Genomic DNA, 121896 nt, shown 5'->3' on the forward strand with positions numbered 1-121896 from the left:
GGCAGAGACCTGTGCAAAAATGTGGGAGACCAGCAGTTCAGTTTGACAGGTGAGAACCCGGTTGCCATGTCCTGATAAGATTCTAATAGGCTCTTTCCCAGCTGGTGTGTGTGGCTGAGCATTGACCTATGAACCAGGAGGTCATGGCTCAATTCCCAGTCAGGGCACATGCCTGAGTTGCTGGCTTCAATCCCCAGTAGGGGGTATGCAGGAAGCAGCGGATCAATGATTCATCAATGATGTTTCCCTCTCTCTTCCTTTCCCTTCCTCTCTGAAATCAATATATATATATTTTAAAGATTCAATTAGGGTCTTAACCAGGTTAAATTATCTGACCTCTTGGCAAGGATTTTGGTGGGTCCTCCTTCTTTGTGGGTTTCTTTATCTTCCTTCTCTTTTTAGGATGAGCAAGAAAATACTAGCGCAACCCCCTTGAACATGAGTATATTACTATTGTGTCATGTTGGAAGAAACGTAACTTTTTTTTATTTCTACAAAACACTAAACTTACTTATAAATCTCCACTTCTTTTCTGCTGAAAAGGGCCCCCAGAAAATCTCTCTGCCTTCTCCCGCACTTTCTGTGCCTCGGAGAACTAACCTGTGTGGACTTGATCACCAGGGCTCCAGGTCCTCTTTGTCTGGCTGGGTTTGACTAGTTGAAGCTCTGGGGGAAACTAGAGGGATGTGAAGAGAGTGGCTTTGAGGTAGTTAGCCCCTTGGCTCTCTCTTTGTCTGCAGCTGAAAGGTCTCCAGCCTCCTGTGCCCCTCAATTGAAAGTGACCACCCTCAACATGGCTGGCTCTCTCTCGTTGTGTTCTCTGGTGGGACTCTGTCCCCTCATCTTTGGGGCCTGCAGTTGGCAGTTACTTTCCTGACATCTAGAAGGGATCCAAAGTCTTAGAGAAATGGGTAAGCTGAAATGGATCTACTGTGTGCCACCTGCTCAGCCATCTCTCGTCAGACCTTCCTTGGGGGACCAGAGGATTCTCCTCCCACCAATTAAGAAATGTCATCATGAAGGAGCATGTGCATCCTTGAAGAGCTCTGTGTGACTGTCCTTCGAAGCTGGAAATGACTCGCGGTGTGATGTCGTGGAACTGGGCTTCTGACTTCAATAGAAAAGATGGGATATTGCAGTGGTAGAGGCCCGGTTACAGTGTTTAAGAATCAGTGAAACGCAGGCACAAATACCACAGGAAGTTAATCAGAATGTTTAAAAGTAGCTTTCAATGAGCAAAAGAGGAAAGAAGAAAGCTAGGAAAGTTAAGAAGAAAAGAATGAAGATTCAAGCATGACAACCTGTATCTTGTTCATTGAATTTGGGGCTTGGGAGTGAGGGGTGGGGGCAGGTGAAGCTATCTATATTTCATGAAGTCACCTACTTGGTTTGGGTGGGAGCTGTCACCTTCTGGGAGGCCAGGAGTTTCTAGAAGATTCCTAAGAATCCCCAGCTCGAGGTCTGGCAGGAGCACCACACCTGCAGCTCTTGAGTCTCTAATGATGGAAGGCAGCTCTACAATGGTCCCAAGAGTGCTGCAGCTCCGAGGCTTTCCACTTGACCTTTCCCACCCTAATAGCTCTCACTCCTTGGGTCAGAGAACACATGTGGTGATTTGACAGTTACAAAGAAAATATATTCCCACTATACAATCAGGGGCTGGGAAATGAAACACAGATAAGTCTGAGTCTCAGGCCAACCGCCCAATCTGCCACTGATCTACATAAATGCTAACCTGTGGAACACAGTGATAATTCTGACCTCTGAGAATCCGTGTAAATTCAGAACCAGTACCTAATAACCCCCAGAAGATCTGGGATTCTCCTGTCCTCAGTGCACCATTAATTGGGTAAATGACTGCAGTTGCTACCAGTTGAGGGTCTTTGGTTCCATAAACTGACTTAGCTCTCAGAACTTGCTAAGAAGCTGTGAATCTCTATTATGTATCCTCATGTCTTCTCAGTGGACTCCAATTTTTCTTCCTATATATGTCAAGCAACAAATACCCTATCCATTTCATTTCTGGAGACAATCTGGGAATCTGGTTAAAACACTCTGGGAATTCTGTTACCTATCAAGTTAGAAGGTATAACATCACAGAAGAGGGGGAAAAATGTTCCTTAATTAAAGGTCTGAGGGTGGAACATGAGAAATATCAGAGGCTTATTAGAGATATCCCCACCATTTGAGTTTGTTGATTGCGAGGGGGAAGTTGAGAATTTGTGGTAGGGTTTTAGGTTTCTGTTGTAATCCTACATCAATCAAAAATGTGCAAGGTTAACTATCCTTTATGTATGGAGAAACTTCTCCTTGTGACTTAGACAATATTTTTATTGTTGTTTATTACAGTCAATTTACCCACATGCTTATTAATTTGTTTGCTTTTATCTCATTCTGCCATTTAGCTTCCATTTCTTTCTTATCTATATCATTTGGTGGTTCTTTCAGCAAAGGTCTATTGGTGGTGCACTCTAGTACACCGTTATTTTATCTCATACAGATACTGCATTCTGGTTTCCACCCTTGCTTTTGAGAAGTCTACTTAGAGTTTAATTGTTCTTTCTCTGTAGATTGTCTTTTTTTTCTGGTTCCATTAATTATCTTTTCTTTCTCTTCATAGTTTGGAAGTTTAATCCTATGTCTGAGTATGAATTTAGTTTTATTCACAATTTGGATTTGTGATTTATGGATCTCAGGATTCACGTTTTTCATTAATTTAGACTAACATGTCTGTAAGGAATTCTTATTTTAGAAATCTAATTTCCTCAAATGTGATGCTTTAGGATTCTATATTTATTTACTGGCTTTGGGAATGTACATTCTTAGTGAAGTTAAGGATGCTAAGGCTGGCCTGCATAACTTACATCTCTAGGTATTACTTGGTATGAATCTCTGCCTTCCTTCCAGGCCAGATTTTTCTCTCTAAACAATGTTTTCTCTCTTCTACTGTGCCATACTCCCTAGAGCCAAAACATCTCTAATCATTCCCTTATTCTCCAGTACTCTTGGCCTCCACATCTGCTGAGCTATGAATCTCAGCTGGGAGCAGTTTCTCTGCCCACTCATGACCTGGGCATACAGGACAGAAAACTTAGTATCAACCAATGCTGGGCACGTATTACTAGGCACATATTGAAAGAGAAATGTAGGGAATTCAAGTCAATTTGCAACAGGTAATCTAATGAGCCAGTTGCCCTGGAGAAAATAATGAAGTGCCCTTTACTGCAGGTCCAACACCTCCCAGCTCAGAAAAAAAAAAAAAAAATAGCCCCCTCCTGATTACATCCGGTGTCCAAGATTACATCCTGTGTCCCTTACATCCACTTCACCACGTTTTTATTTCCTTTCAGCATTTTCCTATTTAAAAAGCCTCACTTGTTAGATACGAATCTACCTTTCCTCTGATGTTTTGACAACATTATGAAGTGTGAGTGATGTGGTAATGCTCTATGCAGACAGTGTAGGGGGACCTTCTCCCTGAAGTCCCCTCCCACTGTCACTCTGGGGAAGAGGTAATAAGTGATTCTTTTCACAGTGATAGCCAATGATTATATCAATGGTGAGCGCATGACTAAGGTGACATGCAGCTAACCACAAATGCATCATAGGAGTACTGGAAATTATTGAAACCAACCAAACTGTCTTTCTCTGTTATCTAGACTGTGGAATGCAGGGAATAACGTGAGTTTAGACTTATTCAGCAATGGAGATTCTGTGAGAAGCAGCCTGTGGGGAGCAGGGAGCTGTCTCATTCTCAGAGAGATTCCCAGTTCCAATTCCTATCTAGAGTGGAAGTAGCAGGCCAGATAGGTGGGTGCTCACAGATCTTCACTGGGCAATAAAGAGGGACAGGCTTGGAGCCCAGACCCTCAGACCTAAGATGACTAGGAATGTAATTTTTAAAAATAAACCTAAAGCATACCCATTTATTTTGTAAAATACATAACACAAATTCTGCAAAGATTAATGATTTTACACTCAGTTGGAACCAACGAAAGTAGTAATTAATTTTAGCATATAAAATGTTCTTGAGTTTGGGAGATTTACATTAGTTCTGAAATAGTAAGGTTGATAAAGTGACTTTTCTGCAGCCCCATGACCCACACAATGTTGGGAAATACAATATATCCCAGAAGATCTACTTAACTAAGGTTATTTCCTTAACATAAAAACTTATTTCCTTCAGCTGACATGAATATTCTTTGAAAACAAAAGAGATTATCTCACTCAGAAATATGCAGCAACCAAAGGTAATAGACTGAAGTCCAAGTCTGAATAAAGTGTTATGTATATAGGAGGTATCTATATACATAAAGCAGAAGACAGGGATCCTGCTTTAGAGAGAAGGGTAGACTAGATATCACATCGAAAAACACCTAATGCTGGAGACAAAAAGTTAAAGTAATCCTTAAGATCAAAAAACTTGAGCAGATATTTCAAAGAAAATAAAAGTTCAGATATTATAGCAAATTAAAATACAGAACACCCAGTTAAATTTAAATTTTAGGTGAAAAATATTTATATTGCATTGGATACACTCCTACTAAAAAATCATCCATTGTTGCTCTGGCCAGTGTGGCTCAGTTGGTTGAGCATAGTCCCGAGCATCGAGTGGTCTCTGGTTGAATTTCTGGTCAGGACACATGCCCAGGTTATAGTTCCATCCCTAGTCAGAGTGCATATGAGAGGCAGCCAGTCGATATTTCTCTCACATCAATGTTTCTCCCACTCTCTCTCCTTCTTCCTTCCTCTGTCTCTCAAAAAAAATAAAAACATGTTTTAAAATTATCTGTTATTCACCTGAATTCAAATATAAACAGGTGATCTATATTTTATCTAACAAATCTGAAATATGGTAGCAACCATACTTGGGTAAAAACTGCTGTTTGAATTTTAACCCTGCTATTCTGGCTTCGGCACCTGCTTAAACATAGGGTAGTTACCTCAGCTTTCAGGGGGAGACCTGGAGGCTAAGGCAATTTTCCTGTGCCTGGGACCATAAATACAGGAGATTGATTCCCACTGACTCAGTAGCTTCAGGGGTAGAAACTGTAGATAACCTTTAGAGATTAACAGCTGAGCTCTGCTTCTGTATTATCAGCTATCCCAAGCTAGGGCCACATTCCAATGTCCAGCAGAACGTGGCTGGGAATGACCCTGCGGGCTGTTCCCAGCCTTTAGAATTTAGAATTTAGAACCAAGGAAAATTCCTGTGGATTGGACCTTTAAAAAGACTGCCTGCACCTGGAACAGTGTGGTCATAAGAGTGGCCACCTGCGTGTGGTGCTCTTGTGGCCGTTCTGGCCAGTTTTTCAATAAATCCTTTTCTGCTTTTTTAAATTAATCATCAGCCTCGGTGGTTTTATTTTGAACCCAGGGTTCGACCCCACAACAAAATCTTATCCCAGATCCAAATGGTTAATCCTCATGTAATCCGGGGGAACTAGGCTTTGCATTTGAGAATAGTGGGAGCTTAACCTCAGAGCTTCACACAAAACCAGGACCCTGTTTCTATCAAAGGGAGTCAATATGGAAATTTGTCTGTCTCTCCTACACCCCTGAGTAGAGAAAATGCAGCCTTAATAAGTCTCACCAGGAGAACATAGGACAAGAATTCAAATTTGTATTTACAGTGTGGTGAAACTATAAACTGAGAAATTAAATTTCTAAATGATTGTTAGAACCCCTAGTGGCAAGCAGGAAAAAAATGCAAATTCACTTTGAAGGAAAGCATCCTTAATTCAGTCTCTTAGAGTTTCCAAAAATGAAGTTCAGTAGAATATAATTCCACAATTTAAAAAATATACAAGATAAACAAGTCACCAAGAATTAGCAGGAAAAAAAAAAAACAATTTAAATGACCTAGGACTGCAAATAATTGGCATTATCAACTACATAATATAAACTGCATTTAAAATATATGTTTAGATTTAAAAAAAAAAACACACACATATAAGTATGGAACAAGATGTAATAAAATAACTAGAAGATTTGAAAGAAACTTCCTCAAATTAAAAAAACAATGTCATTGAAATTTAAAATTCAATAAATAATTCATATGGTAAAGGCAAGGCTGCACTAACCAAATGACTCAACAATAAGTCAATGCTTTAAAGGAGACCAGAATTTATTTCCTCTCTCATAATAGCCAGAGGAAATGTTCAAAGTAACACATTGGCCTCCTTCATTAGGCCTTTCAAGAATACAATACGTTTCAGCTTTTAGGAAATGGGTTGTCATGGGTTCCAATGAACCAGAAGGGAAAAAAGAGGGAAGGAGGAGGTATGGCTAGGTTCTACATTTCCATCTAAGAATTGCTTGAATCTTTTCTGTTCACTTCTGTTGGCAAGAACTTAGCCTAAGTGTCCACTTGGCAATACTTCCTCTCACCCCTCTCCAACCCACTGATCCCAGGCAAATACTGACTTACTCAATCTTGCTGTAGATTACATTGCATTTCCCAGAATTTTAAATAAATAAAATAATAAGGTTATACTCTTTTTCTTTTTCTGGCTTTTTTTCATAAAAAAACTATGTTGTTTTACATAATACAGACAAAGAGTATATGAGTCCAAATCTTTTCATGGACATGTGTTTTCATTTCTCTAGGTGAAAAGGTTGGGTCATGTGTGAGAACATTAAAGCAACCTTGTATGTGTGGAATAAACCTCACGAGTAGTTCTTTTATATATTATTGGAACAAGTTTCTAAAATTTTATTAGGAATTTTGGAATTTACATTCAGGAGGGATATTGTTCTGTAGTTTTCTTTAGTTAGTAATAATTTTTCCTCATTTTGGCATCAGGGGAAGACTGGTCTCATTAAATGAGTTAAAAAATGGTTTCTACACTTTAGTTTTTCTTGAAGAATTTCTGTAGAATCGGTATTATTTCTTCCTTAAATGTTTAGTAGAATTCATTAGTGAAACTAAGTGTGCCTGCAATTTTCTTTCTGGGAAGATTTTTTAACTGCAAATTTTATTTAATAGAATTGCAGTGTTTAGGTGATATTTTTGCTTGAGTAAGCTTTATTGGGTCTTTCAAGGAATTTGTCCATGTTATCTAAGTGTTAAATTTACTGACATGAACTTGTATGTAATATCACTTTATTTTCTTTTTGATGTTTGTCTTCACTGTGTCTTCACTCTTCCCCTTTCCCAACTCCCCCCCCTCCTCCCAGCATAGTCTGGCTAGATTTTATCAATTTTATTGGTCTTTTTAAAGAACTAGTTTTGGGTTTCATTGAATTTCTCTTTTGTTTTTATTTTTTCTATGTCATTGTTTTCTATCTATATCTTCATTAGTTCTTATAGCATATATCAAAATGTATATGCTAATATTTTACTAGTTTCTAAAGATTAAAGAGGAAGTCATTTATTTTAGTGCCATAAATCATCTACTAAGTACTTTAACTGTGTTTCACAAATTTTGATAAGCTATGTTTTCATTTTAATTCAGTTAGAAATGTTTTATATTTTCTAATGATTTCTTCTTTTTCTCTAGGTTACTTATAAGTACACTATGGAGTTACTCTATATTAGGAAAATTTTCTAAATGTTTTGGTGATTAGATTTTAATTTTATTCCATGTAGAAAAAACAACATATTTTAATGAGTTGAATAATTTTAAATTTATTGAGACTTTTATGGCAAATAATGTAGTCCATATTGGTGAATGTTTTATGCACTTATAATGAATTAATATTCTACTGTTTGGAGTGAGTGTACTATAAAAATTAATTTGGGGAGAAATCAAGATGGCAGCATAAGTAAACACCTGAACTTGCTGCCTCACACAACCACTTTAAAACTACTACTAAAAGACAAAACTGACATCATTCAGAACCTCAGGAAGGCTGGCTGAATGGAAATTCTACAACTAGAAGGAAAGAGAAAAGCACACTGAGACTCAGAGTTGCTGCAGAAGTAAAGTGCAGAGGTATGGAGGTGCTTGTGCAGGAAAGGGCTGGTAACTGAGTACTCGGCTATCTTTTTCAAGCTGGAGGGAGACACAAGCTCCAGACTGCTTTGAACTCCAATTCTGGGCAAGACTCTAGGGAACCAGACTCACACGGGGAGAAACTGGACTGTCTGTCTGCAGGCAAAACTCAAGGGCAGCTTTCTCTCAGAGGTGCTTAGAGCGATTACCAAGGAACACTGAGACCCAGGGGCCTCTTAGGACAGGGATTATGGGAAGCCATTGCTGTTTGCTCCACCCTGAGACTCTGCCTCATCCAATCTGTGCACAGAGGCTTTTGCATATGGATGGCCTAATCCTTTTAAATCTAAACTTACCTAACAAACTGCAGCTGAATCAGAGAGACCCAGAACATCCAAAAGAAGGCCCAAGGCCCCACAGCAGCTTGCATTGTTTCACAGCTGGGCCTCATCTAGGCACCTCCAAAATCCAAACAAAGAGGAGGAATTTGCAGATCTCTCCTTAGCTTCTGCTGGTTGGCCTTAGGCAGAGGCTAAAATTGGCATCTCCTTGGAGAGCCAAGAGCCAGTGTATCCAGGGGTCAGAGTGGTACCATCCAGATTACAACTTTTCAGATCCATAAGGGACACACTCAGAGGGCAGACTCAGAGAGCACCAAAGCCCACTGATGCAAGTCTTACTTCATAAGGGTGTCTCCAGCACAGAAGTTCTCCCAGTTTAGACACAGTTGATCCTCACAGCAAATTGGCCTGGAGGTCAATCCCCCACCCCCCATACCAACAATAATCAAGGCTTAACTACAACAAGACTGTGCACACAGCCCACAAAGGGGTGCACCAAGAGTGTCCACCTCAGGTAACTGGGGAGGCCAAGCCACTGAGCTCTATAAGATACCTAGCACACAAAGCTACTCTATCAACACAGGGAAGCAACCAAAATGCGGAGATAAAGAAATAGGTCACAAATGAAAGAAATGGAGGAAAGCAAATGACTGGATATAGAGTTCAAAACCATGATTATAAGGTTTTTCAAGAATTTTCTAGAAAACGCCAATATATTTAGCAAGACCCTTGAGGATATAAAAATTAAAAAGGACCAACTAGAAATTAAGCATACACTGACTGAAATTAAAAATAATATACAGAGATCCAACAGCAGACTAGAGGAATGCAAGAATCAAGTCAAAGATTTGAAATACAAAGAAGTAAAAAACACCCAACTGGAAAAGTAAAAAGCAAAAAGAATCCAAAAAAAAAAAAAAAAAAAAAATGAAGATAGTGTAAGGAACCTCTGGGACAACTTAAAGTGTACCAACATCAGAATTATGAGTGTGCCAGAAGAAAGAGAGCAAGATACTGAAAATCTATTTGAAGAAATAATGACCAAAAACTTCCCCCACCTGGTGAAAGAAATAGACTTACAAGTCCTGGAAGCGCAGAGAACCCTAAACAAAAGGAATCCAAAGAGGACCACACCAAGACACATCATAATTAAATGCCAAGAGCAAAAGACAAAGAGAGAATGTTGAAAGCAGCAAGAGAAAAACAATTAGTTACCTACAAGGGAGCACCCATACAATTGTTAGCTGATTTCTCAACAGAAACTATGCAGGCCAGATGGGAATGGCAAGAAATATTCAAAGTGATGAATAGCAAGAACCTACAACCAATATTACTCTACCCAGCAAAGCTATCATTCAGAATTGAAGGTCAGATAAAGAGCTTCACAGATAAGAAAAAGCTAAAGGAGTTCATCACTGCCAAATTAGTATTATATGAAATGCTGAAAGGTGTTCTGTAAAAAGAAGAATAAGAATAAAAAAGTAAAGATAAAAATTATGAACAACAATACATATCTATCAACAAGTGAATCTAAAGATCAAGTGAATAAAAAAATCTGATGAATAGAATAATATGGTGAATATAATAGAATCAGGGGCATAGAAAGGAAGTGGACTGACGCACATGTGTCAAACACAAGGCCCGCGGGCCAAATCCGTCCCGCCAGGCCTTGCAATGTGGCCCGCACCGCGCTGTCATCACTGCACTCCGCTGCGTTTCCATCACAATGACAGTTTATGACTGTTCAGTAAACCATTCGGCCCGCGATTTAGGCTGGATTTTAGATTTTGGCCCCTTCTCTGATTGATTTCGACACCCCTAATCTAGGGGAAAGGGGTTGTGAAGGGTGCAGGAAGAGACTTGACAAAAATCATACACCTGTGGTTGAGGACAGTGGGGGGGGGGGGGGGTAAGGAACTGAGGGTGGGGTAGGAACTGAGTGGAGGGGAGCTATGGGGGGGAAAAGGAACAACTGTAACAATCTGAACAATAAATATATTTTTTTTTAAAGTTGATTAGGACAAATTGCTTGATAGTATTGTTCAAGTCTCCTATATGCTTACTGATTTTCTGTTTATTTGTTCTATTAATTATTGAGATGAGTTTTTTTAAAATTTGAGAACCTGTTTTCTCAATAATGGATACTGTAAAAGACTTTGTAAATATCAAAATGACACTTGAAAGATGAAAAGTACAACAAATTTCTTTTAAAACTACAGAGAATAATTTGGAGAGAAGTCTTGTGTTCATCCATGTGTAGTTGACGTATGGTTGCAGTATGTCTTGACCTATGTGGTACACTGTCCAATCCCACGTGAGTCCCTTAGACACAACTCTTACAGCCTAATCTGTGTGCTGTGCCAACCAAAGAAGCTTTGAAATCTGGTATCAATTTGTGAAGGAAATTTATGTTTCCTCAGCTTTTGAGTAGTTAAAATGGATATTTCTAAGGGAATATGACCACATAATTGATATTTGGAAAGAGGTAACTGGTTTTATTGGAAAGACATGAGAAGAGGTAGGAGAATGTCATGCTTAGGGTCATAACTTTATTCCAGGTCTGGGACCACACACTAGTTTGGGAATTTCATCCATGTCCCTTCACTACTTGAAGTTAGGTTTAAAAATAATATCTGTTCCTATTTCTCTTAACAAGATGTAGCTCACTTCTAAATGGGAACAAAGAGTTCCAACAAGAGGTCCTACTCTTACAAAATATTCTTTGATTTTTTTTTCATCTTTCTTCTTGGGGGTTTTAAACTTGGAAATCTATAATCTCATAAATTTTGAAAAACAATTTATCTTTAAACAACTTGTTTAAACTGGAAGTCATAGTTCAAATTATTAATTTTGGAGGTTTTTACAAGTAAATTTCACATTTATAGAAACTGAATAGTAGCTTGTGTTGCGATTTAAAACCTTTATGTTCAAAATTTCTGAGTTACCCTAAGTTTAAAATGCAAACTAATATTTCAACTCTTAAACATTTTTTTTACAGAATCACTGGGAAGAAATGCAGAATATCTGACCATCCTGAGGTATAAAAGATTCTAGACTTTACCTAAATTTTTATGAAAATTAACTATTTATTGGCACATAATTTTCATCAAGACCCAATAATATACAGTAATATATTGTGAAATGAACTTCAAAAGTGAAAATTAGAGTCTTAGCACATTGACAATAAATATCCAAATTTAATATATTAGATATAGGCCAAACTGTACCACTTCAGCCCTATCCATGAAAGAAAGCCCCTTGGAATTGCAATATTTTTGAAATTTTTGTGTTTGTTTTGGGACAGAAGTTGCAACAGGATGGTGCCAACAATCTCAGGTTGATGTGATGTCACTAAAATGTGCTGTCACTAAATTCCTTTTTAACTCAAGCCTGCAGCACTCCAGTGGTTCTGCGACTTCACTATTGAGTCCTCATAGCATGATGAAACTGTGGGCTGATTGAAACATCTATCAGTTTCTCTTCTATATTGTCTGGGTCCCACACCACAGGCCAATGTTGTGTCTCAATAGACATGCTCAGAGTTTAGTCTCTAGTTACTGTATATTGCAGACTGGGACAAAAGGTAATTTCCTAACTTTTCTATACTCTAACCTCAATTAAATGTCTATATTCTGTGAGCAATATTTTTTTAAATGGTCAGTTTTACCAAAACTTCTATTTGTGTAATAATTTCTGCTTTTGAATCTGTACACCATTTAAAAATCAGTGAAAAAAAAATGTTTTCTCAACTCATGTTTATACAGAACCAAGGCTTTCATGCCACACTATTTGTTTAGTGAGCTTATATAGGCCCTCCACCTTTTTCTTGTAAGAGGGTCACCAATTGAGTACACGAGATCCTGAGACATCTCAACAATACTTGTGACATGAAACAGCTTTATTGATTTCTAAGTAGCAAATGATCATGAAGTGTGAAAATATTATCTAGCAATTAAGCTCTGAGATCTTTTAACTATTGGATGTATTTTAATTCTTAAATCTATATATGTATGTATGTATGTATGTATGTATGTATCTATCAATATGTATGTATTACTGTTGACAGTATTACAGATGTCTCCCATTCCCCCCTCCCATCTTTTTCCTTCTCCACCCAGTCCCAGCCCCATCCCAGGCCTTCACCACACTATTATCTGTGTCCAGGGGCTTTGTGTATATGCATATCAATTTTTGGTTACTCTCTTCCCGCCCCTCCCACCCCCATTTCCTCTGAGATCTATCAATCTGTTCCAAGCATCTATACTTCTGGACCTATTTTGTTCTTCAGTTTATTATGTTCACTAGAATCCAAATATAAGTGGAATCATATGGTACTTGTCTTTATCTGACTGGCTTATTTTGCTTAGTATTATAATATTCAGGTCCATCCATGCTGTTGCAAAAGGTAATAGATTCTTCTTCTTTTTTAATAGCCACACTAGGAGCCCAGCCCACTATTCGAAATAGTGCAATGTGGCCCACCCTCAAATCGCTGGTCTGGCCCTGCCTGGCTCTCTGGCCCTTGAAGCAGCCATGGCCACTGCTGATCAGACCCTCCCCCTACACAGGCTTGAAAAGGCCCCTGCCACCTCATCCCCTTCCCCCCTGCACGTAAAACCTCCTCCTGTCTAGTCAACCCATTAGAGCGTCCTGGATAATTACATATTTCTCTATTTTATATATAGATAATAGCCCATTGTGTAAATGTACCATAGCTTTTTTAAAAATATATATTTTATTGATTTTTTTTTTTAAAGAGAGGAAGGGAGAGGATAGAGAGTTAGAAACATGAATGAGAGAGAGAAACATGGATCAGCTGCCTCATGCACACTCCCCACTGGGTATGTGCCCCCAACCAAGGTACATGTCCTTGACCAGAATTTAACCTAAGACCCTTGAGTCTTCAGGCTGACACTCTATCCTCTGAGCCAAACCAGTTAGGGCTACCGTAGCCTTTTATCAACTCATCTACTGATGGACACTTGGGCTATTTCCAAATTTTAGCTATCCTATATAATAAAGAGAAAACATGCTAATTTATCTGTTATGTTGTCCAAATCATAATCAGTCAACAGGTTGCTCACTCAGAGGACAAGGGCTGGGACTTCTGCCCTCAAGCAGAGGCACGCCCAGGCCTGCCCAGCGGTAACATCATGCACAGCGCTGAGGTGAAGCTGCCTGCATGCATCTCTGGCCAAGGACATGACACTGCCTGCCTGTGTCCCTGACCTGGGGCGTGGCACTGCCTGCATGCATCTCCCCCCAGCGCCCCTTCAGACCCCCAGAACAGAGCTGCTTCAGTGTCTCAGTGAACTTTTCAACCAACTCAAGGAGGAAACCGAGAGGGGAGAGGCCAGGAGCTGTAGATTCCCTGCACTTTAGACACTTGAAAACAGCCCTGCTTGGAATGGGAGGCAGTTGTACTTTCAGAAGTGAGGGGGTTGGACACCACTATCACTCGGCTCCAGTCGGTTGGAGGCCTGAGCATCCACCATGAGAAGGAAAAAAAATGGAGGGAAGGGCCCGGAGGAAGGGAGGACAATCAAAGAACATGTGTCTAGACTTTACCCAGCTCTCTCCCTCTTTCTGCTGCCTACCAAAGCCCCAGGCCTACACACAGTTCTGTCTCCACCTTTTAGTCCCCTGTTCCCCAATCACAGAGGAAAGAAATAGGGAAGGAGCCTGTGCTGCCTCTAGAAAGTATCTATCTACCTGATCAGCTGGTTACCTCCTGCAGGGGGAGGCCAGGCTGCAGCTTAGGCCCGCTCCTCATGGGGAGCAGGTCTCAGCCTTCATTAAGACATCCCATGAGGGCTCCTGGACTGTGATGGGGAGCAGTCCGGGCTGAAAGAATTCCCTCCCCTGTGCACAAATTTTCTTGCACCGGGCCTCTAGTCTATACTATAATATAAAAGGCCAGTTGCTGTAACACCATAATGCTGTAACAACCAAACGACTGACCACCAGGAAGTGCATGGAGCACTTCTCGGTCCCTCCCCCTGGCCCACGAGCTGCTCACAGCAATGGGGTGGGGTTTGAAGCTCACATGGCATAGCAGGGCTCCTGGCTTGCGCAGCCTGATGTGAAGTGGAGGGGCTCACAGCTCTCCCAGTGTGGAGTGGCTCGGGGCGGTTAGCTACTTGCCCACAGAGCATCTGGGGTCCCGCCAGTGTTGCGGGTCTACGTCTCCCAAGATTTTGTGCACCGGGCCTTTAGTTGCAAATAACGCTGCTATAAACATAGGAGTGCACACATTCTTTCTGATGGGTGTTTTGGGGTTTTTAGGATGTATTCCCTGAAGTAGGATCACTGAATCAGACAGCATCTGAGATCTATGTCATTGTTTAGAACTGCTCACTTCATATGGCTACACCTGGAATAGAGATGGCATGTAAGACTTTATTTGGGGGAAGAGTTCAATCAGCAAATCCTCTCTCAGTCTAAGTATGAAATTCGTGATAACCCATCATCATATTTTTGAGGACTAAAGTTCTTTCTTATGCTGATCATCTTTAAATTCTCACTTATTGCATTTGAACATCTATCTATGAAGCTTTTAACTTAGTTTTTTGCCCAATATGCTGTCTTTCAATTTTCTTTCCATACCAAAAGCTGACATAAACAACAAACTTTAAAGTGTTTAGAGGCAAAGACAAGATCTATGCAATTCTCAGTTAATTTTCACCTGCCATTATATTTCTACCTAATAGATTTTATTTGATGACACATCAATTTTTATGGGGGGGGGGGGTGTTTAATGGAAGGCAGTACAAGGTATAGGTTAAAAACATGATCACTAGCTGTAAAAAGATCTGGGCTTAAATCTGAATTCTGGTTGCATCTTCCACTTACCCTGCCACTTTGGGCAAATCACTTAATCTCCTAATGTTTTAAGGAGTGTAGTAGTAGTCTATGCTTTATACAATTATTTTAATAATTAGTTGAGTTAAAGTGTGGAAAGTATTAGCACAGTAATTGGCTTACATAGAGAGAATATTTTGTAAGTGAGAAAAATAGTGTACATGCAAATGAGAATGGGGGGAAGACAATGATTCTAGAGTGACATACAGTAACATTTGGCAATCTAGCCACCAGAAAGTGATGTTTACTCCTCTCTTGGCTATCCCATAACTTGAATACTGTGATGTAAAATTAACAATTTAAATACTGTGATATGAAGTCAGTAATATATTTTATATTACATGATAAGGGGACAAGAGATGAAAATAAAACAAAGATATTTGATACACACACAAATATATTTATAACAAAATAAAAACAAGGAAGAAATACTCATTATAAAAAAAGAAAGTGAACATTTCAACGTATTTATAGAGAAGAGTTAAGACAGGCATGTTTTCAAAAGTGCTTGAGTTGACCTCTAAATACTGGCTGTGGGAATTGCCATTATAATAAGTGGTTTCATTCTATAGCACATATCTTAGATTTGATACATAAATATTGGCTTGCTTGTCAGCCTTCACAAGTATAACCCCTAGACCAGGGCTAAATCTCCTATTTATATACAACATTTAGTGGAGTGCCTAACACAGTAAATGTTCAAGGCAAGTTAAATTTAAAAAAAACAAAACAAACAAACAAACAAAAAAACCTTTAGCACAGTCTAGTAGCACAAAATACAAATACATCACATACTTTAAAAATGCACAAACGATACCTAATAGGTGTGAGTTTGTGTGCGCGTGCATGTGCACATACGTCAATTAGTGTAAAACAAAGACAAACTCAAGGTAAAACCAACACATCCTTGAAACAAGAGTTATATGTCACAGGTGTTAGTTTGAAGTCTTCTTTCAGATGTGGGTCTGATTCAGGTGAGATATTTCTACATAGGTCTGCTTTCATAAAAAATATTTGTTGAGCTTATTTTTAGCAAGAAACAAGAGACGTTTTTAGCAAGCCATCAGAGACGTTCCCATTGTAGCTTGTTAAAAGAATCATTAGAAGAGACTGTCTACATGGCTAGGCTCCTGAAGGCTTTCTCATCTTATTTGTCTATAATACTGAAGGACAGATACCACTAATTCTGAAACAGTCACTTTCAAATGTAACTGACAATTCTCTCTCCCTTAGTAACTATAGGGACATATATCACAGTTCATATGATTCACTGTAACATAATCTGAGGTGTTTCTTGAGTGAAATTAGACAGTTAGGTCACACATCTTGTTTTCCACGATCTTCTGAGTCTCAATGGAACAAGTCTGAAACTGAGGCATGTAAGACACAAAAGTTTTCTGACCAGAAGTTCCTAAGTTGAAATTGTTTTCTACCAGATGTGAGCAGCTGTCCTGGAGGATTCTGATGTCAGTGAATAAACAGTGGGCTGGGAACGGACACAACACCCCTGACTCATCTGTCAGAAACACACTACTCTCTTTTTTCATTGAGGTGACCCCTAAATAATAGACAGACTTTTCATCATTATGTTCTTCAGAGAAATTTCCTTCAGAGAAATTTCCTTCAGGGTTCAAAAGTTTGTCCAATTCTTCGGAGAATGTAAGGTGTGGTGAAATTATATTGGGGTGCTGATCTGATAACATAAAAAATGCCTGTGTTTCTATCTCCCAAGGGCTAGTAGATAAAGAATCCTTTGTTGGAGAATTTTTGCTAGAGAAGCATTTGCTGACTGAGCTATTGATAAGCCCTTGCTCATCATCAGTTGCACTTGACTTAGAGTTGCAGAGCAGAGTGGCATATTTAACAGAGGATTGTCTCTTGCCTTCACCCTCACAGGTCATTTTGGTGCTCCCCGCCTCAGAGAAGCTAGCACTATTGCATTGGTCATTAATACAAATGGAACCCTTTTCAAGATCTGCAGTTGTCAAAAGTAGAGGAACCAAAGCAGTTTGCACCTTCTCATCTTTATTTTCCCATGGTGTATCAACACTGATATCTTCTGAAATGGTTTCAGGCTCCAAAAGAAGAGGACCAAATGTCACAGATTCTGTATGCTTGATAAAAAGATGCTCAAACGTTTCTGGCTAAAAGAAAAGACACATTTTAATGTTTAATTGTATCATTATTATTTTTCTGCTTCAATATGACATTCTTGCAGAAATGGAAGTGTAAAGGATTAATGCTAAAGGACATAAGTCAACCAAAATTTCACTAGTTTGGGACTGACACAAATATAACAAAAACTCAGAAAGGAAAAGTAGCTTAAAAATAGGATGAGACTGATTTAGGTTTGAATCCTATTTCTGTGCCCATGGGCAAGTGCATTCATCTTTCTGCCTAACATTTCATTTTCTTCATCTATAAAAAGATGTTCAATACTTACTTCATGGCATTGTTGTGAGGAATAAATTAAATAGCATCTGAAAGTGCTTAGCTCTCAATGAAGACTGATTTTTGTAATTAGAAAGTGCTATAATCTGAAGAGTTCCTTACATTTAATAACAAATTAGATTTCCACAAACTTAAAATGTAAGATTCAACTTAAAAAAGTAAATGTAAATAAAATCAAATGACCAAAACACATGACGTAAAATATGATGTGAAGGTAAAATATTTGGTATTGCTAAGAATTTATCTGCCTTATATCCTACTGAGAATCTGTTTAAGATATCAGAAAATAAGAACTAAGAAGATGAAGAAAAAAAGATCACAGACTTTTAAATTACTATTTCTTATTAATAAACTCATATAAAAATACATGCTATGGAACATGTGAAATGAAGACAAAGACACAAAGCAAATGCATATCATATATTTTATAAGAATGGTGGTTACAGCAAAAGAAAAATCCTCTCAAGCATAAACATCAAGAATATGTGTGCAAAAAATACAACTCATACAATGTGAAACATACTGAAAAAATAAATGTAAAATAAAGAATACTGTGGACACATCACATTGAAAAATTAACACAACTAAATGAAGTGCTATAGAAAATGTGTGCAATTTGCATATCACACATATAAGTGAACTTTTGAATATTAAAAATTTTAAACTAATAAAATGAATTCAGATTTGTTGCCTGAATTCAAAATGGCAAATCTATTCCATATAAAAACCTAATTCATTTAGCAAATTTTTGAACTGAAATGAAATATATTGGTAATTATAACCATAAAAGAATAAATATACCAAACGTAAATATAATAATAATGGGATAGGCTTATAAAGATATTAAAATACTGCATAATGACAAATACATGTTAACATAACTTTTCCATTATTCTATAAACATAATATAGTAAGAGAAACTGTTTCTGTGGCTAGTTTCTTTCTGACAGAAATCTATGCTTAGATTTATTATTTTCTTCAAACATTTGCTTGTTTATTTTGTTTTTTCTTAAGGCTACTATGGTATATGTTTTGAATTTCTTAAAAATAACCTAGAAATTAAGGTCACCAAATAAAGGAATTACATACTATCAGTGTGAAAACAAAAAATATATACAACATGGCCCATGGAATGCAGTCACACTCACATATGTTTTTCAAATGACATGTTTGGCATACTAAATGCCTTCTAGAACTTCTTAATGGGTAACGAAAAACTGACCCCAGGTCTACGATTGCACTCGTTTTAGATGGAAGACTTCACTAATAAGTACTTTTAAATCATACACTCATATATTATTGAAGGGTATAAAGGGGTCACAAACCTTTATTAAAAGTATACTTATTCAAAAGCATCTAAATTACTGTATGCATCTAAATTTTTGAGGTTTTTAGATGAGTCTGGGAACATATTAAATATTTGTTTAGCTGTGGGAAATAAAGAATGTCTTTCCTTAATTTCACTCAGATTTTACATTCCAATGACATCTATTTAAAGTCAATGAAGGGGAAAAAGGATACCATTCTCCTCATTTTTTAGTTTTATTTTTTTACATTCAAATAAAAATATGAATGAAATCTAAATTTAAGTGATCTATGTATAGCCTAAATTTGATTTTTTTTTTTTTCGGTTCATCAAACGAAGACTTTGGTTTATTTTGAATGTGAGCAACAGAACAGTTAGTATGCTAAGTTCATAGAAACAGCAGGTGGACTTTTTCGGGGAGAAACGTCCAGTCCTCGCCATGAAATATTTGTAAAAGCTCCAAAGAGTCTTCCTTCTTGTACCACTGTGTACTCCCTTGCCTGCCAGAAGCTTTGGGAGGTTCAGTATAAATATATTAAATTCAAGCAAAAATTTTACAAGGAGGCTGAATTGGAAGCTAATGTATTTTCTGGTCAATCTGATCTAGCTATGCCAGGTCATGCTGATATTAACTGGAACTTGCAGAGGCCTGTGACCAGCACAAACTGTAACTTCTGGCTTTTTTGAAATGAAATGGAAGTTAGCACTTGACCATTTTCCAAAGTATGGGAAATGAAAACTCCCAGGTTGACTACAGGGAAGTGTCTATAAAGGGATATGAGATGGAATATTTCGGACATAAAAGTATAAGTGAACTACTTTTATTTCATCTGAAATTAGAGCCAGTATATCTGAAAAACTGTCAGAAACTGCTGTTTTCATCTAGTGACAACATTGTTTTTATTTGATGATACCTAATAGATATGTAATAAGAACAACAGTTAGAGTTTTTCAATGTTTCATGACCAAATGATCAAACAAAAGCCAGATATCATAAATACTGCTTTTTAAACTTCAGATGACCTGAAAAGTAATCATACATCCAAACTGAATTGGACTCAGACTTTCATCTCCATCCCAAATTTACCCATCTGTTTTTAGTTCTAAATCAACAGATCCATCATAGTTTAGTTCTTAGTAGTTCAACCAAATTTTATTTTTAGATTTTCTCCCCTTCTTCAAAATGTAAAAATCTTCTAATACTCTATAGAATGTTGGAAAGTTGGTACATTGGGTTCATCTGTAGTGATCATGATTAGACTTCAAAGACTGTCCGTACTCTGTTTAGATAAAATAAAACAAAATAAGAAAGAAAAATAAAAAAAATTACTCAGAAAACAAAGTATAAATGATTTCAAAACATTTTCTGTGAGGCATAGGTTCTGGACTGTACATTTCTGTCTTATATAACAGTACTGCATCTTTTTGGAAAAGGGTAAAATTTTGAACTTAGGTGTCTTCTCCCTCTTTCTTAATGCATGCCTTAATATTACACACGTGGACAGTCTTAGTTACCTCAGCAAAGGAAAAACTATAGAGGAATAACAAAATAAGTAAAAGGAGAGAAACAAAGAACAGAAAAAAAATAAAAAGGGTATGAGAAAGAAAAGTAATATTAGATAATTTGAAACAAGAAAAAATAGAGCAGTGAAAACAAAAATTTAAATGTTAGGAGAAAGAAGGACTAAAAGAGTGAAAAACAGAATCAGAGAATCATTATCATAATTTTTTAATCTAGTAAAAAGATCTAAGAGATCATCTGTACAACTATTCAACCACATATATAGCTATATACAACTGTTCAACTATAAATGCATGCTGCTATATACAATTACTCAAGTATATATATAGCTAGCTCTATACAACTATTTAAATGAATATGCAGTAGCAAAATACAACTATCCAATTAAATATACAACTATATACAGCTATTCAAATATATCCTACCTAATAAGAGTAATATGCAAATTAACCATCACCCCACTATGCCCACCAGCCATGTCTACCAGCCAATCAGAGCAAGTATGCAAATTAACCCAAACCAAGATGGCTGCCACAACAGAGAGCAGGAAGGAGGCTTGGGTTGCCCCTGGTGATGGAGGAAGTCAAGCTTTTCACCTGCTCTGGCCAGCCTAGGCCTCCACTCCAGGCTACAAAGTTTCAATTATAGAAGGTGAATAAACCCCAAAAGAAATAGCTGCTGCCATGCCAGGGAGCGAGCAGGAGGCTTGACTGTGCTCCAGGCTACAAAGTTTCAATTGTAGAAGATAAATATATCCCAGATGCCAGGGCCTCTGCTTGGGTCACCAGAGGGTGTGGCTGGCCTGCAAACCACCACAGGCCCCTCATCCAGGCCACCTCACGCCCCAAGGGAACCCTCACTGTGATCCAGGACATCCTTCAGGGCAAACCAGCTGGCCCCCACCCATGCACCAGGCCTCTATCCTATCTAATAAAAGAGTAATATGCAGATTGACAATCATTCCAACACACAAGATTAAGATAGCTGCCCTCATGTCGTCAAATATTCTGCCCCCATGTGTACATAAGATGGACACCACAAGATGGCTAGTAGGGGAGGGCAATTGGGAGGCATCAGGCCTACAGGGGGGGGGGGGGCAGTTGTGGGCAATCAAGTCTGCAGGGGAGGGCAGTTAGAGATGAGCAGGCTGGCAGAGGAGGGAAGTTGGGGACAAACAGGCTGGCAGGCAGAAGTGGTTAGGGGCAATCAGGAAGGCAGGCAGGTGAGCAGTTGGGAGCCAGAAGTCCTGGATTGTGAGAGGGATGTCTGACTGCCCTAAATGGGAAGCAGGGCATCCCTCAAGGGGTCCCAGATTGGAGAGGGTGCAGGCTGGGCTGAGGGACACCACCCCCATCCCCTCTGCTTGAATTTTGTACACCAGGCCTCTAATATACATGTATAGCTATATACAACTATCATATATAATTAAAGGCTAATATGCAAATATTAGAACAGGAACAACCAACCAGTCTCTATGATGTGCACTGACCACCAGGACAGAACAGGAACAACCAACCAGTCTCTATGATGTGCACTGACCACCAGGGGGCATATGCAGAACATGGAGGGTGTGGGATGGTGGAGCAGGTGAGCAGGGATGCCAGACCAAGGCAGGGCTCCAGTCACTGTCATTGGGGCACGCCTCTAGGGGTTACTAAAAATTCTTTGCTCCTGAACATGCCACGCTCCATCCCAGTGCTCTCATCTGCTGCCAGCACCAGAGCTGTTGCTCTCACCCACTGCCAGCACCTACAACAGGCATCAGAGCCACAGCTCTGACCTGCTTCCAGTGCCTGACACCAATCACAATCACTTGGCACCATCAGTGGGTGTGAGCAGCGGCTGCCTGCCCTGATCACCCCTGAGGGCTTCTTCATCTCCCCCTGCTCCTGAGGGGTGATCAGGGCAGCAACTGCCACTCACATCTGCTGACAGCACCAGCCCCATCAGCAGACTGGGATCTGGGGGCCATGGTGGGAGGGTCCGGGTAGGGGTGCAGAGGATGGGCCAAGACCCAACCCTGTGCCCACTGCAGCCTCGCGGCCCACAGTTCCCTTCAAGGTGCACGAATTTGTACTCTGGGCCCCTAGTTCAACTATATACAGTTATTCAACCATATATAGATGTGCAGCTATATACATCTATTCAACTAAATATACAGCAACTACGTACAACTATTCAACCATATATATATTGATATATCACTACATGAACTATTCAATCACATACACAGCTATATACAACTATTCCACTAATAATATAGCAGTTACATACAACTGTTTGACTCTATGTACAACTAATAGAGGCCTGGTGCACAAAATTCATGCACTAGTAGGGTCCCTAGGCCAGACAAGCGATCAGGACTGATCAGTGCCTTCCAGCTACTGGCCAGGGCCTTCCTTCCCCTGCTGCCCGGTGCTGGCAGAAGCCTTCCTTCATTTCGCACAACCCCCTGGTGGTTAGTACACATCACAGAGAGCAATCCATCTCCCAGTCTCCAGTCGAACTCCCAAGAGGACACTTTGCATATTAGCCTTTACTATATAAGAGATATACAACTATATGCAACTATTCAACTATATATACAGCCCTTCAACCTAATATACAGCAGTTATCCTGTTTCCCCGAAAATAAGATAGTGTCTTATATTAATTTTTCTCCCAAAGTTGCACTAGGTCTTATTTTCAGAGGATGTCTTATTTTCGGGGAAACACAGTATATACAACTATTCAACAACATGTAAAACTATATATCGATATAACTATTCCCCTCCCCAAAGCAAGAGAAATAAATCATCTGTTCCACATATCTCCCCTTTTTTAGACAAAACAATTGAGACTTAAATTTACACAGCTACTTAGAGCAGCAAGGACCCTATGTCCATTTTTTTCCAGTCCAACAATCATTCTGTAGCACAATGGAAGATGACAAGATATCCCAAACACAAACTGTCAGGAGGATATGTTCTTTGTTTTGCTTTTTTACTTGCTGTGATAGATTTGAGCTCATCAATTCTTACTTTCTTCTGGATACTAATAAACCAAGGGCATATGCACAAATATGAAGAAGAAGAAGAAGAAAATAAACAAAACTGAAGTCATATGTTAGGGAACTGGAATACATACTTCTAAGCCCAGTAACATGCACTTCTAAATAGAACTTCTAACTCAAAACTGCACTAGCTCTCCCACACTTGTGCAAGGCCTGCTAGCAATGTCAGGATGCTCTGCCTCAGATCTGGGAGGGTGGTGCTCTTCCATGGGTGACTGGGTTTCTTCTTTGAAGGTCTAGAGTAGGCTAAGGAGCCTAAAATAGTCCTCAAATCACAAGGAAAAATCCACTTTGTTTTAGCTTTAGGACTTCTAAAGGTTGTTAAGTGGAGCATACTCTTATGAAAATGGACATAAATGTAGACAACCAATGAGTGGAGTTAGACATTAAAACCATAGATGATTTGGAATTAGAGAAAGAAAACCACAGATTAGGCAAAAATGCTAAGCAAAGGCATAAAAATGGTTAAAGTCTTTTAAACACTGTGAAATTTGAATTAGAAGACTAATTCAACTTTTATCTAATAAATATTCTGACTTTTACTTTACTTGTAAAAATTATTTGAATTTATTGGGGTGACATTAGCTAATAAAATTATATAGGTTTCAGGTATGCAAGTTATAATACCTGATCTACATATTGTATTGTATGTTTTAATATTCTGATTTTTAAAGCACTAAGAAAAATTATGTAGAAAAGTAATCTCATTCAAGATGTAAGATTGAATATATGTGTTTCTCTCTCATCTATGTAGAGACTCTTTTAGAATGAAAATACATGAGTAAATCAAATGCATACCCACAGCAAAGAGAATCTGAGAAGGCTAAGAAAGAATCAGCTTTGTAATCCATCTTTTAAAAATGGAAAATGACTGAATGAGTGTAGACAAAGATGATCAGCAAAGAAAACTGCAGACCAGAACATCTCCAGAGTTGGCTGTAGCTGCAGAGAAAGCCAGTTTGCCCAGATGGAAATGGTGTGTGAAGAAGTAGGTGGGAGATAAAAACACAGGAAGAAATGAGAGCTGAGGCAGGAAACTGAAAACTCTGCCCAGGGAATGGGCCTCATCTACTCCTCTGCTGCACATCAAGAGCTTTTGTATTAGAATCACCCTCCACACCCAACTTGGGTTTTTGTTTTAAAAGTAACTCTTGAGCCAACTCAGCATCATGGGCAGGTATATCTTTTCTCATCAATCTACTCACTTAGGGCAACAATCCCTGTCTATCTGCCCCGGGCTCCCAGTCAGCCTGTCTACTGTTTCATTCTTAAAAGATTATTATCAGATATTTGGGGAAAGTGAGATTAAAAAAAAAAAAAAAAAAAAGTAAGGCCAAGAAAAACACTTAAAAACATGATCCTAATAAAAACAGAGAATTCAGGGAGTACAAGAAAAGAGAATTTTAAAAGTAAACCACAATCCTCTAATTAATTTTTCTAATAAGATTTAACAAAACATTGCATGCATAAAAATGGGACAGAATACTCTTTAAAAAAAGAATATTTGGAAACTTACAAATAAAATAGTAAATCAACAAGTGAATCTAAAAATCAAGTGAATAAAAAATCTGATGAACAGAATAAACTGGTGAATATAATAGAATCAGGGGCATAGAAAGAGAGTGGACTGACAATTCAGGGGAAAGGGGTATGCGGTGTGGGAAGAGATTGGACAAAAATCGTATACCTATGGATGAGGACAGTGCAGAGGCTGGGGGTAAGGACAGAGGGTGGGGTGGGAACCAGGTGGAGGGGAGCTACGGGGGTGGGGGGGAAGAATAATTATAATAATCTGAACAATAAAGGCTTATTTAAAAAAAAAAAGTAAATTAAAATCAACTGAAACCCTGGAAAAATAGGTTATGGCAAGGTCTCAAATGTAAGATAAAAACAAAGAACATAGAAAATATAATGAAATATAGAATGAAATATAATGAGAGAGAATCTAAAATCCAATGAATACAGACTCTATAAAGAAAATCAAAGAAACAAAAGGAAATTGTCAAAGAAATAAGATAATTTCTTAAAATTGAGTGGAGACAGAATTGAAAATATTTTCAAATGATGACCAAGTTAAATGCAAAAAGACCCTCCCTATAAAGTACAGAATAGGGAATATAGTCTATAATATAATAATAAAGTGTAATATGCTAATTAGACCAGATGTCCTTCTGGATGTCCTTCCAGATGACCTTCCAGACGAATCCAGGGCTGTGAGGGAAGCCCGGGGCCCTGGGTGCCAGAGGGAAAGCTGGTGCCAGCATCTGGGGAAAGGAAGGCCTGTTCTTGCATGAATTTCATGAATCGGGCCTCTAGTGTTATAACTATGTATGGTTCCAGTTGGGTACGGAAATATAGGGGTAATCATTTTGTGAAGTATATGATTGTTTGATCACTATGCTGAACACCTGAAAGTAATATAGAATGATACTGAATGTAAACTGTAAATTAAAAAATAAAATTGAAGAAAAGATCTTCCCTAGACCCATCACTAACATATTTTTCTTTTCTGTCCATTCATCATTTGAGGGGCATTTGAATTGTTTCCACATTTTGGCTATTATAAATAATAAATAATGCTGCTATGAATATTCATGTACAAGTTTTTGTGTGAATATATGATTTGATTTTCAATGGGTATATATGTAGGAGTGGAATTGTTGGGTCATATGGTAATACAATGCTTAACTATTGAACTGTCAGATCATTTTCCAAAAGGGTAGCACCATTTTACATTCCCAGAGGCAGTGTATAAAATTTCCAATTTCTTTATATTCTCACCAATTTTATTATCTGTGTATTATATTCTAGCCACCTTAGCTAATGTAAAGTGGTATCTTGTGTTTTGGATTTATTTTATCTAATGCCCAAAGATATTGAGCATCTTTCCATTTGCTTATTGGCCACTTGGAGAAATGTCTACTCAGATCTGTTGCACATATTTTATTGCATTAAATTATGCATAACATAAAATTTACCCTTTCAACTATATTTAAGTATACAATTTAGTGGCACTAAGCATATTAAGCAATTAATTGTTAATATGGAGTTGATGGCAAGATAATCAGTTTGAGTCACATGAACCTCTGTTTGCACCGAGGCTTTTACATGTATGGCTGGGTAGATCAAGGCAAATGGAACCACTCTCAGCTTTAGTTTTTTAATCAGAAAATATGATGCAATTAGGCCATTGAGAGAATTAAATAATGTGAATATAAAAGCAAAGAGCAGTTAGCACATTTACCTAGTTATCTTAGGTAATATAACATGATTTCCACTGTATTATTTTTCTTTAAAAAATAAATTTTAGCCGGGACCGGTTTGGCTCAGTGGATAGAGCGTCGGCCTGCGGACTGAAGGGTCCCGGGTTCGATTCCGGTCGGGGGCATGTACCTTGGTTGCGGGCACGTCCCCAATTGGGGGTGTGCAAGAGGCAGCTGGTCGGTGTTTCTCTCTCATCGACGTTTCTAACTCTCTGTCCCTCTCAATTCCTCTCTGTGTAAAAATCAATAAAATATATTTTTAAAAAAATAAAATAAATTTTAGTTATTTAGGAAATTAAAGCAATGAGACTGAAAAGTTACTAAATTTTAGAAGATTTTTATCATTAGTAAGATATCTGAAATTATATTCTTTTCCACTCCAAAGATTCTTGCTGTATTTCAAAATCTGAGTTCTCCCTAATTGTGTTATCTGTATACCTGTTAAGCCTTAGTAATAAACTAAGCATCTTGAGGCCTAGTTTTGCTTTAAAAAATAGCTTATAAAATTATGAAATTAAATATTTGCAGAGGTTTAAAAAATCCATCTTACATAAGTATAAGTTTAATTTTAATAACTGAATTTTTAAAATTGCATGGGATTATTTATATAGTTTTTTTTATTTGATTTAAATAATTATGGAGATAATTATAGGTATTAAAAATACTTATTCCAGCCCTTTGCCTAAGGACAATCACTTTATACCAAAACCCATTCTCTATCAGAATTGATCCCTACTATTCTAATATTTATTTTATTACATAGTGCTGTGACACATAAAAGATATGTATATTATTAACTTTCATATGATAAACTACCTATTGAATTTTGTATCCCCTAGTACTAAATCCTTATATCCTGCTACCCTTGGAAATATATAGTAGATTAAATAGACTCATATTAAAATGAATTGAGTAAAAAGAATTTTTAAACCTTAAAAATGTTTAAAGCTCTAGAAGACATATAACATCTAAAATATAATCTTATATTTTGGGTTAAGAAAATTTAAAAAGGGACCTTTTGAAAATTAAGTCCTTGTGCCCAGGAACAATTCTTGGGGTTTGGAACATCATCCCAAAAGAGCTTCTTCATTCTACAAAGGAAAAGTAAGGCATTAGAATCACAGAAAAACATTTATATTAAAACTGTTAACAGTTAATGAATGTATAAGGTAGTAATTAATCCTCCAGAGCTATGCCTCAGGAGGGGCAGATTCATTTTCACATGTTATCACACAAAGCTTTCCACCAATGATCTACCTAGGCCAAAATTAATAATCATATATATATATATATATATATATATATATATATATATATACCCCCAAGCAACCTTTACTCCCAAATGACTGGAATGACCAGAACCATTGGTAGACCAGACGCTATGACTGCACTGACCAGCAGGGAGCAGATGCTCAATGCAGGAGCTGCCCCCTGATGGTCAGTGTGATCCCACAGCCAACCAATCTCCCACAGGCACCTCCCCACCCCCTGGCCGGCCAACCTTCTCCCTCCACCAGCCAGCCAGCCTCCCATAGCCCCTCCCCTCAGCCAGCTAGGCCCCCTATAGGACTCAATCACCAACCAGGCCAAGGGACCCCCACCTGTGCACGAATTCCTGCACCAGGCCTCTAGTTATAATAATAAAAATAGCAAAACACTTATTGAAAACTGTGTGCCAGGCACTTTGCATAGGTTTTTTCAGAGAAAATAAAATATTAAAAATGGCCATCAAGTGAGTTTCAGAAACAATTCTACTGGATATGGCACCATCAGCTCACTTGACCGAAAGATAAATTCTGATTCTAAAATGGACTCTCTTTTGTGCTAGAAGACAAAAGTTTCTACAAAGATTCATTCTGTAACTCATTGATCCAAACCTCTCAGCACAAACCCACAAGAAATTCAAGGCCATTTGCCAAACCAGACTGACCAGAGCCAGTAGTGCTGATTTTTAAAAAGCAGAGTGCTTACTGGTTATAAGTGGACTGCTCCAGGTAAATTTTCACCACTCAAAGTCCTCAACCCAAATTGCACAACTCTGAAAGCCACTTTGCCACCTCCAAGAACATACAGCCTAGGCTTTCCTATAATAGGCTTGTTATTTCCTGCATGCATTTCAGAAAAGAAATCATTTTTTTCCATGAAGTTTATATTGTGCTAGCAAAACAGAATTTAGCTATCTGAAAACAGGCCTTTTCTTTTTATGCCATCTTAAGAATATTTAGGATATATTACTTATGTCTTGTATTTTAAAATCAAGGTTTAAATATGATGAAGGTCCATACCTTTGATGTAATATTAGCAATGCTCCAAGCAACAAGGTTAATGAAGAAATAATTATTGGCACAATTACATATAAACCTGGGTCAGTCTGGTGTTTTTCAATATCATCTGGAAAAGAAACGCAATTCACACAATTCAGAAGCTTGAGGAAAAAATACCGCTTTGTGCCAAAAATTATAGTAGACTTCTTCCTAATTTCATCCTAGATCTGTCTGACCTCTTAGATATAAAAATATAAAGGGGAAGATAAATGATAGTTAGGATCCCATTAATAATTATTATTGTGTTCAAAATTATGCTTATTGTAATTTAGTGAAATATTGTTTTAAAAATTATTTGTGAATTCTCTCCCTCTGCTCCCTTTTAAAAAGCAGAGCGTTTACTGGTTATAAGTGGACTGCTCCAGGTAAATTTTCAGGTTGTATGAGTTAAAGGGCCAGTTTAAGTTGTTATAATGGTCTGATCATCTGCTTCTGAAGAAGCCAACCTATGACACCTGCCAATCTCTAGCTTGTTCAGTCCAGACACATTGACCTCCTTGCTGTTTCTTGAATCACCAAGCATGCTCACTCATCAGTAAAAAGCACTCCGCTGTACTTACTAGCACTTGCTGAAATGCTCTTCCCCTTTGTATTTGCAAAGCTCTACTCAAAAATCATTAACAGAACAAAAAGACAAATGTTGGCCATTCTAACTACAACACCACATTTTAAGTCTATCCCTTCATCTTACTTCATGGCACTTTAATCTGACATTATATTATACATGATTTTCTTATTGTCTCTCACTCTCATTGGAGTCCTGGAGGTTAGAGAATGATGTTCACTCTTCAACCCCCAGTGCTTAGAAGAATGCTCATTTGTTCAATAATTCATTAATGAATTTTTTCAATTATTTTCATTCTAAAACCAGGCAAAATGTTTCTCTCTTGAAACTTCATTATTGGTGTGCTTGGATGTGAAGATAATTTAAAAAGTAATAGTAAAATGTAAATATGCCAAGTATGGTAAGATGAATCAGAAATATGAGAGGCCTAGTCTATGACAACCTCTCCCGTTTTATTTTCAGAGGAAAAAATATTTCCTTTAGAAGACTGATTAAAATTTAAAGACTCACAAATATATGCTACCAAACATATTCTTTGGGGAAGGTGCATTTATATACATTATATAGAAATGTTCAGAAAAATAATATATTTCTAACTTTATGAAGATATATTTTATTGTATAGCTGTGTATTTACCTTTATTTTGTCTGCATCAACTTTTTGTTCAATTTGAGACTAAAATTTTTACTTATCAATACAAGAATTCAATAATGTGCCTGATTATTCTCTTTCTTACTATCACCTTGGAACCATACACCCTGAGTGCACGCACCCTGGGACACATAAATAGTGCTGGACCCTTGCACTATTTTATCAGAAGAATAACCATATGACAACATTACTGCTATGCAGGAAACCATTTATCTGTATAAAAAGAAACTGAAAGTGAAAGTTTTACCTTGGGTAAAATCATTAATTATCTTCGGTTTCCCCACTCCTTCCATAAATATTGGGTAAAGACTGAATTGATACTTCTCAATTGGGATAAAATGATCTGAGGAGAAAAACATATTAAAGGGTCATTCTTCCTGAATTCATATAAATGAGTGAACTCTATATAAAAAGTTTTTAAGTGGCCCTCCTATATTTCCAAACATAAAAATTAGTTGTTATTATGGATTGAGACTGATAATTAAAGGACTTTCAAAACAACCTAGGCACTCCAAATTCCCTTAATAATAATTTTATAAATAACATTTTTTTAAAAATCTTACCCAGAGACAGGAGATAGCAATTTTTCAAAGACATATCCCAGTAATAGCCACTTAGTTCAAGTTCGGAGTATATAAGTGTTATTTCCCTGTGCAAGACAGTATGCTCTATCTCTTCTCCTGTATCTCCAAGGTGAGCAATATTCCCTTTACATAGGAGCTTAGCTACTTAGTCTTCCTACCCAAGGCAGCTAAAAGACTCAAGTCTTGTGAAAAGATGGAGGTAGGAACCAGGAATTTCCTTGTAATATCCAAGAGTCTAGATTCCTGAAGGATGGCCATCTCTATAGCAAAGCTCTAAATGAATCATTAAGTACTATTAAGATACAAAAATGATTTCACAAGAGATAAATCTGTTTGAAACCTGAAGTCCACATGGTATAATGAAAAGCACAGAGAGTAACCACCTGGAAAACAGTGGCAATGAAATTAATTTAGTTCTCTATCAAGAATCTTTTTCCATTTAGCCTAAGGCTAAATTCAAGATCTCTGACATAAACGTATGAGTCTTTGGGATGATATTACATACATAACTTGAGGCCCAGTACACGAATTTGTGCACTTGGTGGGGAGGGGTGGGTCCCTCAGCCTGGATTGGAAGAGGAAGCAGGTCAGGCTGAGGGACACCACTAGTGCATGATTGGGGCCAGGGAGGTTACACAGGAGGTTGCCCAGTTTGGGAGGGACCGCAGGAGGTCTCCAGGGCATGTGCAGCCCATCTCGCTCAGTCCCAATTGGCTGGACCCCAGCAAGGTAACCTACTGGTCAGAGCGTCTTCCCTGGTGGTCAGAACACCTCATGGCAAGCGTGTGAATAGCCTTAGCATATCATTAGCATATTACGCTTTGATTGATTGAATGGACAACCAGACACTTAACATATTAAGCTTTTATTATATAGGATCAGATCATGGCAATCCTTAGTTTCTCTATACTTAAACCTAACTCTGAGTTGGAGATGCTGTATTGTGCACTTAAACTTTGTAATCACCTCTTTGGGGCAACTGGTCTACTTTTGGGAGTTTGTGCTGGTTATATCCCCAGGTCCTAGATCCTCAGACCTTCAACATGGCACTTCCACTCATTGTGAGTGGAGTTATAAGTTGGTACACAATTCGAGAGAACAACCTGGCAGCAGATATCAAAAGCCATTACAAATTGGTTTAAAGATAAAGCTGAAAGCAGTAAAAATAGTTCTCAAATAAACAGTTTAAGTAGATTTTGGCATAAAATGCAATATGGTCATTAAAAATAATAGATACAGGGATAGGGGAGAAAATAGAAACATGCTTGTGATATGTCAAAGGAACAAATCAGAAGGAAAGTGTTAGATGACAAGGTATGATGACCACTATGTAAAATATTTAAATGAAAAAGGATCAAATGTGCCGAAACCGGTTTAGCTCAGTGGATAGAGCGTCGGCCTGTGGACTGAAGGGTCCCTGGTTCGATTCTGATCAAGGGCATGAACGTTGGCTGCGGGCACATCCCTGGTAGGGGGTGTGCAAGAGGCAGCTGGTGGATGTTTCTCTCTCATAGACGTTTCTAGCTCTCTATCCCTCTTCCTTCCTCTCTGTAAAAAAATCAATAAAATATATTTTTTTTTAAAAAGAAAGAAAGAAAGAAAGAAAAAGGATCAAATGAAAGAGTTAAATGTTTATGGTAAGGTGATAAAATTACAAGTATTCAGATGGTACTGTCATCTATATTTTTGAAGTTTGATTTAATTAACTGCCTTTATTAATTGAATTAATCTGTAGTATCATACTAATCCATAAGAGAAACTTATTAAAGTACAGTAAACTTACCATGGATATAATACTTCGTAACAGATGAAGGGATTCTATGCCATTTAATTTCATTGTTTTCATTAAGAATTTTCCACTCAAGAATAAAATACATTAGATTGTAATCACTAAGCGATAGCATCCAGGAAAGAATCACACAACTACTATTTAAAGGATAAGCATTGAGTGACTGCACGATGTTTACTGAGGAGAAAAGAAAAAATATTTGTTTTTAAAATCAAAATTAATGAAAATCTCCTAATACATTTGAAGATCATATAAGCTCTTGGAAAGGGAGAGAAGGAATGGAAGGCAGACACTTTCAAGTGTAAGCAATTACTTGTATCCATATAATATGTCATAATATTACATATATTTATAATCCATAATAACACATGTATATCTATATAATACATGTATACATGTAATTGTGCATATCAAGAGAGAGAGAGAGAGAGAGAGAGAGAGAGAGAGAGAGAGAGAGAGAGAGAGATTTACCTATGACCACCATTGGTCCAAAAGCATTATTAGAATATTCTCACATTATAATATCATTTCAACCATGTTCTACCACATGAAAACCCCAGGACCATATACATAATCAGAGTATCATCTAGTTTGCTATTTTTCAGACAAAGACGAGATCAAGGTAAAACAGAGACTTCCAGATTTAGGGAATCACAGGCTTCTTGGAAGAATAGAAGGAGTTTACAAAGATTAAATATTTAAAAGGGAACAGGTTTACTACCCTGTACTTTTTCAATTACCTTTGCTCATGGGCCATGAGAGCGTTAAATTAAAATTTGCAAAAGAGGCGCCAATCGAATTGACGGCCAGAACTGTCACAGAATGTGTTTGCTCTGTCCATTGAAAAGTGAATTTGGTGTGATTGCCCACATCTTCTGACCATATTCCATTGCCGGCAGTATGATGCTTTACTACATATCTTCTCACATGGCACAATGAATCATTTTTCATCAGGGGCTGGAGTAAACATAAAACTGGATTAGTTTAAGGGCTACAGTGCTCTTATACCAACTGTGCTCATGCGACTCTTATTATACATTCCCATAGGGAGGCAGGGGTCAGACCAGAGGCAGCACTGCCTATGTCCAGGCTGAGGCATGGGGAGGTGAGGGTGAGGAGGGTCTGCCTTTGACCACAAGCTAGATGAAGGTGTCAAGTGGTACGGAGCACAGCAAAGTTATTTTCCCCCTTCTGTTTTTTTGTTTGTTTGTTTGTTTGTTTGTTTTTTAAGATTCAGAAAATATATCATTGGAAGATAATGAATATGAATACAAAGTTTTTCTACCAAAAAGTTTCACTCTCATTTTAAAGAAAAGAAAGACTGGCAGAAAAAGCTGAAAAATGTTAATCATCATATATTAATCGCAGTAAAATTGTCGCTCATTTTCCCTTCCTTTGACATTCTTCCACTTCAAGTAACAGAACAGTGTGCATGGCACCACAGAATTTCAGTCCAAGGCTGAAAAGAAATCATTCCAGGTCACTGGCAATTCCAGTGTAAAATACAGATTTAGTCCAATTCTAGTCCTCCTCTCCACAGAATACACCACTCCTCCACCACCTTCACCTGTTTCAGGTAAGAATAGTGCTGGCAATCCTTTGTAAACCCACAGAAAGCTTGACTCTACAACAGACTAGACCACTTTTTTTTTCTTTTTTTTTTGTCACTGAGGTTCCTATACGTCAGATATCAGAAAAAAATAAACACAAGCACATATACATCTACATCTACCCCTATAGGGCCTGAAATAATCTGGGTAACTGAGGAGTGAGATTTTTGCAGCAACCATTGCAAGATTGAAATGTCTGAAAAGTCATGCAAATTTCACATTTCATTTTTTAAAATCCATGTCAGTTTTCATATACAAATATTTTCTTTTGTAAACATCAATTAAAAATGACTGTAAACTTCCTTACTTTTTGGTACTACGAAGCTGCTCTAGACTCATCTTGTGGACTTCCTGCCCCAGTCCCAAACCATTTTTCAAGGAACTTTATTTCTTTCATTGGAGAATGGTATTAGAAACAAATCTGAGTATGCTCCTTGTCACTGGAGTGCTGTTACCTCGAGGCCCTCGCAGATCATGATAATATATGTGTGCATACTAATATTCATATCTATAAATACTTCTCAATCAATCCATCTGTAGCCATATTGAGCTAAATAGAAACTCATACTGATGTCTCCAATTCTAACCCCTCACCACATGGATCATTCCGGTCTTCTGCCCCTAGATTTTCTATAACCTGCGTCCCACCATCCACATCCATTTCCTTGATCATTCAATTCCAGTTTACATGTATAGTAGTACAAGAATTGTTAACCCATAATAATTAACACTATAAAATAGAATCCAGTGCATAGTGCCACTTCTTTTGCCTTAGTTTTAAGAATCCATCTATTTACAAAGTTTTTTTAGGCCTGCACTTTTTTCTCCCACCTCCTTCAGTGAGGTTTTGCATACACTTGTAATACAGTTAGATTCTTTTGTCCCAGTCTGGATTCCATCCTGGCATCCTCCAACCTTCTAAACGATTTATTTTTAATTTGCATACATTAAGGTATGCTCTCTCTGGGTTTTGACTAATGCATATGTATTTGTTATACTACGTACCCACCATGACAATCTACAGAATAGTTTAACCACCATAAACAATCCCTTGTGCTTTACCTATTCAAACTTTTCTTCATCAGCCAAATCCCTAGAAACCACCAATCTTTCTATTTTCTCTACAGTTATGCCTTTTCCATGTATGTGGAATCATTATGTAGCCCTTTCAGATGGACTTCTACCACTTAGCTACATGCATTTAAGATTCATCCACATCTTTTGGTGGCTGTATAGCAATTTCTTTTTATCATTAGATGGAAGTACCATAGTTTATCTATCCATCTATGGAAGAATATCTGGGTTGCTTCCAGTTTGAGGTGATAATGAATAAAACTACTATGAACATGTATGTGCAAATATTTGTGTGAAGACAAGTTTTCAAATAAGCTGGGTAAATAGCTAATGGTATAATGCTGGATCGTATGGTAACACTATGTTTAACTTTGTAAGAAACTACCAAACTATCTTCCAATTTGCAATCCCACCAGCAAAGAATAAAACTGCCTGTTGCCTTGCACCCTTGTCAGCAATTTATTGTTCTTTTTTTTTTTATTTTAACCATTCTAGGAAGTAGAGGTATCTCTACACACTTGTTGGAATTTGTAATTCTCTAATGACAGGTAATGTTTGCTGTGGACTGAATGTTTGTGTTTCCCCAAAATTGTGACAAAAAAATAATTCATTCACTTCAGATACAAAATTCATATGGTGGAGAGAATGTTTTGAAAATTGTTAGGCTGAATATTCACTGCTTATGGAAATATCCACTGTTTGTATGTCATCATGCAAATAGAGTATCTCTTGTTTTAGATGTCCTTGAGGCATATGGAGAAGGCATCTACTTTGTTTAGGATTAAATATAAAGAGAATTCTCAGACTTGAAGGGACATTAGATGTCATCTGGTGCAATCCTACTTTTATGAAGATGAGGCTAAAGCGTTCAGGTGACTTTGCCAAAGTAGTACTGACATAACTATAATACCTTAAGCTGAGAATGGAACTAAAGTCTCCTAACTCTGTGCTGATACACTCTCCACTAGGGATCTTAGCTATCTGTGATCATCTCTCAAAATGGAAATGAAATATGGGATTGAAGGGCCAAAAATTATGAACAATGAAGAATAACATAAAAAAGCAGAAATACTTTCCAAAGTAAAGTGACATTTCTCTCCTTTTTTGAGCTGTCTTCATGAATTATTCTCCAAAATTCAGGTCCTCTGGTAGGAACTGCAAAACAACAAGTTGCACGTGTGTTCTCAGAAGAAATACTTTTCAATCGTAGTATTTGAAACACACACTTGTGCATTTTTAAGACATGTTTACAAAATCTCTACAGACCTTTTACATCCATGACCACTGTGTAGGCTGGAGCACTCCAGTTACTCCAATATCCCACTCCATCCAGCCTCTTACAGCGCACCTGAGCAGCGTAGACCGCACACAGGTCTGGCACCGGGAGACTGACAGATTTTGATTTTGCATCATATACCTCATACATCTGAAACAGAAGTCAACGCATTAGATTGACCATGACTGACACATAGGTGGCTAGAGGGCCCTGAGGTACATTTTACTCCAAATCGAAGAGTGAACTGACTTCATGACTTCTGGCTTTGAAAATGCTCATATCAGGCTTGGATCATGAACTCCTTCAGGTTAAGGACTATCTTAGTTCCCTTCTTGTAACCCGATTGGGACTGGTTCACTTGCAGCCTCGCTTCTCAATCGTTCTCTGTCCACTAAGCATCTAACCATAAAAACTATTAAGAATTTTAATTGAGTAGTTAATAGGGCCTGCTGTAGAGGATCTCTGATATTCAGTCTCCTCAATAAGCAGGTAAAGGATCACACTCATTTCAGTTACAATCATCATGACCTAATGATGTTTGTAAGTCTTTGCAGGCTGCCATCCGAAAACTGACACCACAAGTCATCATATGCACACTTGCAACTCGGGGTATGATTCTGGTTTATTTGGTAAAAGCAGCTTCTAAAATATATTCATTCAATATGTGTACTAAAGAATATTATTAGATGTTGGAGGAAAAGGGGTTTGTTGGTAAAATAAGTTTGAGAAACATAGGGTGAAGTAAATTCACAAATAAATGTTTCTTTAATGCAGGACCTTTCCTAACCTTTAATATGTAATAAACTATAACTTTACACTAGAAACATACAGTGATGCAGGGTTTCCTAAACTTATTTAACCATGCAAGCTTTTTTTAAGAAACATTTTATGGGACCAATGATAAAAGCTAGCTTTTGGAAATGATAGATTGTGGGAAATTTTATTTCTTTAAAGGATTAAACTTAGATCACTGTAAAAAAAAAATAGCTTCAGAATACAGAGAATATACTAAATCAATTTTATGACAACAAAATAAGTTTTATGAAATAAAGTTATTATAACAGTCAGAAATAACATTTAGTGAAGCAAGCTAAAGAAATTTCTAGATAAAAGTTACCTTCCACTGTATTTCTTTTCCATTTAAGCCATAACGAATCTGGAACTGAAGATTATTCTCTGGAAAAATTGGCTTTTTCCAAGATATTTTCAGTAATCCAACTTTTGCAGTAATTTCTGCTTTCACACTTGTTGGAGGTAATGGTTTTACTAGAAATTAAAAAAACAAAAACAAAAAAACACAGTATATATAACAGTAATGATGCTTAAAAAACCATTCTTATGATGTTGTAATCTCCATACCTTATATTTATAAAGCAGTATCTCTTTTTCAAAAATGTCACATCCCTTATCTCATTTGCTCCCCCACAATTTTATGTAATAAATACAAAAGGGATAATTTTGCCAATAGATTGGTTCTTTAAAAATCAATACATTGTCCATGTCTCTCTGTTTATAGTAAGACCTGATTAGAAATTAAACCCTTAGCTTTGCGTCCAGAAGATACCATACTGAACACAGGATAAACATCAAGAGCAAATTCTGTTTCTTTAATTAAAGGCAAAAAATATGTACTGCATCCATTTCCACATCTGTGAATTTCAAACTCTTCTCCTACTACCTATTAGAAAGCATTTCTGGGTCAAGGTCAGAGGTAGTCTTACAGAGTGAAGAGTTGGCTCTCTGAAATCTATGAAAAACAGGCTTTTTTTTTTAGCTGTATTTTTTTAAATTAACTTTTTTACAATATACAAAATAAATCAGTGTCTGCGGTCTCCACTTTCAGTTCTCGGGTGTCAGGGTTCTTTCCTGCAAGCTTTCTGTTGATTATTCAGGAAGTTTTTCTGTATTTTAGTTGTAATTCCAGTTTGTTCCTGGGAGCATGACCAAACAGCATCCACTTACTCTGCTGCCATTTTAGTTGTTTTTATTTTTAATTTTATTGTTTAAGGTATTACAAATAGTAGTATATATGTCTCCTTCCTCTCCCCCCGCTCTCCCATTGACCTTCTAGGGGTCAGAAATGGAGGCAAAGGTGACTAGAATGGCAAGAACATGTTTTTAACTAGAAAAAGACAATGCACCAACTCAACATATTTGGAAACCAAAATTCCCAATGCCCAAGCACAACAATGTGACTTTATGTTGAAAAAAAAAATCTAAACATTATGAATTTATCTTCTATTTAACAAAATGTAGGTTTTAATTCTGATGTGTACTAATTATTTGAAAGTATAATTATCTGAGTGAATCAAATGGTGAATTTTGGCATCTTTCCCACAATCATAAATGGATCATTTCTCAAAGATTCCACAGTAATAATACTAGAGGGATATAGCAAATTTTCCCAGCATTCTCTTAATCATTTGAAATCAAAATATCTTTTGAAAAGAGTATTTAAAATTTCATCTTGAATGTTATTATTCCTTGTCTATTTTCTCTTCTTCACTTGACTTTAGCTATTTTGAATGCTGCTCCCTACACAGCATCATAAATTAAAGCCTTGAGTTATTATTATTCAGATTACAAAACCATCAGAATACCTAAATTAAACATTGAGATTTAAAAACTCCCAATGTTTCCATAAGTATATTGGGAGAAAAGTACAAAGTAGTGAATTATTTATAACTGGAGGCCTGATGCACAAAAAATTCGTGCAAGAACGGGCCTTCCTTCCCCTGGCTGCCAGCACAGCCTTCACTGGGACTGGAGCTGCCTTTTTGCTCTGGCCCAGAGCCACCTTTCTGTCTTCCCATTCTTCACAGAGGCCTGGAGTGGCTAGGGTGGTATGGAATGCCTGTGTTGTTGCCATGGCAACGACACAAGCATCCCTCTCCTCTCCTGGCCACTTGGCACATGGAATACAAATCAACCCACCATCTTTATTGGGTTAATTTGCATAATCACTCCTGATTGGCTGGTAGGCATCGTGAAGGTACAGCCAATTTGCATCTTACTCTTTTATTAATATAGACACTATAATGCACTTGGAGGGGAGGGGTCCCTCAGCCTAAGCCATCAGTCAGACATCCTTAGCGTTGCTGCGGAGGTGTAAGAGGCTCCTGCCACTGCCACTGTGCTCGCCATCCATGAGCCCAGCTTCTGGCTGAGTGGCAATCCCCTGTGGGAGCACACTGATCACCAGAGGGCAGCTTCTGCACTGAGTGTCTGCCTCCTGGTGGTCAGTGTGCATCACAGCAACCCATTGTTCTGCTGTTCAGTTGATTTTCACATTAGCCTTTTATTATATAGGATTATTAAATTTCACTCATCAAATAGTATGCTGAAAGTATTCTTATTGCTAAATAAATTGTGCGACAAAAAATTTAAAATATAATAAAACTTTCAAATGCTGATTGTCATCAATTTTACTGTAAGCAAAAAAAATATTTAAATCTAATATGATCAGAAAATAGTAAAATACAACAACTGCCCTGAATCAACCTAAATCCAAATCTGCTAGTAAAAATGAAGACACACAACAATTTAACTTACTCATGGAATTAGGAACAACACACGTTGGAGGAGAATCCAGTGAACCCAGAGAGTGATTGATTCTTATCCACATTGTGTAGCCGGATAATAGAAAGATTGGCTGAAATATGCATTCATAAAAACCATCTCTCTGCAAATGGCAATCTTTGGGTTCAGACGTGGAATGAATAGATGGAACATCAGAACAATAAAGGGTGCTCCTTGAAAGATATGAAAACAGTCCATTAATATACAACATAGATGAAAGCATTAAGATTTGAGAATTCTGCTTTGCTGTTTCAAAGGTACCGTTTTTGCTCCACCTGAAAATAGTTATCCTTATTAAAATAGTTATTTTAGAATTCCCAGCTACATCACAATCTTGTCTTTCCATAAAAGCATACAGAAACCCTTATTAAATATTTCATTAAACACTAAGTGGGAATGCAAATAAATTAAATGGCATTGCTCTAACAAGGAGATAATGATCCAGTTAGAGAGAGAACATATTAACACTTTGAAAGCTACGCAAATATTATACCTATGTGATACTATTTTAAAACTACAGGCCAAAAGCAGCAGTAGGCATCCCTAAGATGGGAAGGAAAATAATTTCCTTACACTTTCAATACAGATTAAATTCTACAACAAACCGAAAACAGTCGATAGTAATTACGGCATAATTACAGTGTCTGATTATTTTCTAGTTCAAAGCAGTATAATTTTGAAGATATCAGTTCTTGATTTGTATATGAATCATACAGTCAAGAATATCATTCATCTTTACAGATAAGAAAATCATTTTTTATATAACTGAGCCCCTATCAACACCCTGCCTCAAAACATACAAAGCATTTCTCCTCTTCTTTGAAAAAGCCCTTCTGCCATTATTTGCTCTTAATACGGCATTAAAATGGCTAAAGTAGCAGTTACTGCTTTCTAATGAAGTATATTCTACTATCCTATTTTAAGAAGAATATCTATAAGAATACCGTGATGGCGGTAAAAATTTCTACAGGAAATTTTTATCTCAATATATCCACACAAAAATAAAAACAGCAAAAAGAACACATACCTATAATACCTCAATTGCAAAGTACTCCCCGCGAGTGATTGGATTGCATTAGTTGACCATCTGCAAGTCATTTTAGTTAAGTACCCATCAGTTTCACATATTATATTGATATTGACATCTATTTAAAACACATAAAAATATTAATATATAGCAAAAACACCAAAAAATGCTTAATGAAAATAAACGAGACTCTAATACAGGGTCCATAAGATAAATTTATCTTGTGGAACAAAAGGAAGAAGACCTCAGTGTGCTTACCAACCACATAGAGTTCAGCATAGCGATGGTGGCACTCATTCTCGTTGCAGCAGTACACGGCATCGTAGGTGAACTTTCCTCGCAGCCTGGTTGCATTCAAACTGGGAAGAGTAACTTTGCTAACATGGTCCCCCATGATGTTATACTGGCTTTCAGGAATTTTCTCAGCTAAATTCATCCACCAAACAATCTTTTTTGAGGAAACAATCTTGTTTTCATTTTTGTAAATGCAGTTAAAAGAAACATTAGACCCAACACTTGTCAGAATTTTAGGTGGAAAGTATATGACATCTGTAATGAGGGAAGAAAGGTAGAAAAATCAGATGAAGAAAGAAAATATTGTGTAAATAAAGCATTCAAGGATGACACTGCCAAAAACAAAACAAGTGTGCTAAGAGACTGAATAGCTATAACTGCCTATTTGTGTACAGCTATTTAGTGTCCCAAGCACTCTCATTCTCAAATACTTGACCTTGCATAAATATCTTCAGTTTATTATAATACTAGAGGCCTAGTGCACAAAATTTGTGCACAGGTAGGATCCCTAGACCTGGCCAGTGATCAGGGTCAATCAGGTTCCCCGCCTTCTTGCCTCCTCCTTCCCTCACCCCCTCAGCACCTCACTGCCACCACCACAGCTAGTCAGTGCACAACATATCGGGTCTAGTAATAATTAATGTCGTTTTTAAACATTCATTTAAAATCTTGCTTGGCGTTGACTTGTATTGACATAACCTTCAAACACGTGGTATCTACAGAATGTGTGAAGTGCAATTAACAAGTTTTGCTTGAAAAAGTTTGTGTTTGGTTTGGTTTTTGTTTCAAAACTAGGGCTAAGAAGATGGCGGATGAAGAGCATATTCGGCACTGCATGCTTTATGAGTTCCAATTAGGAAGAAAAGCAAGTGAGGCTGCAAAAAAACATCCGTAGTGCTCTTGGTCAAGATGCAGTTAGCGCCAGAAAATGCCAGCGTTGGTTTGAGAAATTTCGCGAGGGAAATTTTTCCTTAGATGACAAGAGTGGTCGAGGCCGTGTGTCCAATTTTGATCAAGAAGCTCTTCAAGCTCTTTTGGTGCAAAATCCTCAAATTACCCAACAAGAGCTTGCGACAACTTTAAATTGTTCACAAAAAACAATTTCCAATCAATTGCGTGCACTTGGCAAAGTCCAAAAGTTTGGAAAATGGGTTCCTCATGAGTTGACCAACAACAACCTTAATCAAAGAGTCACAATTTGCAGTTCGCTCCTCTCTCATCAAAACCGTTTGCCGTTTTTAGAGCAAATTGTTACCGGAGATGAACAATGGGTGCTGTATGTTAATTTGAAAAGGCGGCCTCAATGGTTGGACAAAAATGAGGCTCCGCAGCCCACGCCAAAACCTGACTTGCATGCGAAAAAAGTGATGTTGTGTGTTTGGTGGAATTTTAAAGGAATTCTTCATTATGAACTTTTACCATCTAACCAAACCATTACAAGTGCAGTGTATAGTGCCCAATTGGAAAGGTTAGCCCAAGCTTTAAGAGAAAAAGAACCCGCGCTGATTAATCGCAAGGGCGTAATTCTTCACCACGATAACGCACGACCGCATACTGCAAGAATCACTGCTGAAAAACTGCGCCAGTTGGAATGGGAAGTTCTCCCTCAACCTGCATATTCTCCTGATATTGCCCCTTCCGATTACCATTTGTTTCGTTCTTTGCAAAACTTTCTTCTTGGAAAAAATTTAATAATGAAGAATGCCTCAAAAATGCATTGACCAAATTTTTTGCATCAAAATCACAAGAATTTTACAACAGAGGGATTAAAATGCTTCCTGAGCATTGGGCACAAGTAGTAGAAAACAACAGCAACTATATTGTTGATTAAATTTTGTTGTATTGTTTAAATAAATTCGATTTAAAAAAGTATTAGAAAACGACATTAATTATTACTAGACCTAGCAAGCAATCAAACTCCCAGTCTCCTGGTTGAATTCCCGAGGGGACAATTTGCATATTAACCTTTTATCATGTAAAATATGATTTCATGAGTAATGATCACTTGCTAAGCAATAGGTAGAAATTTAACAAAAGTGAAATGTGGTCTAATTCCACAATGACTTGTCTTCCATGAGACTTTGCTTTAAGAATCAGTGAAGCTTGCCAAAACCGGTTTGGTTCAGTGGAGAGAGCATCGACCTGTGGACTGAAAGGTCCCAGGTTCAATTCTGGTCAAGGACATGTACCTGGGTTGCGGGCACATCCCCAGTAGGGGGTGTGCAGGAGGCAGCTGGTCTATGTTTCTCTCTCATTGATGTTTCTAGCTCTCTATCCTTCTCCCTTCCTCTCTGTAAAAACTCAACTAACTAACTAAATAAATAAATAAAAGAATCAGTGAAGTTTAAGGTGAGTTCTTAAATTTCTATAACATCCCTCCCCCACCAAAAAAAAAAAATGGTGGACTATTGTCTCATTTAGATATATGAAAATTTCAAAGTAACAGGAAAGGTACAGAAATAAGATTTAAATAAGAAAACTAGTTAGGAAATGTAAAATTAATGCACCAATATACAAAACAAGTTTGTATATAACTGCTCTGTAGCATCATTTTGAGTTATTTTATGCCAGTCTCCTGTGTTTGAAGACAAAGGGAACCAAAATTTTTCTAAAATATTATTTTTAATGCCTATACACTATCCCATACTACTTTTTCAGTCCCCTGTGGTTGGAAACATAGTTTGTCCATATCTTTAATTAGAAATAGAATAAAAATGTACAACTGTTAACAAATGAAGAAATTATTTCTGCCAGAATGCATTATAAAATCAGTATATTTAAGGTAACTCATTTTCTGCTGATAAAATATGAATATCTGTTTTCTTATATGACATTTTTTGGATTATCCCAACAAACAAAATTGAAAACACTTAATTGGTTTTTAAGTTTTCTGCAATAGCATGCTAAACTCCAATATCTTTACTAGTATATTTACAATCTACACCAGACATTGGCAGTTAGACATAAACAGGAAAAAACTTACTAGCATGAAAGTACTGAACAGAAGCCAGTGCATTAGGCTTATAAACTAGTGTGGAGTGGCATTCAAGCCTCATAGTACATTACTTGCTGCATACAAGTACCTAGCGGGACCTGAGAGACCATTAACCTACCTTCCACGTGCTTCACATCTTGTTACTGAGCTGCTTCAAAAGACTCTGAATAATCCATTTTTCAAAAGATTACAAATGAACTTTAAAAAATTAAGTTGAAGCTTTTTGTTGTAAAGGTAATAAAAACACAAAAAATTTCACTTCAAAATTGAATGCGTATAATTATGGCTTAACTGGGAAGTCAGATTAAAGTCAAAGTATTTTGGCATTTACTAAGTGCTAAAATACTAGCTTAAAATAAGAAAGACAATTTATTAAAAACCTAACAGCTTGTAAAATTTCCACTAAACAAATGTATTGAAATTGATGAGATAAATGTTGAATATTAACTTTTTAAATAATATAAATATGGCCCAAGCAGATATGGCTCAGTGGATAGAGTCAGCCTGCAGACTGAAGGTCCCAGGTCTGATTCTGGCCAAGGGCACATGTCCAGGTTGTGGGTTTGATCTCCAGTTGGTGTTATGTAGGAGGCAGCCAATCAATGATTCTCTCTCATCATTGATGTTTCTATCTTTCCCTGTCCCTTCCTCTCTGAAATCAATAAAAATACATATTTTAAAATAATAGTAATATAAATATATGTTTTATTCTCATATGAGATAGTATGCAATATTTAATTTTTAAAATAAGAAAACAAAAATGATTTTCTTCTCATGGCCAAGTAGCAATACCTTTTCAGAGTTTACATTAATGAATTTTATTAAAAGAGGAAATAGTATTGATAAATATTAATGAATTACTATCAAAACACTTTATATAAAGTTATTTGAAAATGTGCTTTTTAATAATGGAAAATATTTTTTTTTAATTCTTGGAGCAAATATAATGGGAAAAATATTTTCTCTAACCGGTTATAAGAACCGCCACATATGAAATATAGAAACCAACTAATAGCTACTTATCCTCTTCTTTGGTAGCAACAAGAATGCAGTCAAGCCGAAACCGGTTTGGCTCAGTGGATAGAGCATCAGTCTGCAGTCTGAAAGGTCCCAGATTCGATTCCAGTCAAGGGCATGTACATTGGTTGTGGGCACATCCCCAGTAGGGAGGCAGCTGGTTAATGTTTCTCATCGACGTTTCTAGCTCTCTATCCCTTTCCCTTCCTGAAAATCAATAATATATACATATATATATATATATATATATTTTTTTTTTTAAAGAATGCAGTTAATAAAGGTATTTAAGAATTCAGCACTTCTAATGTTTGTTTCCAGTATGTAGCATAACCTCAATGCAATATTATTAGACCAAAAGTCCTAGATTTTTTTTCTAAAAGTCCAAGACCTCCCAGCAGCTATAATGAAAAAACTTAGCTAGCCAATTCATTTTACAAGAATCAATAATTCCTTGATTAGGAATAGTCAATGCTTCATTAACTGTGGTGCTTGGTAGGTATAGCTTTAATATCAATGATATCAATGAATAAAAAGTGGTAACTATAAAGGTACTGATAATTAGCCTTCTGTTTGCTATAACAGCAATATATCAAGTAGCCTCTGTTCAAAAAATAAATAAATGAAATCCTAAGATTTTGGAAATGATAAAGCATTCTAAATAAATAAAACTATTCTAAGGCTCATGTGCCTCTATGTAAAATAAAGTTGTAATAAGCTATAGTTTATCTGATGTTAAAGATAACTTTAAAAATATAAAAACTCTCAAAATTAAGCATCTGAAGTGAAAAAAAATTTTTATCACATAATCTGTAATAGTCAAATATAATTTTTAATATTTGAAATGTACATCAAATAAATATAGCTGAGCCCAGCCATCCTGGCTCAGTGAGTGAGCATTAACCTTTGAACCAGGAGGGCACAGTTCAATTCCCAGACCGGGCATATCCCCAGGTTGTGGGCTCAGTCCCCATGTGCAGGAGGCAGCCAATAAATAATTTTCTCTCATCATTGATGTTTCTATCTCTCTCAATCCCTCTTCCTTCTTCTCTAAAATCAATAAATCAATATATATAGAAAAATATTTTTAATAAACATATCTGATTTTTCAAAATGTGAGTTAAGGAAGCCTGACCAATGTGGCTCAGTTGGTTGGAGCATCGTTCTGTACACCAAAAGATGGCAGGTTCAATTCCTAGTCAGGGCACATATCCAGATTTCAGGTTTGATTCCCAGTCAAGTCCCATGCAGGAGGGCAACTGATCAATGTTTCTCTCTACATCAATAATTCTCTTTCTCTTTCTGAGTTTGTGAGTTTGAAACTTTTATATTAACTGTACATTTTGAAAAAGAATGTAATTCAATAAGATACTGCTATCTTGTAATTCAACAAAATACCTTGGAGCTCTTACACAACATTTCATTAACAAATTAGCTTTTTTCAAAATGTAAGTAGAAAACGTCTTTCTGGTTTAGTGCCACAAAAATTTAAGAGTCTTATAATATACCAAACACAACTTCCAAAAACATATTCCCTTTTCAATAGAAGGTACTGTTACAAAAACCTACCTTGTGTGGTAAAAATAACAGGGGTGCTCCAGTCACTCCAGGTGCCTGGGCCATCCAGCCTCTTGCTCCTCACCTGAACCTCATACGAAGACCCTGGAAGCACACCGTCTACTAGCAGCGATGTGGCTGAGACGATCTCATCAGCCTGTTAAATATTATTTGAAAACACAAAAGTATCAAGTCACTGCGAGCCCTTTACCGAAACTGATCACAAACAAGTCTCAACAAATTTCAAAGAACTGAAATCTTATAGAGGAGTTAGCTGGCCAAAATGAAATTAAACAGAAATCAATAACCAAATAACAAAGGTTGGTACACTAGTCAATAAAATTTTACATAACCCATGAGTCTGAGAATCACAATGACAATAAATAAATATTTTTAACTGGGTGATAATGGATATGACTTTTCAAATCTTGAGATATATAGCTAGTGTCAGTGAGAAATGTCATGCCCCTGCTGACAACTGGAAAGCACACGGTGGAAATGATGCACAGGGTAAACAGAACAGTTTTGTTCCTAGAGGAAAACGTCACCGAAGGAGGGCATGAATAATTTTTAAGAACCTTAGACTGATGATAAACTACAGTGAATCAAAATGCAGTTTGTAAAGTAGAAGGAAAATATTTAAGAGGCCTAATTGCATAAAACAACCACCAGCAAAGAATTGCTTAGCGAATAAATTTGGTTTTCTAGTGATATACTCTAAAACTATTGGACTTTCCTGTGTCTTAGACTTCAAGACACCATAGAATAAAAGTGGTGAAAAGCATTAGGAACCCATTAAACAATATCAGATCACCTCTAGTATTTAAAATCATGTTTTCTCAATTTTACAGTTCAGAAAGCTGAAGTCCAGAGAAGTCTAAACTCTGATTTTCCATACACATCATAAATGGATTCCTATCCTGCTCTTTATGAAAATGAAGACTCAAAAAAGTTAGCCCAGATCTAAGAAAACAGATATTTATCTCTAAATTACAGAACAATTAGTCTTACAAAGTGCCGAAGTCCATGCATGGCCCATGAAGTTCTTTACAATCTTCTGTTCTCCTCCCCTAACCCTCTGGGTTTTTATTGCATACTAGAGGCCCCATGCACAAAATTCAGGCAAGGGGCTCACCCCTCACAGCCTTGGCTTCATCCAGAAGGTCATCCGGACGGTTGTCCAGAAGGTCATCCAGACAGCCATTCTGCTGTTTGGTCTAATTAGCATATTAGCTTTTTATTATATAGAATTAGTTGATTGATTGGTTTTGATTGAGGTAATTGGTTAGTAACATTACATTGGTTTGGGAAAACTGAATAGTCCCATGCAACAGAACGAAACCAGACCACTATTCCCTTTGATTTTATTCACTTTGATTTGCACTCTTACTCTTACTCTCATTCACTCCTCTGGCCTCCAGCCTCTCACCAAGGTTAGAACCTCTAAATGGCTGATTTCACTATTTGGAACCAAATTCCCCAAGATACCTACATTGCCATCTCCTTCAAATCCTAGCTCAAATGTCAGCCTCTCAATGAGATCTTCCCCCACCTCCATTTAGTACTATAACCCACCATCTCTCGCCAGCACTCCCAAGCTCCTCTCATTTTGGTCTACTACCCCAGTATATCCTGATACAAGCATGCCCATTCTTGCTTTCTAGCAGGAGTTCCACAAAAATGTACAGAAAGACTGGGAGGGGAAAGGATGTGGTGTACTTTACAGTTCAAATGCATATACTGCACTGCATGTAAACAAATATACAAAGCCATTTTTTAAAGGATTAAATGTAACATCAGAAATCAAAGAAGACCGGTAGGTGAAAAAATTATAAATAAATTCAAAGATGAGGGGAGAGGAGAGAGGTCAATCTAATATATGTAAACTTTTTTTAAGAAGAGGAGCTTTCTCTATCACTAAATTCTGGAAGGAATTTGTCATGTTCCCCAATATATAACATAGATCCATATATAAGCAACATTGAGTAACATCAAGTAATTTGTCTAAAAGCATTTTACAGAAGATGCAGAAATGCCATTCATATGGTAAGTTCCTATGCTGATATTAAATGAAAGCCAGTGGTGCAATGGTAAATTATAAAGGATTCTGCTCTACAGGAGCAGGCACATTTGGTATGCGGAGAGCACTTTCTATGGAACTTGGATGGGTCTCACCTTTTACTTTAGTTGCATCTCAACTTTTCCTTTACTAAAATATACTTACTTCTCTCTTACTTGTAGAATTCTCTGAATATTTCACTTGATATTGAAGTTGAAATGGTACCAATGTTGAACTGGACCAAGAAATATTTAAACCACCACTGTCTGTGATTTCCATATGCAAACCTAATGGTGGATCGGGCTTCACTTAAGAAAAAACAAACAAAAACATGTTTTAGTCAAGCATTTCTTGTGATAATCATCAAATGAAGTCAAATTGAAATTTTAGCATATCTTGTTCTTTCAACTATTTAAAAGGTGATCTGGAGGACACATTATTTGAAAGTCTTAATGTTAAAATATAATGTCATATGTAGATTCAAAAAGTGATATATCCTCCCAATAACTTAGAAAGAAGTACAGGAAAAATTGTGAGGAAAATTGTTTCAGATATCTAGAAAAGTGACTAGTTATGTCAAAAACAATGATGCAAAGATATGAGTAAAAAGTTTATATATAAACTACCTAAGGAAATATGAGCTGAGAAAATAGTAACACTATTAAATTATATGTTATATAATTATATATTAATAATTACATGATAATTATCTATACTAATAAAAGAGTATATGTTAATTAGACCGGATACACCAGACATCCTTCCGGACAAAGCCATGGTGATGGGAGCCTAGGCAGAGGCATTTAGGGGTAATCAGGCTGGCAGGGGAGAGCAGTGAGGAGTGATCAGGCTGGCAGAGGAGAGCAGTTAGGGGCATCAGGCCATCAGGCGAGGCAGATAAGGTCAATCAAGCAAGCAGGCAGAGGAGCAATCATGCAGGCAGGCATAGGTGGTTAGGGGTGATCAGGCAGTCAGGCAGAAAGGTTAGGAGTGATCAGGCAGGCAGTCAGGTGAGCAGTTAGGAGCCATGGATCCCAGATTATGAGAGAGATGTCCAAGAGGTCCCAGATTGGAGAGGGTGCAGGGTGGGCTAAGGGACCCCCCATCCCCATGCTCGATTTTCATGCACCAGGCTTCTAGTAATATATAATTTAACATACATACACAAAACTAATGAAAAAGTTAAATATTTTAAGTTTACATTTACTTATATTAGTCACATTTGTAGTGACATATTCAAATTGGTCAAAAAATGTCAGGGGATCTTTGAACTGAAAATATGGAGCATTACCTGTTAATTGAATTTTTCTTTTGCTCATATTTGTATAGAAAATTACTCCTTGTTTCTCAATTAATATTTGACAAAAGAGGCATGAACATACAATGGAGTCAAGACAGTCTTCAATAAATGGTGTTGGAAAAATTGGATAAACTTTTTGTTTATCTCTGCCCACTATTATTTGTCCCTACTCTGTGAGGCAAGAATTTTGTCTCATTCACCACTATTTTTCCTGGCTCCCAAATCATGAGACTCTAAGAAATACTTATTGAAGGAATAAATCCAAGAGAAAAAAAATCCTAATTATTATCATAAATAGTTATCTGAGATGTAAAAAGGTGATAACCAAATACTTTATATCTCATTAGACAGATCTAGGATTTAAAGAAATAAAACTGTTTTCAAGCAATAAGTTAGGTTATAATTGCAAAGATAGAAATACTACTGTTACTACTGAATGACTGAAAGCTAAAACCATTCCAGAAGCTGCTCACAATACTCCCTAGCACTACATTTACCATGATTACAGAGTTGGTCAAAGTGAGATAAGCCGTTGACAAATTTTGTAATCCGTGTTTAATCTGTTTGTATGACTGATGTTTAGATCTGTGATTTTCTTATGTACAACTTACCGATAGTGATGGGTTGAACTGACATTAAAGGAGACTGAAAAATCACTCTCCCAGATGTGATATTTAAATACATAGAGAGAGTGCAGTTGAGTTTGGCTGCTGGCACAGACACATGGCATTCACATTTGTGAGCACTGCAGTTGCACTGAACAAGCTGGAAATTGCCTTTCTGGGGGACCAGTGGTGGTTCTTCTAACACTTCAGGCCTACATGAAAAAGAAGAGGCAAACATTGATATAGATGTAAAGATACTGACTATATTTAAAATGTAGGACATAAAATCCAAATTGAAATAAGCTATTCTGGATACCCATCATAAAGGGCATTGGCAAAGCAATACATTATGTCAGGGAAACAAAGATAAGGGTTAAAACAGGTTAGCTGTCAGAAAAATAAAAACAGGAAGAAAAGAACAAAAAGGAAAGAAAAATTGCTATCTAAAATCCTATACCCAACGTAAATATCTTTCAAAATAAATGTGAAATGACGACTTTTTTGCACGCATACCAAAACTGAAAATATTCACCAACATGAGACCTGCATTATAAAACATGTTAAAGGAAGTCCTTCATGCAAAAAGAAAATGAAGATAGCAAATGAAAGTCTAGTTAATCTACACAAAGAAATAAAATTTAATGGAGGGTAAATATTTACAGATGATCTAAAGCAAAAGTAATTACCATGTAGTGTGAGGTTTATACCGTAAGTAGAAGTAAAATGTATGACATTAACTCCAAGCTTAGGAAGGGGGAAATAAGTTATTATGCAGTGGAGTAGTGACTGATTAATTCATAAGCATATATGTATAACCCAAAGACAGAGACAGTAGTGGGTAAAGGCTTGGGAGAAGTGGGATAGGAGAGTGCAATGAGGAGAATAAAAGACATAATAATACTTTCAAAAATAAAGATTTAATTTTTTTAAAAAGAACAAATTGATAAACTGGACTTCTTTTTTCATTTTTTATTAAGGTATTATATGTGTACATGATAAACTAGACTTCTATAAAGATTGAGAACTTACGTTCTTCAAATGACATTATCAAAAGTAACAAAAAGACAAGCCATCGATTGAGAAAACACATTTGTCAATCACCTACCTGATAAAGCACTTGTACCCAGAAGATTTAAAGAATGCTCAAAAGTATAAATAAATAGACTAGAATAGAGAATCCGGATATCAACCCAAACCACTATGCTCAATTAGTATTTGACAAAAGAGGCATGAACATACAATGGAGTCAAGACAGTCTTCAATAAATGGTGTTGGAAAAATTGGACAGATACATGCAAAAATGAAACTAGATCACCAACTTACACCATACACAAAAATAAACTCAAAATGGATACAGGACTTGAATATAAGATGGGAAACCATAAAAATACTAGAGGAATCCGCAGGCAGCAAAATCTCGGACATATGCCGAAAGAACTTCTTCACTGATACTGCCCCTAAGGCAATGAAAACTAAAGAGAAAATAAACAAATGGGACTACATCAAAATAAAAAGCTTTTTTACAGCAAAAAAAACCCATCAACAAAGCAACAAGAAAGCCCACTGTATGGAAGAACATATTTGCAAATGTTATCACTGATAAAAGTTTAATCTCCAATATCTATAGACAGCTTATACAACTAAATAAAAGGAAGATAAATGATTGAATCAAAAAATGGGCTACGAACCTAAATAAAATCTTTTCAAAAGAAGACGAAGGAAGGCCAAGAGGCACATGAAAACATGCTCAAAGTCACTAATTATCCGAGAGATGCAAATCAAAAAAACAATATGGTACCATCTCACACCTGTCAGAATGGCTATCATTAACAAATCAACAAATGACAAGTGTTGGTGAGGTTGCAGAGAAAAAGGAACCCTCGTGCACTGCTGGTGGGAATGCAGACTGGTGCAACCACTGTGGAGAACAGTGTGGAGTTTCCTCAAAAAACTAAAAATGGAACTTCCATTTGACCCAGTAATACCACTCCTAGGAATATATCCTAAGAAACTAGAAACACCAATCAGAAAGGATATATGCATCCCTTTGTTCATAGCAGCACAATTCACAATAGCTAAGATTTGGAAACAGCCTAGGTGCCTGTCAGCAAATGATTGGATCAGAAAACTATAGTACATCTACACAATGGAATACTATGCTGCCATAAAAAAGGAATTAGAGAACATTATGCTGAGTGAAATAAGCCAGTTAATGAAAGAAAAACACCACATGATCTCACTCATTTATGGATAATAAAGAAAATTATAAACTGATGAACCAAAAGATAGATACAGAGACAGTAAAGCAACAAACAGACTGTCAAATTACAGTGGGAAGGTTAGGGAGATATGGGGGAGATAAGAGGTCAACTGAAGAACTTGTATGCATATAAGCATAACCAAGGGACGCAAAACTCTGGGGGGATAAGGGCATGTACGGGAGTGGGAGGGTGGCAATGGTAAGATATGTACACATATAATACCTTAATTTAAAAAATGGGAAAAAAGAATGCTCAAAAAATTATGTTTCCTTAATCCGTAATTTCTAAAATTAACAACCCAATTAAAAAATAGGCAAAGATGTCAACTGTCCTTTCACCATAGAAGATATAAGAATGAAAATAAGGCCCTGAAAAGAAGCCCAACATCATTAGTCAAATTAAAAGCACAATAAGACACCACTAACCACATATTAAAATGGCTAAAATTTAAAAAAATTAATCATACTAAGTGTTGAACAAGGACATGGAGGAATTAGAATTCAAATAGAATGTTTTGACTATCACTGTAAATCTAAAAATGAATGGGTTAACCTTAAAATTTTAATTACAGCTCAGCTGGCGTGGCTCAGAGGTTGAGTATCTACCTATGAACCAGAAGGTCATGGTTCAGTTCTAAGTCAGAGCGCATGCCTGGGTTGTGGGTTCAAACCCCAATGTGGGGCATGCAGGAGATAGCCAATCAATGATTCTCTCTCATCATTGATGTTTGTATTTCTCTTCTTCTCTCAATCAATAAAAATATATTTTTATAAAATTAATTATAATTATTTGGGTAAGGTTACCTAACTCGAGGCATATAGACCAAGACACAGAGAGTTGTTATCTCTGGTTTATTAGTGGTTTTTATTTAATCTGAATGGTCCCCTAGTCTAAGCAATGTTGAAGCGAGAAGATTTAGAGTGAGTGTTGGCGGGGACGGGAGGGGTTACAATGCCCCCCATCCTCCTATCTTGCTTGAGCTACTCCCATTCTGTCCATAAAGACCAGCTTCCTTCTACGAAAACCACTCTATGCTTTAAAAAGAAAAGAAAAGAAAAAGAAAAAACTTGGGGCTAGAGAGAGAGTAGTATAATTTGGGCATGATCATTGCCTTCAGAAATGTTTTGGTCCTTTTGGATTAAAAAAAAACCTGTAAGTGATAAATATACCAATTACAAATTTAGTGTGGAGGAAGTGTTGCTTTAGAAATTGTGCTAACTAGCATATACATGTGCATTTAGATATAAACACATCATGAAAGAAATGTACCCTAGTCTTTCCATACACATCCCACTCGCATTAAATGTTTTGGATTATGATAAATTTTCACAATTTATCAGACTTTAGTATTAATTTAGTTATAAAATACCAATCAGGAAACAACATATATAGACGTTTTAATGTGTAAAGCAGTCTACTGGGCACTGAGTAAGAAGTAATATTGCTGCAAAAAGCACACTAAATTCATACTGAGACTTAAACTCAAATTATTTTTTTTAAATACATTTTATTGATTTTGTACAGAGAGGAAGGGAGAGAGATAGAGAGCTAGAAACATTGATGAAAGAGAGTCATCAATCAGCTGCCTCTTGCACACCCCCTACTGAGGATATGCCCACAACCAAGGTACATGCCCTTGATCGGAATTGAACCCGGGACCTTTTGGTCCCCAAGCCGACGCTCTATCCATTGAGCCAAACCAGTCTTGGCTAAACTCAAATTATTATGTTTGCTTATGAGCCACAGGCATGTAATGGCATTTTAGGAGCCTCAGTTTTCTTAATCCATAAAACAGAGAAAATGCCTGCAATATCTATCTCTACAAGGATGTAGTAAATATCAAAGACAATTACATAAAAGTATCTTTGAAAACTTGAAGTGCTGTATACCCATAAAATACTGTTTTTAATCGGAAGCGGATTGACTTAGCACTTTCCATTTTATATAAATCTTTAAACAAAGCCAATAAAATGTAATTTTAAATAATATTATGCCTTGCCTTTTATGTGTTTTTCACATATTAAGATAAAAGCTTTTCTCAAAGGAATATGGAACAAATTGAATAAATTGTGGTTTTATGTCAGAAGCGTTGACTGAAGAACTCCCAAATTTTAAGGCAAAAATAGAACTGAACTGATAATAAGACATATTAAATGAAATTCAAATGTTAGTGTCTATAATTTTTTTCCATTAATATTTTTTATGCTTTTAAGGATAAAAAATTCTAGTGATATTTTTCTTTTTAAAATAAAAAAATGTTAGAATTATAATCTCTTAGTCTTAGATGGTCTTGCCAATGTCATGCTTTTCTAAATACAGTGGATAATTGTAGAATAGGGCTGATAACCAATTAGATTAACTCTTTGGTTTCTTTGACACATCACTGTTGTGTTCTATTTAATCAATCTTTGTTTTCTTTAAAATTTCAATATATACAAAGAAGATAAAAATATATAGCAAAAATTCAGAGTAACTATATATAATGACTATATATAACTATAGAATACATATCACAGTAATTCATAATTAGTTTTTTCTTAAAACCATCTCTATTCAGAAATTTCCCAAGCCACTCCAACAGAAAACCCTATCTCAAAATGCTAAGAATCAATCTAAAGCTAATTTTCAAATGTTCTAAGCAGGAGTCAGGAAACTACAGCCCACAAGCCAAATATACCTCTTTTGTACAGCCTGTGAGCTAAGAACGGTTTCTTACATTTTCAAATGTCTTCTTAAAAGGAAGAAGGAAAGAGAGAGATGAGAGAGAGAGAGAGAGAGAGAGAGAGAGAGAGAGAGAGAGAGAGAGAGAGAGAGAGAGAGAAAGAGAGAGAGAGAGAGAAATGTTCCATGATATGTGGAAATTAAATGAAATTCAAATGTTAGTGTCTATAAAAAGAGGCATGTTCATTTGTTTTTGTATTAACTATGGCAACAAGGTTATGACAGAGACACTATGGCCTGTAAAATCTAAAATATTGGCTACCAATCCTGGCTGGCATGACTTAGTGGTTGAGCATCCACCTATGAACCAGGAAGTCACAGTTCAATTCCCGGCCAGAGCACATGTTCAGGTTGCAGGCTCGATCCCCAGTGTGAGGCATGAAGGAGGCAGTTGATCAATGATTGTTTCTCATCATTGATGTTTCTATCTCTCTCTCCCCCTTTCTGAAATAAATAAAAATATTTTTAAAATAATAAAATATTGGCTATCTAGTCCTATAAGAAAAAAAATTTTCAATCCTAGCTATAGGCCAAAAACACTTCTTATTCCTTAGGGGTGGATACTTGATAGGTAAAGGACACAGAAACAGAGAAACAACATTAAATACATCAGCAAATTACATAACATAATATATTTATAATTTACATGAAGCTCCTTGAAAATCAATATCTACTACAATGTTTTAATCCACCTTATGTGGGAACTAGTATCACCTACTTTATAGATAAGAAACTGAGGCTCAGAGTGAAGGTAGGCATTATATGAAGTCTTGCCCTTCCATCTTCAGCATTACACCCAAGATGCTTTATTATTAGAAGATAAATTTCTCTGTTGTCATTGTCATTTTATGTAAAGGAAAATAAATACTTTAGGGGTCACAACTAAAGAATTCTTAATATGAGCTGTGTTAGTATTTCTATAAATTAGAACATTAGAGAATTATATAATTATTTCAAATTATTTTTTTCATTGAGGAAAACATTCGATCTTTGTCATATTTAAGAGAACAGAAATTTTTCCAAGTTTGTGTGAAACCTGGACCAGCTTTGCTACTTGCCAAAGTCAGCACAAGAACTCCTTTTATCTTCAAAAAGACTTTTAAAAGTTTTAAGTATTTATGAACATCAAATGATTCTCTAAAAATTTGATACTTTTAAACTATAAGGATTAAAATGATGATCAATATTTCAAAATAAAAAAGAGATACATTGGCTTAAAATAACCAAAACAAGAATTACTGGCCCTGGCCCAGTAGCTCAGTTAGTTGGAACATTATCCCGTACACCAAAAGGTTTTCAGGTTCGATTCCTGGTCAGGGCACATACTCAGTTTTCTAGTTCACTCCTGGGTCAGGGTGCATACAGGAGGCAACTAATTGGGGGGGGAGGGGCAGGGGGGGAGGCACGAGGCAAGGGAGGGAGGAAAGAATTACTGAAATTCTTAAAATATTTTTATGCAGCAAACTATTTTATGCCTTGCCTGTACACACACACACACACACACACACACACACACACACAGTGCTTCGTATTTAATCTCACTTTACTTGAAAGGGAAACAGTAAAAACAAACAAACAAACAAAAACATCTGTCAAATAAATTTTAAATTTGACTTATTTGCAAATTTTACATTTGGTCCATTTTCCACTCAGAATTTACATATATATAAGTACAAAGCACATTCTGTACTCTGATCTTTGGTCAAGTTATTTGTTCCCAGAAAATTTTTCTGTGACTGTATTAAAACTTCTATAAGCCGAGATTTATACTAAATTACTATAGGAATAATACCAACTTGGTGCCACCCAAATTTCTGATTGTGACATAAACTTAGAGCAAAACATAATAGACTAACCAATTAACTAACGGGAATTGGAAATTTTAGTATCAGCTTTGTATGTGATTTAATCAAGTCACTTATTTTAAATCTCAGACTGGTAATCTATATACATGTTACCCCAAAATTCTACTTTGCCAATCCCAAATAATTTCAAAGATAGGTTAGTGTCCCAGACTAGTCCTATCCTAAGAGTCACATGGAGTCTTAAAAAACAGATTCCAAAACCCTCCATGGAGAATTCAGTAGGTCTGGGGCTGAGGCATTTGTTTTTAATAAGTGTTATGGATCAGTGGTTCTCAAATTCTAGTCCATAACCTGTCACATCAGCATCACCTGGAATTTGACAGACATGCAAATTACCAACTCCAATCCAGATCTTGTGAATCAGGTCCAAGTGGGAAGTATGGAACTAGGTAAATCTTATCAAGGAAACAAGTTTAAGAAGCATTTTATAAAAACACAAAGTACTACTCTTCTGATGTAAAATATTACCAAACAATGAGAAACCAACGAGGATGAGAAAGAGAAAGAAAATAAAAGAGGAAAACAAGAGGAATGAAACAACAACAAATGGACCTTAAAGTGTATCAATCAATATATTAATAATATAACCACAAGGGACAGAGAAGGAGAAGGAATCCTAATAACTTTGGAACTAGTATTTTGCCAATGTAAACTTTAGCCTTAGTAAAGACAAAGCAAGTCTAAATATTATTCTCTAATTAGTATGTTTTTTCACAGTGGTATGGGTTAGCAACTTCAAAATAACTTGATATGTATTCTAGGACTGCGTGAATAGGTAATAGATTATGGGAAAGGGAAGCCAGGTGTTTACTGCTGGAAAAAGGAGCTACAGGGGGGAAAAAGAAAAGAAAAAAGTCTAGAACGGATCCTGTGGTTTTAGAGTAAAATGGGAAATATTAGTATGAACACACACTTTTAATATATGTATATACTAAAGATGTAGATATGTAGATTTGTATATACACATGTAACATGTTTGTATTGTATATGTACACATGTAACTAGCTCTATAGTGGAGAGGGCGTAGCAACAATGCAACCCAAGTAACAGCAAACGTCTAGCCCCCAGATACTGCTTTGTAAATACCATTCTCCACTAAAAAGGAATCAGGGCTCCTTAGAGAAATAGCAGTTTCCAGTGTTATAGCAGGAAATGTATAAAATCAACCTGAAACATTGCAATGCCAGAAAATAAGAAGTCCTCAAAAATAATTGTAAAAGATGGGACACATCAAAGGGACACAAGGACCAGCTTGAATAAGTTCCAATTAGACAAATAAGACAATTTGAAAAATAAATAATGAAAGTGATTATAGCCCACAAATTAAAATAATCCATGAATCCATCTTTATAAGGAGGAAGGAAGAGAGAAGGAGGAGAGGAGAAAAGAAAGGGAGAAGGGGAAAAGGGAAGAATGAAAGTATATTTCTCACAGAACCTAGCACTGTGGCCTGTACACACTAAATGTTTCTTGATCGAATAACACTAGGTATTTCTAAAATGACCCAATTAATGTTGAGCACTTTTATTTACTTTAAAAATAATGTATTTTTCTTCTCTAAAAATTTCATTTGGTTCTTTTTTATCATCAATTTCACATTTTATATCCTCACTAAAGGCCCTGGGGCACAAAATCTGTGCACTGGAGGAGGGTGTCCCTCAGCCCAGCCTATGACCTCTCAGAATCTGAGATCCCTTGGGGAATGTTCAGGATCCCTCTCACAGTTCGAGACCTCCAGCTCCTTACCGCCCACCTGCTTCCTGCTCCATACCGCTTGGCTCACTATTCCTTAATGCTGCCATGGAGGTGGGAGAGGCTCCCACCATAGCCACTACATTCACCAGCTTTGAGCCCAACTTCTGACTGAGCAGCACTCCCCCTATGGGAGTGCACTAACCACCAGGAGGCAGCTCCTGCATTGAGCATCTGTGCCGCGGTGGTCAATGCACATCATAGTGACCAGTTGTTCAGCAGGTTGGTCATCTGTTCAGTTGATTTGCATATTAAGGTTTTATTATATAGGACCAGAGGCCTGGTGCACAAAATTTGTGCACAGGTAGAGTCCCTAGGCCTGGCTGGCTATCATGGCTGATCTGGTTCCCCACCTCCCACCTCCTTTTTCCCTTGTCATCCAGACATGCCACTACTGCACTGTTCCCAGTCCCCGCCTCCCCACCTCTCTGCCTCCTCCTTCCTTAGCTCTCTCAGCACCCCGCCACCACCATTGGTCATCCACCATGTTCCACACCATGCCCAGTGGTCAGCAAATGTCATAGCGAGTGATAGAACTCCAGTTCTCCCAGTCAAACTCCCAAGGAGACACTTTGTATATTAGCCTTTTATTTATATAGACTAGAGAACCAGTGCATGAAATTCATGCATGGAGGAGGGTCCCCTCAGCCCAGCGTGCACCTTCCCCAATCTGGGACCCCTTGGGGGATGTCTGAAATGCCAGTTTAAGCCCTATCATATGGATCAGGCCTAAATCAGCAGTCAGACATCCCTCTCACAATCCGGGACATAACTGCTCACCTGCTGGCCTGTTCAGCCCCAACTACCCCCACTGCCAATATAGTTGCCCCCAACTGCCCCCCTACCAGCCTGGTTACCCCTAACTGCCCTTCCCCTGGCCAGCCTAGTTGCCCCACACAGCATGCTGTTCAATTGTTTGGTTGCCCCTCACTAACTCCCCTGCCAACCTGGTTGTCCCACTCAGCCTGCTGCTCAATCATTTGGTCACCCCTCACTGACTCCCACCTGCCAGCCTGGTCACCCTCATTTGCCCTCCATGCAGGCCTGGTTTCCACACACAGCCTGCTGCTCAGTCGTTTGGTTGTCCCTGGTCACCACACACAATCTGTTTGGTTATTCATTTGGTTGTTTTGGATGCAATGGTCACTTATGTTCTGAGCATGTGGAGAATATTCATACTAACTATCCTTGTCTGTTAATTCTATCATCTCTGTCATTTCTGGGTCTCATTCTAGTAACTGTTTTTTATCTTTCTCCTGGTTATGGGTTATATGTTTCTGTTACTTCATATACAGAAACGTGTATTTCCTGTTCCTTCAGTATTTTTTAGTGGATTCCTGACATTGTGGATATTATGCTTTTGAGTGTTGGGTTGTATTGTCTTACTCTAAAAGAATGGACGATTTTGTTCTGGCAGTTAAGTTACTTCAGCACTAGTCTATGCCTTTCAACTTCTTTTTAGTTTGGGGGAAGATAGTATAGAAAAACCTTGACTCTAGAAGTAATCTGGCCCCACTTGAAAGTAGGTTATTATGGGGTTTCTACTGAAAGTCACTGACATCCAACAAGGTCTCTCCAATCTGCTTGTTGGAAAATTAAGTTATTCTTGGTCCCATGTGACTTCTGGGGATTGTTTAGCTTATAGCTCCTGGTAATTGTTCTTTTCCAAGAAGATTTCCTATCTACCAACATGGCAGACTGATATCCAGTCAAAGAGTCAAGGGGACCCCATAATAGTTTCTGTGTACATCCCTGCTTCAGTACTCTGCTCCATGAATTCAAGCCCCTTTATACCATCTGAACTTCTATCTCTATCTTCTTGAATCAGCAATATTTCTGATTGAGTTCCCCAACCCTGTGTCATATTCAGGTACCCCAAAGGCAGAGCCACTCTAAACATGGAGAATTACTCCTGAGGTTGAGGAAGTAAACTTAACATAAGAGGTAGGAGAAGAAAGGATCCAAGTGTGGGATCCTTGAAATGGGGATTATAGAAATAGCATGCTTATCATTAATGACAAGGTCCGAGGTATGTCATGAGAAAGGGTTAATTAAATGGAGTAAAAAATTAAGAATAGTGAAAGTAAAGCATTCAAGAAATTGAAGATCACCCATGTGGATGTCTAAATCACCAAGAGAGCTAACAGAAGTAATAGTGAAGAGACCAAGTAAACTAGGTATAGTGAAATGGAGTGGCTACTTGATGAAAATGTGTGACCAAGGAAATCCATATTTTAAACGGGAGTTACCAAAGTACAAACTCTCTGGATATCCCTTGCTTAGTCATCCACATTTATCTGTCATCATCCCCCAATTTCCAGACTCAACCACATGCAATGTTTCAAGTCTTCAAATGTCTACAGACCTTTACAAATACTCTTCATTCTATCCGGTTCATTCTTCTCTGCCCCCTAAACATCTTGGCAGATACTTGTAGTATGTTTCCATGTGCCCCTGTGTTTATTACATGACAGCATTTCAAACTTTATTATGTCCTTTGTCTTTACTATTAGCTCCAGGAGGGCAAGGGCTGAGTAGAGTTAACATTGTTCCCCACACTCAGCTCAGTTCCTGGTGTACACAGTAGACAACTCATGAAGGAAGAAGAGGATTTCCAACCTAGGTCTAAGATAAAAGGTCTAAAGCAGTTCCAAAATAGCTCATTCTTTTGGTATCTCTCCTTCAGATTCTCTGACAAACATTAATATCTGAGCTCAAACATTGCTTTCCCTTAAGGGACACATTTATAGGACTTTCAAACTCTTATAAATATTAGGTATTATTTTTAAATATATAACTATTTACACATGGGAGCATTTGAAAGATTTCTCTTGTGAATTTTCTCATGTCCACAGAAGGTGATTTTGATTTAAAACTTAACCAAATCATACAAAGGATAGAACAGTTAATGTGGCATAAAGAACAGACCGCTTCTCAAGTTGAATGCACTTAGGACAGGTTTGCATGTACTAATATTTTTAGAAATCCAAGTTAAGAATAAAAGCAGGTAAAAAGAATCTTCTATATTCGTCATATGAGCAAGCTCTTAAAAAAATCTAGTTAGCCGAAACCAGTTTGGCTCAATGGATAGAGTGTCGGCTTGGGGACTGAAAGGTCCCGGGTTCGATTCCGGTCCAGGGCATGTACCTTGGTTGCGGGCATATCCTCAGTAGGGGGTGTGCAAGAGGCAGCTGATCGATGACTCTCTCTCATCGATGTTTCTAACTCTCTATCTCTCTTCCTTCCTCTCTGTACAAAATCAATAAAATATATTTTAATTAAAAAAATCTAGTTAATTTACCATAATTTTCTTTTTTATTGTTGTTTTGTTTTTGTTAATCCTCACCCAAAGACATTTTTTCCATTGATTTTTTTTTTTTTTTTGAGAAAACGGGAGAGAGGGAGAGAGTGGAAGAGAGAGAAGCATCAATGTGAGAGAAACTACGTCAAATAGTTGCCTCACACACACACCCTGACCAGGACCTCGGATCAAACCTGCAACCCAGGTTTAAAAACTATCTTTTAAACTTATGTGATGATGATGATGATGATGATGCTTTTGTCTTTTTCCCCCCTGTTATTAGAGTTTTTATTTTCACAAAGAATGCTTTGTAGCAGGTATTAATCTGTTTTGCACATAAATGTGTCAACAACTTGGTGGCATTTTTGAAAGGTAGAACAAAGTGCTTGTAAATTGTAATTTTGCAATTACACTTGTGTACTTTGTGTACTTAAAATAAAAAGTGAGTTGTTGATAATGATCCAAAGCGTTGCAAGTGAATTCTTTTCTCTGTGCTAAAATCTGTTTTACCCAATAAAACAGGAAATGTTCTTCCCCAAACTTCAGCTATATCTTCATTCCCGTAAGGCTTCCTTTAGTGTCTCAGTACTCAGAAGACAAAGTGAATGTTCTTCATTCTATCTGTGCTCTTTTTCTGGAACTTGCCTATTCAACTATTCACTGTCTATCATATTCCTCCAATAGATCCTTTTCTATCATATCTTCAACTACTCTCTCCCTGCTGGGTCCCTTTCTATAGACTAGAAATAAGCTCATTCTTTCCATACTTTAAATGTCCACCCTTAACCTGGCATTACCTGTATTCCTCCACCTTTCAACCTTCCCATTCTCAGCTAGGCTTCTTGGGCCTCTTGGATTTATAGTCCAGACATTTCTGTTGTGGACATTTATCTCAGTGCCTGGGCTGTCCAGCATCAGAGTGGAAAATCCACCATTCTGTAAGGCCAAAACACTGGCAGTGAGGGCACGTTCTCATCCATCAGATACCCCCATTCAGGACACTGGCCCTGATGAGGACTGCACAGAGGAGCAGGGATGGCAGGGGTTTTTAGACTCATCAGTGGTAGCATCTAGGGGCCAGCACTGAGATGTGGAAATTATTAGCACAGAGACATTCAATGTCAGGTCTGACAGCAAGGACACCCTACTAGGCTACTCTTGGGACAACCTTAAGAAATAGTTCATCGTAAGTTATAAGTATTAACCACAGCCTGATAATCAGCACAAAAATGGATGATGTCCGTTAAGCATATATTTTTCCTTTTTGGTTTACATTAACTGTATTTTGTATATGTATTATTAACTACTTTTTTATTTTTATATATTAACTATTTTTTTATTTTTTTATTTTAAGTAATTTTTTTATTTTTATATATTAAGTCATTTGCTCTGAATCACCTCCTTCTCCTATCATTTTACATAAGGATGGTTGGTGGTGGTAACTTTACGAATTAGTATGTAGTTTACAGAATATTCAGTTAGGTGAGACTGTGTCTGAATGCAAGGAGAAATTAATATTGCCTAGATATCAGAACTGTAAACATTGCACAGAAATGGATATAACGACCACTGGCACATAGCAACTCCCTAGTTTGGTGTCTCCTTTTGTTTAAAATGTAGTTGCAACTTAGTAAGTGAAAGCATGAAGCGACAGGGAAGTCGTAGGTCCAGTGTATGTACAAAGGTGTGTGTGGCTGCCATGTAGCCAATGGGGTGAGCTGTGCTGCCAAAGCTTTTGTCTCTCATCTTCAATACCACCCTCTATACTCTTCTTTCCCATGCTGCAGCTGAACTTTGCACAGCTCCTGAATGCTGTTTAACCTCTACCTATACTGGGTGCTAGGACACTGTTTCCTAGTCATCACCCCAGCAAAGTCTCCTCACCTGGATAGCTGCAATTGATTTCAGTAACCAGGTCTTCCCCCCCCCCCCCCCCCCCCCGCCACACACACACACACATTCTCAGAACCAGCCATAACATGCCTCCTCAGAGACCCATCAGTATGGGCGGTCTAGCATCCCCTCCTCAGATATATGAGTTTCCTTTCTGCAGGGTCCTCCGTCAAGTGCCTGAGGAACCAGTACAGACTCCTCAGAAGTCAGTTCTTCAGGATCCTTCCCCCAAGTTTCGTTTGGTTCTGGCTACCTTCCTTTCCACTTCTTGAAACAGCTCTGGCCAAAGTTTCCATTACTTCCACATTGTCAAATCAATAGATATTATTCAGATCTTATTATACTGTTCTGTTATATCTGGCAAAATTGACCTCTCACTAGTCCAACCTTAAGACAATATTATTTCTTCGTCAATAACTTTTGCTTCGCCCAGCCTTCGCAACTCAGTGGTTGAGCCAGGAGGTCACGGTTCGATTCCCGTTCAGGGCACATGCTCGGGTTGCAGGCTCCATCCCCAGTAGGGGGCATGTAGGAGGCAGCCAAACAATGATTCTCTCTCATCATTGATGTTTCTATCTCGGTCTCTCTCTCCCTTCCTCTCTGAAAGCAATCAAAATAAGTTTTAAAAAATAATAATTTTGCCTCATCAATACATTTTGGATGGGTAAATTAACAAAAATTTTTTAGAAAGCATGTTAGCAATATTGATTCAACAAATAATTGATTCAACAAGCATTTGCATGACTATGTCAGTCAGTTAATTTCTAGAGTGAGGAATGCTGTCAAGCATAGCCAGTGCTTTGAATGTACATTTAGTAAGTGGTAGAGCCAGGTGATCCAACTCCAAAATATGTCTTAGTAACCTCTACACTAGGGATTTTCAAGCTTCAGTTTCATCAGAATAACTTAAGGGCTTGTTGAAACTTATACCAACAGGCCCCACTCTCAGAATTTCTGGCTCACTAGTTCTGGAGTGGCACTGGAATTTCAGTTTCTAAGAAGCTTCCAGGTAATGCTGATCTGCTTTTCAATACTACCTACTGACATTTTTTTCTTCTTCTTAGCTCTTCTTCAGCCCTGAAAACTCAACTCAGCTGGTCTCCTTCATTAGGCAGCCTTCCCATCTCTCTTCTCTCACCAGCTGTCTTAGATATCCTCACCAAGGCTCGCACCCTACTCTTGTGCTCCCACAGCTTCATGGGCAGGCCTGGGACACATCAGCAAGCACTAAAATTAAAACTCTCTGCACTTTTGTCCCAACCACTAGCCTGTGAAAAATAAATAGAAAAAAAATTCCCACCCTCCATTCAAATATCTAACACCTCTAAATTGAGCTCATATTTTTTTCAGAATATATGCCCATTCATATCTGCAATGTCTTGCCACCTGTATAAAGAGGAGAAAAGAGAAAAACTAATGGGGAAAAAAAAGTTGTATAAAAAATTCTATATAATAAAAAGATAATATGCAAATGGACCCTAACAGCAGAACGATTGGGAACAACCAGTCGCTATGATGCACACTGACCACCAGGGGGTAGATGCTCAATGCAGGAGCTGCCTACTGGTGGTCAGTGTGCTCCCACAGGAGGATCTCTGCTCAATCACAAGCCAGGCATGGTAGCCGGAGCCTCTTCTGCTTCCTTGACAGAACTAAGGATGTCTGTGGCTTAGGGCTGCTCCCTAAAGGGAGCGAGCCTAAGCTGCAGTCAGACATTCCTTGAGGGCTCTAGGACTGTGAGAGGGCACAGGCCAGGCTAAGGGACCCTCCTACCCTGAGTGCACAAATGTTCATGCACCAGACTTGTAGTCCTATCTAATAAAAGAGTGATATGCAAATTGACCATCACTTCAACACACAAGATAGCCACCCCCATGTGGTCAAAGATGGCTGCCCCCATTAGACACAAGATGGCCTGCAGGGGAGGGCAATTGTTGGTGATCAGGCCTGCAGGAGAGGGCAGTTAAAAGCAATCAGGCTGGCAGGGGAGCAGTTAGGGAGCTATTAGGCTGGCAGGCAGAATGGTTAGGGGCAATCAGGCAGCCAGGCAGGCAAATGGTTAGGAGCCAGCAGTCCCAGAAAATGAGAGGGATGTCCAAATGCCAGTTTAGGCCTGATTGCACCGGCAGTTGACATCCCCCAAGGGCTCCCAGATAGAAGAGGGTGCAGGTTGGGCTGAGGGACACTGTCCCCCTGCAGTACACGAATTTTGTGCACCAGGCCTCTAGTGTATATATATATATATATATATATATATATATATATATATATATATATATATATATAAACTGCCACCTAAAAACTTACATAGATATCAGAGGAAATGTATGGAATAAATAAGAGAGGTTTCACAATCCACTTCTATACATTTTTTAAAAAATGTGTCATAGAACTGTGCAAATTAATTTAGTTGGTACTTACAGAACATATAAAAGATGGACCTTAAGGTCATAATTCTTGAAAGAATTCTTAAATAATGGCTCTATATAACAGATGAGTAATTCCAAGTCCTCTTTCATCCAGCACTGTATGTTCCAGTTTGCACCTGAATTAAAAATAAACTACTTTAAATCTGAAAAACATTCTGAACAATTCACTACAAGAGAAGAGCTAAATTAAATTTACCAGTGTTCTGACACAACTCACACTGCCTGTTCTGAGAGAAAACAAAACAAAACAAAACGGGCTCTACCTAGTGGTATGTGTTTGCCAAAGTCATTCAGTGTCTTTGGCCTTTGATTTCCTTTTTTGTGTAAAAGAGAATTAAATTCAATTATTGCTTCTTAGACCTTTTTATCCTGAATCACTTACATAGAACAATCCTCAAAACAAAATCTTAATGGAGCTCAGTTTATGCTCACTTTCCAAGAGAAAAGAGAACATTAAATATCAAAGTACAAGCAAAGGTGGAGCAATATTTCTGTGTCTATTTTAACAATAAAAGCAAGGTGATTCACATTTGAACTATGATGCATGTCTTAAATTCTTGTTATCATAATATTACAGGCTCCAACTATAACTGATGAAAGTTTATTTCACAGCACACTGAAAAACTCAGCTGGTAATGTAAGATAAACTATAGGTGGCTTGTAATTTAGAAGCCAGAGTAGCAAAAAATAAATCCAATGATTATTTAGTAAGACAAAACTGAAACTATCTTAGGGCAACAGTAACATATTTCCCCAAACCTAAAAGATTTCTTGAGCCCCTCTTGGCAGAAAAATCAATGGAAATCCTCAGTAACCACCCCTTAAATTAATAATTTTAGTTTTAAAGACTTTAACTCACTCAGAAATAACTAGCTATTAGCCTTTACACAGTATATGAAATTAAAATCTACAGCATCGTAATCATTACTTTTATGTGAAGAAAATATTAACTCTTTTTTTAATAATTTCAAAGCTCATCCTAAGGACCCTGATTTCTTCCATTCATTCTTAATACATTTAATAATCACTAGAATGGCTAAGTTTCTTTACAGATTTTTTTAAGTGCTTCGTTTTAATAACAGTGCAGTGGAATAAAAAAAAATTTATAACAAAATTAAAAGACTATAGATTCAATTGGAGGCACTGCTAACTTGTTCTAAAACTGATTTTATTGCATGTGCATCCTTTATCCTTACTCCTAAACTGGTTTCCACGAACTGGAGTGTTTTTTCCATTGAATAAGTGGTGCTCCGCCAAGGCCATTTGGTCCTCCATGGGGCATCTGGCAAAACCTGGAGCTATGTTGTGATTGTCACAACTGGAGAGGGAGTGGTACAGGCATCTAGTGGGTAGAAGCCAGGGATACTGCTAAGCATCCTACAATGCACAAAACAGCCCCGCATAACCATTAGTTATCTGGCCCAAAATGTCAATAGTGTAGAAGCTGAGAAATCCTGATGAGTCCTAGATAGGAATGCTATACATATGTGTGCCTTTATTTTCATGCTGTAGGTCTCTCTATATTGCCACATCAAGTGACTCTGCTCTATTAGCTCTTCCAGCAGGCTTGGAAATAATTATGTTGTTTAGATCTCCAGATGCAGCATTATTAACTACACTAGCTACATTAGTAGGCATTAACCTCACACAACAAAAACTCCTTGATTTAAAAGATCTATCGGTTACAAAGCAATTCTTTGTTTGAACAAACATTATTACTCATAAATGCTTTAAAATGGAACTAATTTAACAATTGAATATTTTAAATATTTTATCTATTTAATAAATTAGGTGTGCCTTTTTCATTTTAAAGCACATATAGAAGACCACAAGAAATGTATTTATAGTTTTAAAAAAGTTCCTTCATTACATTTTTATCTTATTTTATGGGACATAAAAAAATTGGGGGCTTATTAGTTTAGTCACATGATGAATCCTAATTCTGTTGCTAATATAAAATTATAATATGTGTTAAGAATCCCATCCATAAGACATCAATTCCATGCAGTTTTCAGAAAATAAAAACATTTTGTTCAATACAGCTGAATAACAGCTAAATCTTGGAACATTAAAATACTTACCTATTTGTTGAAAAGCCAAAGAATTTACTGTTGAAACGAATGCCTTCCCTTCAATGTTGTCTGCCTGTACAGAGCAGTTTTCATTTTCCTCACTCCAAACGCAACAGTGGAAAGTTGTTTTGGATGTTAATTTAGAATAGTAGGTACCACTTGAATTAAATTTAGCTTCTAAAAGTGGCTCATAATATCCATCCAAATTTGAAGTGTTCTTTGAGATTCCAGCAGGCAAGAGAAAGTCGTAAGTTGTGTTTGGTGGCATGCAAAACAGCTTAAATCTCCAAGGAGTACTGGGATATGCCAAGTTAAATGCTGTTATCACGTAAATCAATTCTGTTTGGACATTAAAAACAAACATAAAAAATCATTTTAACTAAGACATAAATAGGAAGTATCTAAGATTAAACCATGCAGCGCTCAACAATAATTATTTAACTTTCCAAGTGCTCAATCAGTACCTAACACATGGCTCTGTACCTCTATTGTATAATGTGTTATACTTGAGACGTGCATTTATATGTAGAGGCAACTTCACTCTCTAGCACCCCTTTTTGGAAATTCATGCATCTACTTTCTCATTAGTATAAATTATATTTTAATGAATAGAAAGTTCAAATATTTCAATTTCCATTTTTAAAGAATATTCTAATGAACTACATCATAGATAACAAATATCTGAATGGACAATTACATAGATAAATATTGAAGTGCTGTTTTAATATTTCCTTTTTTAAATATATTTTTATTGATTTCAGAGAAAGGAAGAGAGAGAGAAAAAAGAGACAGATACATCAATGATGAGAATCACTGATTGGCTACCTCCTGCATGCCCTCTATTGGGGATCAAAGCCCGCAACTCAGGCATGTGCCCTGAGTTCATGGATCTATGCTCAACCACTGAACCTCGCCAGCCAAGCTGTTTTAATATTTCTTAAGGAGAATGACACCAAATGTTAATAGTATTTTCACTGAATCCTTTCATAAAGGGTTTGTCTTCAACATCAGGATACTTAGATGAACTGATCCTGCCCATTATCCTTCAGATATATGACATCATATGAGACATACCCTTAATGCACTCTCTAAGAATCGGTACACAATGACAAGACTTCTTAGAGGAATCTTCCATTGCTGATTAAAGACAATTATCACTTTTAAGATACATCAAAGTTAAGCACAATTATAAAAAAAAAATCCTGTACCAAAAATAATCCTCAAAAGTGATACTTGTTTTTAAATAATGAATTGTTTGAAAATAAAATATCAACTTTCTATAATTATTTCTTTTACAAGTTACCTAAATCCAACAGCTGTGTTACTTCATATACAGATTAATGCAGAATGAGAATTCTGAGAATCCTGCATGAATTTGTATGGAATAAATATTTTGAAAAATTAGGGTAAAATTTAAGAAAATATAAATTTTTAAAAATCAATTCACAATTATTTTAAATTATAAAAATAAGATATAAAAATATCCAAACAATATATAAATACTGACTGTTAACAGCTTAGTCTCTAAACCTTTCTATAAATATAAATTAATGCAAACATGTATCAGATGCAAAAATGAAGGCAAAACGGCATGACTAATATTATTTTGCACCGTGTTAATAATTAGCTACCATAACATCACTGAAAGTGGATCCTCATTGCAATAGTGTTCCTTTGTACTTCAATATTTCTAACACATATCTAAAATTATAATATCTCAATGAAAAGAGAATAACATTTCTTTGGTATTACAAAACCCATGAATATATAATAGTATTCATTAAAAGCATTATATTTTCTAGCTGCACATGAAGGATTCAGTTGGCTGAACTGAAGTTAGCCTAAATTCCTCAAAGAAGTATTTGAAATTTAAAATGTAATAATGAATGTCATAGACATAGCAGCTATTGAATCAGTTCAATTAAAAGATAATTCTATTTTTTTTTTTTGGCATGCTTCCTTTGAAAATGGTATTTCTTTCCATCCTAATGAACCCTAAACCTGCGAGGAGTCCAGAGAATGCATCTCAAAGCATGTTATCATGGTAACAATATCCCAGGGACTTTTCTGATTCACAGAACCTTATCACACTGCAAACCTTTGGGAAATTTAATGTGAAACATTCAAGTGGGACCTAACAAAATTAGGTAGAGATTATGAGGGAATTATCTAAGAAAGAATGAGTGTGCTGTTGCTTTTTGATAGTCTTTTGTGACATGGTTTGTCCTGAAATCTGTAACAGTTGAGTTATCCTGAGTATTTTCTGTAAATATATAGATGGCTACAATGAGAAAGAATAGTATGTACAACAAAGAAGTAGAGAAGCTAATAAGAGCACCTTTATATTGGAATGGCCAAATAGATGCTCACAACTAGTTGACACACAGGTAATGATTGCCAGATAAGATGGGCTTTATAAACGATAGCTTGACTTTAATTTTAAAAACTAAGAAATTAACCTAAATTAGATGAGTTTTTTTTTTAACATCAGAATAAAACTAGAATGCAGTGAGAAGCAAGTGAAAATATAATAGTATGTTCAAAAGTCATTGGCATTGTGTGACAAATCTCAAACAGAAGCCTGCTGTGCTTCAGGGCAGTTAAAAATCACAAGATAGTAAAAGAACATCTGTAAGCTTTCTCTTGAGGGTATTCCTGCAATGGATAGGAGAAAAACTAATATACATTTAATTTCTGAAGGCATTCTTCTGGTGGTATTCAGGATGGAAATTTCTAAGGTATATACCATCCCTTGATAATATCCCATTATAATATGATATTTGTTATTGTTTATCAGTTATTATGCAAAATAGAATTTCAAATTGCATCTCTATTCCATTGGAGAATAAACCCATCATTTTGTGTCATAGTCTTTTACTTTAAAGATTATTACCACATAAAGTGCTCCTTTATTTAGAGAATTAAAGTTTTACTGTCATCTGATATATATACATACACACTTGAGGCCTGGTACATGAAATTCGTGCATGGGTAGGGTCCCTAGGCTGGCTGGCAATCAGGGCCAATCTGTGGGGTGAACGGGGAGCCATCGCTGGCACCTGCCTTGGCTGGCCTGGGGTCTGTGGGCTGGGGGCAGCTCCTGCATTGAGTGTCTGTCCCCTGGTGGTCAGTGCACATCATAGTGATAGGTCATTCTGCTGTTTGGTTGATTTGCATTTTATATTTTTGTTATATAGGATATATATACATGTGTGTATATATGTGTGTATGTATGTATATGTATGTATGTATATGTTCCTATGTGTTCCTATGTATATATAAATTTTTGTGCTATAAAAGGAAATAAAGTTAAAAAGCAAATGATGGGCAAGGAGAAAATTGCAAAGCATAATAAAGTGTTTGGGCTATAATAATTAATGTTATGAGTCAATTTGTTGAGGCCTACAAGAGACTCAGACATTTGGCCAAACATTACTCTAGGTGTGTCCATGAGAATATTTCTGGATTAATTTAACACTTGAATCAGTAGACTGAGTAAAGCAGATTGGCCTACCTAATGCGGTGGGCCTCATCCAATAAGTTAGAGACTTGACAAGGACAAAATGGCTGAGTTAAAACTAACTCTTGCCCTAGCCAGTATGGTTCATTTGGTTGGGCATCATCCCATGCACCAAGGGATTGCTGGTTCAACTCCTGGTCAGGGCACATGCCCAGGTTGCAGGCTTGATCCCCAGTAGGGGTGTGCAGGAGACAGTGAATGAATGTTTCACTCTCACATCGATGTTTCTCTCTCTCTCTTTCTACCTTTCCCTTCCTCTCTGAAATAAAAACAAATGTGCACACTATTCAAAATAAACATCCTTCTTTAGGAATTAATCTACAAAAATATTCTCCCAAATACACAGATATATGTATATATATTTTAATGCAGCGTTGTTTACAGAAAATAAATTTCTATTAATGGGGAATTGGTCAAATAAGTTAATAATTTAAGGTAGATTTATACAGTTCATTGTCATGTTATCATTAAACAAATAATTACATCAGTAAATACCAAAAAAAATAAAAATAAAAAGGCATGGTAAATTGAAAAGCTGTTAAGTAGGGAAAAACAAACAAACAAAAAAACAGAACAGTCCCGCCAAGCCAATGTGACTCAGTGGTTGAGCATCAACTTATGAACCAAGAAGTCATGGTTCAACTCCTAATCAGGGAATATGCCTGGGTTGCAGGCTTGATCCCCAGTAGGGGTCATGCAGGAGGCAGCCAGGCAATGATTCTCTCTCATCATTGGTGTTTTGTTTTGTTTTTCTCTCTCTCTCTCTTCCTCTCTGAAATCAATAAAAATGTATTTTGAAAAAGCAAACAAGAGCATTATAGAGATCAATTCTATTTTTGCAGCTATAAATATGAAGTGTGTGTGTGGGGGGGGGTTATTTCTGGTAGAATATAAATTAGGTTCTTTCCAATAGTTGGGAATAGTGTTCATTTTCATTCTATTTGCAAAAGGATAAAAGGTTTTCATTCCCACACTTATACTTTCATCAAGTGAGCATGAGCATGAGAATTCCTACCTGGAAACAGAAAATTCTGTTAGCAAATATAGGAAAAAGTATTTCCAAGAGAAAAATCTCTACCTTACACATGGACATTTAATAACAAGTGCAAACAGGGCCCAGCCCATGTGGCTCAGTTGGCTGAGTGTTGTCCCATATACCAAGAGGTCTTTGGTTTGATTCTTGGTCAGAGCACATGCCCAGGTTGTGAACTCAATCCCCAGTAGAAGTATGCAAGAGGCAGCCAATCAATGTTTCTCTATCATTGATGTTTCTATCTCTTTTTCACTCTCTCTTTCTCTCTCTCTAAAATCAATAAAAACATTTATTTAAAAAAATAGTACAAATTTGTTGTTACAGTATAATCATCCTATATAATAAAAGCCTCATATGCTAAGTGTCTGGTATTCCATTCATCTATTCAACTAATCAAAACGTACTATGCTAATGATATACTAAGGCTGCTCAACTGCTATGGTGCACTGACCACCAGGGGGCAATCAACCAGTCGACAAGTCACTATGACATGTACTGACCATCAGGGGGCAGACGTTCCAACTGGTAGGTTAGCTTGCTGCTGGGGTCTGGCCCATTGGGACTGAGCAAGACAGGCTGGACACACCCTGGAGCCCTCCCACAGTACCTCCCTGGCTGGCCAACCTCCCATGTCCCTTTCTGGTCTTGATCATTCACTAGTGGGATCCCTCTGCCTGACCTGTATGCTCTTGTATTCCAGGACCCCTTAGGGGATGTCAGAGAACCAGTTTGGCCCCATCCTACAGGCCAGGCTGAGTGACCCCACTGGTGCATGAATTCATGCACTGGGCCTCTAGTGGGGATATATGGTTGTACTTTATATGCAAACAGACCAAACAAAGAAAAAATGGAACAACCAAACAACCAAACAACTGATCAATGGGTCGCTATGACATGCTCTGACCACCAGAGGGTGCATGTGGAACATGGTGGGCATTGGCTGTGGTGGAATGGTGGAGTAAGAGAGGAGGTTGACAGACCAAGGCATGGAGCTAGTCACTGTCATCAGGGTGAACCTCTAGTGGTTAGTGAAAATTCTTTGCTCTTGTGTGCCATGGTCCTGCCAGGTGCTCATACCTGCTGCCAGTGCTGGCCCCACTCGCACCACTGCTGGCACCAGAACTGCTGCTTGCACCCACTGCTGGCACCCAGCACCAGCCCAGCTCTTTTGGTGCCATCAGAGGGTGCAAGCAGTGGCTGCCAGCCCCAATCACCCTTTGGGGCTTCTCTACCTTTCCCTGCTCCTGAGGGGTGATTGGGGCAGCAGCTGCTGCTCACACCCACGGCTAGTGCTGGCCCCAATAGCTCCATGCCATCAGTAGGTACAAGCAGGGCTGGGGCCGGCTCCATCAGGACATGGGAGCTGCAGCAGACAAGGGACTGTGAGCCATGGCAAGAGTGGCCAAGGGTGGCGTGGAGGATGGGCCAAGACCTGCCCCTGTGCCCACTGCAGCCTCGCAGCCCACAGTTCCTTTCAAGGTGCACAAATATATACACTGAGCCCCCTAGTATAGTCATTAATATTCTAATAACTATGTATGGTGTCAGATGGGTGAAAGATTTATCAGGATAATTACTTAGTAAGTTAGGTAATGTCTGTATACATCTGAAACTAATATAATAATATATTTCAACTGTAATTAAAAAATAGAAATGATTTTTAAGTGGGAGGAAAAGATAAATAACTTACCCCACTGTAACAAAGCCATACAAAATTTTTGACAAGCCATCTTACTTCAGAGAAGAACACCTGAAAAACAGTTTTAATCATCAATAATACTCTGAATCAATATCAGGGAAGTGTTTCATATTAAAGGACAACTGTATTATAGATTTATTCCTGTGCACATGCTATCTTACATAGTCAAAATATGCCACATATTCTTATATGACATAATCAATTGGTTGCCCCTCACTGCTCTGACCAGGGTAGGGAATGGAGCCTGAAACTGAGGTATGTGCCCTTGATCAGAATTGAATCTGGAACCCTTCCATCTGTGGGGCTAATGTTCTAACCACTGAACCAAACCAGCCAGGGCCCAATTTTTTAAAATCTCAAATTGGGGATTCAGTTCACCACACACAAGTTAATACGAGGTGAAAAGCCCTGAGTTAGGTGTCAAAAGTCTTAGTTATCAATCTAGGCTATTTTACAAATTAGCTGTAGATAGGACTTGGGACTTCAACACTCTAGACCTCAGGTTCCTCATCTATAAATCAGATAGATGATCTCTCCAGTCACTCTCTGAACTTCCCAAAATTCTGGGTGATTTTATTTGAAAACAAAAATTACATCTTTACTACAAATAACATTTTAAAACATTAAATGAGATACATGCCTCATGAGTCATATCTGAGAATTGGTACATGTGATGAGCAAACAGAAAGACATGTTTGTTTAGTTTACAACTTAATAACTCTTGGGAAGAAAATAGATCTGTATGAACATTTTGTAATCTGGTAAATTTGTTTTCCAGACAATTCGTTTTTCATAAGAATTTGAATTATTTATACACTGACATTACAATATTTATTTAGGATTATTAAAAAAGGGTTCAGTTTGAAATCCTCATTATTAAATCCTATGAAATGTGTGCAAATTCTTTTTAGTTTTTTTAATGCTACCTGTTTTTGACACAAAATTTTTTCATTAAATAAACCCAAGGACAAGTTTCATAATCAGAATGTGTCATAGATAAACAAATCACTAGGTTAAGTGTTTCAAATGAACTGACTAGTGACTAATCATTCAGTTCAACAATTAATCTGACTCACTTTTAACTCAACTGATATTATCTGCTGAATTAAATGGCAAAGTAGATCAGTTGTTTTTCCTTACATAAGCCAGCCATTCTTTTATTTAATGTCCCATGAAAAACAAAAACTATTCATATGGCTTGAAATATTGCAGTCAGGTTTTGTTCTTATATAAAAAAGAAACAACCACAGGTATGAAAAGGACATAGTGTGAAAGGTGGTACATTTAATAGACTCTAAGACAGAAATATTTATATGCACCAGAAATTGTACCAGAAAAGAATATAACAAGGTATATAGAAAAAAATAACACAGAAAAAGAAGTGATAGAATTTTTAAACATGAGGAGGAAAATAATCAAGCAAAGGGGAAATTAATGGTAAAGTGACCAAAATAAATCTAATATAAAAATGCCATTAATTGGAATTCAATTCCTAAGGATGGCCTATTAATTTGCTTTAAGCTTTCTTATGGTTAAATTTCTCAACTGAAAATTCAGAGTACTTAAAATAAAATGAGAGCAACAGATTAGGGAAATGTAAAATAAACCTAACACTGAAAACAGAATACAATTTTGCCTAACTTTAACACTGCCTAACAGGTAACATTATAACAATGGCAGACTTTCATGGTAATTTAAAATTCAGTTTCTCACTATCTCCATTACCAGTAACCCATTCTAAGCTACCATTATCTCTTCCCTGGAAGATCGGAAGAGTCTCTTAATTGGTCTCCCTGCTGCTTGCTGCCCTTGCTCCCCAATTCAACATATTCTCCATGCAATAGTCAGAGTGGTCTTGTGAACACATAGGTCAGATCATGTCTCTCTTTCCCAAAGCACTGCATTACTCCCCTTTTCATTCACAGGAAATGTCTGAGTCCCAAACAGAACTACAAGGTCCTGGACCTCTGTTGTCTCACTGACCTCATAAACACTGCTCTCCTTTTTGCTCAAGTCACCTTCCCTGAGGAGCCTTCCCTGACCTATCTAATAAGACTTCAACTCCTTCCCCATCCCAATATGTCCTATCTGCTGTTCTGCTGAATTTTTTTCTCCTTATTACTTAATAGTAATATGAATATGATTTTTCTATTTTTCTTGTTTATTGTCTAACCCTCTTTACTAGAATGTAAACTCCACCAGATCAACAGTTTTTTTTTCACTATTTCCTTTTCATCATTATATCCTTCATACATAGAAGCCTGCCTCTATAGCAAGTGCTCAATATATTTTAACTGAATGAATGAGTGAATTAATGAATGGCAAGATGTTCCCGGAATGATTCTCCAAACTAAGCTGGTGGCATCACGCTAGCTTCAGCTCTTTCCATTGTTTCTTTTTTTAAAAATATATTTTATTGATTTTTTTACAGAAAGGAGGAGAGAGGGATAGAGAGCTAGAAACGTCGATGAGAGAGAAACATCGACCAGCTGCCTCTTGCACACCCCCTACCGGAGATGTGCCCATAACCAATGTACATGCCCTTGACTGGAATCAAACCTGGGACCTTTCAGTCCGTAGACCAACGCTCTACCACTGAGCCAAACCGGTTTTGGCTCCATTGTTTCTTAATAATGGAAATCTCAACTTCTGACCTGATGTTCTGGAATCCAGAGAGCAAGGTCACCATTGTATTTATAGGTGTTTCTGCTTGCTCCAAAGAAAGTTCCTGTACACATCATCACTTTAGAAATACCATAGAGGTGCCTGCCCAGAGCAGCCTGAGCCCTAGCCCCAGGCCTCAGCTGGCCCAAGTAAGCCCTGAGATAGTTCTTCATAATGTTTTCTTAAAATCCTTTGTTTTTCTGTGGTGTCAGTTATTCTCCTTCACTTCTGATTTTGAGTCCTTTCCCTCTTTTTCCCCCTTGAGTTTAGTTAAAGGTTGTCAATCTTTTTTATCTTTCAAAGAACTAGCTCTTTGTTTTGCTAATCTTTTGTATTTTTTTAGACTATGTAATTTATGTCTGCTCTAATCTTTATTATAATATTTCCTCCTATTACTTTAGGTTTGTTTATTGTTCTTTTTCTAGTTCCATTTTGGTGTAAGGTTAGATTGTTTATTTGAAATTTTCCTTGTTTCTTCAAGTAGGCCTACCATGCTGTGAATTTCCCTCAGAGGACTGCTTTTGCTGTGTCCCATAAATTTGGGATTGTTGTGTGTTCATTTCCATTTCTCTCAAGATAACTTTTGATTTCTTCTTGATTTCATTGTTGACCCATTTATTGTTTAGTAATGTTATTCAGCCACCATGTGTTTGTGTGCTTTCAGTTTTTTTCTTGTGATTGATTTATAGTTTTATACTAATGTCATCAGAGAAGGTACTTGATATAATTTAATCTTATTGAATGTATTAAGACATGGTTTTTGTTCTAACATGTGGGTATATCCTAGAGAATGCTCCATGTACACTTGAAAAGAATGTATGTTCTACTGCTTTGGGGTACAATGTTCTGAAGACAGCAATTAAACTCACCTGTCTCATGTGTCATATGAGGCCACTGTTTCCTTATTGATATTTTGTCTTGAAGATCTAACCATTGATGAAAATGGTGTGTTGAAATCCCCTACTAAGACTGTATTATTGTCAATCTCTATCTTTATATTCACCAAGATTTGCTTTATATATTTAGGTGCTCTTATGTTAGGTGCTTATAGTTTACAAGGGTTAAATCCTCTTGTTGAATTTATCCCTTTTGCATTATATAATGTCCTTTTTTTGTCTCCTGATATGGCCTTTGTTTTGAAGTCTATTTTGTCTGATAAAAGTATTGCTATTCCAGCTTTTTATTTGTTTTCTTTTGTATAAAATATATTTGTCCAGCCTGGCCATGAGCATTGACCTATGAACCAAGAAGTCACAGTTCAATTCCCAGTCAGGGCACATGACCAAGTTGAGGGCTTGATCCCCAATGGGAGGGATGCAGAAGGCAGCCAATCAATGATTCTCTCTCATCATTGATGTTTCTATGTTTCTCTCCCTTCCTCTCTGAAATCAATATATATATATATATATATATATATATATATATATATATATATATATATATATTAAAAACATATGTGTGTGTATTTCACCCATTCCTTTACTGTAAATCTGTATGTATCTTTCTTTTTAAAAAATATATATTTTATTGATTTTTTTACAGACTGGAATTGAGAGGGATAGAGAGAAACATCCATGAGAGAGAAACATTGATCAGCTGCTTCCTGCACATCTTCTACTAGGGATGTGCCCACAACCAAGGTGTGTGCCCTTGACCAGAATTGAATCTGGGACCCTTCAGTTCACAGGCTTGATGCTCTATTTACTGAGCCAAACCAGTTTCGATCTGTGTATATCTTTCATTCTGAGGTGGGTCTCTTGTAGATAGCATATATTTGGGTCATGTGTTCTTACCCATTCAGCTATCCATTCTTTTCACTGGAACACTTAATTAATTTAGATTTAAAGTAAGTGTTGATAGGTACTAACTTATTGCCATCGTATTCTTTTTTAAAAAATATATTTTATTGATTTTTTACAGAGAGGAAGGGAGAGAGATAGAGTTAGAAACATTAATCAGCTGCCTCCTGCACACCTCCCACTGGGGATGTGCTCAAAACCTAGGTAAATGTCCTTGACCGGAATGGAACCTGGGACCTTTCAGTCTCCAGGCCAACGCTCTATCCACTGAGCCACTGAGCCAAACTGGTTAGGGCCATAATATTCTTTATATCTTTGTTCTTCTCCTCCTCCTCTTCTTCTTCTTCTTCTTTCTTCTTCTTCTTCTAGGCTTCTATTTCGTCTTCTCGTCCATATTTGTTCGTTCTCCGTTCTTCGTCTAGCTTTTCGTTCTTGCTTTCTTTTTGTCTTCTTTCTTCTTCTCCTCTCCTCCTCCTCCTCCTCCTCTCATCTCTCCTCCTCTTCTTCTTCTTTTCTCTCTCTCTTCCTCCTCCTCCTCCTCCTCCTCCTCCTCCTCCTCCTCCTCCTCCTCCTCCTCCTTCTTCTTCTTCTTCTTTTTAAATTCTTAAAGAAGACCCATTACCATTTCTTGTACTATTGGTTTGGTGGTAACAAACTTCAATAGCTTTTTCTTATCTGGAAAGCTCTTTATTTCACCCTCAATTTTAAATAATAGTCTTCTGAGGTAGAGTCATTTTGCATGTAGGTACTTGTTATTTATCACTTTGAATATTTCATGCCAATCTCTCAATCTCTTCTAGCCTGAAGTGCATCTGTTAAGAAATCAGTTGACAGCCTTGTGAGAGCTCCCTTGTAGGTAACTGTCTTTTGCTTGCTGCTGTTAAGATTTTCTCTTTATCTTTAACCTTTCCAATTTAATTATGATGTGTCTTGGTATGGGCCTCTTCAGATTCATCTTGATTAAAACTCTGTTCTTCCTGGGCAGGTATGTCATTTTACTTCACCAGACTAGGGAATATTTCAGCCATTATTTCTTCAAACAGGTTCTGGTATTCCTGTGATATAGATTTTGTTATGCATGATATTGTCCAAGAGGTCCCTTAGACTTTCCTCATTTTTAAAGAATTATTTTTTTTCTTTTTATTGCTCTGCTTAGCTGTTTTCTGTTATCTTGTCACTAAATCACTGATTCAATCCTCTGCTTCACCCAACCTGCTGTTATTTTCTTCTAATGTATTCTTCATTTCAGAAGTTGTATTCTTTCTTTCTGACTGGTTCCTTCTGATGTATTTTATCTTCTTTTTAATGCTTGATATAGATAAATAGATGGAGTGTTTATACCTAAGGCAATACCCCACAATTATAGCTCCCTAAATTGAGCCACCAATGGACACCAAGCTATGAGGAATTTGAGATAATACTGTCTACAATTCCCCTGGGATGTAGTCATTCTATGTTGACAGTTAAAGGAATAATGTGTCTTGTTTGACATATTTGAAGAAATCTTTCTGAAACATATAAAGATTCAACCATAGTCTGATGCTTTCATGATACCTGGATGTAGAGGCAATAATTCAATTCAATTTGCATAGCATACCAAATACAGTAAGCACATTTAGCATATCACTAACTCTAGTGATTACTATAAACTTTAAACAAAAGGAAAATCAAGATTCATATTCTACTGAATCTATAACTATAAAAACATAATATGCAAATTGACTGAACAACCAAATAGCAGAATGAATAGCAGGACAACCTTTCAGATGACACACACTGGCACCAGGCCAGCCAAGGTGGGTGCGATGCGATGGATTGGGGGACCGTAATAGCCCCATGATCTCCCCACAGAGGGAGGCCCAGGCCACCAGCCAGTGGGGCAATCAATCAGGGACTCCACAATTGCCTCAAAGAGGGAGGCCCAGGTCACTGGCTGAAGGTGGGGGGCAATTGATTGGAGAGGGGCTCCATGATCACCACAAAGAGGGAGTCCCAAGCCACGCTCTGCAGGGTGATCAACTGGGGGGGTCCCCAGAACCAGAAAATGGGGGGGAGGGGCAGGTGGCAGAAGATATTGGTGTGGGCAGGGAACAGGGGCCAAGAGGCAGGTGGGGCCGTGAGACAAGTGGGGACATAGAGGTCCCTCACAGTAGGGCTGCAAAGGTCTACCCTTGCAAAGATTTTGTGCATTCGGCCTGTAGTTATGATATAATGGGTTTTCATTAAAAAATCAGACTATTTAATTTCTATCACAGGGTACTCTCTTTGTGTTGTTTTTATGTATCAAATTCTACTTAAACATAAAACAGAACAGTCTCAATCAGTGTTTGAATGGGTGATTGGGCAGGAAAGATATTGTTCACAATTTGCTCTAATGATCCCAGAGTTTCTAGGTTTGTAAAAAAGTTTATGAGTAAGAAAAGCAATTCTGACAATTCTTCTGCTTTAATGAATAAACTCAATGGGCTCCATCTGCCACTAATTTTTGCTTTTATTTTTCACAGGATCAGAACTCATCTATTGTTCATTTAAACAAGTGTCAAAAATTTAACAATATAAATACTGTCTAGTAGATTTGTACTAACTTGTCATTTTAAGTATGTTTACTTTCATTTCCTCACTTAGGATAGAAATTGGTTGTGTTATTCCCATCAAGTAGCTTTAAAGACTTAAATTATTTTCTAAATTTAAAAAATATCTATTTTTCCATCATCCTGACATATGCATGTCACTTTGAAAACATATTTTCAAATACTTTAATTCCTGACATAATTCTAATTGTGTGATCTTCTCACAAATTAACTCCCTGAAAATTCAGAGATATAGTGGAATCTAATGAACAAAATAAACTAAGAAAGAAAACAAAAATGCAGTGGGATCAGCTACGATTCATAAACTTAAAGTCAACAAAGTTGAGTCAGAATAGGCATCTTTCTCTGGCCGGAGTGGCTCAGTTTTTTTTAGCATTGTCCTGTGCACCAGGGGTCGCTGACTTAATTCCTGGTTGGAACACATGCCCAAGTTGTGGGCTCCATTCCTGGCATAAGACATGCAGGAGGCTCCATCTGTCACTAATGTTTCTCTCTTTCCCTTTTCCTTCCTCTCTCTCTAAAATCAATAAAAACATTTAAAAAATATTTTACATATATATTTGTTTTTATTAATTTTAGAGAAAAAGAGAGATGGAGAGAGAGAGAGAAACATCAGTGATAAGAGAGAATCAGTGATCAGCTGCCTCCTGCATGGCCATCACTGGAGATTAAGCTTGCAACCTGGCAAGTGCCCTGACCACATAGGTATCAAACAATGAGCTCCTGGTTGGGCAAAAAAACATTTTTTTTTCAAAGTAAAGATTAAGCATCTTAGCCTTGGTCAGTGTTTCTAAGTGGTTAGAGTAGGGGTGTCGAACTCAATCAGAGAAAGGGCCAAAATCTATTGTAAAATCCAGCCCAAATCGTGGGCCAAATGGTTTACTGAACAGTCATAAACTGTCATTGTGATGGAAACGCAGCGGAGTGCAGTGAGGACTGCTCGGTGCGGGCCACATTGCAAGGCCTGGCGGGACGGATTTGGCCCGCGGGCCTTGTGTTTGACACATGTGGGTTAGAGCATCAGCTATACACTGAAGAGTTTCAGGTTCAAGTCCCAATTAAGATCACAGACCTGGGTTGCAGGTTCAATCCCCAGTCCCGGTCAGGGCACATGCAACCAATTGATATGTGGCTCTCACATCAATATATTTTTTTTCTCTCTCTCTCACTTCCCTTCCTTCCTTCCTTCCATCCACAGTCTCTCAAAAAAAAAAAATCAAATGAAAAAATATCCATGGAAAAGGAATAACAAACAAACAAAAAGATCAAGTATCTTACTATAAAATAATTTATAAATCTGAACATATAGCAACTTATTTAAATATTAACTGGATATCTGATAAAATGTAAGTTACCACATAAGGTGCTAGAAATAGAAACATTGATGAGATCATAATTCAACTGAAAAAAATAACATTAGCCCTAGCCAGTCTGGCTCAGAGGTTAGAGCATCGGCCTGCAGACTTGGGGTCCTCGGTTCAATTCTGGTCAAGGGCACATACCTTGGTTGCAGGCTTGCTCCAGGGCATGTGTAGGAGATAAAAATTGATTTGTCTCTCTATCTCTCCCCCTCCCTTCCACTCCCTCTAAAAATCAATTGGGTGGAGTGGGGAGAGATGTCCTTGGGTAAGGATTAACAAAAAGGAAAAAAAAATTATCTTATGATTTTTTTTTATTGTAGTACAATAATACCAATATGAATAAAATATCATGGGACTTCAGATTCAAGATTGTAAACAGAGCAACTAAATTGATCTTTTCTTCCTCCTAAGATGCATTTGGAATTATAGTAAAATAAATCATATCGGCCCACAAGAACAGAGAGAATGAGAGGAGACCAGCAATAAAAGAGAGATTTAAACAAATTTTTGGAAGATGAAGCAAAGATTATGAAATTATTCTGAATGGTAAAGGTCAGAGGATGATATGGGGCTGAAAGAAGAGGACATTTTGGTCTAAATAGATAATATCTGACTTCTTCATCTCCTTATAGACAATTCACAGCAGTGAACTCTCCCTCTTTATAACAGTCAGGGGAGTGGTTTACAAATAGCTGAAAATAACTGACAAGTTTAAGTAGAAAAGGAATTTATTAAAGCATTTGGGATACTTCACAGAACCTCAGCATGGGTGGGCCAGAAAACCCAAGTAATAAAGCACATAGCCAAAAACCACACCCAAAATCCCTTGTATAATAGATTGCTCTACAAAATACAGGCCTGCCAACACACCAAGACACCATGTTACGACTGAAATCTCAATGTTTACTACATCTGAGTTCCTCTGAGCCCATCTGCTCTTTCATATCCCACACTTCTCACCCAAAATCTGGCATGAATGCCTATAATTGGTAGAGCCTAGTTCACAGTCTATATCCAGGCAGTAAGGCAACCTGGGAAAGTATGCATTGTAAAGCAGAGAATTCCCCAAACATAGGCAAAATATTCAAAGATGGCCCCAAAAGGAAATGGTTGTAGGAAGGTGGGACTGGAGAGGTAACTCAGTACATAATACAATATGATCCTGAAGCTGCAGAAAATAAAACAAAACACAGAATGGAACAAAGGGGGAAAAGGAATAGCTCAAACTGGAAGCCACTATTCCAAATAAGAATATGAGTTCAGAGAGCTTCAAAGAATAAAATACAGTCTAAAAAATAAATAGATTAACTTAAAAAATTGAAAATTAAGAATATAATGAAGAAGACCCAGATTTCCTTTCCTAATAAGAAAATATAAAGTTAATTGAAAGATACTTTATAGAAATTCCTAATCTAAATATGGACCAAAATAAAAAATGGCATAAATTTGTGCAAATGGTGGATTTAAAGAATCCATTTGAAAAATCAATATTTTAAATAGCAAAAAGTGATTTGCAACACACCCCAGTTTATTGATTTTTCAATTGTTTTGGTTCAACTGATAGACAAAAATGAAATATTTAATTAACTACAATACTGACATAAAATATTATCAATATTCTCACCATAGCTGTCAACTTTGGGTAATGTAATAAGGAAAGATAGTGGGAAGGCACAGGGTTAAATATCTCAACCTCATGAAGTAGGAGGTCAAGAGAAACTATAGTGAATGGAAAATAGTGGCGGGGATTACTAATGTATCAATAAAAGAAATAGTGGCGGGGATTACTAATGTACCAATAAAAGAGCTTAGAAAATTAATGTAATTATATGTGAAGGAAGGAGAAAGAAAGAAGGTGAAATTAATAAGCTAAGTTCTCTTCTACCATGATATCTGATTAACATTATTAAATGAAAAGAATAGAAAAAACAGTCCATATAAGCATATTATTTTAGCCCTAGAAAGGTAGCCACGGATCTAAGAACCAAAACCAGAAATGGTTCAAGTTAGTTGTTTCCATGACCTGGGCTTGCATAGTGAGGGTAGGGGGCTTCGGCACTACAGTTTTTTTTTTTGTTGTTTGTTTTTTGTTTTTTGTTTTATATTTTATATTTTATTGATTTTTCTTACAGAAAGGAAGGGAGAGGGATAGAGAGCTAGAAACGTCAATGAGAGAGAAACATCGATCAGCTGCCTCTTGCACACCCCCTACCGAGGATGTGCCCGCAACCAATGTACATGCCCTTGACCAGAATTGAACCTGGGATCTTTCAGTCCGCAGACCAATGCTCTACCACTGAGCCAAACTGGTTTTGGCAGCACTACAGTTTTTAATTACAGTTGGGTTTTGTAGCCATATGCATAGATTATTTTCATGCAAAAATTATTATTTAGTCCTTTTAATTAAATAAAGTGTTATAAAATTTCAGAGATCATAGCTGAAGGCCAGCAAAATTTCATAGAAGTGAAATTTTAGTTGAACTCCAAGAAATACTTAGGAAGAGAGTATAGTGTTGCATTTCTTCTATTTTTCTAGTAAGACACAATATTTTCACTCTGATAGCAGGCTCTCTGCTAAAATCAATGTTTTCTTACAATCACCAATGGCCTGCTAGCGGCTGTGATTTAGTTGTCATTGACTGCATGGGGTACTTGCCTCATTACAGACTGGACAATTTTAACTCATCAATATTTTGGTCAACAAACCATTTACGTAAAGACCATTTAATGAAGGAATGTGAGCCCTGTGTCTTGTCTAGAAACCTTACATTGACATCTTATGGTAATATCAATAAAGAGCCAGCATAAAATTTGCAAAATGGGCCAGCCTAGAAGAAAAATCTCAGAAACAATAGTGAAGCATTCTTTTATGAAATACATGTCACAAATAGTCTTGATAATCCAGAGTATGATATTATTAGGGAAAACATTGACATCAACAATATTGAGTTGCAAAGTGATCAAAAAGAAAAATCAGATTCTGAATATAAAAAAAAAAGAATTCCTTAACCAATTTCTTTGATTTGCTCTTTCATATGAAAGTAATAGGGTTTAAACAACAACAACAAAAAATCTTCATTTAAATAATTCTATTATAAAAGAGCTCTCTCAGTAGGTTAAAAAAAATTCTAAAAGATAAAGCATTGTGAAATATTGAAATAGTTAAATAGGTAGAGCTTTTTCTTTCTGAACAGTACAAAACAATGGTTTCTCTTAAAAAATCCACAATGTCTATATTTAAAAAATCACAACTACCAAAGAGAGTATTAATTAGAAGAAATCAGAGAGACTTATTTCTAGTTTGAGGAAATTATAATAGATCCCAAAGATGAGTAAAGATTTAACTGCCTCTTTGAAGAATGGTGAGGATATAAAGCATATTGTAAATATTATTTTTTTAAAAGATTCAAGATCAAACAAAGAATATCAATAAAACACAATATGAACTATTGTGAGAACTGATTTGCAAATTTGAAATCAAAAGACCAAAAGCCACTTGTTCAAATGTCTGCTTTTTATGGAAAGAATATTTTTACATCCTGTTTGTTCTGTGCAAAACCCTTTCTCCCCCAAATCAAACCTGTGACTAGCAGTGTTGTTGCAAGATACTCAGGTCACTAGAGAAATATCCAGCTACCTCCTAGGTAGGTCTAATGTAATAAATATGTTAAAACTCTAAGAAATAACATTTTAATAATATAATAACCAGCTGCAACTCATGGGAGTTTATGAATGTCACTATACTATCTATTTACTATATGTGCATACTTATCTATGTGTTTCTAATTTATTTTCTCTTTTATCTCCTAAATGCTGACCAGTTGGTTCATAAATTTAGTTGGTATATACAAAAATCTATTTATTTTATTATCTCATGTTTATAGTTTCTTAATCTTCATAGGTTTAGATATCCAGATAAACAGCTGCTAGTTAAAGCAAAATGAGAAAATATAATACTAACAAAAACTAAGTTGTTCTATACCTTCACAAAACAGATATTTGGTAACAGCTGTTCTTAAATGTAAGTTCACATTTTTAAAGCCTATTATAATACTACTAGAGGCTCAGTCCACAAAATTCATGCACTGCGGGGGGGGGAGGGGGGGTAGCCTCAGCCCAGTCCGCACCAACTCCAATCTGGGACCCCTCAGGAGATGTCCAACTGCTGGTTTAGGCATGATCCCTATGGGCAGTTGGACATCACTCTCACAAACCAGGACTGCTGGCTCCCAACTGCTTACCTGCCAGCCTAATAACCCCCTAACCACTCCCCTGCCAGCCTGATTGATGCCTAACTGCTCCTTTGCCAGCCCAATTGCCCCCAATTGCCCTCCCCTGCTGACCTGATTTCCTCCAACTGACCTCCCCTGCTGACCCAATAACTCCCAACTGCCCTCCGATGCCAGTCTGGTCACCCCAAACTGTCCTCCCCTGCTGTCCTGGTTGTCTCCAACTGCCCTTACCTGTTGGCTCAGTCACCCCTAATTGCCCTCCTCTGCCATCCTGGCCACCCCTAACTGCCCTCCCCTGCTGACTTGGTCACTCACAACTACCCTCCTCTGCAGGCCATCTCGTGGTGGCCATCTTTAACCACATGGGGCTGGCCATCTTTGACCACATCAGAGCAGCCATTTTGTGCAACAATATGAGGGTCAATTTGCATATTACCTCTTTATTATATAGGACTAGAAGCCTAATGCACAAAATCTTTGCAAGGGGCTCAGCCCTCGCAGCAGCCTCAGCTGTCTCCACAGCCCTCACAGCAGCCCCAGCTGCCTCACACACTGGCCCCCACCTACAGGTCATTCTGGAAGGCCATCCCAGAAGGTTGTTCCAGAAGGCCATTCTGCCATCTGGTCTAATTAGCATATTACCTCTTTATTAAAGAAGCTCCTGAGAATCCCTATTTGACTCAAGCCTTTATTACCCAGCACAAACAGACAAACACTATACTCCAATAAATTTTATAGAAATTATTAGAAGCCTGGTGCACAAAATTTGTGCACTGGGTTGGGGTGTCTCTCATCTCAGCCTGCACCCTCTCCAATCTGGTACCCCTCTGGAAATGTCCAACTGCCGGTTTAGGCCCAATGCCTGTAGGATCCCTCTCACAATCCGGGACTGCTGGCTCCTAATCACTCACCTGTCTACCAGCCTGATTGCCCCCTAACCACTACCCTGCAGGCATGATTGACACCTAACTGTTCCTCTGCCAGCCCAATCACTCCCAACTGCCCTCCCCTGCTGTCCCAATCACCCACAACTGCCCTCCCCTGCAGGCCATCTTGTGACAATGTGGGGGTGGGGAGACTTCATTTGGTACCATAAAATTGTATAGTGGGGAGAATCTAACCTACTAATTTTATGAAAGAATAAGTGACTGGCTGACTTTCATTCAGTAAGAATCAATATCTCCCAAAATTTTCCATAGCCTACTTTAAACATATTAAATGTTCCCAATTCTAAAAAAATATTTTAAACTTCCAACTTCACTGCACTTAAATTTGACAATTTTTACTACATATCTAGCATTTGTGTCTTTGATATTTCTTATACTTACTAAAATTTGCTGGAAAATATTAAAATGGTATTCATCACATCTTTAAGCTTGGCATGTTAGATTCAAGAGTTACAGAGTATATATATATATTTGGTTTTCATGTTGAAGCCAATAGAAAGTATGAGGATAACCCTAACATAGAACTATATTAAAAGGTTGTTAAATATGTAAATATATATTTTAAAATAATATCTCCCCAATAAAACCCTAGAGAAGCAGAAACATAGTTAACTAAGAGAATCACTCCAGTTGATGAGAGCTTCAAATCATCAGAAATATATAACTTTAAAAGTATATATAAATTATAATATAACCTAAAAATAACATATTATAATGTAACTTCAGAATATATAATGTGAAAACTTATAGAGTACTATAGGAAAAAGGCAGAAATCCGTGGGATATTTTAATACACTCTCCTAAAGAATGAATAGAATAAGCTGAAACCGGTTTGGCTCAGTGAATAGAGCATCAGCCTGTGAACTGAAAGGTCCCAAGTTCGATTCCGGTCAAAGGCATGTACATTGGTTGTGGGCACATCCCCAGTAGGGGGTGTGCAAGAGGCAGTTGATCGATGTTTCTCTCTCATTGATGTTTCTAACTCTCTATCCCTCTCTCTTCCTCTCTGTAAAAAATCAATAAAATGTATTTAAAAAAATAATGAATAGAATAAGCAAAATAATAGATACAACAATATATGAAGATATATATTGTGTATCTATTATTGATGGGAGCAATTTTAACAAAGGACATTGGGATAACATTAACAAGTATGACACACATTGAACTCTGCTCCCCCAAAATAGAGACAACACATTATTTTCAAGGACCAATGTTGCATTTAAAAAAACTGACTATACACAAAGATATAAAGCATGGTACAAACAGAACCAAAGGACTAAAATCAAACAGACCACATTATTTGACCAGAGTTCTAAGGCAGAAATAAACAGCAAAAAATATAACTGTATAAATGCCACGTGTTAGAACATTTAAAAAAAAAAATCTTTTGAGCAAAAACAAAATAGATAAAATTAAAATCAAAATATATCTTAAACTGATAATTGTTTGTTTGTTTTTTCAATCACTTTAAAATTATTTCATACAGATTAAGGATTCCTTAAAGGGAAATTTCAAATAATAAAAAAAAATCCAAAAAATAAGAAAAACCAAAAATTAATGAGCTATCATTCATCTTGAGATGTTAGAATAGAAGTCAAAGAAAATAAAATGGAGACAGTAAAAATAAAAGTTTCAATTAATAAAATATAAAACTAAATTCAAGATGGCAGCAAAATAGGTAGAAATTACACTCATCTCTTCCCAGAACCAACCTGGAAGTGTAACTAAAATATAGAGCAATCAACCACAGTAGCCAACTGAAGATCAGCTGAAAGGAAACCTTATAAATAAGGATTTACAAAAGAGATCACATTGAGACTAGTAGGAAGTATAGAGACACAAAAAGGACTGGCTCTGCTCCTGCAGGCAGCAGCTGAGATTCTAGAGGCACCATCTGAGGAGAGTGGGGTCTCATGCCCAAACTGGGCTCCACAGCCCAGAGCATCAGAGTCAAGAAGAGAAACCCACCTGACATCTGGCTGTGAAAAACAGCAGGGTTTCTCTCCACCAGAGATGATAGTCTGCTAGAAAAATAGGAACCCCATTAAAGGGTCAACATATAAAATCTCTTTTGCAGCTACTTGCCCTGGACTCTGACAGAATGAGGGCAGAGCAGGCTACAGTTGTGTGAGGAAAAACTGGGGTTTGTGGTTCTGAGGAGAGAGCAGAGGAAACAACTGCCAGGATATCTGTGTTGAGTCGTTCTACAACACCACTGATGCCGTCTTTCTTGGGTTGAGCTTGCCCTTCCAAAGAGCATCAGCCTGGGGGAAAGCAATAGCCGCACTTTATAGATTCTCTGTTGACCCATCTTGCAGAGCTTCTGCCCTGCTGAGGAGTGAGAGGCCTGGGATGAGGTATAGAGGTCTGAGCAGACTCAAGGGATGTTAGTGACTGAGTTTTGTGGCTTTCCCGTGAACCTCACGGTAAACCACTAGCCCTGCTCTCTGAGCTCCCAGGAGCCCCAACCTCATGACTCTTGGTGGCTCCACCCCGCGGACCTCTGGACAGGATCCAGGACAGTCTGAGGAGAGTGGCTCTGGGACGAAAGCCACTAGTAAAAAACTAAAATGGCAATAAAGAAGGACCTATCAATAATCACCATTAAATGTAAATGGTTTAAATGCTCCAATCAAATGACATAGGGTAGCTGAATGGGTAAGAAAGCAAAAACCAAATATATGCTGTCTATAAGAAAACCACCTCAAAACAAAGGATATACACAAACTAAAAGTAAAGAGATGGGAAAAGATATTTCATGCACATGGAAATGAAATAAAAGCTGGAGTAGCAATACTTATATCTTACAAAATAGACTTTAAAACAGCAGCTATGGTAAAAGACAATGAAGGACACCATATAATGATAAAGTGAGCAATCCAACAAGAGGCTATGACCCTTATAGACATTTATGCACCCAACATAGGAGCACCTAACTATATAAAGCAAATCTTGATAGACATAAAGTGAGAAACGATTCTAATACATTTACAGTAAAGAACTTTAACACCCTATTGACATCAGTGGATGAATCTTCCAGACAGAAAATCAACAATGAAACTGTGGCCTTAAATGATATACTAGATTAAATGGATTTAATTTATAGCCTTTGACACCCCAAAGTAGCAGAATATACATTATTTTCAAGTACACATGGAACATTTTCTAGACCACATGTTAGGACACAAAGTAAGTCTCAATAAGTGTAAAAGGATTAAAATCATATCAAGCACCTTCTCTGACCATAATGGTATAAAATTAAAAATCAATCACAAGAAAAACAATGAAAAACACATGGAGATAAAATGACATGTTATAAAATAACACACGGATTAACGATGAGATAAAGGAAGAAATCAAAAGATAATTTGACCAATAACATACTCAATGGGCAAAAACAAAAACCATTTCCCTTAAGAACAGGAACATGGCATGGATGCCCACATTCTCCAATATTCGACATAATAATGGCAGTGCTAGCCATAGTTGTAAGGTTGAGTAAAACCAGAATACAACATTTTATGTTAGGCATTAAAACAAGGCTAGGCCCTGAGGTAGGTTTCGTTCCTTCGGTACTAATCACCAGCCTGACCGCTGTGGAATGACCTACGGGGACAGACCAGCCTGACCGCTGTGGAATGACCTACGGGGACAGACCAGCCTGACCGCTGTGGAATGACCTACGGGGACAGACCAGCCTGACCACTGTGGAATGACCTACGGGGACAGACCAGCCTGACCGCTGTGGAATGACCTACAGGGACAGACCAGCCTGACCGCTGTGGAATGACCTACAGGGACAGACCAGCCTGACCGCTGTGGAATGACCTACGGGGACAGACCAGCCTGACCGCTGTGGAATGCACTACGGGAACCGACCACTCCAGAGATACCGCGACTGCAAAAGAGGACTTATGCAAGGGAACTGAAGGGTTTGGGGGGGGAGAAGGAGGAAGGGTGCTTACTTAAATAGCTGGGTTAGAGTATAAAACTTAGAAAGAAACTTAAAGCGGGGTCCGAGTGAGGAATGGGTGAGTGCCACTGCGCTGGTGCCCCAGCTCTGACCCTAGCTCGAGCTAGAATAAAGACATTCTGCCTTTGCATTGAACTCGGCTCCCTGGTGGTCCGTGGGTTCCAGAATCTACAGGGCACAACAATAGTGATCAGACAAGAAGAAGAAATTTTTAAAAAGGCATCCAAATTAGAAAAGAAGTAAAGTCGGCATTATTTGCAGATGACTTGATATTGTACATAGGATACCCTAAAGACTCGATCAAAAAACTACCTAGAACTAATGAATGAATTTGGCAATGTAGCAGGATACAAAATTAACCCAGAAATCTATGGCTTTATTATACACCAATAATGAACTCACAGAAAGAGAAACAAACAAACAAAAATCCCATTTACCATTGCAAAAAAAAAAAATTAAGATACCTAGGAATAAATTTAACCAAGGAGGTAAAGTACCTGTACTCAGAAAATTACAGGATGCTGAAAAAAGAGAGGAAGTCATAAAAAAAATGGAAGAATATACTGTGTTCATAGATTGGAAGAATCAACATCATTAAAATGTCCATATTACCCAAAGCAATCTTAGATTCAATGCAATCCCCATTAAAATGCAAACGGCATACTACAAGACCTAGAACAAACTCCAAAAATTCACCTGGAATAAAAAAAGACTGAATAGCTACAGTAATCTTCTTTCTCAAAGTTCTTCTTTCTCACAATACCAGGTATCAAGCTATACTACAAAGCCACTGTTCTCAAAACTGCCTGGTACTCACATAAGAACAGACATATAGACCAAAGGAACAGAACAGAGAATGCAGAGATCAACCCAAGCCATTATGATTAATTAATATTTGACAAAGGAGGCAAGAGTATACAATGGAGTCAAGACAGTCTTTTCAATAAATGGTGTTGGGAAAATTGGATAGATACATGCAAAAAAAAATGAAACTAGACCACCAACTTACATCATACACAAACATAAACTCAAAATGGATAGAAGATTTAAATGTAAGATGGAAAAACATAAAAAGCCTAGAAGAAGTCATAGGCAGCAAAATATCAGACATATGTTATAACAACATCTTTACTGATACAGCTCCTAGGGCTATGGAAACTAAGGGGGGAAATTAACAAATGGGACTACATCAAAATAAAAAGCTTCTTCATAGTGAAAGAAACCATCAACAAAGCAATAAGAAAGCCCACTGCATGGGAGAACATATTTTCCAGTGTTATCTCTGATAAGGGTTTAATCTCCAAAATTTATAGGAAGTTCATAAAACTTAATTAAAACAATTCAATCAAAAAATAGGCAAAGGACCTAAATGGACACTTTTCAAAAGAAGACATACAGAAGGCAATGAAACATATGAAAAAACGCTCAAAAATCACTATATATATAGTATGGAATCTCAGAGGGAAGGTGGTGGAGGGTGAGTGGGTGGGAGGATAGCAACCAAAGAACTTGTATGCATATGTACATAACCTATGGACACAGACAATAGGTTGGTGAAGGCCTGGGGCAGGCAGTGAGGCACGCTAGAAGGGGTCAATGGGGGAAAAAGACGATATATGTAATACTTTAAAAAATAAAGATTTAATTCTTTTTTTAAAAAGAGTAAAAGAGGATAGTTTGTGCTCAGCTCAATCTCACTGCTGTAGATAGTTCTAATTTTTTTTTTAAAGGAACCAGGAATATATAGTTGAGTATATAATCTCAAAAAGTTTTAATGTTGGATCAAATTACTTTTAAATATTAAGGAGGCTAAAATAAGTCATTTTATAAACTCTGAGCTATACAAATATACATAAATATCACATAATCTCACTCATATGTGGAATCTAACAAAATAAACTGATGAACAAAACAGATCCAGAGACAATGAAACATGCAACAGACTGACATATTTCAGAGGAAAAGGGCAGGGAGGAGGGACAGGAAGAAATTAGCCAAAGAACTTATATGCATATTAGAGGCCCGATGCACGAAATTCATACAAGAAGCTCAGCCCCCACTGCCACTGTGGCTGGCTGCCTTTGCTTTGGCTCCAGGGTAGGGCAGTTAGGGGCAATCAGGCTGGCAGGGGAGCAGTTAGGCATCAATCAGGCTGGCAGGGGAGTGGGTAGGGGGTGATCAGGCTGGCAGGCAGAAGCAGTTAAGGGCAATCAGGAAGGCAGGCAGGTGAGCAGTTGGAAGCCAGCAGTCCTGGATTGTGAGAGGGATGTCTGACTCACAATAAATACTTGGATCGGGTTTAAACAGGCAGTCAGACATCCCTTGAGGGGTACCAGATTGGAGAGGGTGCAGGCTGGGCTGAGGGACAAAAATCCCACACACACAGGTTGAGAACCGCTAGCAGGGTCACCTAAGGCCATCAGAAAACACAGATATTTACATTATGATTCATAACAGTAGCAAAATTACAGTTATGAAGTAGCAACGAAAATAACTTTATGGTTGGGGATCACCACAAAATGAGGAATTGTATTAAAGGGTCGCAGCCTTAGAAAGGTTGAGTACCATTGCTCTAAAATATTATATACATAGTTTTGGCCAGTAGGTGAACATTTGTACCATTCCGGTTTAATTAAAAGCAGAATTTGAAAACCACATAAAAATCTTAAGAATTAAATCAGACTTATAGCCATTTTCTTCATTTTTAACTCCATAGAACTCTCTGTGTGTTCTCAGAAAAAGAAAAAAGAAAAAAGAAAAAAGGAAAAGAAGCACTACAATTACCGCCAAGACATTCATTTTTTAATGGATATTTTAGTTTTATTTCCAAGACCTCCTGAGATATTGCACTTCACAAACACAAACCATTTGGTTATATAATAGTGATCTAAGTTTGAAGACATGAATGTTTTTTCTTGGTAAATTCGTGAGAGTAAAACCCCCACATTACAAAAGAGGAATGGAGCTTCTGCCAATGACAATGATGCTTCAAAGCCATGAATGAGTTGGCTGTGGACTATGAGCAGTCAGATCCACCCATTGTTCCCAGTTGTTTTGCAAAAAGCAAGAAGAGCCCTAGCTGGTTTGGGCCTGTGGACTGAAGGGTCCTGGGTTTGATTCCAGTCAAGGGCAGATAGATGCCCAGGTTGTGGGCTTAATCCACAGTAGGGAGTGTGCAGAGGGCAGCCAGTCAATGATTCTCTCTCATCATTGATGTTTCTCTCTCTCCCTCTCCCTCTCTGAAATCAATAAAAATCTATTTTAAAAAGCAAGAAGCCAAGGTATATCCATTCTACTACTGGGCGTTCATTCAACAGTTTGTTAATTCTTAGAACACCTGTTTCAAAGGAGATGATCATCTACTTCACCAGAGATATGAGAGAAGGCAAATGCCTGAATGACTGATTTATGACACTTCCAGCCCAAAAGCAAAAAGGCCCTGAAACTAAATTCAAATGTGTTCATAAAAGAATACTTCAATAAGCATAACCAACGGACACAAGACATGGAAGGGGGGAGGGGGAGGGCAAGTGCTGGGGAGGAGGGGAGACTGGGGGAAGATCGATGGGGGGGGAGGGGGGAAAGGAGACATATATACTATTATCTGTAATACTTTAAACAATAAAAAAAAGAATACTTCAAATCCATTTCATTCTCCCTCACTGCATACAACACACATGCTGTGGAAAGACATTATTTCATATCAAAGCCACCAAAAAAGCCAGACCACTTCTAAACCTGTCCTAATAGCTGATGACTAAATCTTAAATAATTCTGAATTACACTTAGCAACAAAAGCCATTCTATCATTCTTTGTCTGCTTAAGCCAATAGTTGTCTGTTGTTTTAATAAAAAAAGAAATGAAAGGTTCAATGACACTTTATAGTACACACTGCTTGTATAACTTTGGTGTGTGTGTGTGTGTGTGTGTGTGTGTGTGTTTGTGTGTGTGTATGTGTCAATTCCTAATTTCTGGCTTATCAGTTTAGTTAACCTCTGCTATTTTCTGGGATTCATTCCAAGGGGACCAAAATGCATTATTAAAATTGGCATCTCTGCTCCTAAGCTTAATTCAGAGAGGCTCTGAAGTAGTCTGAAACCATTTTTTTAATATTCTGCACACAACTTTATGCTAAAAAGTAACAAACACTGTTCAAGATCAGTAATTGATAGGAAATGTGAAATGCTTAGTTTTCCTTCAAAACAATTTTTATGTATTCCAAATGTACAATACTGAAAGAGAATAAGTACTTTGCTGATGTCACATGTTTTTGTTGCAATGTTGCAAATACTCTACTGACTTAAAGTTGAACAGGATTCTTTCAGGTATTGTGAGAGATGATCTAAGTACTTACATATAAAATATATATTTTTGAACGCTTTTTTAAATGTTTTTTTTTCTTTAATTATTGTTTGGAAAAAAACTATCGGTATAAATCATAAATGCCTATTAACAAGAATGCCAAGAACCAATGTCATGAAATTATTAATCTAACATGCAAAAGAGTTAGAGCATTATACATTTTTTTAAGTTGGGAAACATCTTAGATATTATTAAAATGCCCTCAGATTCTCAATCCAACCCTCTAATTTGACAGATGAGGAAACTGAGGCCCAGAGAAGGTAAGCTAACCAGTGTCACAGACAAATGGCACAGCATACCAAAATTCTGACTTCAAGTCCAAAGCTCATTGTTTCAATATCTGGGGAAAGAACTTTAACAGAGAACACTCTAAGCAACCCCTCACTATAAGGACCTCCTTCAGGGTTATGAGAGCCAGTGTCATCCTGTTTACAAATGCAAGTCCCAGAAATGGCACCCACAACACCCCATTTCTTAGCCGGCCTCGTCATATCTGAGGTTTCCAAAGTGATTCCCTGGTTGGGTCTCTTTTTCTCACTTCTACGAATCCCTTTAAACAAGTGCTTTGGTCGGGATTGGGTCTTGTTATTTTTGTTTTTTAATTTGCTTGAGGACAGCAGAAAGGGTGGAAATCAGAGGCTCAAGTCTATAACACACTTTTTTTTTTTTTCTTCTGTCATCCAAACCAATAAATCCTTCCTCCAGAGCCCAATGCTCATGGTTTAAGTCGCAGTCCCTTCCCTTCCCTTCCCTTCCAAAGTCCCAAAGTGCAGGAGGGAGACTGAAAAGAAGTTGTCGGGTTGGCAAGTCCTTTTTCCCTGGCGCAGACAGGTGCGCCCAGGCTCCGCTGGCTGCCCTCAGCCCTGCGCCCCTTCCCCCTCGTCTCTGCTCCCTCCACCTCCACTCCCACCCCGATTCCCAGCCCAGGGGAAGCAGAGAGCTCCCGGCGCCTCTCCAGCCGCCCCTGCCGCCACCTCTCAGGTGGCCCCGCTGAGCTGCCTGAACCCCGGCTCCCCAGGTGGGCCTTGGGCTCCGGGCAGCGCGCCCCAGCAGAGGCTCTTGGATCGCCCGGGGCCAGAGGAGGAGGCAGTGGGGGGAATGGAAGAGAGAGAAGTGGGTCCCACCTCGAAGCCGGGGTCCAACCCGGACGAAAAGCAGAGATGGCACCGCACCTGGGCTCTCGCACTCGCGTGGGTCTGGCTCAGCCGGCAGCGTGGACTCTGCAGCGGGGCTGCTCCGAACTCCTCACCGAAGGGGCCGGGCAACTCTCCGGAGAGCAGAGAGCGCGGAGAGCAGCTAGGGTGTGGGGAGGAGGGGCTAAGAGAGAACGGGTGGGGAGAGGAGAGGGGAGGGACAGCTGGCTGGCGTCAGAGCCCCTCTCCACCCGCAGCGCCCCTATCCACGGCCGCTCCGGGCGGGAGGCAAGGACCCGGTGGCGGCCAGGTGACCGGGGCGCAGGTGACCGAGGCGGCGGCTGTTGCGGGTGGCCGCGTGGAGAACAACAACCTAGAGCTGGGGAAGGAGGACCCTCTGCGCTCCCTGAGGCAGAAAGCACAGGCAAACCCAGCAGGAGGACGGCGGGGCTCCTGGATGCTGCATCAGCTACAGCGCGCCCACTTTAAGCCAGCGCTTCTCAGACTCTTCCTTCGGCTAGGAGTCCCCCTGTTCCTCCCTCTTCTAGACTTCCAGGCCTCTGCTCCGCCAGGGGTGGGAAATGTGCCCTAATCAATTCAGTAACCAGGGGGAGTGGGAAAGGAAAGCGAATTGAAAAGCCCAGGAATAGTGAGGGAGTGAGTTTCCTGTAACCAAGGATGTCAGCCAACCATATTGGTCATGCTTGTAAGGAAGGCTGAAGAGGCCACTTACGCATCAAGTGGGAGGCTGGACTAAATGGCCACTTACCTTTACCGTGAAATTTAATGGCTTTTGATATAGGGTAAAAAGAAAAGAGGGGAAAAAAAGCATCCTAGAACAGTCTGATTCCGGCCTCTAAGTAAATAGACATTTTCTTGTTCTCCACTCAAAATGTCCATGGACTTGTTTATCAATTGAGGAGGTGTTGGGTGCCAGACAATATGCTAGGTGCAGTTATTATACTCCTTGCACTTGGGGTTGTGGCAGACAGACAAGCAAGTGTTCCTACAACTATCAATTGTGCTGGATGATTCAAGGTGAGGAGGAATGAAGTAAGTGGAGTGGACATACTCTAGGCTGGTTGGATAGTTAATTTTAAAAGGTTTCTAGACATGGACTTGCCTAACACCCTCACAAGAAGAGGCATCAGAAGCACAGAGAGAAAGTAGCCCAGAGATAGATAAGGCCAAAAGCCAGCTGTCCTGTCTCCCTAACCCAGTCACTTTGCCAATTTTGTTAATGGTCCTTTTCCCTCATAGAAATATCCTTCCATGACCAGTGTCATTTTCCTGAAGAGCCTTTGAATCTCCAGACCACTTGTTGAGGCTACTTTATCCCAAAATTTCATATTTGCGTGCTGAATGAACTTTCTGGGCCATCTGTCATAGGCAAAAATAACCCCAAAGCACTAATCTTTCAGTTTTCATCAAACCTCACAAAAACAGATACTGTCTCCAGTGGGTAGGGACAAAAATTAGAGTAGAGATACTGACTTTCCTGAATTATTATGAAATTAAACAACATAGCAGAATCCTTAATCTGATAATTGGTATAAAAATAGCATGTTGGTATCTTAGAGCTGCCTTAACAAATGATCACAAACTTAATGTTTAAAACACTAGAAATGTATTCTCTCACTGTTTCGGAGGCCAGAAGTCCAAAGTCAGTGTACCATTTGGTCTACACTCCCTCCCACAGCTCTTGGGAAGAATTCTTTCTTGCCTCAGGCAGCTTCTGGTAACTCCAGGAATTTATTGACTTGTAGTTGCAACTCTCTGATCATTGACTCCATCTTCACATGGTCTTATTCTCTGTGTCTGCCTTCTTCTCCTCTGTCTCTTATAAGTACACTTGTCATTGGATTTAGGGACCATCTAGATAATCCAGGATGATCTCAACTCAATATTATTGCTTAATTACATCTGCAAAGACCTTTATTTTTAAGTAAGGTCCTGACAATGAACTCAGATTTGCCTGCCTGCCAGTTCTCAAGAGGGAGGTGCTAGTGCAAGGAAAGAGGGTTTATTCAGGTGCTGGCAACCTGAGAAAGTAGTGCCTCCCTTCCCCCCCCCCCCCCCACCTAAAAAAAAAAATATATTAACCTCTCAGTGGAGGAGAAGTTTTTTTTAGGAGGAAGAGGGAGAGCAGAACAAAGAATTTAGGTGGAAGAAGGCTGAAATTTCTCTTCCTGTAAGTCAGCATAGTCCATTCCAATAATTTTCCCAAAACTGGTCAGGCAGAGGGCTGATTTTTATGGTTGAGAATCAGCAAGTCTTTCAGAGCCAGAACAGTTGCTATAGTTAGCCTCCTCACCTAAAGCTAGTTCTTGGAACTCTTACACAAATATGTCACTTACCCACGGGTTACATATTAGTTAACAATACATCTTTTACAAAAATGCTTTTAACAGAAACAATATTAAAAGAATAGAGAGATGGGCTACAACTCCCCACTATCAATTTTTTTTTTTTCATTTTTATGGAAGTTTCTCTCTTTTTCCCCCCTAATTGGTAGCAGAGCCTTGGAAAATTAATTTGGCATAAAATATCAAAATCTATTATAGGATATGTTTTCTAGTTTGATCAAGAGGAGAAGCCTCAAGATGCATTTGCTTTTCAATCCTTGAGGCTTGTTTACATATCTTATGATACATAACATGATTAACTTAAATGTCATATAAAGGATTAAAATTAGTATTAGAAGAGTTAGGCCTAAATTTATAATTTCTCCCAAGGGAGACTTTAGTCCACAAAGTATCCAGAATAGGTCAGAAAACCAGTCTCTTATCCCTTGAAACAATGGGGTATGGTGATCTAAAGTCTGTTATAGCCAAGTGGCTTGCTGTATAATCTTATCACTGCTGGCTTCAACCTGTGAAGAAGTATTTATATAGATACAACAAGAAGTGAATTATACTCAGTCATACATACTCCTCCTTCTTCAGCAAAAATATAATCTAATGTTATCCTATTATATACTTAATACTACTTTTGCTAACGAGTCTACAGATTTTTGCAGATTGGCAAGTGAAACAGCAGTTTCATGGGCTGTAAGTATTAATGTTCTAGATAGGGTACATAAAATATGACAGTGGACTAACATGTCCTACTATGGCAGGATAGTATAACCAAAGCAATATTTGTCCTTGTCTGGGAGGTATCTTAGAAGATCTAGAGCTACTTGAGTGAATAGCTCAAGCAAGCTATTCCAGTGGCCAGTCTCATTTCCTGGGTTGATTAATAAAGGAGTAACTAATGATCCTAGAAAACATTGTCTAGTATCAGGTTTTACCTGTAATACCTTTAGATTTGGGTGAATTCCTTCAGTTCTAGAGGTCACAAAAAAAAAAAAGATGTTGAGGAATTTTCTTGCAATCTTCCAGGAAAGCAAACTTTGCTCCTTACCTGGAAAGACTGCCTTGAGCCATGTGAATAAGTAAGGTATCAGGCCATTTCTGCAGGGGCTTTATTTGGTTTCAAAGTCTATCTTAATTCCTTAAACCGTTTTGGTGTCATCAGAGACTAGGCATGTCTCTCTCAAATATGACTTTTCAATCAAGGTCTTGGCTAATAAAACCATAATTGGGAACCAGTTTTGTGTTCTATTATTTTAAAAAATCAGATTCTCATTTAATTTATGCAAATAAACATATTGCCATGGAAACAATAATACTCATTAAGAGTTTCTACATTCTGGAGGGGTCAGGTATGGAGACAAATATATAATTTACCAAATTGCTTTTAAAAGTAAGTCTCCAGCCAAAACCAGTTTGGCTCAGCGGTAGAGCATTGGTCTGTGGACTGAAAAGTCCCGGGTTCAATTCCAGTCAAGGGCATGTACATTGGCAGCTGGTCGATGTTTCTCTCCCGTAGACATTTCTAGATCTCTATCTCTCTCCCTTCCTCTCTATTAAAAAAAAAAAAAAATCAATAAAATATATTTAAAAAAAAAAAAAAGTAAGTCTCCTTATATCTGGCAAGTAAGAAGAAAATTCTTATTGTTGTTTTTAACAAATTATAAAATAATCAAATTCCAATACTGTATTATCTTACTTTGGATTCTTAAACTTATATACTTAATTAAATTAATTATTCAGCTTACTTATATAATTTCATTTCAAAATTCCTCTTCCCAAACCTTCTACAAACTTTCACAAACCTTCTTACCTATATATATAAAAGCCTAAGCAACAGAATGAAAGGTTGACCAGTCCCTATGACACACACTGACTACCTGGAGTAGACGCTCAATGCAGGATCTGCCCCCTAGTGGTCAGTGTGCTCCCACAGCGAGAGCACCACTCAGCCAGAAGTCCCAGCTCATAGCTGGTGAGCACAGCTTCTGCAGCTTGAGGTTCTCCCACCTCCACTACAGCGCTACCAAGTGGTGGTAGTGGCAGGTGCAGGGGACATGGATGAGCAGTGGTGGCACCTGGCCCCAGCTCAGGCTCCTCCCCGGCCACCTGCCACTTTGTGCACTACTGCATCCCTTGGGGGTTCTTAATTCCCGGTTTCAGCCTGATCCCCACTGGCCAGGCTGAAACCAGCAGTCTGAGAGGTTCCAGATTGTGAGAGAGCACAAGCCAGCCTGAGGGACCCCACCCATGCACAAATCCTTGCACCGGGCCTCTAGTTCAGAAATAACCAACTTTAGAACAATTCATGTTCTTCCTTTGCCTTCAGAAAGTATCTTCATACTTTATACCTTCTAATCACAAAACCATAATTCTTAACTTTTAGAAACCTTAATTTTTTTTTAATGACAACTAAAAAGTAAGCTATTAGCATTCTTTAGACTGGCAAAACATATTTCATAACTTCTAGAAACAGGTTAATACTCTCACTATTTTCTTAGGTGAGGGAAAAATCACTAAAAGGAAACCTTTGATTTAAAAAGAGAAAATAATAAGATTACCTATCTTCTCTTTCTTAAAAAAAAAAAATCAATAAGATGCCTATTTACACATATACAGGTCCTGCTAAGAACAATCAATCATGACCGAAAGCACTTAGAAAATATTTTGTCCAGCCAAAGCGGTTTGGCTCTGTGGACTGAAAGGTCAGCCTGCGGACTGAAAGGTCCCAGGTTTGATACTGGTCAGGGGTATGTATCTTGGTTGAGGGCACATCCCCAGTGGGAGGTGTGCAGGAAGCAGCTGATCAATGTTTCTCCCTCATAGATGTTTCTAACTCTCTATCCTTTTCCCTTCCTCTCTGTAAAAAATCAAATAGATAAATAAATAAATATCTCACTATATCCCCTACTGGTTCTGGTTCTGTGATTGAACCCTAACAGATTTTGGTAAGTGGAAATAAGGTGTTGCTGTAACAAAACACAACAACAAAAAATGAGGGAATGGCTTTAAAATTGGTAACGAAATAGAAACTGGAAGAATTTTGAGGAACATGATGGAAAAAAAGCCTATCTTATCTTAAACAGATTATTAATAAAAAAAATAGGGCAATTAACAACTCTGAGAGTGAGGACACAGAAGGAGGTGGGGAGCATGTTAAAAAAAACACACATCACCTTATAGAATATCTAAACCATCATGAACAGACTGGTGGTAGAAATATGGGCATTCAAGTGTGTGGTGGTGAGTATTCAGAAGTATGTGAGGAACATGTATATTTGAGAAATTTCTTTTTTACATAGTGACAGAAAGCTTAGTAGAATTGTGTCCTGAAATTATATAGAAAACAGAACTTGTATACAATGAAATTGGATGTAAAACTGAGATTTCCAAGCAAAGTGTTGAAGGTGCATCCTGGCTTCCTATTGCTCAGTGTAAAATGCAAGGAGAGAGTGATAAATTAAAGAAAGAATTCTTAAACACAAAGAAACCAAGACTTAATGATTTGGGGAAATTCTCAGCTTATCCAGTTTCCAAAAGAAGCAGGAATTAAGAGATTCATTGCCAAGAAAGCATGCTGTAAAGAAAAAGCCAAGAATATAGCTGGTCAGTCTTTTGTTAATGCTTCAGAAAGACCAAAACATCAGAGTGTTCAATCACAGGCACACACACAAGAAATGCTCTTTGAAGAGATTAAGTATGTAACTCATAAATCTCCTCAGAGCCCTAAGGTAGAGGGATGGGATTATCTAGGAAAGATCTATAGGCAAGCCTCATTTCTTCAGGAGTGAATTCTTTTAATATACACAGGACATCTACGAGGTTCTTGAGAATTTCATAGCAACAGAAATATTGCAAGCTTTGAAGTAAAGGGATAGAGTACAAATTAGAAGGAAGCCACTGGACCCCCAAAATTCTACATACAGAAAACAGACTGATGAAACCACAGAGCTACAACCATAACTCAAACTACAAGAACAAACAAAATTCTTGGGGGTCCACCATAAATCCAATGAATAAAAGTCTCTGGCTGTAAAGAAACAGAAATCTGTACTGTAATCGATATGCCAAATGAAATTTGAAAAAATTAGCTTTCAGAGGAAGTCAAGAATGACAATTTACTTCAAACACTGTGAAGACAATCATGAAGATTGCAATAGCCTGGCTGGCGTGGCTAAGTAGTTAAGCAACCACCTATGAATCAGGAGGTCATGGTTCAATTCCCAGTCAAGGCATATGCCCATGTTGTGGGCTTGATTTCTAGTGTGAGGCATGCAGGAGGCAGCCAATCAATGATTCTCTCTCATTATTTATGTTTCTCTCTCACCCTCACCCTCTCCCTCTCGCTCTGAAGTCAATAAAAATATATATTAAAAAACAAAGATTGTGGTAGATTTTTCTATATAGTTCCTGTAAACCCAACTAAACTCAGCAAGTGGAAAGCATAGGTAGCCAGATTTGAGACAACTTTCTAGATCTCACAGCCATTAGACATGAGATCATCTACCTGCTAAAACAATGAGCTCTCCATAACTATATTTCTAAACAGAGACCAAAGTACTGTTCACTAGGAATATTACAGGATGGCATTGAGTGGTAGAGAGGTTAGACTAGAATTATGGTAATTAAGGCCCCCACCACATCAAAGAATCTATGACTTGGAGCTGCAACTTTAGAGAGTTTATATGAAGAAGTTTTGGGTGATAAACAACAAATTATATGGTAAAAATGTTACCTATTATTCACAGTGGAGTTGATTCACCATTCACAGAGCATGAACAATTTTTTCCCTCCAAAGGTGATGATTGCTTTACTTACTTTGCCCTCATCTGTTCGCCATTGAAATAAGTAAGTAAGTAAGTAAGTAAGTAAATAAATAAATAAATAAATAAGGGGCTCTCACGCATACACACACACACATAAACACACATACACACTTCTTATTTTAAAGAGAGTGAGGTAAGTCAGTAAATCTGAAACAGGAAAATTAATTGATACAGATTGTTATCTAAATATACATACACAGGCTTTTATTTCAACCAGGTCAGTTAAGCAAAGAGTCACTAAGTAATTTGACAGTTTATGATGTGCCTGCTCAGCTGCAACTTCTAGGTTGATCACGTGTGAATTCTTTAAATCCAGGGCATTAATACTCTTCAGGAATCATCAGTGAAAAGACATTACCTCTTAGTGTCTACAAACAATGAGAGGTTACCCAAATGGTAAAATTTCATGAGGGTAATTTGAGACTACTTGGCTATCATGATCCTAAAACGCACCACAAAGCTTGGCCTTTATTTTGTGATTGTTATGTTGCTATTATTGCTCTGATTTATTCTTGCCTTTGAAAGGAAAAAGAGTGATGGAATAGCAAAAATGAAATCTCAAAATGTGTGATGAGGGTTTGTGAAATGGATACAAAGTCATTTGGATCTAATAATAAAAGAGTTGTATTAGCAAACTTAAAAGGTTCCATATGTGGAATCTAATGAATAAAATAAACTGCTGATCAAATTCAGACCCAGAGACATAGAAGCATGAACAGACTGTTGAATGAAGTTATTTGTTTATTTATTTACTTATTTAATTCAGACCCAGAGACATAGAAGCATGAACAGACTCAGAGGAAAGGCAGGGGAGGGTGGGTGGTAAGAGATCAACCAATGAACTTGTATGCATATATGCATAACCAGTGGACACAGACAATGGGGTGGTGAGGGCCTGGGGGGGCGGGATGAGGGGTGGAGGCGGTGATGGGAGCAAGTTGGAAGAGGTTAATAGAGGAAAAATGAGGGCCTATGTAATACTTTCAACAATAAAGATTTTAAAAAATAACTTGAAAGGTGCTATGGTGAAAAATAATACATCAAAACAATTATAATAAATATTCTTCAATTATATTCTTGGATTTGAGTAAATGTCTTCTTATATTTAACTAGAGGCCTGGTGCACAAAATCGTGCACCAGTGGGGTCTCTCAGCCTGGCCTGTGGTATTGGACTGAAACCGGCTCTCCAACATCCCCTGAGGGGTCCCAAATTGGGAGAGGGTGCAGGCCAGGCCAAGGGACCCTACTGGTACAGGATCATAGCCAGAGAGGGACACAGGAGGTTGGCTAGCTAGAGAGGGACCACAGGAAGGCTCTTGGGTGTGTCTGGCCCATCTTGCTGAGTCCTGATCAGCTAGACTCCAGCAGCAAGTTAACCTACCCCTGGTTGTCAGTGCACATCATAGCGAGTGGTTGAGTGGCCTTATCATATCATTAGCATATTACACTTTGATTTGTTGAACATCTGACCAGTCAACCAGACACTTAGCATATTGGGCTTTTATTATATAGAATTGTACTGAATTACATTAGTTGTATAAAGAATATATTTCTTGCCCCTGCTGGGTAACTCTGTTAGTTGAAATATCATCCAGTACACCAAAATGTTGTGCCTTTGATTCCCAATCAGAACACATACATAGGTTGCCAGTTCAATCCCCAGTCAGAGTGCATAGGGGAAGCAATTGTTCAATGTTTCTCTCTCATCTCTTTCTCTTTCTCTCACTCTTCTCTCTCTGTGTGTCTATCAGTCTCTCTCTCTCTCTCTCTCTCTCTCTCTCTCTCTCTCTCTCTTTTTCTCTTCCTGCCACCTCTCAAATCAATAAAACATATCTTTAGGTGAGGATTTAAAAAAATAATATGCTGTTTAATTAAGTAATGGATTCTGAAATAAAAGTAAACATTAGAAGAGAAAGTCTTTTATGTAAGTATGTTTAAACTATGAGGTCATTTGACATGCCATTTGTAGATAATTAGTAGGTCCACTTATTTGATTGAGTAGATGGTAGCCAGTGCCACTGACTACACTAGAAATAAGTTTAACAGTGGAAAATTTAAAGGAGATAATGTTAAAGCTGATTTAATAAAAGCCTAAAATCAATTTCCTACATTAAACACAAACAGTACTCCTAAAATACACTTCAATTTTTTCTTCTAAAGGTTTTAGCAATTCACAGTTAACTATTTTATTTAATATTTTAAAAGCAATGAAAGAAAAACACTTTAGTCCTGGCTTGTGTGGATTGGTGGTTTAGCAGCAGCATCCCATGCTCCTAGAGGTTCCCCAGTTTGATTCCTGGGCAGAGCACACACCCAGGTTGTGGACTCCATCCCCAGTAGAGAACATGCAGGAGGCAGTGGATCAATGATTCTCTCTCATATCACTGATGTTTTTATCTCTCTCTTCCTCTCCCTTCTACTCTCTGAAATCAATAAAAACTTTTTTTTAGAGCATCATCCCTAGGCGCATGGGATAATGCTCAACCACTGAGCCAAACCAGACAGGCAGTAAAATCATACTTTAAAAAAAAAAAAAAAAAAAAAAAGAAAGAAAAACACTTTAAATGTATAGAGAGGAAATTGAAGAACAAATAAAGAAAATCTGAGTTTCTAAATTTTTAAATAACACAATCATTAGTATCAACTATCCACTATTTACATAATAAAATGAAAAGATATGTACAAAACAATTATATGAACATCTACTTACACATAAATGGGCATATCATTAGTATTAGGTCCCACATAATTTCTTAAGCTATAGTCCTGATCATTTTATTCTGGTATTGTACTCAAAAGTATCTGTGGTTCTCCACTGCCAACAGATGGATCTAAACTCAGTCATGCATCCAAATTCATTCTCAGTCTATTGTCTGAGATTTATTTTACCAGGGTTTTCTTCCACTGCACAGAACAACTTGTAACTATCAAAACACAGGGCTTTCTCTTTTTCTTTGTCACTTCTTGCTTTCATTCAGCATCTATTCCATCCTGAATGTTCTTCTAAATTTCACAACACTCCCTCCCTTAACCATCACTCATTATCATCATCATCTGATGATTGAAACACAAGCCAATAGGGGGCTCCAGTGGCACAATCGGTTAGCGCGCGGTACTTATAAGAAACACAAGCCAATATACCAAGATCCAACTAAATTGAACTTTATTTTTAATCTCCCAACTTGGAACTATGCTATCTATGGGCTAGGATAGTTTGGATATTTATTTTGTATTCACTTTATCATAAAATGTTTTCTTTTTAAAAAAAAATTTTTTTTATTGATCTTCTAGAGCAAGCATGACAAACTCAAAGGCTTACACAAGACAAATAAACAAGGTTTAAGTTTATGTGGACCACAAAAAAAAACAAAAGCTTCAATTTTCATAGAAACATAGGTTTATTTCAATAGAGACATGCTAAATACAAAGGGCTGAAATAAATGAGTAATCATTAACATAAAATGATAGAACATTTTAATAAAATTAATATTTTTTTCTTGAACATTAACATACCAGACACTGAATCACTGTACAAATTAATAAATGTAACTCAAATAAACCTATTTGTCTTGTTCTCAAAAAGCTAAATATTTCCTATTGTGCACACCAAACAAGTCAGTCCAAGACTAATGATGTGGCAATCTGCTGCTAAAATATTGGCTGCCAGTATTAATGGAGAAAAATGGTGTGCCTCCCTGTAAGGCATGTAAGGGAAATGAATGCAACACAATTATAGTCATCAGCCATTAGCAAATGTTGTAGTCCATTATTAATAATTATATATAAAAGGATAGTGTAAAAATTAAGTTACAAAAATTTTATTAAAATGTTTCTTACATACCGTTATATTGGCTGGACCCCACAAAAACATTCATTGTGCAAATCAACAAACGACAAGTGCTGGCGAGGATGCGGAGAAAAAGGAACCCTTGTGCATTGCTAGTGGGAATGCAGATTGGTGCAACCACTGTGGAAAATAGTATGGAATTTCCTCAAAAACTTAAAAATGGAACTCCCATTTGTCCCAGTAATTCCACTTCCTGGAAAATATCCCAAGAACCAGAAATAACAGTCAAAAAGGACATATACACCCCTAAGTTCATAGCAGCACAATTTACAATAGCTAAGATTTGGAAACAGCCATCAACAAATAAGTGGATTAAAAAGCTGTGGTACATCTACACAATAGAATACTATGCTGCTGTGAGGGGAAAAAAAGAACTCATCATTTATAGCTTGGATGGACCTGGAGAACATTATGCTAAGCAAAATAAGCCAGTCAGAGAAAGATAAATATCACATGATCTCAATCATTTGTGGAATGTAATGAACAATATAAACTAGGGGTGTCGAACTCAATCAGAGAAGGGGCCAAAATCTAAAATCCAGCCTAAATCGCGGGCCGAATGGTTTACTGAACAGTCATAAACTGTCATTGTGATGGAAACGCAGCGGAGTGCAGTGATGACAGCGCGGTGCGGGCCACATTGCAAGGCCTGGCGGGACGGATTTGGCCCGCGGGCCTTGGGTTTGACACATGTGATATAAACCAATGAACAAAATAAATTCAGAGACAAAGAAGTATCGAATAGACTGTCAAACTTCAGTGCGAAGGCAGGGGAAGGTCGAGATGGGGGTAAGAAATCAACCTAAGGACTTGTATGCGTGCATATAAGCATAACCAATAGACATAGACACTAAGGGGTGAGGGCATGTGTGGGATGGGGGAGGGGTTGGCCAGGGTGAGGTCAAGGGGTAGGGGGGGGAGGAGACATATATAATACTATATATAATACTTTAAACAATTATATATATATATTTTGTGTGTGTGTGTGTGTGTGTGTGTGTGTGTGTGCCACATGCAGCCCGTGGGACAGGAATTTGACATGCTTGCTCAAGAGAGAAAAGGATATATATTTATATATATATATATAAACATCATTGATGAGAGAGAATCATCAACCGGCTGCCTCCTGCATGCTTCCTACCAGGCATGTACCCAAGCCACCTCTTGGTTTATGGCCACTGAACAATACTGGCTAGGTCATAAAATGTTTTCTGGTTCGTCGCAGGGGTCTTCAAACTTCTCTCATTATGAGAATCACCTGGTGGAGTTGTTAAAACACAAATTCCCGGATCCCAACTATAAGAAGTGCTATCAGGAATCTGTGTTTTAACACCTCCACCAGGTGATTCTCATAATGAGAGAAGTTTGAAGACCCCTGGTCTAATGGTTAGTTGTGCATATCCTATATATAAAGAGCTAATATGCAAATGGTCATGCCCTCACACTGTCACACCTTAACAGGTCAGACACTTAACACCTGGGAGAGAGGGACCAGCCAGGCACAAATTAGCTCATGAGAGAGGAATGGGAACCATCCAGGCTGCAGCCCAGGAGAGGGACAAGCTGCCTGCTCCACGGTCCCGGGCACCAGCTCCTGCAGCCTGAGAGAGGGACAAGTCACCTGCCCTGCAGTCCCAGGTACCTGCAGCTACAACCCAGTCAAAGCCACCCTGTGGCTTCTGCCAGCCCAGATCCTGGGTGCCTGTGGCCAGCCAGAGAGAGGAAAGTCTGGATCCAGAGTACCTGCAACCAAACAGAGGAGGGAATCCTGGGTCCTGGGTGCAAGGTGAAGCAGAGGTGGAAAGGGGTGATCAGGCTAGTAGGGGAGCAGTTAGGGGTGATCAGGCAGGTGAGCGGTTAGGAGCCAGCAGTCCCAGATTGTGAGAGGCAGTTGGACATCCCCTGAGGAATCCCAGTTGGAGATGGGTAGGCTGGGATGAGGGCCCACCCAAGCATGAATTTCATACACTGGGTCTCTAGTCTATACTAATAAAAGGATAATAATGCAAATGGCCGTGATGCCCTCATACTGTAATGACTGACCAGCAGGTGGCTGCTTCCGCTGCAGGTGCAGGTGGAAGGGGCTGCATGTGCGGTGAGGCCTGGGGACATGAGACTGAGTCCCCCGCCCACTGCCTGACAGGTTTCGTGAGGATGCATCCCCCGCCTGGCACAGGCCAGGGACATGATGCTATTTTTGTTTATTTATTAATAAATTTATATACTATTTTCATATACATTTTAGTAATTGTCCTTCATCTCTGACATTTCTATTATAGAGTAAGGGTAAATAGCAACATTAAAATATTTCCTCTAATTAATTCCCTTTTAATGTGCACAAATTTCATGCACTGGGCCACTACTATTTATATAAATGCCCTAAGGGAAAAAGTTGTATCTTATCTACTTTTTATCACAGTGTCTTAGATGTAGAAATTGTTTAGTGAATATGCATTTGACAAAAGTATAAATGGCATATCTTATGATTTTCCATTTGTATAATTAAGAAAAAAAAGAAGAGTGCTTTATTTTATAAATATTTACTTTACAATGATTATTTACCTGCAGTATTATTTAAAATTCACATACCAAAGAGAGATTTTTATTTTTATTTTAAATTTTCATAGAATATATATTACATATGTATTCTGTGAAACCCTAGATGTACCATAATTTTTAAAGCAGCCCAGTTACTGCTGTGTACAAGCATTTAGGTTCCTAATTTGTTGGGACATCTTGTCTTGCCTTTTAGTATGCTACTGGCATGGATGTGGAAAGCAGGTATTAGTCTGACTGTCTGAAAAGCTGCTGTGAGGCAATGAGACTCCCAGCAGCTATTTAAATTGTGATCATAGGCTGTTTAGAGTTGAAAGGCAAGTCAATTGAATTGTTTATTTACAACAACAAAAAAAGAGACTACTATAAATAGTTGGCTAGGATTATTTCAGAATTATGCACCTAAATGAAGTTTTCATAAAAAAATGCATTTCAGATTTAAGTCCCTCTGAACCTTAAAGGAAAGTGGCCAACATTTCTGATAATCCTGATGATTGGTACACATATACTATAAATCAATTTTCACATAGCACAAAGCACTTTGTTCTTTGCAGTAGTGTAATGGAATTTGAGAGCAAAAAGCACCAGCTCTATTCACTGGCCTATAAACCAAGATGAGGAGTTACTCAGCATGAATCTCTTGTAGAAAGCGTATACCTAGGTCAATTATTATTGTTGTTGTTGTTGTTGTTTTTAAAGGCCTGGTGCACAAAAATTCTGCACCAGTAGGGTCCCTAGGCCTTGGCAGAGAAACTACTTCTACAACTTCAAGTCCATGAATCGGGATGTAGAGGATGCTGTAAGTTACAACATCCTATCTTCAGAGGCCACACAGCACATGGTCCAAGCAGGATCTACTATAACATCTCATACTACAGACTATAATTGGACAATGGGGAACATGAATAGAAGAAGGCCAGTCAAGATTGTCTTGGAGGAAATATAGCCAATAATACTGAGGTAAAAGTATGAGCAGGGAAACTACTCTGTAAAAGTGTATGATTTTCTAACTACTTTGCAGTACATCTGAAATTAATACAGAACAATTTTGAATGTTCTATGAAGCTTTGCAAATGGGATCTAGGATGGGAGACTAAGAGATGGAAGACGAAGAGGGGTAAAGAGCTTTTCTTCCTCGGATGGTGAGTATATGTGGCTGTGAGCTGCAGCTGCCAGCAGCCAGGTTTTCTGCCACATAGAAAAAAACAGTCTGCAGGAGGAGACAGAACTTGAATTTCAGGCTGTATAAGCAGGTGATCAGAAAGTATAACAATTTTTACAAAACTGAACTTAATTTTTTCACTAAGATCCTATTTTACCAACAGTAGAATAAACTAAACCTCAATGGACTTGGGTTTCTATTTGTTTTCCTTGAGTTCACTTCTAACTTCTAAATAGACGACAGTAGGGAAGGAAGGTAGGCAGAGCCCAGGATAAGCAAAGGTTTTAACCTTTGGTCATCTGTTGAATTTATCATCTGATTCCTCATCCTGTCTGTTTTGCAGGTGTTGATCTACATGAGTCCATGCCAAAGGTTATTTCAGGTTCAATGACTCCCCTTACCCCTAATTCTTTTCTGAAATGCATTAAGTAATGTTCTACAAACACTTCTAAGTAAATTTTTTGTTTCAATTATACATTGGTTATATAGTAGTCCCCCTTATCTGTGTTGATACATTCCAAGACCCCAGAGGATGCCTGAAACTGTGAATAGTATCAAACCCTATATATGATTGCCCTGACTGGAATCAAACTGAGACCTCCTGACTCATAGGTTGATGCTCAACCACTGAGCTACATGGGCTTTGTTTTCGGATATATATATCCGAAAACAAGGCCCATGTATAGCTCGGCCAGCATAGCTCAGTGGTTGAGTATCAACCTATGTGTGTATATATATATATATACACACACTATGTTTTTTCCCCACACATAGTTATGATAAAGCTTACTGCCATTTACATGAACTATTTTTTCCACCCTTTACTTTTAGTCTGTGTATCTTTCATTCAGCGTGAATCTCTTGTAGAAAGCATATACCTGGGTCTATTATTATTATTATTATTATTATTATTATTACAATATTATTATTATTATTAAAGGCCTGGTGTACAAAATTCTGCACCAGTAGGGTCCCTAGGCCTAACTGGTGATCAGGGCTAATCAATGGGACCTTCCTTCCCCTGCTGGCTGCTGGTTGGGGCCTTCCTTTGTTTTGCACCGCCCCCTAGTGGTTAGCGCATGTCACAGAGAGCGGTCTAACTCCTAGTTGTTTGAACTCCTGAGGGGACAATTTGCATATTAGCTTTTTATTGTATAGGACTATTATGGATTTTAGAGAGAGAGGGAGAGGGAGAAAGACATAGAAACATCAATGATGAGAGAGAATCATTGATCAGCTACCTCCTGCCTGCACCTCAATGGGTATTGAGCCCTCAATTTAGGCATGTGCCCTGACCGGGAATCAAACTGAGACCTCCTGGCTCATAGGTTGATACTCAACCACTGAGCTATGCTGGCCGAGCTATACATGGGCCTTGTTTTCGGATTCATTCAGCTGCCCTATGTCCTTTGATTGGAGCACTTAAGCCATTTACATTTATGTATGTATTTATGATATGTATGTATTTATTGTCATTTTATTCTTATAACTATGTTTCTCTTCCCTCCTCCTCCTTCTCTTTCTTCCTAAAGAAGGCCTTTTATCCCTAGCCAGTATGGCTCAGTGGATAGAGTGGTAGCCCAGAGACTGAAGGGTCCTAGGTCTGATTCCTGTCAATGGCACATAGTATGTTGCAGGCTCAGTCCCTGGCCCTGGTTGGGGCACCTGTGGGAGGCAATCAACCAATGTGTCTCACATCGATGTTTCTCCCTCTCCGTCTCTCCACCTCCCTTTCACTCTATTTCAAAATCAATGGAAAAACTGTCTTTTAGTGAGGATTAACAACAACAAAAACACACCAATAAAGATAAATGCCTACTGTTTTTTGTGTAATGACAGAGTCTTCTGTAGGCAGAGCCTCTTTGTTTAGTGGTACAGCAATGTAGTTCTCTTTGCTTTCCCCATGCCTTTCTTCTTTCCCCACTAACTTGGGATGGCTCTGCTGCTTTTCAGAGCCTAAATCCACTTCTGGTCTGTGTTTTTGAGACTCAAAACAGAGTCTGCCATAACATCTTCTTCTGTGGCAATGGATAAAAAAAAAAATCCATGAATGGAAGAGGATTATGGATTAACTAAATTAAAGTACTGATGGGAAACATAGCAGGCAATATATCAAAATATTTCTCCACAGACAGTACCTGAGGGTCAAGTGAGTCCTGATGGTACCTAACTTCTGACCCTAGGCTCTGAGTGCCTCCTATTATAAAATACCTGCTTCTGCCTCCCTAATGCTTAGCTGGTCAACAGGTCCTTTAATTCTGGAAGCTACCTCAGAATATTTCCTCAGTTTTCTTTTTTTACTTACATTAATTCAATACACATAGCTACCCGAACCTAATAGTGTGGCTAAAAAGGAGAATTTTTATTTCATGAAATCAAAAAGATTTAAACAGCCAAATCACAAGAGCAGACATACAGCTGGTCTTCAGGAACCCCCCAAAATGCCAATAACCTTCTCCATCTCTTATCTCTGCTTCTTAATATAAGTGGGTTTCATTCCCTCTTACTAATGTTCTCCACGTAGTGGGAAACATGGCTACTGATCATTCTCAGGTTTTGCATCGATTGGCTTCCACCACTAGGCAGAGGAGGAAATAAATCAGTGTTGAAAGTTCCCATTAATTTGTTTCAATAATAGAAATGTAAAGGGGGAGAAAATACTTGAGTTAACCAAATTTTCTTCCATGCTATGTTGACAATAGCTTGCGTTTGGATTATAACTGTGTAAAAAAAAATTTTTTTTCCCCCTCTTCTTAGGGACTAAGCTATTCAGCCTTCTAAATTTCCATTTAACAGTGTCTAAAAGGAAACAATACATTTTAAAAGATTGCTTGGTGTATTTTCTTAAGCTACATGCAGAGCAGGGAAAGTCATGAGAACAAAAACAACAAAATAATGTTTTAAACAGATGCAAACTAAAAACCAATCATGTGTTACTGCCTTTGCATTCAAAATTAAATATAACATGATACAACAAAGAAGGATATTACATTTACAACAAAGAAGAATTTTAAAGTCAAGGAGATTAAACCAGGCTAAATATATACCCTAAGTTCCCTACCCTGCCCAAGCATAGGATACTTCAAATTTTTTATTTCAATTATAGATTGGCTGTATTTGACATTATGAAACACATTCAATTTCAAACATGGACAAACACATATGCTCAGTGTTACTCAGTAATGAAGTCACCCATAAATGAGCTTCTGTAATCATTCATAATTAAACATACTTGGAAAAGTGCAAATACAGACATTTCTGGAACAAAGAAGTTCTAAGTCGCTATCACCAACCATCCACACTTCATAGATGAGTGATTTCAACATCTTGCTAAAACTTTCAGATTCACTCATATTAGTCCCTTTCCCATTAGCTCTCCATAAGATGTCATATTGGAAGATGCAGAAATAACCACTTCAATTTTTATAGTTTCTCTTATTTTTCCCTGATACTATTGCTCTCTTTACCAGGAATGAGAAATAAGTTACACAAACAACTGAATCCTAGGAACGTGAATGCCTGCCATGACAACTTTCATATTGGCAACTTTCACCAAATTTGTAAGATTCTTGTGGTAAAGTGAATTATAGCTGAATTCCCTTAATTTTTCAAAGTCAAAGACTCATTTAGATCAATGGTTCCCAGACTCTGGATTTCAAAAGTGAAATTTAAAAAATGTGTGGTGAACCAGCATAAGTTTGCCAACTTATTCTTTTGCCAAGTAAGGGTTTAGGGAAAATAGTGTTCTCTACTTTCAGCATCATTTCACGAAATAGAGGACATTTTTAAAGCCAATAAGGCAGTCAGGACATTTTCTCAAGTTAAAATAAAAGTGTGTGTGTGTTGGGGGGGGGGGGTATTATTCCCAAGAATAGAGAATAGACAACTATACCCTGTATCAGGCAGAATTCTGACAGTCAACAGATGACTTCATAAGGTTAAACTAAAAATATTTCAATGAATAGATTATTTATAGAGGTACAGGCAAACATTTTAAAAATCCAACAAGGGATGGTAAGTTACCCAAGACTAGCCACAGCCAAAGCCATTGCTTCTCCAGGGCATGGTGAGGAAAGAGAACAATGTCAGAGCCAAGTGGGAGTTGGAGTTGGGACAAACACCACCCCTGGCAGACCAGAGTGAGGAGGATAAGGAGTGGTGCTAAAAATACCCTACCTATCCTTCCATCCTGTCTGAACCCACTGGAAACCAGAGGGCCAGGGGCCAGGGTGTTGCAATCCATAGAGTCAACCTCCTAGAGCACAAATAAGGTCAAAAAAGGGTTTTAAAAAAATGAATCCAGAGTGGAGGTTCATTAGAATACATTAACATATTCTGGTGGGGGGACTGGGACCAGACAAAGAAAAGGGTGTGCATGTGAGTGTCTTTTTCATTTCATTTGCAGGAAAAATTGTAAGAGACCTTATACTTTAAGAGGTAATAGTGCTTGTTATTATGCACTTGAAATATTTGTCAGTGTTTCAATAGTGTTACATAGAGTGGTGCTCAAATGGGCAACTTGTTCCAGTACTTTATTTTTATCACACTCATTAAAAATTCAACTTCTCATAGGTATAAAATAGAAGCAACACTCAACAGCTTCACTTAGTTTGGAACATTTTGAGTGAAGTAAAGAATGCCAGAATATAACAGCCTCCATGCCTCAGAGCTTCTGTACCAGAGGTTCCCAAATTTTGCTGCACATTGATATTTTCTGGGTCCTTTTAAAAAAGTCATGATGCTTAGCTTACACTCCAGATATTCTGATGTAATTGCTATGAGGTGAAGTTGGTATAGGAATTTTTTAAATATGTTTTTATTGATTTCAGAGATGAAGGGAGAGGAAAAGAAGAGAGAGAGAGAGAGGGGGGAGAGAGAGAGAGAGAGAGAGAGAGAGAGAGAGAGAGAGAGAGAGAGAGAGAAACATCAGCTGCCTCCTGCATGCCCCAAACTCTGGGATCAAGCCCACAACCCAGGCATGCACCCCGACCAGGAATGGAACTGTGACCTCTTGGTTCACAGATGGATGCTCAACCACTGAACCATGCCAGCTAGGCAGCATAGAAATTTTTTATATACTTTTTATTTTAGAAGTTTTAGATTTAAAGTTATATATATATATATATATATATATATATATATATATATATATGACTTCACTCATATGTGGAATATAAAACTTTAAGCAATAAATGAATAAGTAAGAAAAACAAATAAATAAGAACTCATAGCCAAAACCAGTTTGGCTCAATGGATAGAGCATCGGTCCTGAGTTCTATTTCCATCAAGGGCATGTACGTTGGTTGCGGGCACATCCCCGGTAGGGGGTGTGCAAGAGGCAGCTAGTTGATGATTCTCTCTCATTGATGTTTCTAACTCTCTATTTCTCTCTCCTCCTCTCTGTAAAAAATCAATAAAATATATATTTTTTTAAAAAGAACTCATAGACAGACAACAGCATTGTGGTTACCAGAGAGAAGGGAGTTGGGGGGTACTTAAAAGATAAATGGAGCCGAAGCCAGTTTGGCTCAGTGGTAGAGCGTCAGTCTGAGGACTGAAAGGTCCCAGGTTCGATTCCGGTCAGGGGCATGTACGTTGGTTGCGGGCACATCCCCGGTAGGGGGTGTGCAAGAGGCAGCTGGTCGATGTTTCTCTCTCATCAACATTTCTAGCTCTCTATCTCTCTCCCTTCCTCTCTGTAAAAAATCAATAAAATATATTTAAAAAAAATAAATGGAGTCAAATATGTGGAAGATGATTTAACTTTAGGTGGTGGGCACACACAATACAATATATATGATATAATTGCATACTTGAAACCTATAAAACCTTATTAACCAATGTTACCCCAATAAATTTAATAAAAAGAAAAAAAAAAGAATTCCCATGTACCTCATACCCAGAATCCCCTATCAATTAACATCTTATATTAGTAAGGTGCATTGGTCACAATCAATGAACCAATATTGATACAAAATTTTTGAATAAAGCCCATACTTTATTAAAATGTCATTAGTTTTTACCTTATGTCCATTTTTTGTTCAAAGGATTTCATCCAGGATACCACATCGTAGTTAGTCAACCTGTCTTCTTAGATTCCTCTTGGCTGTGATAATTTCTCATATTTTTTTGTTTCTTTTGATCTTGATTATATTGAAAAATACTGGTCAGGGATTTTCTACAACTTCCAATTGGAGTCTGTTTTTTTCATGATCATTTATGGTTATATGTTATCTGGGGAGGAAGACCACAGTGGTAAAGTACTCTTCTCATCACATCATATCATACTATCGATATATACATACTATCAACATGATACCACTATTCATCTCCTGGCTGAAGTAGTGTTTATCAAGTTTCTCCCCTGTAAAATTACTCTTTTTACAACCCTTCCCATACTGTAATCTTGGGAAGGAATTTTCTATGTGCAGCCCACATTTATTTATTTATTTATTTATTAAACATATTTCTTTTTTTTAATATATTTTATTGATTTTGTACAGAGAGGAAGGGAGAGATAGAGAGTTAGAAACATCGATGAGAGACAGTCATCGATCAGCTGCCTCTTGCACACCCCCCACCGGGGATATGCCCGCAACCAAGGTACATGCCCTTGACCGGAATCGAACCCGGGACCTTTCAGTCCCCAAGCCGACGCTCTATCCATTGAGCCAAACCGGTCCCGGCAGTGCAGCCCACATTTAAAGTGTGGGGAGTCACACTCCACTTCCTTGAGAATGAGGGGCCACACAGATTATTTGGAATTCTTCTGCCTGGAAGATTTGTCTATTCTTTCACAATTGTTTAGTTATTCACTCATTTATTTATATCAGTATGGATTTACAAGATGTTTATTTTATATTCTGTATTATATTCTAATGAAACAATTTTTTTTTTTTTTTTTTGCTCAAATTGCTCTATCTTTGGCTGTTAGGAGCTCTTGCCTTCTTTTGACATGCCCCATCATTGTGGATACATTTTTTTTTTAACACTTTCATACTTTCTATCACTATAAGATGCTCCAGGCTCATCTTGTACATTTACTATATAATCAGCCATTTTCTCCAAGGATTCCTGGTTCCTTTTATTGAAGAATAACCTAAGGGTTCTAAATGTGTTCTTGCTTCTAAATCCTTTCAGCTGACAGAGCAAAAAAAAGTTCATATAACTAACTCCTGTCCATACACATATCTATAAATATTTTAATATGTAAATATCTGTATCTATAGTAGAATAAGCACGAGTTCATACTGATGTCTCCAACTATAATCCATAACCATAGGGATCGTGCCTGCCTCCTCTGCCTGCTTTACATATAAACTCCTACTTCAACAGTGAGAAACCTGGATCCCACTATCTCACCTGAATTTACTTAATCATTTAATTCCAGTATAAATTCCAGTGGTTTCAGAATTGTTAGTCCATTCCCCCATGGAAGACTTTATCAACTAGAATGCAATGTTGATGTATAATTCCTTTTTCCTTTAGTCTTACAGTCTTCACTCATTGCCAACTATTTTGGTGAGTCAATTTTCCCCCTAATCCTTGCAGTGAGGTTTCCAGTTACACATTTGTAACATAGTAGGACTGGTTTGTCACATTCCATCCTGAAATCCCTTGATCTTCTAAATGATTTTTTTCATTCACATACATTAAAACTTACTCTGTGCGGTAGAGTTTGATGGGGTTTAACAAATGCAGACTGCTGGGTACCTGTACATTAGTTTCATACAGAAGGAATCCACCATTGTCCTCTGTGTTTCACCTTTTCAACCTTCCCCCCTGCCCTGACTCCAGAAATGACTGATCTATTTATTGTCTCTTTTTACCTTTCTAGAATGTCCTATTAATACAGTCATACAGTAGTAGGTAACCTTTTCAGACTGCTTTTTTTTCACCCAGAAATATACATTTACTATTCATCCATATATTTTGTGTCTTGATAGTTCATGGGTGTTTTTTGTGTCATTTCCTTTTTTTTTTTTTTTTTTTTTTTACTTCTAAATAACATTTCATTGTATATGTGTGCCACAGATGGACTATCTATTCACCTTAGTTGTTTCCAGATTTTGCTGATGATGAACAAAGCTGCTAGAAACTTTCGTGTACAGGAAATACATTTAATTGTTTTAAGCCCTCCAGTTTGTCATATGTTTTTAAGGTACCGTAGCCCTGGAAAACTAATGTACCCACTGAGAAGACTGAGAAAGGAAAGCCAGGCAGGTATCGTGTTTCCCGAAAATAAAACATCTTCCGAAAATAAGACCTAGCGCATGGAAAGATAAGACATCCCCTGAAAATAAGACCTAGTGCAACTTTGGGAGAAAAAAAATAATATAAGTCACTGTCTTATTTTCGGGGAAACAGGGTAGTAAGAAATCTAGGGTTTCAAAAGTTAGAGGGAGAAAATGAATGGAGAGTTATTTGTAATGTCAAATAACTACTCTTGACAGGTTAGATAATATTTAAATTGTAAAGTATCCTTGAGTTTAGCATTATATAA

General features: G+C 37.7%; 1 protein-coding gene across 3 annotated transcripts; it reads right to left on the bottom strand.

Annotated features, from left to right (window-relative positions):
* Positions 1-15521: 15521 nt before the first annotated feature.
* On the bottom strand, positions 15522-98811 carry LEPR (leptin receptor). Of its 3 annotated transcripts, none has more exons than XM_045584501.1 (19): positions 98687-98811; positions 75573-75632; positions 69339-69668; positions 67250-67373; positions 51042-51247; positions 49296-49438; positions 47084-47228; positions 41470-41760; positions 41212-41329; positions 40158-40357; positions 37723-37871; positions 36596-36755; positions 36402-36484; positions 33386-33602; positions 32640-32822; positions 30520-30615; positions 29018-29123; positions 27748-27823; positions 15522-17283 (listed from the first exon to the last, which is right to left on the bottom strand). In XM_045584501.1, the coding sequence occupies exons 2-19, from the start codon at positions 75610-75612 to the stop codon at positions 16444-16446; spliced, it is 3507 nt and encodes a 1168-aa protein (XP_045440457.1). In that variant the 5' UTR covers positions 75613-75632; positions 98687-98811; the 3' UTR covers positions 15522-16443. The 3 variants fall into 3 exon arrangements, with proteins under 3 accessions (XP_045440457.1, XP_036300648.1, XP_036300649.1); XM_036444755.2 differs by having other exon boundaries at positions 98639-98800; XM_036444756.2 differs by lacking the exon at positions 15522-17283 and adding an exon at positions 18001-20176 and having other exon boundaries at positions 98639-98793.
* Positions 98812-121896: the final 23085 nt, after the last annotated feature.

This window comes from Pipistrellus kuhlii, unplaced genomic scaffold (assembly GCF_014108245.1).
Source record: "Pipistrellus kuhlii isolate mPipKuh1 unplaced genomic scaffold, mPipKuh1.p scaffold_m20_p_2, whole genome shotgun sequence".
NCBI classification, from domain to species: domain Eukaryota; kingdom Metazoa; phylum Chordata; class Mammalia; order Chiroptera; family Vespertilionidae; genus Pipistrellus; species Pipistrellus kuhlii.

Excerpts from the sequence above, each read along its gene's own strand:
- LEPR (XM_045584501.1), bottom strand. The coding sequence starts at position 75,612 with ATGGCTTGTCAAAAATTTTGTATGGCTTTGTTACAGTGGG. Across the intron at positions 67,374-69,338 it reads TTTGGCTTTTCAACAAATAG|GTGCAAACTGGAACATACAG; the intron begins GTAAGTATTTTA and ends TTTTTAATTCAG. Across the intron at positions 51,248-67,249 it reads GTCCATCTTTTATATGTTCT|GCCTGAAGTGTTAGAAGAAC; the intron begins GTAAGTACCAAC and ends TTTTTCATGTAG.